The 106,488-nt window shown below is 32.9% G+C and overlaps 5 protein-coding genes, 1 long non-coding RNA gene and 3 pseudogenes across 9 annotated transcripts; 3 read left to right on the top strand and 6 right to left on the bottom strand.

The window, feature by feature from the left end:
- Nucleotides 1-10,063: 10,063 nt before the first annotated feature.
- LOC120279186 lies at nt 10,064-13,063 on the bottom strand (annotated as a pseudogene).
- A 1,658-nt stretch (nt 13,064-14,721) lies between these two features.
- Nucleotides 14,722-21,249, top strand: LOC120278935 (phospholipase D Z-like). The gene is made up of 8 exons (XM_039285680.1): nt 14,722-14,904; nt 14,988-15,192; nt 16,056-16,257; nt 17,953-18,146; nt 18,990-19,143; nt 19,736-19,900; nt 20,458-20,902; nt 21,093-21,249. The coding sequence occupies exons 1-7, from the start codon at nt 14,865-14,867 to the stop codon at nt 20,899-20,901; spliced, it is 1,404 nt and encodes a 467-aa protein (XP_039141614.1). The 5' UTR covers nt 14,722-14,864; the 3' UTR covers nt 20,902; nt 21,093-21,249.
- Nucleotides 21,250-21,452: 203 nt separating this feature from the next.
- Nucleotides 21,453-26,739, top strand: LOC120278936 (annotated as a pseudogene).
- A 455-nt stretch (nt 26,740-27,194) lies between these two features.
- On the bottom strand, nt 27,195-31,322 carry LOC120279185 (probable WRKY transcription factor 32). Its single transcript, XM_039286051.1, is given in 5 exon segments — nt 27,195-27,946; nt 28,949-29,107; nt 29,191-29,642; nt 29,644-29,769; nt 30,996-31,322. Coding segments are annotated over 5 exon segments (1,431 nt in total). The 3' UTR covers nt 27,195-27,579.
- A 4,158-nt stretch (nt 31,323-35,480) lies between these two features.
- Nucleotides 35,481-39,360, top strand: LOC120279238 (probable purine permease 5). Its single transcript, XM_039286111.1, is given in 3 exon segments — nt 35,481-35,527; nt 38,202-38,470; nt 38,472-39,360. Coding segments are annotated over 3 exon segments (1,107 nt in total). The 5' UTR covers nt 35,481-35,487; the 3' UTR covers nt 39,270-39,360.
- On the bottom strand, nt 39,337-42,160 carry LOC120279239 (chorismate mutase 2). The gene is made up of 6 exons (XM_039286112.1): nt 42,021-42,160; nt 41,675-41,909; nt 40,220-40,306; nt 39,985-40,128; nt 39,825-39,917; nt 39,337-39,736 (listed from the first exon to the last, which is right to left on the bottom strand). Exons 1-6 carry the CDS (start codon nt 42,053-42,055, stop codon nt 39,488-39,490), a joined length of 843 nt encoding a protein of 280 aa, XP_039142046.1. The 5' UTR covers nt 42,056-42,160; the 3' UTR covers nt 39,337-39,487.
- Nucleotides 42,161-44,226: 2,066 nt separating this feature from the next.
- On the bottom strand, nt 44,227-57,928 carry LOC120279267. Of its 4 annotated transcripts, none has more exons than XR_005541854.1 (6): nt 57,245-57,928; nt 56,957-57,139; nt 56,728-56,839; nt 55,826-55,896; nt 46,356-46,552; nt 44,227-44,533 (listed from the first exon to the last, which is right to left on the bottom strand). It is a non-coding gene; the product is annotated as an uncharacterized LOC120279267 (long non-coding RNA). The 4 variants fall into 4 exon arrangements; XR_005541856.1 differs by having other exon boundaries at nt 46,356-46,527; XR_005541853.1 differs by lacking the exon at nt 55,826-55,896 and having other exon boundaries at nt 57,245-57,927.
- Nucleotides 57,929-71,448: 13,520 nt separating this feature from the next.
- Nucleotides 71,449-72,384, bottom strand: LOC120279629 (annotated as a pseudogene).
- A 9,498-nt stretch (nt 72,385-81,882) lies between these two features.
- LOC120279197 (CBL-interacting protein kinase 6-like) lies at nt 81,883-83,743 on the bottom strand. Its single transcript, XM_039286061.1, has one exon. It carries the CDS (start codon nt 83,473-83,475, stop codon nt 82,177-82,179), a length of 1,299 nt encoding a protein of 432 aa, XP_039141995.1. The 5' UTR covers nt 83,476-83,743; the 3' UTR covers nt 81,883-82,176.
- Between the last annotated feature and the right edge of the window lie 22,745 nt (nt 83,744-106,488).

The following is a 106,488-nucleotide window of genomic DNA, read 5'->3' as shown; positions in this document are numbered from 1 at the left end:
CAACTGTAGCCAACACATTTTGGGTGGGATATGGTTTTCTCCCACGGAAATGAGCTACAATTTCCTCTCGAACGGATGCATGGATATGTGTACCATCAAGGGCTCCTATACAATCCTATTTATTAATGGACAAAAATATTACGTATTGCATATAAGTCTGTGAGCCATATAATAGAGTAATTCAATATTTTCTTACCTCAAAATATGGCATAAGCCATGGATCATCTGTAATGACTGAACTAGTAGTTGTGCTGGGCGGTTGGATAAATTCACCTCGAAGCTCTCCTATGGCATATAATATATGTTTAAAATAGTGGCTAATAATTTCACTAGAATGTAAAAAACATTACTCCAATCATCCTATTCCTCACATTATGACCATGAATGTGAAGAAACATTGCTACTTGCTTTTCGACGCTTTATATGTAGGGTGTTGCATAACAATCCTTTTGTCTTCAATAAATCACATAATCCAAAAAATACAACCATTTTAATCCTTAGCATTGCTATACTAGCCTCCTCAGATCCATGTATTATTCTTGAAATATAGTTTGTACGTTGTTGATCCCTATTGTAATACGGCTCTTGTGGCAAATTTCATCCTCTTCTCCTGCTGTACCACCTTAACGCTACAATTGCAACAATGGTAGCGGCGGCAAGTACAACGCTTTTGTCACCAAATTGATTGTCCATTAATAACCTGATTTTAGTTAAAAAAATTTTAACTACAAACCAATAACCAATTAACATTGTGTAATATATATATATATATATATATATATATGGGTAAGATGAAAAGGAAAGGGAATGATGAATGTATTCTATTCATACTATATAATTATTTTAACAAAATTATAATTTATTTATTTTTATTAAAAACTTAATTCACAACTAGATATCCATGACACTCAAATGAATCCCTAATGTTTGCATATCCATGACACTCAATTGGCAAGACATACCCAATTATATATCATATATATATATATATGTATATACATATAAAGAGAAACTTTATATGTATGGTGCGCCTGACCAACGTATCTTCTTTCCTTCATTGATCACTGGTCAACTGCCCCATCACTGAAGATGTATATATATATATATATATGTTTTCAATTGGTAAGAACTGCCCAATTATATATTAAATCATATATATATATATATACACACGTATAAAGAGAAGCTTTATATGTTTTCATAATTAGAGCATGATTACCATGTGCCACTTGTTTCTTTTAGTACAGGAATTACTAGTTTATTAATTAACATTAACTTTCTAAATCACAACAAGTTATGTATGTAATTGTTTTTTTACTGAACTAATCAAGGATTTTGAATTATGATCCAATAGAGCTTCTGTAACATTTAATTTTGGATATAACTTGCAAATGTCTTTGAGAAATACCAAAGAGGTTTATTCACTTTATTCCAAAGAAAGAAAAAAAAACCCCAAGAGAACAAGAACAATCTTCTATCCAAAACCAAACAACCATGTTTAGTGCATTTTCCAATTGCAAATGATAATCTATAATCACAAAGAAGACTCAAACAAGTTCGTTGAATCAATCTAACATGAATGTTTGACTAACATGCATGAAAATGTTGGGATGTGATCTTTGCATTCAACCATTAGAGTGCTACTTTAGTGCTTTGTTAGTTGTGTGCTTATTCTATTCTGTGGTTTTGCTTTGCAGGTTTGCTTACACACAAATTCCATGACTGGAAGAAACCTTTTCCCTGCAGCTATTTTAATATGTATATTTCTCTTCACAGGGAGTGCATTTGTTTCTTTGGATTATAAGGAGGTAATGTTGTTTTATGTTCATGTAACCCAAATTATGACTCCATTTTGGTATAAATCCGAATTGCCATTATTAGAAATAGAAGGATAATTCATGGCTTTGACAATGAATCATACTTTTTTATGACATTTTCCCCTTATATATGTTGCTCATTTTTGTTATAAGTAAAAATTGATTTCTAGTATAATTGTTCTGGAATAGTAAACAATGGATGGCAACTCTGATATTTACTGCATATTTAATGATTTTTTGAAAACAAAGTATTTGGTATTACAGTGGTGGATCATGGATCATTCATTAGATACTCTGCTACAATTTGCATAGATAATACTTGAATGTTTCTGCAGAAATTACAAATGGATGGGGCGCTGCCCAGTGATCAATGATAATGAGTGAAAATTAATTGTTCTAATCCTGAACACAACCAAATGAATTAAAAACTCAGAAGGAACACCCTTAAATCCAATGATCACCCAACCCTCATTGGCAATCCATCAACCCAACCTTAAGATGCTAGAAACTAACCAAAAAGAAGCTTTTAATTCCTGATGTGGTAGAAAAAACAATCAGATGAGTATTATCACACCATCAATGTAGCAGAAAACACCAGTTCCTAAAATCATAAATTTTCATGGCAAACAATGAGATATATCATCAAAACACATATTAAAAGCTAGTTCTCTTAACAACCTATCAATCCAAAGGTAAAATCACAAACTTTACACCATAAACCACATTAAATCCATTAGATCATCAATTTTACAAACAAGAACAGACGATAATCTAAGAAAGCAAAGGACCAAAATCAAGGGAAATCAATGACCTGCGACGATTGAAGCCGAAGAGGAGAAGAACGGCGATGGTGTCTCTGTAACGATTGAAGCCGAAGAGGAGAAAATGGCACTAGCGTCTCTTCGGTGATTGAAGCCGAAGAGGAGAAGAATAGTGCTGGCGTCTCTACGACGATTGAAGCCGAAGAGGAGAATGGCAATTGAAGCCGAAGAGTAGAAGAACGGCGTTGGTGTCTCTATGGCGATTGAAGCCGAAGAGGAGAAGAATGGCATTGGCATCTCTGCGGCGATTTCTCAAAAGATGGGAATGGGCGTCCAATTATGAAGGAGAAAGGTAGATTTGGATGCCTAGTTGTGAAGGAGTGGAGAAGCTGTGGATGCCCGATTGTGAAAGATGGGTGACTTTAAGAAAAAAATATTTTAAAACAAATGCTGCATTTGGACTTACGACCAAATTGGCCGTAAGTCCAAATATAGGAAAATAACCCTTTTTATGTAAGTTAAAACACTACATATATGCTTCACAGTAAACCAAACAACCATGTTAGCATTTTACCTATAAATCAAAATTACATCACACCTACTTACTGGTAACCAAACAGCCCCTAAATGAAAATTACCGATCAATACATGAAAATTTACAATTTTCTTAATTAATTCCTTAGACATTTTCTATATTCATCTAGTTTCTTATCACTTTTTTAATCGTTATCATTTTTGTAATTTTTATAATATCTTGCAAGTGGCGCAAGTTCAAATTACGTGTGAGTATGAGGACATATTTCTAGTAGTGTATGTCATGGTTATCTACAGGTGATCCCAGCCCACATGTACACAGGCTCGCTCCAATTTGCTCAGAGGTTTGTGCACACCTCTATTTTTGTTGGCGGCCTAGCCATTAATTTTGACAATATATATATATATATATTTATTTATTTATTTTTTCATTTTCATCTATTGTCCACTTTTAGTGGGCTTGCCTTTGTCCTTTTTCTTGAACTTTTACATTTATTTTAATTTTAATGTATATAGTTTACCTAATTTTATTTTAAATAAATAAATATATATATATATGATGTTGATCCCTATATATATATATAATGGAGTGTGACATTCACAAGTCAAAGTATGGTCCAAGCTAAGGTCAATGATGCATTTAGAACTGTAGACTTATCAGTGTCAAAACATAGTCCAATCTATACATATCCATGGATGCATTCATGCAAAATTAATGATAGAGGCTAATTAATATGGGTTAGGATGGCTTTATTAATATCGATATATTAGAGTTGGAAGCCTAAGTTAGCATTATAACAAGCAAGGAGATGATGTGACATAAGCAATGGTGACATGACAAATGAAGTGGCTTGGCAAACAAGGTGACAAGGATGATGACATGGAAAAGACTCTTGATGATGTGACGAAAAAAGACATGAAGGCTAGAAATTCAATATAGGAGCTTATATTTGGAGGATCTATCAAGAAATCATATGGAGCTACCTATGGTAGGAGCCTATATTTGAAGGATATCTTTCAATGAACCAAATGGAGAATATCTATTGAAGCTATTTTTGGTAAGAGCATCAACCTTGGAAGATCTCTCTTAAAGAGCAAGCAAAAGGCATGTAAAGAATATCTACACAACTATATTTGGAGAGAAAATCTATTTGAAGACACAATGATATCTATGGTCACAATTAATTGATGAGATCAAAGCTATATAAGGCAAGTGGTTTGCAACTTCAAGAGCAATCAAGTAAGATCCTAACCTTATGAAGTCAAAAACTAAATTAAGACACTTGTATATTTGGCAAGTGAATCTATCAAGCAACCACTTGGAGGCATCAACACCATATTTAGATACAACTAAAGATTTGTTCAGATTTGGAGAGAATCTAAATATGGAGGCAAAGCTAAATAGAGTCATATTTATTGTTGGCAAAGAGCATCAAGGTGAAAGAATCTCTCTTAAATAGGTTTAGCTTAGATATGATTTAATCTATCTTTGGTAAGATCCGAGATGATTGAATCTATCTTTGGTTATCCTTTCATGAGAAATTTTTTGAAGACCATGCGAAGGATATTCTAAAGAGAGGAATAATCTATTGTTGGCAAGTATAAAGATTGTCTCCTTGAGACCAAAAATTGCATGGAGCTTAGTTTGGTGTGAAGCTATTTGAAGATACAAACTAAGAAAGGCAAAGGGAAGCCAACATGATTCTCAAGACCATAATTAGCAATGCAATTTGAAGAAAAGATCCAGAGCTAATTATGGGCAGAGCAATTTGAAGATATAATCTATATAAGAATACAAGACATATATGGTGAGATTAGATTGAAGATTGAAAACCTAAGCTTGGATTATTGAAGATCATACTTGGAAGATATTGAAAAGCTAAATTAGGATGAGAGGATATCAAGTTTAGTAACAATATATTGAATACCAAACTTAGATAAATGAAGATCAAGTTTTATGATTTCATGAAAACCAAACTTGGACCAAGTTTTGAAAGAAGGTCAGGAGATCTTTGGAGACCATCTTTTGGTGAGATGGTTTCACGCCTTGGTAGGTGCAACCCTCGGGAGAGGGACTTGCTAAAATGACATGAGGAAGGAAGCAGTTGTAGGCAGAAGAAGCACGTGATGAGTCAACTGCTACGAAGCGAACTGAAGGAACCGGGAAAGTTGAAGATATCACAAGTTCAATTGTAACTTGGCTAGAACTCAGTCAGGTTTAGCAAAGTGGGCCGTGTTACAACTAGAATTGAAACGCTGCTAAGGAACGAACTGAAGGAACCGGAAAAATTGAAGATGTTACAAGTTCAGTTGTAACTTGGCTAGAACTCAGTTAGGTTCAGCAAAGTGGGCCGTGTTACAATTGGAGTTGAAACGTCTAACTTTGGACATCCAAGTTAGGAAGCCGTGGAGAATGTAAAAGAGGAAGTTTTGTTGGGACATAAGGATATCCATATAAGATACCTTACTTGAAGATTTAGGATGAGCCACGAGTGAGAGGCCCTAGTAAGTAGGTTGAGGAGAGTGGACATCAGGCAATCTAAAGAGAGTTATTCTTTGTTGTGTGAGAGAGAGAGAGTGAGTGTTGTAACTCTTTTTTTCTTTTCCTCTTTTAGTGGATTGTTTTCTCTGGGCTCACCCCCCCAAACATAGGTAAGGTTGTGCCAAACTAGGCAACTAATTTGTGTCTCCTTTTTCTTGCATGATTAATTGTGTGTGAGTTCATTACTTGTGAGGTTGAGAGAAAAATTATCACACCACTACCCCTCCGGAACTAATAGGTATATATAATAGAGTGTCACATTCACATGCGAAGCGTGGTCCAAACTATAACCAATGATGCATTTAGAATTGTAAACTTATTATTATATATAATGTATCAGTGTCAAAGCATGGTCCGATCTATAAATGACCAAGGACGCATTCATGGCAAAGTAATAGTAGAGGCTAACTAATATGGGTTAGGGTGGTTTTATTAATATAAGTTACAAAAGTCAACAACTATTTAACACAAAATGACTATTTTTGAATCATTTAGCACAAATGTACACACGTGATTAAATAGTGATGCTATTTTAAAAATTAATAATTAAAAACCTTCCAAATCTTTCAATATATATAATCAAGGAATCTATTCATCACTTTGTAACAAACTAAAAAACAATACTAAGGCAGATATGCATATATTCTTAGTTAATTTAAAATTTTTCATTTATAAAACATGATGTTATATTTGGATACTTTTCTTTCAATATATTTATTGTCTTTTTGTAAACAAAATAGTTTAAACATGGACATGTTTTCATAAGGTTTTTTCACGTTAAAACATAAATAATTTTTTACATTATTATTATTATTATTATTTATAATTGTTATAAAATTGTGATAGTTGGATTTATTTGCAGGTAAAAATTTAAAGAAAATAAAAAATCAAAATCCTGGCATTATTATCGCTCAATTTAAAGTAATGTTGAAAGAAATAAAAATACATGATAATGCAATTAATGCATGAAGTGATGCCGACACTTTTGTTCATAATTTCAAATAAAAATACACCTGGAAAAAAATTAAACATGAGAACAAATGTAAGAAACACCATTGGAACATCATCTCCCCTTGTGAGTCGGCTTCGCCATCAATAGTGGTATCCACACATTCGGTATTAGGTTTTAGAGAAAAATAGTTGAAGAACTGTTTTTCTTTTTTTAAAAAAATACATATATTTGCTTGAATTTTGATCCAAAATTTGAGTTTTTTAGGGTTTTGTTTGTACTATTTAAATAAAGTGAACAAGAATATTAAAAGTTATGTGTGGAGAGGAATTTAATATTTTTTTTTGTTTGATTTACTTCTTGAAAAATGCAAATGTGGTTTTTTATGTAGTAATTTATCAATTATTATAATATTTGAATTTTCTTTTTAAATATTATCGTAGAACTTATTTATGTAAAAATTTTATATATGTATTTATTTTAAAATACAATATATACTAAATTTTATTATTGTTAGACATTATTTATATTTATTGAATTTAATTTATGAAAAAAAAATTTATGTATATATTTAAATATATTCCCAGCATTAGCGCGAGCCACCCTACTAGAATATATATGTTCTTATCATACACATAAGCATGCCAGTGAGCTCCCCGCCTCATATCTTTTTTATAACATTCATTTGACACTATGAATTAATGGTGTATTATTTATTATTTAATTTATTATATATATATATATATATATTAAATTTATTAGATTTTACCAATTATTTTATTGTGAGAGAGAGTTTGTGTAAAAAACATATGGACCTATGACACTTTTAGATAATTGCAGTTAACCATGAACTCTCTAAAGATTAGTTGGTGGCCTTGGATTTTTTTTATTTTTAATGATTTAGAAAAGTATAATTGGTCATTAGTCGTAATTCCTAGATTATCTACTTCCCTTAATAGAGATTCAAACCATGGTTAACTAGCAACATTTTAACAATCAAGATATTTTATATAATTTTATTAAAGTTAATTTTTTTTATATATTTAAACCTACATTTTAACAATTTTAAATCTTATAGTAGATTACTAATCAACTGGTCACCGATTGTATTTTTTTCTTTGCCCATTAGAGTCACTCCTAACATCTTAAACCCACAGTTTTCATAATTTTAAATTTTCTAATAGATTACTAACTACCTAGTCACATGTTATATTATGAGTAATGATAGATGCACCGAATTCATTTCCCGAATTTGGTGCACAAATGACGTGGTTGCCCACGTGGTAACCACTTTATTTTTTTCAAAACAAAATATTTAATAAAGTTTTTTCTTTTCAAAAAGAAAACTTAGGGCATCATCTGACCCTCTTCTTCGCCAATCTTCCTGTTTCCAATGGCAGCGGTTGCTCTCCTCTCACCTCATGCACTCTCTCTGCCCATCTTTTCCCTTCTTCCCCACCACTGCTATCAAGTTAGAGCGTTTTTCCCCCCATTGTGTTCCCTCACGGCCGAAGACATGGTTGGGATACTCGCCTCTTCCCCCGTTGTATTCCCTTGCAGGCGAATGCTACTGTGTATTTTAAAGCCCTTGCCACATTTGTCAGGAGGTAATCCCTAAATTCTCATTCAGAATCGATCCAATTGTATTTGGTTTTGTTCTTGATTTCAATTTCAGTGCGTTTTGGTTTTGGTTTTGGAGTTCAGTGAGGAGGAAGCCAAGAAGAAAATTTACTTTATTTGTACTTTGACTTACATTGGTTTTGGTGCATTGATATAAGAGGAGCTTTCATACAAAGTTAAAGGTATTGGATAATTTGGATTGATGGTGGAAGAGTAGAATTATGAAAAAAGAATTGATCTTTGGTGATGTTTTAATAGACTTCTAGTAATGTTTCCGCTTTGTTTGCAGGATTGCTTGGGGTTCTCTGAGTTTTACCTGATTCTTATCTTTGTGTGTGTGTTTGTGTGTAAATGTGGTAGGGGATTAAATGGAAAGAAACCAATTGTATGAAGAGATGCAAGCTGATTGTTGTGGAATAACATTTGTTATGTGTTAACTCATTTCAGATTTCAGATTTTGTATACCTTCTAATGTTGTACAACCTAATTCATCATGCATTCTAATAATGTATACCTTCAAATTTTGAATTCATCATTTAACATGATTCTCACTTGGAGTTGTACAAGCATTGGCTTGGAAGAGATGTAGTTTCATGATGAATTCAGCTAGACAATTCAGATTTTGTATACATTTCAGATTTCAGTAAATTAAGTTAATGGAATAACATTTATCATGTGTTAACTCATTTCAGATTTCAGATTTTGTAATCTCCAAGTTTTGTAAGTAACGACAATTGTGACCAACAGAAAAACCCTTTCAAATTTTGTATATATTCTCCATGTTTTTTGGGCTTCATGTTTTGAGTAATATAGTATGAAATTTCAGTATGTATCTCTGAAGAATCTTGGGTTTCATATACCATGGAAAATATATTCTTCACACACAAAAAACCTGTAAATATATTACTGATTACAAACTTTAAATGCAAAAAATCTTGATTCGATCTACAGTAAAAATTTTAAATGCAAAAAATCTTGATTCGATCTGCAATATGTATCATTCTTGTATATCAGAAAAACAACACACACAAACACATTGTTCAGACATCATCAAAACCTGGTGAATATATTACTCAAATTTCACAAAAACAATCCAATAAACTACAAAATATATATAACAAAGAACTGCAACAAATTGTAGAAAACTACAACAAACAAAATACAACTAACTGAAACAAAATACAACAAACTATAACAAATTGAGTGATATATATCCAAAACAACTTCAATGCTTCCACTAAACAACAAATTGGAAACGGTGGCTTCCCATTTCAAATTTTAATGAAAATTCTGAAGCACAAATTCAGCAGCATTACAAATGCCTTGTGTCACCACACACTAAAAGAAAAATCATAAAAAAATGGATATACTTATAATCATAACCATTTGTTTTTCAACCATGAAATGTAAATTACCTTGGAAGAAAAATCAATGGCAATAGTTTGCATTGTGGAGCTACCAACATACATATTCAGCATATGAGGGAGAGAATTAAAATTCACCTAAGAAGAAAGAATGTATTTCAATATTTTAGATTAAAATTTTCTGCAATATCATAACAAATATAAATATTAATTGTCATAACATTACCACACTTTCTTGAGTACAAACTTCTATTTGCGTTTCATTATGAGTTTGAATATTCCCCTTCGCTTGAGATTTCTGAAATAATTAACATTATTTAGATAAAAAAATAAAATTGAAAATAAAATGATATAAAAAATGAATATTTTTTTATTTCTAGTAATTATTTCTCCAACTTTTGACTTCTTTCTTTTAGATGGTGGGTTGCCTTTGCTACGCACATTTAAAGGTGTTAGGAACTTTGCGATTAAAGACATCATTTGATGTAGCTCATGATCTTCATCCAAAAGCATTGATGATATAACTTGATTTGATTAGAATTAGTCTCCCAACAATTATCCATGAGCTTCTCCATTGCCTCATCCATGCTTTTCATTAAGAATAAATATTTTTCAGTAGAAGCTACTCCAATTTCAGCAATTTTAGCAAAATGAGAATATAATTTGTTGTAGCGGACACTTTGCTCACTAGTTTGTGTGGCATCATAACAATTTATCACATAAGTATGTCTGCATTTGATATCTTTTCTCCATCGGGGTAAAATATAATGAGATGAAATCTCTTTTACATTCCTCTCAATAAGAAGTTTGCATATATGTCTACAAAAAATTTCTCTGAACTCAAATAAACAACATGAGCATTTGATGTCAAACTCATCCTCATTATGATAAACAATAAACACCACTTGCCTTCTGAATCTGCCTTCTTTTCCTTTGAATATGTCTATCACTTGAAATGTAAGTATTGGCCTATTGGAGTTAATTAGTGCAAGATTGCAAAATCACATTCCACTCAACTCATCTTGAAACAACTTAAAATTTTCATTTGTATAAGATTCATGTAGTTGCTTCTCAAAATAACAATCAATTAGCAATGAGAAGTTTGATCTAAAAGAAACAAAATTAGCCTTGTTCTCCTTCTCAATTTTGCTTTTCAATGCATTATCATATTGCTCCACAAATTGCTTTAGAGATGTCGGTGGACCAACATAGCCATAAAAAAATCATTTATGCTATCACTTCTTTGAGTTGTAAATATTTCTACCCAAAAAACTCCTTTAACATATATAGGTGCCCAATGTTGACGATTTATTTATAAAAAAATTAGCCATTTATTTTTTTTCAATAATATAATCTTTTATCATCATCAACCAAATGTCTTCAAATTCTTGCACATCTATTACCTCATAAACAATGCTCTTCAAAAACTTTTTTTTACCTTGTAGTGAGTTAGTCCTCCAAGCTTCTCAAGAACTTTTTTCCATAATATGCCAAAGACAAAAATGATGATGAGAATTGGGAAAAACCATCCTAACTGCACCTTGAATAGCCATGCATTGATCTATAATTATCACCTTTGGGGCCTTCCCCAACATGCATTCCAACCAAGTTTTGAACAACCAAATATAGGTTTCGGTATCCTCCTTTGACAATAAACCACACCCGAATAATATGGTTTGCCCATGATGGTTTACTCCAACAAAGGAGCAAAGGGCATATCATACTTATTTGTTAAGTATGTCGTGTCAAAGGAGATAACATCACCAAAAGCTTCATGGGCTGCTCTAGACCTTGCATCAGTCCAAAACACATTTCTTAATCGGCCATTGTCATCCATATCAACCAAGTAAAAAAAATTTGAATTTCTCCATTGCATGCGAGAGAAATAAGTCCCAAGCACCTCAGTATCCCCAATAGCAAGCCTGATTTGTCTTGTTTTCGCAATATAGTTCCGACAATCTCTTTCTGAATATGCCAAATTCTCATATCCACCACTTTCAACAGCTAAAGATCGAAAATTTTTACTCAAACTTATACCTGCTTGATCATTTAGTTCAAGTCTTCTCTTGACATACACATCCATTTTTTTTTATTGCATTTTTGAAATCTAGATTTCTATGGACTGAGTACATGATTATGCTCCAAATGAATCTGAGATATAGTATATCTTCCATCATTGCCAACAATAACATTAATTTTTGCTTGACAGTTTGTTTTGGTGGATAGCCTTGGATTAAAGAAATTTTGTGCAGAAGATATCCTTCTTTTTGCCACCCCTTACACATGCAAGTGTGTAATACTTTAACCTTCCGTCCTCTCCGGATTTTGTAGTTCTTTTGGTAAAACAAACCTTTCATGCCAAGCATATTCAACATAAAAATTATAAACTTCTTCTTCTGAGTCAAGCGTCATACCGGCCTTGGGAATAACTATTTCACATATTGAATCTTCAAAGTGTACCATTTTTTCCTTTTCATTATTTAATATTTCAAAGCTAAAAGACCCTTCTATCCCATTCTTGCTTGGTTTAGAAGACCCGAGCTCAAATTCTACCTCTGCCATATTTAACCAAATACCACTTCGGATTACGTGCCTATGCAAACCAAATATTTGATTAGATCCACAAAAGAATAATCATATACATGAATTATTTGTTGATGTTGCTCATGGTGTTTCCTAATATCTAACTTGATTAGATGAATTGCTACTTTACACCAGTGTCAAAAAATCATCTCAAAAATAAGAATTGTAGAATTTGGAAATTGATGTAAAAGAGTTCCATACCTTTGAAACTTGATCAGATTATTGAATAGAGGCATTGATCAGCAATGTTGAACCACAAGAGAGTCCTATAAGCACCAAAAAGTTGTTTTGGTAATGGATGATCTTGCATAATGTAATTTAATATGAAGTTAAAAGAATAAAAATCTCAATTTTAACGAAACAAATACAATGAACAATCCTAGATATTTACATTGCCATAACCATATCTTCATCCGATTTAATCACAAAGAAAAAGAGAAAAAAAAAATTGAGATTCATCCTTAAAGCAGAAATCAAACACAAGAAACACATAGCATCCATTCCATACTCCCCAGAGAAAAGATCTGAAAGGTATCAATAGAAAATAAAATCTAAAACAACAAATAATTATCCCCATCATTCATTAAAATCCCAAAAGTCTCAAAAGTCTCCCCAAAATCACATCTTTTCAAGAGACAGTCAAGACAAATACATCAATCATCCCCAAAAAATACCAACAAAAAAACCATAATAATAGCTAAAATACAAATAAAATCTCATCACAATGGATCAAAAGAAACCAAAAACTACTCACCAGCCAATGATGGAAGTCCTTGTTGATCTCGGGCGACGGCGAAGTTGGCAAAGAAGTAGGAAAATGGGAGATCGGGTATGACCTTGATGATGGCGATGACAGTGGCATTGAAAGAAATGAATTCGGGCGACGGCGGCATTGAAAGACAATTATACTTTTTGAAAAGAAAAAAACTTTATTAAATCAAAATAAAGTGGTTGCCATGTGGGCAACCACGTCGTCATTCATGCACCGAATTCGGGAAATGAATTCGGTGCATCTATCAACAATGTTATATTATTTCCTCATTAGTTTGGTTAACTCATTTATTCCTTATCTGGTATTGTTTTATACATACTAATTTGATTAAGGCCACTATCTTGCCTACTAAGTTATTTCATGTAAACTCCTATTTTTTCTACTTTCATTTTCTTCCGTAATCATTGAGCTATTAAGCAAATATAAAATAAAAAAAATTAAAAAATAGAAAATACTTCAATATAAGCATAAAAAAGAGAAAGAGAAACAAATAACATTAATGGAAAGAAAAAAAAATAAGCTGGAGGATGAGTTAAAAAAAAATAGAAAAATGGAAAGAGGGTATTTTTTAATTATTATAAAAATTTTAAAAATGATTTGATTACATAAGGAGTACATAGGAATTATAGGTAGAAGTAGAAATTTTTGCCCACAAATTAGTCCTTTTGGTCAGTATGGTAATTTCACCAATAAAATATGTGCCATTGACCACCATTACCAAGAATGCATAAATTTTCGAGTTGGTTCAATATTTTCAATATAATAATATGTTATTTTTGTAAGAATGAATATTTTATTGAGACGTAGGAGTATCCATTTGGCAAAATTTAAGACTTTTTATTTTTAAAATTTTAAATTATTAATGCAGCAATCTATGCATATTTTTTTATTTTTTAAAATTAACATAAATAACCACAGATCCAATCCTCCACAAGTAGTTTCATTCTCTTTGCTCCGTCTCATCTCCTCTCCTCTCAAACTTTAACTCAACGCTAGAAGGGCTACAAATGAGCCAAACTGCTTGCAATTTGCTTGAGACTAAAGTAAATGAATCAAATTCAAACTTGACTTTCCAGCTCAAATAAATAATTGAGCTGAGCTTGAACCATGCTAAGCTTGTTAAAATTCACGAAAAATTCAGTACTGTACTATATTATATTATAATAATTTAAATATTTTTTAAATCATTATCATAGCTATATTATAATGATAAAATTACTATAATATATATAGAGAACCCATTATCTAAGGACGTCCCTAGATTTTAAATCTAGGGATGTCCATAATAGCCATCGGATGAAAATCTGACGGCTCTTATCATTATGAACAGTAGAAACCGCGTTCTACAGTGTTGTACAGTGATCATGAACAGTAAAAATGTGTCAGTGTTTATATAATCAATCAACCATCGGATGATGATCCAACGGCTTAGATTTAAAACGTCCTTAGATTTCAAATCTAGGGACTTACTTAGATGATGTTTTTCCATATATATATATTGTAGCTGAATTATTGTAGTTAATTATTGTACATATCTGCACTATAGCAATTTTAATATAGTTACTGAGTCAAACTTGATTCAAATAACGTCGAACCAAGCTTGAACATAACAAATCTCGCTTGGCTCATCTCGGCTCGGCCCGTTTTTGTCTTGTTCGATTGCAGCCCTATCTGTCATTCTTCAATCTGGCGGTAAGAGATATCTTACAATCACCGGCGGTGAGATTTCACTACTATATAAACAATGTTCCCTCGCAAACAAGAGCAGTCGAAAGAGGATGAAATCGAAGTCTCTGGTCCTCGTCTTCGTCTCTTCATTCGTGCTTCTCTTCTTCGATTCATGGCCTCGGATCGAAACCCTAGCTTCCCCAACTTCTCCTTCTTCTTGCAAGGCATGGCTCGTCCAATCCATTCCCACTGACATGCCCCATCTCCGTCTCGTCCCCGGCGTTCTCTCCTCTGGTACCCCCAAACCCTATTTCTCTAGGTTTTTCCTCGAATTAGGGTTTAATTGATTGGTTTTTTTTGGCTTGCATTTGTTTCAGGGGATGTGCTTCGGTGGATGGCAGGGAATGCGAGCCGGAAGCTGGACATTGTGGCGCAGTACTGGGAGTTGCTTGCCCAGCCGGATGATACTAGGTCTGGAGACTTTGGGTACTCGGCGGATGATATTGAGAGGTTTGGAGCTGGCGTTGGTCGGAGTGTCTACCGGGCTTTGGAGGATGCGGCCGACAGGATGGTGGATATCAGGTAATGGAAATTTCCTCCCTTTCTTGGTTTTTACTTCGCTTCTCCATTTCGTGGAATCTAAGGAGAAATATTTTCCACCCTTGTCTTTTGTGATGATTGGTGACAACTATTGCATTGCATTGGAGTTAGGATGGACAGTGGGATTGTTGTATTGTTTTATGTATAGTATTGGATTAATGCTGAATTAACTTTTTTTTAGGGGAAGTTCTGTAGAATGTTGACCTATTAATCAGTATAAATATGACAATAAGCTAATATCATGCACTTCAGGGAATGTAGTTTAAAGTGATAAAATGTGATATGATGTAATTGCTTCACATACTGAGGATCTATTGATTGAGACAGTAAATAAGTTGAATTGAGGAAGCAGGTTTTTGTTGTGGAGTATCTGCCTGATTAACTCATCATTTGGAGCTTCAGGTTACACTGTTTGCTGGTTTTGCTTTAATTTAAACTCAATGCTTTTATGGCGTTGGTGTTTGTCAATTTCAAAGGATTAAAGAAGCATGCTTTCGTTTTACGAAGCTATTTATTGGAAAATGCTAATGTATTGTGGAGTAGGAGAGAGTTTGGATACTGATTTGTATGCAGGAGCTCATGAAGGAGAGGTCAAAATATACTTCTTTATGTTATATTTTCTGGTTAGTTTACTATATAGTTGTTTATGATTTGCTAGTTTATTGGAAAGGACAAATGCTTCTCTCGGTGGACAGCAGCAATCAGGTCACACATCATGATTTTCACCAAGCTTCCTATTCTTTCTAGTCATCAGGCAAAGAATTCGTTGATTTTTAAAAGGTTGTTTGGTATATTTGTTGACTTGAGGAATCTGTTTATTGGTTTAATTATACTCCATATTTTAGGATTTTGCAGCATTCTGGAGTCTATCCTGACTACACAAAAGAGTCATCTGCTCTTGCTTCTGGAAGATCAAATGTGCAGAATGTGACCTTAGAACTTGGTGATTGGTGGGGATCTGGTATTGTCCATGCAAAAGTTTGGATATCTGATGTTAAAGATATTTATATTGGATCTGCAAACAATGATTGGAAATCACTAACCCAGGTATTCCAATACTTCATGCAAATTAATAGTGATATATTCCAATACATCATGCAAATTAATATTGATATGTGTTGGAATGAGAGTTGGTTTTCAGTGAAAGAAGAAGGTAGAAGAAGAGATGTAGCATACTAAAAAAGACGGATTATGCTTATCTATTTTGGACTTGGTACAAATAATTTTACTATACTCTTTTATGTAGGCACCTCAGACACATCTGGATCATATTCTAAGATCTCAATTTAATTCCACCAACCAACTACTCGGAGGTGTTTTACAATATTTTAGACAAAATGTTTCTCTAGAATGTTCTAGAAAGAAACTTCTAAACATAGTCTAGATTTTTTTTTATCTTCTTTTGGTGAGAAGTTTTGGGACCTTAAGTTATTTGGATTTAAGCCACTAACCCAATAACTTGGGCCCAAATCCATTATAAGGCAAATCCAGTTTACTCACAAACACACCCTGTTAAACTTGATTTGGTGACACTGAGTAAATGCCTTAGTTTGTGAAGCAAATTATATTTGAGGAGCTTGGTGAGAATATTTGTGATGTGGTCTTCGAATCTTATAAACTTCAATTCTACCTCACTTCTTGTGATTCATTTGTTTGATGATGCAATACTTAGTGTTAATGTGTTTGATTTTCTCAAGGAAAACCTTTTCCTTTTTTTTTTGGTCTAAATTGCACACGTGTTATCAACATATGTCTTTGTGGTTCCATACCGTGCTTCAGTGATCTAGTTTTACAGCAGAAATCTAGGTTTTTTTTTTGTGATAACCAGAGACTCATTGATCTGTCTAAAAATCAAATGCATCATGACAGGACCAAACACATTGTTGTATGATATTTTTTTTTATTGGAAAGGTTATTGGCCAAATTGTTGTGTCCATCGAGAAGATTGCTACGGCAAGTGCAAGCAAACTATTAGAAATATTGACTTAGCCGCTTGCTATGATTAAGTTCAAGCATTGGTTGGACTTTTTTGGTGTTCATAGTACTTGAGTTGTCTCTTGACAGTTGAGGAGTCAGATGAATGCTTTGCTTGACCTAAGTTAAGCCAGGGTAGAGATTTGTGAAAAACATGTGTTAACAAAGGTTGGCTTTATGGCTTCTTTTGATGACTATAAAAGGAGGCATACCACTTCTGTTGTAGAACACACTAGAGAAGAGAGGAGTGGAATGAAGAGACTAGGCCTCTTTGGGAGTAAGAGAAAAATAACCTTAGGGTGTGTGAGCAAGAGACAGAGTTTCTAAGAGTTAATGAAGCTTTGTTTTTTAGAAGGAAGAGCCCTTTTTGGAAGAAGAGGACAACACACAAATAAGTTATCCATTTTGTTTGTTATAATTTTGGCGTTGTTTATACTTTCTTAATGTCATAGTTATGACAGGATTTGGATATTTTGGTATGCTAGTCTTTGGGTTACCATGTGAGAGTACTACTTTCTTATATTTCTCCTTTTTTTTTTTGGTATTAATGGAATCCCTCCTTTACTGATAATGGAGTTGGCCAGCTCAGGGTTGAACCACTTCAAATCTCTTGTACCATTTCTTCATTCTTATTTTTCATCAGTATTTTGTGGCTAATACAAAGAAATAGAAGCCGGTCACAACAGTGTAATTAACATTTTTTCCTCCTTTTCATCTGTTGAGTAACCAGGTTCAACTAACTTGGTATGGAACTTAAACATCTTTTAGGTAAAAGAAGTTGGGATCTACCTTACTGGTTGTTCTCCGATAGCCAATAAATTGGAGATCTACTTTGACAATTTGTGGAAGCTTGCAACTCTTGATCCAACAGGCTTCACAAGGACAGTCTGGGATGAGCAGTGGCAAGCTAATAGAACTGTCCCTTGCTGGTCTCACTTCATCCATTACAGACAAAGATGCAGGTAAGTGATATGATGGCTTAGCAGATGGTTTAAGCTGTGACTACTTTGGTTACTCAAGTCTTATTTTTAAGAAATTTTGTGTTGTTGTGGTGTATGTTGCACTCTAAGTCCTATTAATCCTTGAAAAATTGATCATTTAGCTTTGCACCTTTTACTGGAATACAAGATTAGGGCGCATAAAAATAGAATTACGAGCATGTTAAATAAGTAGCACTGATGTTCTTAAACGGCAATTTTATGCACATGTTGGTTATGCTTCTACAGATCTCACTCTTTCTTGGAAGAAATTCATTTAGAAGAAGCTAATGTTTACATCAATTCATATAATTATTTTTTTTTCACAATGGAAAGCATGTTTGGTTGGACCATTTCAAATGTAATATGTGATTTTGTTGTCGCATCAATTCACTCAGTTCGACAAACTATGCATGATAACCATGCCCTTCTGGAATTATTAGATGTGAAAATCACCAGCTAATTCTACTGAAAACATGGGATTTAGATTAACGGAATATCTTAACTGATTGGATATAAATTGATGGATCAAGATTGCAGTAATAGTTTTTTGCAAATTTCTTTCTTAAAATTATGGACCTGTATCTGTAATTCTGCTTCCATGAAACTTTAATCAGGTGAATATGCAAGTATATTGCAACATGGTTAAACAGGACCCTTCATGTTTTCTTTTATGTTGTCCTGTTATTTGCACATAGTTGGCCAGGGCACCCTATGAGTACGAAGGTGTGACCTATAAAAAAGCCATAGTTCATCTCAGAGTTAACTGGTGAAATGTAACCTCCCTTCTCTTTTCAATAAATAATGTCAGCTTTGTTCTCTTAACAGGTCACCTCTTCCTCATTATGTTGAGGTCCCACATGTAACTGGATATCCAATACTATCAGATCCTTTCATGTTCCGCATACCACTCGAGACTCCTGGATGCAACTCTTCCACTTTAATTCAATATCCAAGCTATCTCTCATTTGCTCCACCAGAGGTAAATCCAATTATAGTTCCTGCTTGGCTGTATGACACCTCTTGGGTTATGGATATTAAAAACTTTCTGAAAGCAACACCCTTAACTAACAGCTAACAATATTGTATTTGTGTCTTTTGTGCTTCCCTTTTCAACTTCAAATGAAAATACCTCCAGGGTCCTTGATAATTTAATTTTTCCATCTAGACATGTATCTATCATGACGCCCATTTTACCTTCTGGTGAAAGTTTGTATCATGAGGGATGTTGGTCTCAACAATATTGAATTTTCATCATGAAATGACCATTGAACTCTATATCTGGACAATGTTAATCCTTTCCTAAATTTAATGGAACTAAGTTTCTGAAGCTTACCTTTGGCTAAGTAGTTTCGAAATACCTGTGTTATGCTGTTAAGAGCATTGGAGCTCAGTAGCATATTTGCTGAACTTGGGAAGTTACTTTGTAAGCTGTTGCCTGACAGGATGCAACTAAATTCTTCGGAAAGCTCAGATCAATTTATAATGCTATCTTATCTTCTCAACTTAGTTGGATGGTCTTGAAGGGATCTATTCTCTACTCATTTCACTATCTTTTTTTTTTTTTTGGGTAGCTGCTATTTGGGAAGTTCCTGGCTGATGAACAGGCATGGTTGGATACTATAAAATCTGTAAAACTGGGAGGAACTATCAGAATGAGTTCTATGGATTGGCTTGGGCAGTCACAGTATCTAAAACAAACTGTCTTCTGGTCATCCCTCTCATCTGCAATATCAGAGGTATGGTTTTATTTTTTATTTATACCACACCTTTCAACTGGCAATCTATTAGCTTGAGTGGCCTTTATGAATGTGATATATTTCTTAGCTATTTCGACTTAGCAGTTAGTACAAACATTTACAAGGTAGACTGTGTTTACACCTATCAAATGCCACGTGTCCGGTTGTTCGTAAAGCAGACTAGCGAACCTGATTGGGGGAATGAATGAACTGTTTTGTTTTAACTTGTATTGAACTTGATCTTAGTTCCTTGGATTTAAAAAAAAATGATCTAAATTGGAACAAACTGTTTGTTTTGCAATCTGCAAGGTTGAATATGTGTATACATATATACACACACACACTATTTTCCTTTTGGTTCCATGAATGGACTCTAATATTTCTTAGCTTTTAAACAATGTGCACATCAACAGAAATTTATTAATCAGATGTTAACAAGAAGACATTAAACAATTATAGGATCTAACTAGTTCCATTTTTGTTCTCGTCAGTTTTACATTTGTGTCAAATCTCTGATCTAGTTACCTTCCAATTATCATTGAACTCTATGAAAACAGGTCATCTTCTCCAAAAATGCATCAGTGAAGATACTAGTGGCCTATTGGGCGCATAACATTGAGAACACCGATCAGTATCTCAAGTCTCTTCTATACTCCAATGTTCTATGTTCATCTTCCAAGTATAACAATTGTGGCGGCAAAGTCCAAATCAAGTATTACAAGGTCCCAGGGTACAACAAGACCGGCCCTGCTAAAAGCCATGGAAATCTTACCGGAAATGTTTACCCTGGATATACTCGCGTTAACCATGGCAAGTATGCAGTTAGTGATGTACGCGCACATATTGGAACAAGCAATCTTGTATGGGATTATTTCTACACCACAGCAGGTGTAAGTTTCGGGACATACAATCCTGTCATCGTTTCGCAGTTACAAGATATCTTCGAAGCAGATTGGACTTCACCATATGCAGTTCAAGTTGAGCCATTACAAGGATCTTGAGGTAAAATTAACTCCTTCCTTCTCTGAATCTTTTCCCTCTATTTAAATGAATCAAATGAGTTCATAAGCATGTTCAGATTTTAATCTCAGTGCATAACTAATTATGGAGTGCATTCACATATGCTTTAAGTATGCTTAGTATGATCATCTCACTATTCAAACTAATGTGTTGCTAATGCTAATGTTTTCAGATTTCAGACATTTTCTTCTGAGGACATGGAAATTTGCAGCATTGCAGAAGAATTGGATTCATTGACAAAAGAAAATTTTATTAAGTATTTTTAATATTGGTATGGATTTGGAATTATAATATTATCTAAAGAAAACAAAAAATGTTGACCTAAAATCTACATCTAAAGCTAATATTAAGTTCCAAAATCCCTCCAAATAAAAAGACATGTTAAATCAGTCTGATATAAGGCAAACAAACACATCATTTGTCCCTTTGCTCCCTTGCCTGTTCATTTGGTGGGGTTAACAAAACCTACCCCCTTAAACCAATCAATAAATAAATAAAATAAAAATTAATTAAAAATAAAAATAACAGCTGTCATCACTGTCAACCAATCACCATCTGCCAGCTGTCCTCCCTTTGCCACATCCATCAGCTAACCCAGATCCCTTCTCACCTCTTTGAGAAAAAGACCCTTTAGTTCACATCACGAGGCCACACGTGTAGCCATTCAAAGTACGAGATCATTTCCTGGCACGCATCTCAAAGCATGTGTCATCATCCCGTCTTCCGTTCAAATATCCTACACCACCCCCTCCTCCTCCTCCTCCTCGTCGTGCACACTGTGAGAAACCTCGCCACTCGCTTTGTCTTCTTCTCTTCTTCGCGAGCTTCTCTTCGCTCTCTAGTGTTTCTCTCCTCCGATCCGAGCTTCTCCGGTGGGATTCTCCGGTTCTCCCCTTGTCCCCTGCCCGATCGGAACGTTTTGTTGGGTTTTTGAGGCGGAGAGCTCGGAGCTTGCTGCAATGCCGCTCCGGTTCCCCGCCGTTTCTAGGGTTTCTTGTCTTGCTTGTAGTGGGGGATTCGAGACAGTGCCTCTTCTATCACTGGGGCTGATTCTTCCATCGGTTTTGGTTTCTAGGTTTTTCTAGCTTTGATTTTGGAGAATTTAGAAAAGGTTTCTCGGTTTAGAAGCTGAGATCTGGGCGAATTTGAGATGTCGGGGACGCCGAGACTTCGATCGGTGAATGGGGACGATGCTGAGGCGAGGCCTGTGCTTGGGCCGGCGGGGAACAAGGCGAGGGCCCTGCCTTCTGCACGGAAGCCATCTCCTAAGCCTTCGAGGAAGCCAGAGAAAGAATCAGGCTTTAATTCGGAGGAGAAGAAGTCGCGGAGCCCTTCTAGCGAACCACGGCCGCTGGTTTCAGCTTTGAGCGCGCCTTCGGCATTGCGTCGGCATGAGTTGTTGATGCATTCTAATCTTTCTCTTACGGCTTCTTGCTCGTCCGATGCTTCTACAGATTCGTTTTGTAGTAGGGCTTCTACTGGGAGGATTGGGAGGACAGGCCTTATTAGCCGGAGGAAGCAGTGTGTTCCGAGGCCAGAGAAAATCGCTGCGAAGCTGGAGAAGATTGCCTTGGATAGTAGTTTAACGTCTTCGCAGGAAAGCCTGCAACTGCATGGGAAGAGGAGGTGTGCTTGGGTGACACCAAACACAGGTTTGCGCTTTTCTATTGTAGTTTTGATAAAGGAATTACACAAAAATGGAAAATATTTCATACTAGAACTTTTAGATATAAAGCAGGTTAATTCTCTGATGCCAATTATTTTCCAAATTTGCTTATACACCATTGATCTTTCCTAGAGCTCTTTTGGACCGTTCATGAGTTTTAGTTTAGAGGGAATAATTCTCTATAGCATGTTGATTCTTATGATGAGGACTGAAGTCTTGTTTGTTTCTTCACTTACCAGATGGTTTCATGAATCTTATGGTTAAGGAAATTAGTCTGATATTTTTCTACTTCATTCAAATATTTCCCACACCATACCCAATTCTTATTGTAGTGAATTCATTGATATCATTTTATCCATCTTTTCTCTACAATTTTTTGAACAACTGGCTATCAAATTTAAATCATTGTCTATAACAACTGATTTAGAATCTCGCAGTCAATTTGTGCTTCTCATAGTTCTCCTTATCTCAGTATTTATGCAAATTGTTATAACTATCCAATTTTTCCAACCTTTTTGCCTAGTCTTCTTTCTTAGTCCAGGACGTTTTTTAGTTTCTATTCTTGAATTACCTTCTTTAATTAATTTATTGCAAAACATGTTCAGTTTAATTCCACTGTATCATCTTTGTATCTTTCACATTCCTTAGTATGGGCATTTAGTGCTAACTATGTTGGATGGCTTTGATCTTGTACAGCTTCACTAATTTACTTGCAATACCCCTTTTAATTCACTGTTATTCAATCAGTATTTAACATGTCCTCTGCAGTTTCTCAAGTTGCCATCACCAAATGCCTTCTCATGTTGCTAGATGAACTTGTGTTGATAATGTTTTACCTGGAAATAAATTTCTTTATTTTTTATTTTTATTTTTTTGGGAATAACAATTACATCACTAAATTCCCGCCCTTATGAGGGATTTTTTTTTTGTCATGAAACTTTGAGCCATTTTGTAGCAACTGGTCGTCTTTGACAGTACCCTATGATTGTGAACGAAAGCAAGCAGAATCATAGTAGATAAGTTTTCATCATAGCCATTCATGAATCTAGATGATGAATTAAGTGTATGGCAAATGAAAGGTGACGTCAACACATGCACAATGACCACAATTGCCACTAGCGTGACTGTTTATTTTCTGTATGAAAATAACTAAAAAAGATTGTCACAAAGGCAAAAAAATTGAAGCCATGACTATCACAATAACGCCATACGCATAATGATCATAATCACAACTGACTCAATCACGTCTATAAAAAAGCAAGAAAAAAAGGAATGAGAAAAAATTAAGATTGAAAGGAAGAGAGGCCCAATTGGCTTCCCTTACCTATATCCTACCTCACTCTATCTCCCCTTTTACAATAATCCTCCAGTTACCAAATAGCAAAATTTAAGCTTAGATCTGGCTTGAGATGAACTTGTATGGGGCTATTACTTAAGGTTCTGACTATATTTCTCCTAATGATGGAAGACATTCAATCTTTCTTGTAGAAAATGTGGCCTAAAGTGTTTTGCCACCCTTTTATCAGGAGTGACCTTGGAGAGGAAATCAATGGAAGAAAAGATAGTGATGAAGGTCGTTGATAAGAATGAAGGTGAAATAGGTTAAAAATGACCATGTGTTGGGGCCCTTTTGGAGGATATCATGGTGAACCTTGTTTATTATCCACTATTTCTAAGGTCCAAAGAATCCATCCCCAGCAAACAGCAGCCTAGCTTGTTCATTACATGTGAAGTTTTAGGTTTACTATCAGCTTTTCTGCAATCCTTTTCAATTAACAAGTCTTGGGAAATGAGGCCAATATTTGAATCTGGTTGTTTGTGTTGTCTTTTAGTTTATATCTTTGGACCATTTAACATGCTACTTTTCCATTCTCCACTTTCCTAAATTTTCTTCAGATGTCTGCTTGAGCCATTTTAGATTTGGTTAATGTGCTTCTTATATTATTCTGTCTGGATTACATTATTAACCATCTGTAATATGTGCTCTACTGACTGCTTTAAATGATAACAAGAATTTTAGATAGTTTTTTTATTGATGCACTTGGCAAATTGGATTTCTTTTTCATTTAGTAAATACCTTCACTGATGCTCACGTCTGTGTTTTATGAAAACCAAGTATTCTTATGACAAGTCCTGCTTGTTTTTATGACTTTTTCTCTACCATCTTGCTTGGTTGTTGATATATTTTCCTGTGTTTACTACATTCAAAGGTAACCCAAGTTCACAACGTATACTTTTTACCTTTCATCTATCTTGATTTATTCATTCTGGTATCTTCGATAGTTTCTGGTTTTGGTTTCTAGCTCATATTTTGCTTAGCCCTATTCAGAGTTTGCTTTATGAGTATATTAGAGCAGTGTGTACTTGAAATCCATTTTCTTTTTTTTTTATATAAATTTATTAAGGTTCCACTAAAATACGAGTTAGTTATGTATGACTTCATATCATTTGTTCCAACAGATCCACTGTATGCCGTTTTTCATGATGAGGAATGGGGAGTTCCAGTTCATGATGATAAGTATGTAACCTCAACTATTTTCAATTCTTACTGTTAGGAAGTGTTAATGTCTATGTCATTTAAGGGCGCAAACTAACGGGGTTATAGGGTGTCTGATATTCTGAACAATGTTCAGGAAACTGTTTGAGTTACTTGTACTATCAGGTGCATTGGCTGAACTTACATGGCCGGTGATACTAAGCAAGAGGCACATCTTTAGGTATCTTGCTGACTATCAAGATAGCTAAGATAATTTTGATGATTATGATTGTACATACGATCTCTCTGTGCAGGGAAGTTTTCATGGATTTTGACCCAGTGGCGGTCTCTAAGATGAATGAGAAGAAAATTTTAGCGCCAGGAAGTATGGCCAGTTCACTGCTGTCGGAGCCCAAGTTGCGTGCCATTATTGAAAATGCCCGCCAAATACTTAAGGTTAGATCATCAATTTGTCTGTGCACTTCATGTTTTCCGTAGTAGTGAAGACTGTGCTGCATGTTCTCCTCATCAAGAAATGTTTACTGTTAATTTCTTTTAATTTATGAGTTCAATAAGTGGTCAGGCTTTGTTGAATGAGTACACATCATACTGTCACGATGTCCTAGGCTTTTGAAGGTGAGGAATCAAGAAAGCATGCAAAGAGCTGTCCCAAATTTCCCATAATAAGTAGCTTTTCCCAGTGATGTCAAATCAAGCCTAGGAGTATCAGACTTTTTGTTTTTCACTGCTCCCTTGGCATGCCACTAGCACAAACAAGCTATAATCCTTACTCAACTTGGTATCTAGACCTGATTTTTCTAGATGTATTTCTGAGTTCTAATTTTACAGTTGATCTCCTGGTTTGGGTTGGCCTAGGGTGAATTTATCATCAATAAATATATTGCCATCAGTGCAAACAAGCTATAATCACCACTCAACTCTGTATCCGGACCTGATCTTTTTTCGATTTATTTCTGATTTCTATTTCTATAGTTATCTCTAAATATGGGTTGGCCCTCATGAATTTATCCTCAATAAATATTTCAGTTTTTTTACTAACTTATTTTTACTGCTACAGGTCATAGAAGAGTTTGGGTCATTTGACAGCTACTGCTGGAGCTTTGTGAACAACAAACCCATTGTTAGCAGATTCCGCTACTCCCGTCAAGTTCCGGTGAAAACTCCGAAAGCAGACGTGATCAGCAAGGACCTTGTGAGGAGGGGCTTCCGAAGTGTAGGCCCCACAGTCATCTATTCCTTCATGCAAGCTTCAGGTATAACGAAATGACCATCTCATCACCTGCTACCGATTTGAAGAGTGCATTGCCACTCAATCAAGCACAGACACAGGAAAACGATATTAGCGCTAATAATCCGGTCACCGAAAAGAATGAGAAGCAGAAGGAGATGATCGAAGTTGGTTTCGAATTCTCAAGCGATATAGATGAACTGAGTGCCTCGTAGCATTTGCTTTATCTCACTCTCATTGTCTGTGGTTATTTGAAGTGATTGTGCTGTTAGGGTTTAACTCATTGATGGGGAAGCGACACGCCCTTTTTCTGTATAGGAATGTGCAAAACCGATGCGTTCGGATATGTAGATTTCCAAATCAGTAAACCAGGTTGGACATTCCACGGCTCGTCGATTATATGTGAGACACCCATCCACATTGTTTCTTTTTTCGCATTTTTTTTCCTTGCCCGCAGATTTCTTTGATTGATATTGGTTGGGTGTTTCCCATGTATTTTTCTCTGTTTCATTGCTGTCCTGATGAGTAGTTGCTATGTCATACGATTACTGCATTGCTATGGCATTCATCAATCTTTAACTTTCCCTAGTATAACAAGTTTATAAAAGGCGAGAAATAAATCCAAAATGTTTTTAAATATTCTTGTGATTTAAAAGAGTGACATTATCAATTATCAACATTAGTTCTGCAGGTTGATCGTTTAAGATAATTATCAATCTATCCTTATATTATATAACATTATGTTTTGGTTCCGTGATATTTACCACGAACCGCTGGATTATTTTTCTTGAAGATATCAAGATTTTATAAGTAATTGTTTGCAAAATCCAAGATTTCAGGGGCATGAGTGTTAAAAACTTTATTATAAAAATACACAAAGGGGTAAACAAAACATTACATTTCCATTAACCATATGTCAAGAAGTAACAAACACACTGCACTATTTAGTTCCTTTTTAATCCACTTGCCAATAAGAAAGATATACAGGCAGGGCAGGGATCATCTGGTCTGAAGATAATAATGAGGTTCTCTTTTGGAACTTGATGATACTAATGTCAAATTCATCTAATCCTATTTATACTTTCGATGCTACAAATAACTTGGGAGAGCTATACAATAACAAATACAATAAGAGACCATTGTTGGAGCTTTAAATATCAAGGTACACCAAAATTTCATCAGACATGTTAGCTTATGAATTTTGGACAGGAACTGCTGCATGATTGTCGTTAAAAATCGGTGGCCGCTGAATGCTGCTCGAACTAGTCTCATCGACACCCGTCTCCGGGTTTTTTGTTATACCCGATACTTAGAAGAGTTTCAGCCGATTCCAATGCCTTCTCCCCTCCGAGTTCGAGTGCATTTTTGCCTGTGATTGCTCCATCTGTATCTTGTAGAGATTCAGTTGAAGGCTTTTGATCAGATACGGAATCAGATGATTGTAAATGTGCAGTAATCGTAGCAGATCCAGCAATGGTAAGAACGGAAGTTGTCGTATCACTGCTGTTTTTGGGTGTAGGCAGGTCATGGTTGTGCTTGCCCTCGTAAGTTATAACCATTGCTTTTGCATCCTCCGAAGCCCTTTCAACATGCTTCCGAACAGGGCATCCACCATGTGTGCACCTATAGTAGCTTCTGCACATCACCAAATAAATACCAAGAGAACATTATAATGCTTGAAAATTTACATGGAGCTCATGTAATTCATCTCATATCTTAACCCATCTTTTCTTTACAAGGACATTAAGTTAACTTTGTGTCTGAGATGCATGTTCGAAACCATAACCAAACAAATAACAACGACCGCGAATTGCATATTGTTTTTTTGGGTAAATTGTAGAAGCAAATAAAATCTGGAAACCAGATTCATATAAGCCAGGATGAAACAGAGGGGTAAATCATAGACATTTCCTGTGCACCATTAACTACTGTCCAAATGAGAGATCTCTTAAAAGTATTAGACTAAGGTGTCTGGTGGGTGACCTATGGAGATGCACTTGTTGTTACTAAATTAATAAATTCTAGTGGCAATATGATAAATATATTTTCAATTTTGCGCAAAAGCACTGGTAATCAAGGGCATCCCAATTTCTTTGAGGAGATCTTAGCATGGTCCAGATTAAGTAAACTTCTTTACCAAGATATAGAATACTACACAGTGCACAGAACATATTGGTATAAAGAAAATCCGCAAAAAGCTTTGTGGAGATTCAGTTTCACAGTGCGTACACAAATGAAAAACAAACATTGAAAGCAGAGACACAGGGTCATTTATATGGTAAACTGATTGCACAAAATTCTAGAATTTTTTATTTCTGGTCATGAGGAGCCAATGAAAGTTTCCATTTTTTGCTTAATTGCATTTAAGCTGTAAACAAACCAGTTACCTGGGTAGGCACCTAACATGAAACACTATTCCACTTAAATGTGACAGCAAATTAGTTTTTTCTTATTCCCTGAAACATAGGAAGAACCCATTCATTGGGAATATTAATATATCAACAGAATTAGTGGCCAGAGAAGAAATCTGAGTTACACATAGAAACAAAAACAAGTGTGCCCTAACTTAAAATTTCAAAATTAACAGATAGACTATATGGTTGCAGAAGTGATGCATATCTGTAAGAAGGTACATACCTTGGATTAGGATTCCCTTTTACAATTTTCTGTCCATACTTCCGCCACCTGTAACCATCACTGACAAGACCTGCATCAGATGCTGTTTGCACAACAACTTTAGGCTCCTTGACTGTTTTGAGCACTGGAGTTGAATAAGGCACAGCACTTTCAGTAAGCCTGTCCAAAAGAAGAAAATATGTTTTTGATCTTGTACAAAAGGAACAAGCTTCTAAGTAAAACCGTAATTGCTACACATTCACCTCCGCTTTGGATCTGGTTCACTGCCGGTATCTTCCTCGGTCTTAATAGCTATGTCCTCCTCACAGTCACTTGAGCAGTGAAGCTGTTGCTCAGGCGTTTCATTGCCAGAATTTTGTTCCACTTTAGATGCAGTGGGATCTGTTTCATTTAGTTCTCCGCTTGGAGGATCTATGTTTTCATTCTCTCCATAAGCCCCAACAGATTGAGATCCTTTCTCTTTAGAGCACCTATATTTTTGTGGCGGGTCATGGTTGTGCACGTTTCTGTAGGTTATTTCAGTGACACGGCCATCCTGGCAATGCTCAACCTTCTTCTTAGCCAAACAATCAGTATTTGTACATTTGTAATAGCTTCTGGACCTATCACTGCTCTTCACCTGCTTCTGGCCATACTTACGCCAGTTGTACCCATCACTGGAGGCTGCTTTGACAATTACCCGAGCAGACGGAGTCTTTCGGTTCAGATGAGGGTGGCTGATCTGCTTCTGTTGTATTGGCATTGCTCTCAGTTGCTGCTGGTGGCCTTTGTTGCAATGGCACTGGACTAATAGCAGATAGCACAGGTTGAGGAAAAGAGCCCTGTTGTCAATTCCGATGTGGAAGAAGGATATGCCGCCTGTAGCTGCATTTGAGCCTGAGCTGTAACAGTTGCTAACACAGCTTGATGAGTCATGGCAAATTGTCCCTGCAGGAAGAGGAAGAGGAAGAAAAACCAAGATTGCTTTCAGTATACCAAAATCAATTGTATTGGCAACCTTAAACCATAAACATTCTAGTGGCTATTTCTTCCTAGATAACATTATCATTATATTCCTCATTCCAAAACAATCCAGAAAAAGAAATATGTAAAAAAAGGCCTCCAAACAACAGTAAAAGATGGCCACAACAAAAATCACAACAATATGTGGTCCGTCTTTGAATAAATGAAGAATTGTCGATGCAGTTACGAAAAAAACACACACACAGCAAATACTCCTCTCAAAACTTGAAAAACACCAAATAAGTAAAATAAAGGAACACAAACCAGAGGGAACATTCCATTCTCAAGAGCTGGCTATCTATTCTCATGCTTTCCCACTAAATGCATCTTACTATTCTCATCGCAAGCATCATCAACCCTTCTTTCTTCACACACCATTTTAGATCCAAAACTTTCCCATAAAAATAAAAACGACGGTCAATGATCAATCAACAATCCAAATACTTTCTTAGGTCCTAACACATCTTTCCATATGCCGAAAATAATTTCCCATCCATGACAATTAAGTCAGAAGACTCAGAACACAATCACATAAAATTCTATCATTCAAATCATACAACTTCCTTTAAAAAGTAATCCCAAAACCTCACACTAACGCAAGAAAAGCCATTTGCCTAACCATCTTGATTTCAATTACAAGAAACTCACTAGTTATCTGATATTTCCAATCATAATTGATGCAAAAATAAACAAGTTTTATAGTATATTCTTATTGAGAAGAAAAGCCAATTTAATCAAGGTCCTTCCTTTCAGCTGCCAATTCATTGCTTCTTTCTTCACTCAACCGATCAAAAGAAGATCAATTTCCTCTTCGTTTTCTACTCTTCTAATTCTCCTCAATCCGAACACATCCATTGCCCCAAAATCCGATAACTCTAAACCCTATCCAACCAAAACCCCAATTCCACACTGAAACACTTCAAAAAAATCAAACCTCCGCCCAGAAATTCACACCGAAAATGAAAGAAATCCAACACAAACACGAAACCAAATCGAACAAATCCCAAAACCCTAGAATTGAGAATCAGAAACAAAAAACGCAAACCGATGAATCAAAGCAACGAACCGCGAATCCCGGAGACTCAAGCAAGGCAGCGGGAGCGATGAAGCAAGGAACAGCAACAACAGGGACAGCCATCGCGCCGGCGAGAAGCTGCTGGAACGATCGACTGTCACAGCCGGCGGAGACGGCGGGGGCGACAGAGACATCATCAGAAGCAGGAGTAGGGTCACCGGAGGGATTCCGATCGGGCTCCGGCATAGGATCGGATGGCGGTGGTGGTAGTGGAGGATCGGGGGAAGGGGAAGGCGGGTTAACGGGTTCGGGTTGGGGAGGATTCGGAGCTCCGGTGGCGGGTTGAGGATCCGCCATTGGAGCGGGTTGGCGGATTCGGGCGTGGCCCAGAATCGGAGCTCCGATAAGGGGGAGGAGGAGGGGTTTGGAGGGTAGGAGAGAAGGGAGGAAGAAGGGGAGAGAGGTTGGGGAAGAGTGGGTGTGGGAGGGGTAGTCGAGGTCTTTTTTGACTGGTGTTGACCAAAGTGAAATGGGGGTTAAATTGACGGCGTTAAAGAGTTTGCCGTTAGTGGGGGCAGGTGTCTGGCTGTTGGGGAACGGATAGCCGTTTCTTGTCGGCCCCGTAAACAATTTCGGCAATTTCCATATATATATATATATATATGTTATTATTACTAAATGGGCTTTTACTGAAGGCACTAGCCCCATCTATTTAATCCCTCTATTATAACGATGGGATCACTCGATTATTCAATTTGGATCAATGTAATTCCTAACTGTAATGCCATGAGTTATTTTTGTTGGCGAGGTTGATATGGTATTTTTCATGATAAGAAATTATTATAATACCTAGTTTAGTCTTTCTATTATTGTGAAAATGATCGATGTAGTCCCCCTATTATTTTTTACCGTTAAGAAGTCCCTCTGATAAAAGGACTAAAGAGCCATTTAGAAATAATATAGGGAATTAAACTGGGTATTATACTTTCAAAATTAATAAAATAAAGGGATTTTCTAAGGGCAAAAATTATAAAAGGACTAAAAGGTCATTTTGAAATAATAGAGGGACTAAATTGGGTTGTATACTTTTAATTTTTTTAATTGCAAAAATATCACGTCAGCCTCGCAGACGGAAAATCAAACATGCGTCAAAAGGAAGGACTTCTTTTTCCAAACTGAATAATAGAGGGATCTCTCCAAGGGCAAAAAACAATAGAGGACTTAAGAGTTATTTTGATATATTATAGGGACTAAACTAAGTATTATATCTTTGTGGAAATAGTATTTTTTAAATTCAAAACGTATGAGTTTGAGTTTGCAGTTCAATTCTTTTATTGGATGGATGAGAAAGTATGGGTATGTCATCATTGTCTTATGTGCATATGTCCTTAATTGCATACATGTTTGTCAATATATGTAGAATTCATCAATTGTTGATGTTCGTAAGTTAGGAATAGGTAAAAAAAAAAATAGACTAATGAGTATATTAACATTGTTATAAAAATATGCTCAATACCATATCCTTTGGATTGAAAAGGAAAAGATTGTGATTGCCCCTGTTTCAATTATGATTTGAATGGTCTAGATTAAATAACTATGTATCCTTTTAATTTTGTAGTTGAAAATTAATAATAATAATAATAATAATAATAATAATTCAAACGGTAAAAGTTTCGGTGGGGATAATTTTGTGGTTGAAAACTCAATAAAAATATTAATATAATATCAATGGTAAAAGTTTCCGTGAGTCAAGCAATTAATTTTGAGTGGAAATATTTATTCAGCGTAAAATATTAATAAAAAAATATTAATATAAATAAATTACCAAAATTTTATGTGTTACATCATTATACACTAAATTTCATATAGATAGGAGAGTATATATAAAATAATTATAAATAAATATTGAAGAAAATTTTTTATTTGAGTTGCTTAAAATTTGATTTAATTAGTACAAATAAAAATTAAATATTTGAGTGGATTATAATATTAATATTAACAAATTTATTTTAGGAAAAATGTTGTAAATTATATGTCTAAGTGAATAAAAAAAGATATTTCTCCAAGAAATTTACTTTTTTATACATAACACAAATTTTTAGCATAATATAATTTTATTATATATTTTTTTCATAAGGTGTGCATGTATCTTAAGGTCAATGGTTGTGTTAATAATAAGAAAATTTACATTTTTATTATTATATAAAAAAATTGGTGGGAATAAGAGATGTTCGTCAGAATCAGGAATTTGATTCTCAATTTTCTGGTTGATAGTAATCTAATACCTCCCACTGAAAATTAATACTTTTATTTTATTTTATTTTATTTTATTTCTTTATTCATTTATTATTTTTATAATGATTCTTTATCAAAATTGTTTATTTTTATTTTCTTTATAAATAATTTCTCAATTGAACCTCCACCTTTATTAATTTCCATGAATTATTTTATATAAAATATTTTGACAATTTTTCATGTTAGATTCCCCTGTGTCCTTTATAAAATACATTTTCTATACAATTCTCCTCTCAAAAAACAAGAAACGCGTGAAAACATATATATATATATATATGAATAAATTTTCAAAATTTTGATAAATATGGGTATGTGTTTATGAATCTTAGCTTTAACATTAATTGGTGGCCGGTTTTTGATTTAAGTATTAATTGAGGTTTAATTAAAGAGGTGTGATTTGATTAATTAATGCTTATGAAATGGCGATGAGAATCAAAGAAGGAAAGGGTCAAGCAGATGCTTTAAGTTAATGCTTTTTGTTTGGATTATTTTGTCCTATAATTCATTAATTTGGTTCTTTTATTAGTTCAAATAATTCTTTGAATTAAATTTATAATTGTTAATATTTATTTATTTATTATATATTTTTATAAAATTCACCAAATCAATGCATATGTGGATGTTCAAAATTAAAGTGAAAAAAATGCCAAAAAATGTGACATTAAGTTATATTAACACTGAAAGTTATACATTTTAATAAAACTATTTCAGTTCCTTCTAGTTGTATAATATCTTCCTCTTTTTAACTTATATATTTATATTATAGTACTATTTTTTAATTATGTGAAAAATTGACATTGTGCATGCCATTTCAACAAAATTAATCATATTTATAACCAATAATTTTATATTAATATTTTTTTCACATTTACATTGATTTGATTCTTTTTTTTTAATATAAGTGAAAAAATTACAAAAATAATTAGTGAGATCTAAATTGAAAATTTATAAAAAAAAATTGAAAATTTATTCTCCTTAGTTAGAACTTCAACTTTTATGATACTATATATATATATATATGTATTCATAAAATTTGTAAATTACTTATCAACAATAAAAATATAGAAACAAGTATCATTTGTATAGGGGTATGTAAGTAATTTTCCTTCAAGGCATGCATGGACATGAAAGCAAAAAAAATCCCAATAATTAAGAAAACCTTCTATACTAAAAAATAATAATTTTTTTAACTTTTAGAAACCCAATTAAATATCATACATCCTAAAGTTAATTCTCGCTTTGATAATAACAGGACATGCACACTTTCAAAATTTTGTAGCCCTGATACTGTATAGTATTGTTCATTTACTATTTAGTATGATAAAATACTATACACTGGAGTCCCATAACGAGTCTCTTGTAAAAAGTTGTATTCTCCATTACTACAGAATTGCATGGTAAAAAATTTACCATCATAGATCATGATCTTTGATATATTATTTTTAGTATAGATAGCGGACTTTATTTTCTTCACATATTAGTTACTCATATATAGTAAATTTTTAGAAGATTATTAAGTCACTATAACCAGTGTACTTTTATATCTGTTTATTTTTTACACCTTTAACCGTGGAGGTGCTTGCCACCTATTTATTAAAAATAAAAAATATATATATTACACATCATTTTTAAGGCAGGTGCCTGTAAAAAGGAAACAATTAAAAAATAATAAAATCAAGTTGAGAGAGTGATATGGGTAAGTGCTTCTCACATGACCTCCAAAAGTGGTATCATATACAAACTGTGAAGAGTGGTTAAACAATCAAAGCCCAAACATTTCCCATTGGTCAATCATTAATAAAGAATAGTAATAATTATTATTATAATATTCATTTGAATATTTGGGAAATGACTCAATTATTTATGTGCCCAAAAAACATACCTTGCATATCCTAAGTTCTCCTAATCTGAATATTAATAATATATTTGATGAATTAATAAAGATAAATATTTTAATTAAAAAAACTCAAACTAAACTTTGATCACTTGATTGCATTTAATTAAGTTTGACTAATTAATATTTAAAATATCACTAAATTTCACCAACCAAAGTTGACTTAAAAAACCAATCTCAACCGCACATCTCACATCCCATCTAGAAAATCCAACCGTTTACTCGGTACGTGTGACGTGGATGCAATTTTTGTCTGCCACGTGGCACTCCAATCAAGTTGAGCTAAAAACCAAACCCTCAATTGTTAGCAAAAGAGAGAGAGAAAAAAAAGCCATGGATTTGGATGCTTCGCAGCACTCCAACACTCGCTCAGGTTACTAGTGAATCTCTGTTAATTCCTTGAAAAACTTGTTTTTTGATGCATTGATTCTCTGTTTTTTTGAGAAAAATGTTGGTTTGTACTTGAAATAGTTGTGGTTTGATTGCTTTTCATTTTTGATTTTGTGGTAGATTGTTGTGATTCTTGATGTTTAGGGTTTAGTGTTGTGTGTGAAGGATTTAAGGTTTGTGGATTGGGGATAATGGAATGGAAGAGTGAAGTTGTGCTATTTGGTGAGATATAATGGAGATTTGTATGCCATTTGGTGATGGAGAAGTTGTTGACATGGTGTATTCAAGGGAGTGTTTTAGGTGATTGGCAACAAGAAATTTGTGTAAATTTTTTATCGGCATTGATGTCTATGGAGTTCTAGTGTTAAGAAAAATCATAACTTGTATCGATATCCTTTGATAAAGATTTGTAAGTGCTTTTGTTATGTGTATCTTGATTTTAGATTTGATTGATACATGACCCAGTCATATAGTTTGTTGAAATTGCTTTTTTCTAAGGTTGATTTTGAGTGTTTATCATAAGGATGTTTTGGTGTCTTCTCAAATTGTGTGTTGGAGAACTTTTATCTTTACCCATTAGCATATATAGGTCAAATTGGCTGAACCATGTAAATGTAGTGTTTGTCTTTGTGTGTGCTTACTTGATGTGATGATATTGTCTTTACCAACTATAAAATTTGATATCTTTGGATGAAGATTTGCAAGTACTCTTGTTATGTGTATCTTGATGTTAGACCCAAGTGATACATGACTTAGTGATATAGTCAATTGAAATGCTTGTTCTAGGGCTTGAGCTTTTCTCTTTACCCATGGTATAGGTCAAATTGGCATAACCACATATAAGTACAGTATATGTCTTTGCATGTGCTTGCTTGATGTGATGGTATTTTTTTCCTTGAAAAGGTGGATAAACCACTTAGATTAATAAAATAGCGAGGAAAATAGTCCAAGCAAGAGGACAAGATTAGGAACATCAACATTAACACAAATAGGATCCACTATCTGTGCACGTACAACAGAAGGCACCGACACATAGAAACACACATGACGCGAAGAAGCCCTAAGCTCAGATGCGTGAGATCTTTACTCAGGGGGACTGGAAATGTGATTGTGTTTTTCTCTACCAACTTTGAGATTTGGTAGTATCTTGATATTTGACCTGATTAATTAGTGACCTGGCCCTGGGGTTGATTCTAATAAGTGTTCATTATTAAGGTGTTTCGCTGGCTTTGGCTTAAAAAATTCCTTCTACTTTTTCTCAAATTTCTTTTGTTTTTTTTGAACCCATGGATGTTTGGTCAAATTGGCCGAATCACTGTCTTTCTGTGTGAGTGCTTGCTTGATGTGATTGTGTTTTCTCTACCACCTCTGAAATTCAATGGTTGGAATTCTTCTTTAAAGCTTGTCATCTTTTTTTATCAAACAGTGAAATCCATATGAGCCATCATTTTTCTCCACCTAGACTTCAATGAAGTTTGCTTTTAAAAAAAAAAATCCCCTGAAAGTGTGTCAGCTTCTTTATAGAAAATTGGTGACCCTTCGATAATTTCCTCATCTCTTTTGAATTCTGAAATGATGAACCCCTTTTCAAGTAAATTATGAAAGGCTGTAAACCTTTTAGGATTTCTGATCCGAAATAACATAGCACAGTGTTTATTGCTAAATTGCAATGAAAGATTTAAATTTGTTGGATAATAAGGAAACCATATTTATCTGCAACCATGAAGGCAAATTTTTGGTGGCATGTTGCCTTTCTTTCAGGGAGAACTATATATATCATTGTGTTATGTATATTATCTCCTCTATAATTGTTATAATTATTGAATTGGTTGTTTAAATGGAATCAATTTATGATTGTGAAGAAATCCACTTTGGTTTCTCCCTGCAGAACATTTAGTGGAAATTTACTTACATCATGGATAATTTTTAAGATTGATACTTTTAATATATATATTGTCATATATTTAGCTTTATGTATCCATGAACTTGAATATGACTTATGCTTTATTCTTTTCAATGAGCTTACATATATTGCTATAGCACCCTAATCATGCCCTGCGAAAAGATAAGTTCCACTTTTATTGATCTTTCTTCATAGTGATTGTCTGTTATAAATCATGGTAAATGAAAACCTTTCACCGTATTTTATATCCTTGAGCTTCTTCTATCATATTATCTAGCAAAAATTATTCATAATCCCCACCCTATGATTCTGCTAATCCCCTTTTCTTCTTCTCTGAAAATGCAGATATTCTTTGTTGATATATTTACCATTCTTGTAGAAGTAATTCTATCACCTTTATCTGAGCTTCACTTTTTCTTTCTTCAATCTAATCAGCTTCTTGACTTTTTTTATTTTTATTTTTATTTTTATTTTTTAACTTTTCATGACAAGGAATACTCTCCTGTTTCAACTCTTCTTCGACACTTTGATGTCATTTCGATAAGAACAATTAGAAAAAGGATGCCTGTTCTTTTTGACATTCATTAAGAGCTATGTAACTTACAATGAAAAATGGGAAATTAAATTAAATCCAATCAAACTATTCTTGTCTGCTACTCTGTGATCTATACAATAAAATACAATTACCAACATTACTACATTCTATTAAATGTTTATTTTCTCTAATTCTAGTGTTTGTTTTGGTTCAACTCAGGAACAACATTGGAGGAGTCAAGGCCTGCATTGTCATGGCAGGGCCAAATTACTGCATTTGCAAACTTAGTTTGGGAAACATACAAAAAGAAACCGATCTCTTACTGGATTCAACTGTTTCTAAGCAGCAGTGCAATGCTAACCGCTTTTCCGGCTTCCAGCCTCTTGTCCCGCCTCTATTTCGCCGATGGTGGCAAGAGCAAATGGATTATTTCATGGACAGCAGTCGCCGGTTGGCCCCTAACTGCACTGTTCTTGATCCCAGTGTACTTTCTTCGGCAAAGTATCACCAACTCCTCTAACTCTTAAACTCCTACTTTGGTACATTGTATTAGGCTTCCTCAGTGCAGCTGATAACCTTATGTTCGCGTGGGCATACGCCTATCTTCCAGCATCGACAGCTTCACTCTTGGCATCGACTTCACTTGTTTTCTCGGCTTTATTTGGATATTTCATCGTAAAGAATCAACTGAACCTTTCTTCTATAAATGCCATTGTCCTCATCACCATTGGTGCAGTCATCATTGCTTTAGATTCATCGTCAGACAGATTCCCTGGCATCTCAAAGACTCAGTACAATCTAGGCTTCCTCTGGGACATCCTGGGCTCGGCACTGCACGGTCTTATCTTTGCATTGTCCGAGCTTGTCTTCATGAAACTTTTAGGTAGGAGATCATTTCACGTCGTGCTGGAACAGCAAGTCATGGTATCATTTTTTGGGTTTGTATTCACAACCATTGGCCTTGTTATAAACAACGATTTCAACGGGATGAGGTTAGAAGCAAGCAGTTTCAAGCATGGCGGAGGTTCATACTCTATGGTTATCATTTGGGCCACAATCACATTTCAACTCGGGATTCTCGGAAGCGTCGCGATTCTCTTCCTGTCTTCAACTGTATTGGCTGGTGTTCTGAATGCAGTAAGAGTTCCACTTACCAGCATTGCAGCAGTAATTCTTTTTCATGATCCCATGAGTAGTTTCAAGATTATATCACTGATTCTCACTGTCTGGGGCTTTGGATCATATATTGTTGGCCATTCTTCTTCCTCTTCTAGCAAAGCTCCATAGCTCTGTAATTCTCCATGTATTGTAATCATATTCATATATTCAACATAAATGTCAAAGAATTAGCAAATGCAAGAGTATTTTTATTTCATTATCCCAAGAATAAAATTCTACACATTGTCGGCTATGACAACGAACGGGATGAATACATATATATATATATATATATATATACTGATTTGCTGATTCTTGAGAGCCTGTTTTATAAGTAAACATGAGAATCAATCAAGACGGCGGAGAAGGTACTCAACTTCAACAACCTTGGTGAGAGGGATCACCCATTCGGAGTAGAGTCGCCCAACCACTGACGGATCGACCTTACATTTGGGCTCACCGTCAAAATCGGTGCTATTATTTTTGTCATTTAAGGTCACATCCTGCCCGAACACCTTGGCCTTCTTCTCCACCCTTTTCTTGACCATTTCTTCAACACTCTCAAAGGTTAACAACTTCATCAAAAAGTTCCTATCCTGTCGATGATTAAAACGAGAACAATATGATGAGCTTAAGGTTACAATTCGGAACAATGTTATCCAATTGAGTTAACAATATAATGACCTTAGCTCGAATTGCAGGACTATAATCTTGTGGAGCATCACTAAATTTCACTTCAGCCACCTGCCTTCCATAATGGATTCTGCGGGAGAGCACCTGCCCGAACCAAATATTGTTCACAACTAGTACTTGAGAAAAATGAAGCTGTTGGTTATATTCATACCTGCAAACACACGAGATCGGCAGCTGCTGCCGATACATAATCACCATCATCACCCTCTGAAGCAATCAACGGAAGTAGTTTTTTGAAATACATGTCCCAGATGTCCTTGCTCACATTAACTGATGCAGCTGCTGGGTACAAAACCTAAGGTCGATGCAACAGAAATGTTAGAATGGTATAGCTAATACATTGTTGTTTGTCTTGCTAGATGTCAGGTCAAAAAATTAACATGAACCTGAGTGTAGTTAAAAGCTGGCACAAATGGAGATGCCAGGTCATCAGCGAAAAAGGGTATTTCTTCTGGGTTTTGATACCGTCCAAGCTGTAAAACATACAAAGCATTTAGACCTCTACCATGTATATTTAATATAAATATAGAAAAAACAGTCATATAGAATGAATTTATAAACATCAGTTGATCAAAAGGAGTACACATTCACAATTCAACAAACTATAAATCCACATGGGTCCACTGCATTTTGGAAAGGCTAGAATTTATGAAGATATATGTTGATATAATGCAGTCTCTGAGCCACCCATTGAACAAAGAAAAGGAGATAGTTTGGCTCTTAATAATCGGTCCTATGCTGCAGGCCAAAGTATAGCTACGTGGCTCATCAACCACATTAAATTTATAAAGAATTTGAATAAATTAAATATGCTGCCAAGTCAACAAATCATTATAACTCAGTTAGAAAAGGAAAAAAATCAAAATTATATTCTCAGTGCTCTAAATTTATATTGTAGATATGATAAAGGAAACCAGAGCTGCAAGTTCCCTTGTATATATTACGAGCACGATCCAAAATCATGATAACATATAGTTACACGAATATTTATTAGAGAGATTTATGGAATCAATAGAAACATCCACTACTGGCAATCTGTGGGTCACCTATTGCTGAGAAGTCAAAATAATTCACCGGATTGATTCCATAAATTTTCAAAAAACCTCCTATTTATGAGTCTAAAATTATATGCTTTGAACTCTATCAACCGAAAATATCACAAGGCTGCATCTTGATTGAATGACTAGTTTATGAGCCAGCAGCAGAATCTCCACACACCAAAGGATGGTTCATACACAGAAACACACATCTCAATTCACATAAATCATCCAAAAATGAAGTCCAAATATAATTCTTAAAACAAGAAAATTGATTAAAAAAATCAAGCTTGCATACAAACAAGAAAGACAAAAATGCAGGCCAAGCCTGGTTTAATAAAGCATTTCTCAAGCGATCACAAGAAAGTGGGGTAAATGCAAAGCCATTAGTGAACAAGAATCCAAATAGTCACAAAACATTCAAACATTAACCTCTGATCCTAAATTTTCAAGTATCATAATATACACAACTAAAACATAGGAACTTGCTTGCATTTTCCTCATCTTTCACTTGTTTTAGAACCTATAACTTACTAAGTTGTAAATTTTTCCTCCATTTCTTCATATACACTCAGAAAACAATTGAGCATTAACCACTAACCCAAATTTATCAAGTATCATAATATACAGAACTACAAGAATGGAACTTGCTCACATTTTCCTCACCATTCACTAATTTTCAATCCTATACCTGTTCCATCACTAAAATTCATCTAATATTTTCACTTTTTCCCTCTATTTCTTCATACACAAGCAAAGCAAACAAGAAAACGAATTCAAAAGAGAACCAGAAAAAGATCCCACCTTTGCCTCGATAACCTCAGTTTCTCTAACGAAAACCTCAGCAATGGATCTCTCTCCATGCCCTCTATGATTCCCCAAATACGAAGCATCATACGCATGGGAATTCAGAGGAAATCTAGCCCTCTCAATGAGGGCAAAAACAATCGAATCCTCAATCCGAACAAGAGTATCTCTCACTAATTCAAGTGACAGCGTCTTCAATGGATCATCACAGCAAGAGGACTCCGGCAAAGGTCTAGCAAAAGAGGAAGAGATAAAACTCAAATCCGAGAAGAAGAAGAACGAAAACAACAACAACAAGACAAGAGAGGTAGCCATGAAGAGGTGGAGAGATGGAGAGAGAGACCTGGAGGAGTTCTTATGGAGGATTTGGTACGCCATTGAAGACTTTTTCTTCGATGCTTTTTAGGGTTCTTCGGGGTCTGACTTCGATCGAGGGTTTCAGAGAGGAAAGAAAGGCTCTGATTTCGAATTTTTGATTTTTTTTTTTTTGGGTTTTTAGAAAAAAATTGTTTTAAATTTCGCTGTTTGACGATAACGGACATCAACGGTTGTCGTTTTTTTGTCGTGTTATGGCAATAGAACAGCATTGCTGGTTTAAGGACAAATGAAAACATGACACGTGGACAATATAACAAATAAATGAATATTTCAAACACTGTATTATATGAACTATTTCAAATATAAAAATTTTTGGGAAATAATTGAGTTGACTCACCTATCTTATTTTTCACATGCTTATTTCTTAAAATAGTATTTATTTTAGAGGATTTTTTAAATAAAATTTATTTTAATTTATATAAATTAAAATAAAGCTTTTTTTTTATAATTTAATAATATATTTTTTTGAAAAAAAGGATCACCGTCAAAAGGACATGTAAATACTATCGAGGTGTACTGGTGGCTTAATGACCTTTTAAAAATTTATTATATATGGCGCGTTAACACATGAAGTAATGATGATCTACCACATTTGCCCAAAATAACATATTATGCCTCATAACCTCTTAATGATAAATTGTTTTTAGTTGAAGAAATTTATTTTTTTCATAGGAGACTTAGTGAACAGTGAATGAATAAGATTATGGGCTTGTTTGGATTAGTTTTTAGAAAGCTCAAAAGTGTTTTTTTATAAGTTAAGCACTTCTGGGTTTTAAAAAATTGTTTATATTGGATTTTCTGAAAAAGCAGAACTGAAAAAAAAAAGGCTGAAAAACAGTTTTTTTTCAAAAGCTAGTCATGACAAGAATTTGAAAAGCTGTTTTTTAGTTTATTTTTACAGCTTCTGTTTTTACAGAAAAGTTAATCCAAACACAAAATATAAAAAAATTGCTTAACTTATTTTAGAGAAACTTTTTTTTCCAGAAGCACTTCTATTAAAATGAAAAAAAAAAAAAATACTTGGATTGATGCCTAGAGATTTTGATAATATTTTATATAAGTTAGGTTTATAGTTTAGAATTATAGAATGAGCATAATATGAACGTATAACATTGTAGTGCATGTTTTTTTTTAAAGAAATATATTCATATAAATAAAATTAAATATTTGCTATTTAATATTCATGTTTTCGGTTTTCCTTACAATGTTGTGTCAACTCAATATTAAATAAACATTAAGAATAAAAACAAAGTGTTTGAATTTGAGCATGTGAAAATTGAAAGTTAAGCCATTGGGAGTAGACTTTTTTTTAGAGATTTTGTTTGAAAATTGGAGGTTGCAAAAGTCAACTCCTACCCATCACATGAGAAGGTCAACCTAGAGAAATTTCCATGGTGCAATGAATTTTATCCATAATGGAAAGTTGGTATTTTGTCAATAATTTTGTGGCCGGGTTCAACGTGATAATTAAAATAAAATAAAATAAAAAACTAGCAATGTTTGAATTCTTTTCAATTAGTTGCTTATGAAGCACTAATCTTTGAAGCACTAATCAACATTGTTTGTGTTTTCATATATGCATTCCATTAAAAAACAAACTCTTAAAATGAACAAAAGTGATCACTTGTTCAATATAAATAATATAAATTTCAACAATCCTCTATAACTTCTACCCTCCACTTGTGGCTTGTACATATTTATTTAATAAATAAATAAATAAATAAGAATAAGCAAAGAAAGGCATTCCCATTTCTTTCTTTATTTTCTTTATTTTTTTGTCTATCTATCACTATTATTATATAAAATTATTATTTCAAAATATTAACATTTTTTTATAAGATAGACAAACTACTCACCCCATAGAATTTATCCCCGATTTTTTCCTCGGCCGTTGTAATAGAGAGCCAATCCTCGACCTCTCTCACTTGGGAGGAAAAGACGGGAGTTGATCCTCGAGCTCTTATCCAGGAGGGAAAGGACTTAGCATACATCTATTGTAAAGGCGGTCAATCTTTTTTTTATTATACATTTAATTATTTTTTATTTTTTATTTTTGGGTATAAATCCAGTCACAATTTCAGCCAGGGCATAAATGTAAAAATGCAAACAAATGTCCCACTTTTTTTAAAAAAAATAAATAAATAAAGTACTGAGTAGATTGGCATCATAACAAAAGCATTTAAAACCTTCTATGTGGTACATAAAAGGCCCCACTTTGTTCCCAAATGCTATCCTTTTAAAGTACAACACTACATTGCTCAATGTTCACATATTCAAAATCTCCCTCATTTTTATTTCATGTTCATTCTCTTGCAAAAGCATCAACAAGAAAATTTTGCTAGCTTTTTAACTTTCTTCTTCTTTGATTCAACAGAGGAAATCATCATCCATTAGCTTGGGCTTTGAATGTATGAACAATTGGTATGTGTGTTCTCTTCCTCTTACTTTTTCTTTACCTCTGTTTGATTGAATGTGTTCCTGAATCATACATGGTTACAGTTATCAGAAATTTTGTTTTCATGAAATGAAAACCAACAGAAAAACCATTGATATCTCTTAATGTATGGATATTGCACTTGCAGTTGTTATTAGACATTCTGTTTCATGATATGGCAAAGAAAAAACATGTAGAAAATTAGAACTATAACAGAAACATTGATATTTGAATGCATAAATATTGAACATGCAGTTATTGCCTAAATTTTTGTTTCATTTTATGGCAAAAAGATAAACCAGAAGGAAATGAGAAGAAATGGAAAACATTAATATCTGAATATGTGCAGATATTGAAGTTATTATAGATTTTGTTTCATGATACAGCAAAGAGAAAAAAAAAAACATGCAGAACATGAGAATCAACAGAAACATTGATATGAGAATGTATAGATGTTGCATAGAATGTTATTAGAAATATTGTTCCATGATACTGTAAATGAGAACTGACAGAAACATTGATTATCTGAATGTATAGATATTGCAAATACACAGTTGGTTATTAGACACATTTAATTTGTTTCATGATATGGGAACTAAAAAACAGAAGGAACACATACAGTAATTAAACACATTTTGGTTCATGATATTTGTAAAGGAAACAATGAATTAAACACATTTTGGTTCATGATATTTGTAAAGGAAACAATGAAGAAATGCAAACCAACAGAAAATATTGATATATGAATATACAGATGTGTTTCATGATATTATTTCAAAGCAACAGAAAAAATTGAAATCTGAATATACAAATAGTGCACATACAGTTAATAGATACATTTCTTTTCATGCCATTTGTTAAGGAAAACAACAAAGACAATGAGAACCAACAGAACAGACATACAAAGATGGACGTGGAGTTCCTAGCTAGACAAATTTTGTTTCATGATATATGTTAAGGAAAACAATAAAGAAAATGAGAACCAATAGAAAAATAGATATGTGAATGTACAAATAACATTGTTGGATTTCAACCGACAATATCAGGCTAAACAATGGTGGTTAAAGAACCAAAAAATTTTGAAATAATAAATAAACTTCAAAAAAATAAAAAGGGAGCCATCATGCTGTTTTGGTAATTTAATGCAGAAGCATATACAATAACTAAATTATACATAATTATATATGTGATCAAAATTAAACAGCTTATAATTAAAATAAGATGATCAACATTATGGTGTGTTGTTTCATGATATGGCAAATGAGAAAGAACAGAAACATTCACAGTTATTGGAGATTTTATTTCATGATACAGCAAAGAAAAACCATATAAAAATTAGTACTCACTGAAACATTGATATTTGAACATATACCATATTGCACATACAGTTATTATAAGCAAAAACCAGAAGGAAATGAGAACTAATAAAAAACATTGATATCTGAATGTGCAGATATTGTTCATACAGTATTACACATTTTGTTTCATAATACAGCGGAGAAAAAAGCATACAGAAAATGAGAACCAACAGAAACATTGATATAAGAATGTATCAAATATTGCACATTATGTTATTAGAACATTGGTCCATGAAATTGTATATGAAAACTATAGAATATCAGGTCCGACAGAAACATTGATATCATAATGTATAGATATCACACATATACAGTTCTTAGACACATTTTTTTCCATGATATGGCAACAGAAAACTAAATGGAAAATGAGAAGGAACATTAACAATTGAAATCTGACCATACAGATATTAGATACTCTTTTTTATTTTATTTTATTTTGACAAATAAGAGACAAGCGTTACCCATTTAAGTTTGTCAAAAGAACAAATAGCTACGGTGAATTAATTACCTCTTTGGGATTTGTTGTATAGGGCGAGCTGACACAAGGGCAATAGAATCCGGCCACATGCGCTCAAAATAATATTTCAGGGACTATAACACCACGATAAAATCTCTTTGCCATGCAATCTGGAATGGTGAAAAATACAGCTCCTCCCACCACAGGAAATCCACACTAGGACCTAGTTTACACCAAGTGCACAGTACCTGACTCAGTGAACAGTAAATAAACAAAGAATATTGAAGTCAGGGTTTCAAACAGTGCTGCCGCTCATTGTGAATGTGAAAGTGCAAAACTACTGTACCGTGTAGTGGTTCTCATTATTAATTACATGCATGTTGTTTCATGACATTTGTAAAGGAAAATAACAAAGAGAAAATGAGAACTAACAGAAAAAGTATATATGCAAATGTACAAATATCACAAATCCATCAATGTTGGTATTCATTGTAGTAGGCACTAGGCAACGCAACAGATAATGAATACCAACATTGCTGGGTTTCAAGCAACAATTTTATACTAAACAATGTTGATTAAAGCACTAAAAATTTTATAGTATAAATAAAATGATTCCACTTGTTGCAATCAACCATATGGGATAGTGACTCAAAACACATGGTTGTCAGTATTAAATAAGCAAGAATGACTACCAAACATAGCTGAATTTCAAACAAACAACTTTAGTGATAAACAATGGCAATTGAAATCATCAATAGTGTAAAACTAGTAAATAAACTTCCAAAAAAATAGCCATTATGTTGTTCTGTTAATTTAATGCAGAAGCACAGGTACTAAATAATGCATCACTACGTGATTGAAATTAATAAGACAATTCTATAAAATATAATTAGCCAGCATGGTTAATATTATTAGATTGCCAAATATTAATTAATAATTTCTGCAGAAGATATAGGTGATTGAAATTAGCATAACTTTTAAACTAGTAAATAAAAATTAATAATTTCTGCAGAAGATATAGGTGATTGAAATTAGCATAACTTTTAAACTAGTAAATAAACATCCAAAGAAACAAACACCATGTTTTTATTTTAATTTAAGCACAATTACTAAATCACACATTCATTGTGCTACAAATTTAAAATAAGATGATTCATGCATCATTAAGTAATTCAAACTGAACATGGCATAAATGAGATGATTCGATACAATGTAATTAGCCTCTTGAAATATTGCCTAAAGCCCCAATCTTGGTACTATAAGATATGAGAGAATAAATATTGATGTTGTTGGATATTAACCAGCACTTTTAGTACAAAATTAAAATAATTACAATCACCAAAATTTGTAATACTAATTAATAAACATCCAAGAAAACAAACATTGTCTCGTTTGTTCATTTGATATATATTGAAGCAAAATTACTAAATTTTGCGTCCCTATGCAACTCAAACTAAACATAATATAAATAATATGCTTCAACACATTAAAGTTAGCTATTTGAGATAATGCCTCAAGCCACTTAGTTGCCATTATAATTATATGAAAATAAATTCTAAATTATAATCAACTAAATCATAAGAGTATAAAATGGCATGTAAATAATTTTTTTTTATGAAAGCGCTCGTATCAGGGGTGTTGCACATTGGTCAAAAATTGATCATTCAGCCCATGTGCCCTCACCAAGCTAGTGACACAGGGTTTGAACAGCAAACCGACACTTACAACCGAAGACCTGCTACCACCATTGCATCTAGCGAGACTTAAACTCAAGACTTTTTAAATGTCTCGCATTCATTTTTCACAATGGGAGCTAATACTATTGAGATATGGGCCCTTTGATGCATGTATTTTAATGACCTTCTATCATACGAAAAAGTTTCTTTATTACTACAGTGACACAACTAAAGGTCATGGCTTAACATAAACAGCAAAAATTATAATTCTAGTAAATAAAAAAATCCTAAAAAAGAAACATTGTGCTTTTCTGTTCATTTAATGTAGAAGGACAATTACTAAATTGTGCATTGCCTTGAAATTCAAACCAATTAGAGTACAATATAAATAAGACAATTCCATAGAATACAATAATAAGCTACTTGAGAAATTTGAGATCATAATAACTCAAACTGCTTATCATTATTAAATAAGTGAGAACAAGTTCCAAATTATAATCATGGTGGATAAATAATTTTCATCACCTTTCCTAGTCATATTAGAGGGTTTTTTCACTGCTACAATGATACAACTAGAGGTCATGGCTCAACATAAACACCAAAGAATCATAACTGGTTCACATTTTTGAATACTTTGTATAAAAAAGATAATCTTAATCATAACTTCATTCAAGTTGAACAATAACACATAATAAAATTTAAATATGCTGAGATCAATGACATTTGTAAACATTTTAGTTTAAAACAGGACTCTTTAAGCTAGTCTGTGAGGCAAGTTCAACACTTGATCCTGCAAATAACTTAGTCATTTATTTTTCATCCAATTGTTTAAAAGATATGGACTACACATTCTGAAAAGTGAATTGCAAAATCAAATGCTTTCAATAAACATACAAGCTCAAAAGGTCTTTTAGAAAGGATTCTTGATCTCTGGTTATAAAGGAAGATTGAGCATTTTAGTATCCTCGGTTTAGATTTGTGCTTAAAGTTGTAAAACAGCCTTATTTCTTGCAATTTATGCATGAAACATCTTATTATGTATTAAATAATTTATAATAATGGTATAGTTATGCAAAACAAACTCCACTGCAAGAAAGAAATACCATATCATCCATATTACAGCTTAGTTAAAGTAGGCATTAACAGTGGAGTTAAATGCATTAACACACTAAGAAAAACAGGCCATAACTTAGAAAATCCATGAATTATACACAGTCAATTCAATTTTCAAAACCATTTCTTAATCTTTCTTTATTATCACATCTTATCCCCTCCATTTTCCTATGTTTGGCACTGCTTGTATCTTAATGGGTTATTTGGAATGTTAATATGTCCGATGAGTGCAGTGGTTAGTTGCTTGAAAGAAACAAATGAGAACTTGCAGAATCATGACAGCAGTACTCTCTTTTCTTCTTACTCTTTGAAGTTGTTCTTATACAATCATATTTGATATTTTCAACTCATTTTTCTTTGAAGTTGCAAGCTTAGAGGAATACAAACATAAATTCATATATTGTAATATATATATATATATATCTATAAATCTAAATATTTATTTGTAACTGAATTAACATGAAGTATTACTAAAAACCAAAAAGACAAAAAGTATCTATTGTCTAGATATTATAGATTAATAAGTATATGATAATATGGGGACATGTTCCTCAAGGGTGTGCCCAGTATATATATATATATATATATTGGGATAAAGTACATGTTTATGATGAGACTGCTGCTATTATGACACCTTTTGTCATATTGATGGTCTGTTTTTAACCAAGAGGCACATAAGCCGATTATGATCTAACATAAAAAAATTTTCTTTTATAATGACCAAAAATTCTTCCATTAAATTGAACTCTATGATTTTCATTTTTATTTTATTGACGAAGGTGAAGGACATGCAGGTACATGCAAATGCACGAATTACAAATAATTTAATGATCTCTTAGAGATAAATTTTGTGTCATACAACTCTTTAAAAAAATAAATAATAATGTTCCTCCCACATAGGACCCACACCAAAACTAACAAACAGTATTGGGCCCTAATGTACAGTACATGAACAATTTGATAAACAGTACTACAAAGAGCAAGTTTTTGAACCCTCACCATTTTAAGCATTTTGTGGTGAGTTACCACTAGACTACAAGGGATTTTTTTTGTTTTTAATTTTAATTGCGACACATTCTATACAAATTTATTTTTTCACATGTTAACTTTTAATTTTATTCCTAGTATTCAAATCCTCATTGACCTCACTAACCCATTAAAAAATATCAACGTAGTAAAAACCCAATAATAAGGCACAATTAATAAAGCAAAATGAATGAATCTAATATTAACTTAATTGCCTTGACTCCACTGAATAAGAAATGATTTTGATAAATGTAATAAATAATGTAATTTGGGAAACAACATTTCTAAAATAAGTTTCATAAAATCAAGAAGATTGGGAAAAGTACTAAGGAAAAAAAATTCCATTGGCCTCTATGACTTCTTTTAAATTAAGTTGCAACACACTCTATAAAAAATTTAATTTCCCAAATACATAGCATGAGCTTGTTCCTATTTTTCTTTTAATCTTTTTTTTTTAAAATTCATGTCACTATTTATTAGGATACCAATATAAGTGTCAAGCATCCTAGCATTTGAATGCAGCAAATAAGTCGATTTTGTAAAAACCCAATAAGGCAAAATACATGAATATAGTACAAACTTAATTACCCTAACCCCATTGGAGTAGAAAAATACTTTTGACTGAATAAAGGGACTTTCATTTTAGAGAAAGTGGAGGAGAGGGAAGTGGGGGGAAATGGTCTGACTACTCTCTATTTTTGGTGTTCTTTTGTCTTAAAATAGGGGAAATGCGATTTCTCCCACTTTAGACTTAAGTGGATTTTGAACTAATCCCACTTTAATATATTTTTTTTTAACTAAAGTGGGGAACTGAGTCATTTTATAAAAATCAACTCTACCCAAACTTCAATACCATTTTTTGAACCCATAGAAGTTGGCCCAACACCCGAACTCTCTAGTTACATTCTCATTTTCTGCCAAATGAATATCAAAAACACTAGAAGTGATACCACTTCCCCATTTCAAAGAAGTGGCATTGCCTCCCACTTCCCCGCTTCCCTCCATTTCCCCCTAAATGAACCCCCTAAATGTAACATATCATGTTATTTTGGAAACAATAATACTAAAACAAGTTGATAAATATCATGAATCAGGTTATTATAGAAATGACACTACTAAAATTAGTTTCATAACATCAGGTATATTTATAAAAATACTAAGAACTCAAGAATATGTAGAAATACAAGGACAATTAAATTTAAAAAGATAAGGCAAGGACAAAGCAGGTTTATATATGAGTATCTAGAAAGATAGTAAAACAAAAGATAGATTTAAAATATTATGAATATAGATTGAAAAAAATTAACTGAAAACATTGTAAATTACATTTTTAGAACCTCAACTTATATTTTTGGGATTGTATTCATTAAACAGCCGATTGCTAGCTATTAAGCTCTTGTTCAAAGATTGAACATGAATCTTGACTAAATATTTGCTAAAATATAATACCTCTTGGATTGAAAGATAACCTCTATAGAATAGTTGTTGGGCCAATTATAATGTATGTATATACTAGTCAGAATGTTGATTAACTAAAAAACAACTTACTTAGAGGACGGGCTTGATCACTAAGAAAAGAATGTTGAAATGGATGCCATATGTTACTAGGAAGGTCAGATTAAAGAATAAATTCATTCGATATTGATTGGGAGTGGCACCTCACACTTACAATTTAAAAGAGAATCGATTAAGATGGTATGCGCATATTCTTAGATGACCCATATATGCCTCCATATGAAAAATGAAAGCCCTCCCAGTCAAAGGTTGTAGAAAAGAGAAAGATAGACCTAAAATGTATTTAGCGAAAACTTTACGTAACGATATAGCAGAGCTTGATTTATCTCGTCTTTTTCTTAATAGAGTGATGTGAAAGAGAAATTCATGTAACCGACCCCAAATAGTTGGGACTAATGGCTTGTTGTTGTTGTAATTCAAAATCCTATATTGGTATTGTTAATGTTGTTAATGTATTCAGTGATGAAAACACATTAGTGTGTCTCTCTTCTTTACCTATTTGTTGCATAAACTATCCAATGGAAAATTAACCATCCAATTTCCTTTTCTCTTATAATGTTTGTTTGCGCAGGACACAAGAATAAAGGAAGTAATTGTCAAGGGTTTGAGATGGGCAAAATTTTCAAATTGTTATCAAGCTTGAATCAAATAACTTGTAAGCCAAATGGAGTTGAGAATCAGACATCCAAATATTTATAAAAGCTCATGATGTTCTAGCTCTAGGTATATCAGTAGTAAGATTTCTTGTTTAAGTATACTTTTATATGTAATAATTGTTATTATGAAATTGTAAAAAACCCCTATTTCCAAACATTAGTCACTTTTCAACACAAGCATTTGAGTTGGCTTATTTTGATGTTTGGATTAATTACTGCAATCATGATTTACAGCTCTAGGCACACGCACACACAAATATATATATATATATATATATATGTGAACAATTTATTTTATTTAGTTGATATATAATTTTATTTTTGAAATTACACCTAATTTGTTTAATCTTTTATGACCAGGGTTAGAAAAAAAAATTATGCTTATGTCCAGTTTTTAGATCTAGATTAAGCACGAAGATACTTCCATAGTTTTTCTTTAAGAAAAAAAAAGTCATTTTTCTCAAATATCATATCCCATAAACCAAAACAGAATGACATTATTGAACCATAAGCATATATATGAACATTCTTGATACTACTAAAACCCATATGCTTGAAACTTCAATTCCAAAAAATTATTTGATGAGCTTATCAAAATTGTTGTTTTCTTGATTTGATAAAAAATTATACATTTTCTATAAAATGCCATTCCATTGTTTCACTAAACAAAATACAACTTCAATATCTTGCATGCATGGAGCTGTAAACTGTCTTCATTTGTGTCCTAATAATAAAAGGAAATAAGTTCACAACTAATGTGTTCTCGTTCGGCACTCAGAGATTTAAAAAGGCCTTTGATCAATGTTGTGATCCACAATTTAAAAAGAAATCATCTCCCACAATGTTATTTTAATTTGGTGAGAGAGAACTTCCTAATTAGAGCATCGTAATTAAATATCTTTCTCTTCATGAACCTTCATATCATGTTTGTTCAAGTACTTCTCTAATAGTTGTTGTGAACTTGACTTAGTCCATAATAGAAAAATCTCTACTATTTCTCATTTTTCTACACCTTCGATCACTTCACCTATGCATGGTAGCAAAATTTCCTACTGGTCTTCTTATTCTCTTTGACAAGTCATATTACTAATACTTTTTGTGATTATAAAATATATATTGTACATTTAGCTCTAGTAGTTTTGAGATGCAAGCACCACCAAATTAATACTAAACTTATTGGTTGCATTGTGATAAGTAAATCAATAACTTTAGCAATTGTTGTCCAGTAATTACTTGCACAATCTCTTTTATAATTATGTATAATAAACTTCTCAATCATTTTCACACCATGAACTTAGATCATGGTTGAACTCAGAGAAAAGATTATATTAAAAAACTAACTTTTTTGCTAAACCTCAATATATATATATATATATATATGATTAGTTAAAAGAAAACTATGGACACACAAATTGATATGCAGATCTAACTAACATATATAGCTTGTCTCTCTTGGCAGCCATACATGAGTTAATTTAATTCAACAAAGAGAATCATAAATTATTAATAAATACTAATATCATTCCTTCTCAAAGGGATCAAATAGGATATATTCCAGAGTGATGAAGCTAAGAGGTAGAACAATAATATTATGATATATATATAGAAGGTAACCAATTAATTACAGCATAACATTAGGATCTATATATGCTATTTCCATAGCACAAAAACATACCGAATCATAGACCCAATATTCAATTGACCATAATAGTTTCAAGTTTAAGAAAATTATAACTTGCTTGAATTAAGAAAAAATTATATATATATATATATATTATCTTCATAATTAAATTATCAGGTGCTACTTTTAGGCCTGATTAAGGAACATAAAACTCATATTACCTTCCAATAACAACTTGGATTATAATCTTTTGTCCTTTTCTTTCCATCGAAGGCGTAAAATCTTTAAGTTAGTGAACTCATATTGTTAAAAAATGTGAATACAACACCAATAATAATTATTATGCCTCGATAAACCTATTCATCAATGATGCATTGTAAATTGCACATTAGCTAACATTTTGTCTTTAACTAGCGCATCCATAACTTATCCATGTTAATGCTTAAGTGGTATATATTCCATAATAACATTTAGTCGGTCAAAATTTTAATATCGATTGAGCTTATTTAAAAGCACTTTGATTCATAATAAAAATTAAATTTCTTAATTAATTCATAAAAATCCTATTGTGGGGGTTTAAAAGTTCAATTATCTCATGGATACATTGTCTATGGCATTTCAGCAAGGTACTCTACATACATAATTAGTTAATGTCTTTTGGTCATTCAATATTCTAGTAGATTGACTTAAAAAGTCAATGTCAAATCCAATTTAATTGCAATAGGTGACTAGGTGATTTGGACTAATTAATTATAGTAAATTGATTTTTTTTTTTTTTTGGCTGTATCACCTCCAAAATGGTAGCCAATAATATTCTTTATCACACAAATCAAAATCAACTGATTAATTTCATTTTTTTTTAAATTACTTTGGTTTCTTAATCTCAAGTTATAATGGCAGTGAAGAAAGAAATTTAGAATTCCTAAACAATTATCAAAATGTGTATCATTTGCTAGTTTCATATATATATATATATATATATATCTCATATTAATTGACAAGAAAATGACTACAAAAAGGTCAAGTCTTGGAGCAAAAATCTAATGGTCATAGGAAGAACTAATCTAGGGAAAGAAAGAACAAGATGCGCACAAGGCAACCATGGTTTCGTATTTTTTAGATAGTGATCAGAAGGCAAAAATATTCATCTAAAGCCATATTCCTTATTAATGTTTCAATTATACATCAATCCTCAACCCATAATCATTTTTCTCAAATCTTTTTGTTTCTTTACAAGTCCAAATTTTAGTGGTAGTGAAGAAAGAAAATTAGAATAACTAAACAATTATTTGAATGTGCATAACTTGTTAGTTTCTAGTCACTATTGCAAATTAATAAGAAAACGACCAGACGATGACATCAAGACTTGGGGAAAGAATCTACGGGTCAATGGAGGAAATTGTTCATTTGTTAGATAATCAAATAACTTCACTTATAATATTTTTATATTAAGTATAAATACCCAATTTTGCTGATAATCACAAAATATGAATCAAAGGTAATGCTATTTGTAGTTCGTAGGGGCAGCGAAGAAAAACCATGGACAGTAACGAAACCAATTAAGATGATGAATATGTTGATGCTAGTAATTAAAGATGATGACATGTTCTATAAGCATATCATTTAAAAATGTTCTACATGCACAATTCCATGCATGCACCTTATTCTCAAAAATGAAAATTCATGAACTACACCCAAACAACAATTGAATCAATTGGCTGCTAATTAATAAATGACCTAAACAAAGTTTATATATCTTGAAAAACCAAAAAGCCACTTTACTGAAAAATGACCTTGCTTATTTCACAAAGCAATGGAAAGATTGTAACAAATTAAGGAAGATGAATAAGTGGATTAATTTAAAAAATTTCATTTGGTATTTTGATAGATTCAACCATCTCTTTATGAACTCACCTGTTTTAATAATAAATCAAATGCCCCTTCTTTCGTAAGATAAACTTCCCAAGATCACTCAGTATAATTGCCTACAATAAAAAAAAAAATTTGGCTTCTGCTCCATGTATAAACTGAAATACTATAAATACAACTAAGCCAACCTTCATTAAGTGCATAACTTATTAGTGCACAAGATTTCTGAAATCTATGTTCAAATTAAGATGGATATCTATGATTTGATATTTTAAAAGAGTTTAATATAACATTTACTAAGATATTGAGGCTATTCTGAATAGCTCCAGATTAAATCCTCAATGAATTGTTTCTTGAATGATTCCTAAAAGGGCTCCCATAAATTGGTCATAAAATAAAATACTGTGCACTGATCAATCCTCAATATTGGCTTCTAAATTAACAACAACAACAACAACAAAAAGGCAAAAAATAGCCCCATCTTTTAGTTTATGAAACATTTGCATCTCCCCAAACTCTACAATATCACCAAATCCATGAAGGATTAAATAAAAAAATAAAAAGAAGCAATCCCCAAATATAAGAACACAAGAAATGGGAAGAGCTTCTTACTTAAACACCGACTTATAATTGTAGTGTACCAATTGCAAATATTTGGAGTACCAATTTACAACACTCAGATGCTCACTTTCCATTAGAGTGCATCATGTTAGCCATCTCCATGCACAAACAATCCCAACTAAATGTCCATGCACTAACAATTTAATGTGATTGTTGTAAATTAAACAGACAAAAGCAGCAGATGGGAAAACAAATGCAAAATTGGGGAAACTAAGATTGTGAACTCCAAAAAAGAAGATTTGTCCTTGAGTAGCACAACAAAGGCAGCAAAATACATAAAATAAAATAAACCCAAAGTGAGAAACAAGAAAAGCAGGTGGAGCTACCTTGATGGGTGAGAAGATAAGTGTGAAGCTGAGGGATAATTAGAATGCGCATGCCAACTATCAACAGCCTTTTGATGGTCTCCGAGCTCCCCCATATGCTCATCACAGTCACCTATGAACCAAAAGACATGTTAAAGATCAATGAGATGGTGGACCACAACCTTGTGAAGCTAAAAAATAATGAACAACATGCCTAACAAGCAACCTAGTACTACAGTAATAAAATCACCTCAAGAAGAAGAAGAAGAAGGAGATGATGATGATGCTGCTGCTACTGATGATGATGATCAAGGAGGAGGAGGAGGAGATAAACAAATCACCATGAAATAAAAAGGTTGAGGTTGAGGTTGAGGAAAAGAAGTCTGGGATCATGCAAAACAGCGATGAAGTCCTGAAAGAGGAGCTTGAAAACCTACAACAAACTCACAAAAGAGAAAGAAGAAATAAGTGGATGAGAAGGTGAGAAGGAGGGGACCGGTCAAACAGTGATTTCCGTTAATACGGCACAGTTACCAACCGTGCACCATCTCAAAAGCCTGACTTTTTCCTTCCTTTTGCTATAAACTCTCCATCTCTTCAGATCTATATATCTTAACAAAAAACAGCAAGTGTAAGCAAGCAAGCAAAGCAAAGCAAAGAAACACAGAAGATAAAAGAGAGAAAAAAAAGAAAGGATTGGATCAAAGATCCAGACAAAGACTGATGACTGCACGCGTGTTGGTCTCTGGTTCTCCTCAAATGGTTCTACTCCATGACCTTTCCCATCAGTTATTGCTTTATATCTTTCATCCTTGACAACATATATAGATAAAAACATATACACATATATACATACACACAAAAAGAGAATGAAAGAAAGAAAGAAAGAAAGGAGGTGAAGAAAGGAAAGAGTAAGGAAACAAAGCTGACAGCAAGAGAAGTGAGCACGCAACGGGAACGACATACCATCATGTTGTTAACCGGTGTGTGCTCACTCTCTTCTGTCAGCCATCAAAGACCATATCTTTATCAATCCAAAACAAAAAAAAAAGGCAGGATTTTTATTAATGAAAACAGATGAAAGACATCAACTTTGAGCCGCAGATGAGGAGGAGTGGGATCTCCGAATCCAAGCTCTAGGGTTTCAGCTCTGAGAAAAGCCATTGTTGGAGCCTCTGGTTCTCAACGAAAGAGAGAGAGAGAGAGAGAGAGAGAGAGAGAGAATGAGAAGAGCCTATCTTTCCTTTCTGGGGATATAAACATAATTAAGAGCTAATTAGTCTAGAAAACTAACAACTAATTAATGATTTAATGATTTTAAAACTAAGAACTTGACTCCAAAAAGACCCGAGCACGCCACGTCAGATGATATAATGACGTGGAGAAACGTTCACCGTTCATTGTGCTGGGTCAGTTTTAGTAGGTGGGGTTTTGGGTGCGCAGACAATAACTGAGGGTAATAGTTATTGGGTGGGACGAATCCGGACGCTGGCGATCGGCCTGGATGGACGCCTGTGTTTACAGGGAGAATCTGAACCGTTGGATCTGCCAGCGTGGAATGACGTGAACCGTTGATAGATCCACGTCGGATTCCGCGGGTCCTACAATTACTGTCGATGTGGCTGCGGAACACTGTGGCAGTACATGAGCAAATGGAATGGTTTTTTTACTTTTTAGTACTTGAGAGTAAATAATAATAAAATGAGGGGGTTTCAGGGATAAAAACTTGGGAGGTGGTGGGGCCCTGTGTCCGGACCAATCACGTTGAAGTGATTGTGATGGTACACAATGTCCAACTTATCTGGATCCAAAATCACAGGGCCAGAACAGTACTTTTGCCCATCTTTCCATTTATTTCTATAATTTCATATATATATATATTTACATATAATGATATTATTGTTTTTGAGATAATTTTATGTTATTTTTCTTATTGTATAGATATGAGGCATGTATTTGCAATTTACTGAGTAAAATTTTAGGTTAAATTTATATGGCTTATATGAATAATTTGATTTCTGCTATTCAATCTTTAATTATATTATTTATATATATATATATATTGGTTTTAAATCCAGAAGAATTGAGATGTTTGTTTAACTGGTGAATTAAAACAATAATTTATTTGTTTTCTAGATAAAATTTTGCGTTAAAATTTTGTGGTATCAAGCAAGCTACATCCACTTGTATGTCACTTTCCCTTCCTACTCATTGATTTTTTAAAAAAAATTTTTATTTTATTCAAGAAATAGATGATATTGCAAGTATATATATATTCGGTCAAAATGTTAATTACTGATAGATGATTTATGGCTTATTAGGTAAAGTTTTAGATCAGATTTTTGTGGCTTCAAATTAAACCAATCCAGAGGTATCGATTGCTATTTGAAAATAATGTTTGTAATTGATAATAACATCTATATGTCTTATGATTTTTTATTGACTTCAATTTCTTTATTTTATTTCATAAAACAAATTAAGGCTAAATAATTTATTTATAGTTTTCAAAATAATCATATTTGTATTAAATAAATTTATTAAATTAATGAGTGTGAACCATTTAAATAATTTTAATTTTTTTTAGATTGATAAATAAAGATCAATCTTCCTTCCATATGAGGGATGATTAGATAATTTAACTTGTTGATGATTAATAAAAATTATGGAAAATTTATGTTCGATCTAGAAAATGTTTTTAGAAAATTAACTTGTTTTGTTGTTCACAAGTTTAATGTGATAATGGTTTTGTATGGAAAAGAATTGGGATGATGAGATACCCTTTTTTTTTAATGTTTTTTTTTATCAAAAATAAAAAGCTTTTTTTTTAAAAAAAAAATTTGTTCTTATGGACACTATCCGGTATTAATGAGTGGATCATAAGTGGTTGAAAGAGAAGGACAGATCTGAATTGTCCTCTTCGTTCTTTAGTGAAAGTTTAGTTGTCAATGGTTGTTTATATGTCAGCACTCTCTTCATTAAAGAGGTACTTGTATTATATTTCATTTTAAAAAAAAAATTTTTGTCAACATGTTCTTAACCTAATTACATGTTTCTTTATATAAAGCGTTTATTTTGAAAAAATCCGAACTTGAACCCTAAAACTCACGTAAAATGAGAGCAGCATCTATTGAGCTTGTGATTGCACTCTAGGTCTATACACACTTTTTTAAATGAGAAGCGGTTATTGTCTATTTGTCAATATATATATTATACATTAAAAATAAAGAAAATTTTATGTAAATCAAATTAATGATAGTTATCATTAAAATGAGACATAATTATCTACGTTCCTTGCAATCCAAAATAATTCACAACCTATGAGATAAAATATAAATTTGCATTCATTATTGGATGTCACATGTTGTATTATATGTGATAGAGTGGTATGTCTTATCCATTTGAGCCGAGATTCTTATTAACATTGTGAGTATTAATTTATGGTTGACATATATTGAACTTGACCACTAAAAATTTCTTAGACCAAACACGGTCATAGAGAGAAAAAGTTAATATGTAACAGAAAGTCCTTATTACTTGAGTTTATTATTAAATCTTATGTATAAATTATATTACTTTGATAATGTTAACTAGTAATGTCTAATTGGAGGCTATATACAAACACGTTGGGTTATATAATGAATGCATGAAGGTTTGTTGTTATCCAAGATAGAATCTATCACTACTGTTGTAAGAGAGAATATTCCACATTGTGTTTCTTATAAGTTGAATAAAAATCAATTTGGTTAATCTTTTTAAAATAATTTATTATATAAAATATATATTATTATATGTGTTTTTAAGATTGTTTTATGTACAACAGTATAAAAAAATATACATATAAAAGGGGATCGACACTGCAATTGGTGGTCCAATTATATACACTTATATATAATATTTATTGATAGAGGGACTAATATGTAAAATAATATATTGAGGTCTCACATGTGAATATCTCTAATATTTGAATAAAATTAGAATTTGTTGATGGGTATGGTTGTGATTATTGAAATTAGTAAGGACTAATTTATTAAAGATGCAAAGATCTAATCATATCTAATTACTCAGGTTTTGAACTAACAATTATGTCAAAAGATAATACAAGAAAACCCTAATAATCACATTAATTGCTTGAACCAAAAGAAACTATCACTTCTTTTCGAATTAGGGTGAACAGTTCAAAGCATCGCGTGTGTGCGTTGGAGGATTTTACGCTTGTGAAGTCTCTGTAAAGCAACCCTAATCTATCAGATATATTTATGTGTTTATGTGATCGATCCTTATGATTCATCAATTATTGATTAAATATCAATTAATAATAATTGATAGCCCTAATTAGATTAGAACGATTTTTTCTAATAAAATTGATTCTACAAACAGTATTATGTTTTCCAGTTTTAACGAATACAATTCAAAGGGTATGCAGGAGTAAATCTAATAGAGTTATGACATAAGGATACTTATTTTTTCAAAGTCTGAAAAACATGTTAAGCACTTAAACATACTAAATTTTTATAAACTCTCTCGTTACCCTTTCTCCCATATATATCTATATATATATAAAAAATTTAAAATAATAATTTATAATAGATTTACTAAAATTATGAGTAACTCTATCATAGTTGATGTGCAGCACACATTACTTAATTATAGTACCTAAATAAAATGATTGGAAGTGCACAAGAGGCGGGAGAGGGCACAAGCAGAATCCATCTCCAATTTCAAAGACAACATTGGACCACAAGGCATGGAAAAAAAGTACCTATTTGATTATGTATACATGGAATATGTGCTACCATGAAATATTGTACAAAATATTAGTTTATATATAAGCATCATTCATTTTTGGTGGTCCAAATCATACTAGTGGTTCATGGTGAAAGTCATATACAAATACTAGTTAGTTTGAATTAAAGTCTCTGAATTTCATTTATATAATATTTTGCTTTGTAGCTAGGAAGACCATAACTTGTTGAATTAATTAAAACTTTTGAGGTGAGTCAGGACCACTTTGGATGAGTTGTTTTAGTTTCAAAAGGAAAAACATGGTTGATCAAATAAGGCTTCACTTTACATATTATCAAGCTTATAATTAAGTGAATTTTATATAATGGTTGAATCTCAATATTCAGTACTGAGATTATTTTGAAACATGATGAGTTATTTGGTATTAAACTTTTTCCTTAGCATACTAAGTTTTTGATCATGTAAATCGGAAGACTAGCTTATGATCAATTGACTGAGTTTATGGTTTATTATCCTAGAGGAGGTTGGCTTGGAGAAGTATTTTTTTTTTATATATAAATGATGATTAGTGTGACATAAAGGAGCAACTGAAAGTCTGCTGGCCCATTTACATTATGTTCTTAAATCTAATAATAAAACTGTATATATTTTCATGCCCGCCTCTATTATTTGTATATGCATAATATCTTAACATTACTCATCACTTTGTCTCATATATGTTAGAAATATTTGTAGAATTCCTCATTTGACCATGTCTCAGAAGTTGGTAAAGTTTATAACAAACACAAGCTCATGATTAATTATTTAGTCATTTAAAAATTAATTTGTGTTAAAATAAGAATTAATATAGTTTGAGTATAGTAGCTATCTACTCAGAATTTAAGTAGTATTAGTTAATTTGAATTTTAGTAGGATCTGATTCAACTAGTCTATATCTTAAATAGAGTATTATGTACTAGTGTGCTAAAATGTGGTAGACTGGCATGTCTAATATAAGACGGTGATGGTGTATTCACCAACTAAGGATGGCAACGGGTAAGGTATGGGTAGGGTATGCCAAAACCCTTACCCGTACCCCTAACCCTTACTCTATACCCGTACCCTTACCCGTACCCTTCAGGGTAAAAAAAATCATACCCTTACCCTTACCATGAGTGACGGGTATACTTCATGAGTACCACTTACCCGTTATTCAAATTATCGAATTAAATTTAAATAATAATAAAAAAATAAATTAATTATACATTTTTATTACAATCTTTAAACACATGTCCATGAATTCAAAATTCTGAGTTGATATATATTTGTTTATCTTAAATTATATAATCACATAAAAATGAGCGTCTATTTGGGACTCGATAATAACTCTACCTTTTTGTTTTGTTCATGTTTAACCATCTTGGTTTTTTTGTTTAAATTTTTTTCATATATCTATTATTTATATTTTTATATAGACTTCAAATTTTTATAAATATCTAGTAAGATTTTGAATATAAAAAAACATTATAAGTAATTCTATAAGTTATATCCAATTGATTTTTTATTAGTATCTTATTTTTCAGGATGTTCTTATAATTTATAGAATAAATTATTATAACATTATTTTTTATATTTGTTTATTTTTTAATTTAATTATGATTCTTAATATATATCTAAAATTCAATTTTGATAATATATTATCAAATATAAATATAGAAATTAAATAGAATTTAAAATAATATATTAAGAGAAAATTTGAAGTATTATTTTCAAATTAATCACCATGAAAATAGATATTGAGTAAATTGTGAGTAAATGTTTAGTTTAATAAAAAAAATTATATATATATATATATATGAGAGGGTAGAGGGTATGGAGTGCGGGTTTTTACCCGTGCACTCTCAACAGGTAAGGAGTAAGGGTAAGGGTCTTGGTAGGGTAGGGGCATACCCTTCAGGCCCGCATCTCGCATCAAAAACTAACTGAGTACCCTTACCGTGCAGTGCTTCGGTCAAAGAGGGTATTACCTCTTTGACCGGGGATCTAGTCTCGGATATCTCCATCGGGTAGGGTACAAATTTCCATCTATATCACCAACTCATCAAAGTGGGAAGTTATCACATCTCCCCATCTCTTCAAATTTTTTGTCTTCTTCTAATAATAATAATAATAATAATATATACACATAACGTTCACTAGCAAACTTTGCAAAAGTCTTCAATGATTAATTAAATAATTATTATATATATATATATGTTTAATGTAGACTTTTGTGTTTAAAGTTGAATATAGCATTTTCCTTCTGTGTTTGACCTATTGTTGCCAGCATAAACCTCTCCTAATGTATAATTTATTTTAATTCATAAGCATTTCAACTCAAAACCTTTTATTAAACTAGACACAATTTTTTTTAATAATAAGCGACAATCGTTTTTTAATGAATATAAATAATACTGAACAGTACTGAAGCCCAGATATATAATATATATACAGTATAAATATAATATAAGAATCTCAAGTGAATATTGTATGAACAGTATGAAAAATAGTACCGCCGAAGGAAAAATTTGAACCCATGACTCTTTTTTTATATTTTAGTGTCATACTATTGAACTATCCATTGGGTTCACTGACACAAATTTCAATCACTTCCCTCAACCTCCATGAGTAACTATTCAATATTTTTCATGCCTTAAAAAATTAAAAAAAGGTAAATTATTACTCACGGCACTGTTATAACAATTAATATACTATAGCTAGTCCCATCATGCATGAAACACAATCTAGTCACAATCCACTAATTCAATAAGAAAAAACTTAAATGACATATATCTATATTTTTATTTTTTAACTATTCCACTATTTATACTGTGAAAGTAACATGTAAATTTTGTAAAAAGGCCCCACCCCGATTGGCTTGAAATGGATGGACAGGTTGGTGTCAGTATCATGCTCAATAGCACTTGATACCAAGAGTTTTTTCTAAGAGTCTGACTTTAGGAGCATGCTGCATGTTTCTACATTGGTTTGAATCTAATTAACTAAGTTTATGATCATTAACGTTTGATGTGGATCTCTCTCATTCACTTTAGCTTAAGGGCTTTCACATGCTATAAGATTGAGAGAAAAATTATCTCATATATATTTGTTAGTTTTATTACAAGTTATGAGTTAGTAATTTCTCAATAATCAAGTACAACAACCAATAAAAGAGGCACAAATGTTAGGTAACACAGCTCTCCACCACATACCTGTAGGAATCAATGCACTAGAAGAGATAAACAAGAGTATAACAGTCACACAAACACCCTGATCAAGGGGACAACAGTGAAAAACAACCCTATTATCTACGAACCCCTCTCCTATTAGTCTGACTTCTCATTGACATGACACTTGTTCACCAGGATCCTATAGCAAACCCCTCAAATGATTAGCTTTCTCCCACAGAATTGACAAATACTCACACGCTCTTCCTTAGGTATCTATCTTACATCCTAAATCCTTAAGCTTAAACTTATATATTCCTTCATACATATCACTTGTTAAAACCTCCTTTCTCCTGTCTTAATTCTCATCAACATCCAAATTTGGTATTTTTCAAATTTGATCTTGCAACTCTAGTTGCAACCCAAGTTGCAACTTGATTGTCCAACTAACATCAATAGAGTTACAACTCCAGGTTGCAACATGACTTTTGGATATCTCCAATCCTCTTGGTTGACTGGTTGAGTCCAAGTAGAATACTATTGAATTTTCCCAATCTTAGCTGGATCAACTTCCAATTGAACTCCTGTACCCTATTAGCATTGGATATTTCCTACACCAATTGAATTTGCCTAATCTCAGGTGGTTACAACATGACTTTTGGATATCTCCTAAACTATTGTCATTCTGCAGGTGAGGAGGAAATCCTAGTGGGGGCTTCTGCTGTTGCTTTTGATTTCCCCTAGAGAAATTGGGGTGATACCGCTGTCCTATGTTATAAGTACCACTATAGGGGTTTCTTTGTTGTCAGAGGGCACTACCAACAAAATCTGGCTGTTTGATTGGTCCGTGCGCTGCTCCTACAATGGAACAATTTTTCGAGGCATGTCCTCCTTCACATGTGTCACACGCCTGTAGTTAACTTATGAGTAGACAAGTTATCGATTTTTCTGCTCAAAACTTCTACTTGAGCTTCTAGTGATGTAACTTCACTAACTTCGATCATCCCAACTGGCTTAACATTTGGCTTGCCTCTCTAATTCCATTGGTAATTATTCATGGCTATCTCTTCTATCAACTGCTTGCCTGCCTCTAGGGTCTTACTGCCAATTGATCCTCTAGCTGCTGAGTCTATAAGTTGTATGGTACTCTGATTTAGGCCCTGATGGAAAATTTGAATTTCCATCCATTCGGAGAGGTTGTGATGCAAACACTTCTTTAGCAAGTCTTTGAATCTCTCCCACGCATCAAACAATGATTCAGATGTCCAACTGTGCATAAGCTGTAATCTCTTGATGTAACTTGGTCGTTTTTCCTAGTGGAAAATAACATGCCAAGAACAACTCTACAAGTTGATCCCAAGTCGTGATAGATGCTCGGGAAAAGAGCATGAAGTCATTGCTTAGGTCTTCCTTACAATGAAATTGGGAACATGTGGATTCTGATGGCGTCATAAAAAATGTTATTGAACTTCAGCATATCACATACCTTGAGGAATCCTCTTATGTGACCATTAGGATCCTCGACTAGTAGCCCATAGAACTATACTGAATTATGAATCATCTGTATAAATTCAGGCTTAAGCTCGAAGTTATTAGCTGCAACTGGTGGACGCACTATGCTTGATTGAGAACCATCAGGAGTAGGACGAGCATAATCTGAAAGGGTCCTATGCCAGTTCCCTTGATCTGTCATGATGGTTAACTGCTCTTCCTTAATACTCACTGTCAAAGATCTTGTCTCGTTCAGTAAAGTTGTTCTCAATCGGGTTCTAATCATTCTTTCTATACTCTTGCCTTCTTAGTCAGTTTTTTTGGCTTGCCCTTTGGTGGCATACACTGAAATCAAACAAATAAAATCATAAAACAATAAAGAATAACAAAATAGAAAAACAAAGAATAAAGAAAATAAATAGCTAAAGTGATGGATATTCAAGTGTTCTTAACATCACTATTCTTTCATGAAACAACGCCAAAAACTTGATAGGGACGTAAGTGTACGTGTTGATCGCATAATGAAGTGTGCGTAAAAGTAGAGTGTTGGTCCATAGGGAGTTTGGCCCCGAACCCCCAGATCCTAAATCTATTCGAATACAATTTACAAGATTATTAAATCATAATCCTAACTAGATACAAATTACCCTTGCATCCTACTATGGGTCATTGCCCCCCACACCCCCAACCTATCAAACTGAAGCTCTCCCAATAGTGACAGATGTTGTCGCTCCATTCCACTCCGTTCCCGCATCTCCTTATTTACTTGTGTATATTAGCCATACACAATAAAGCATAATATACACTCATCTTTAATTATAGTACTTTCCAATAATAGCTCCACAAGCAATTGTCTTCATCTCCAATTTAAGCTTTTGCTAAAAATAACTTCAATCAAATCTCAAATACTCCAACCAAGAGCATCACTTCAAATAGCTTCCTAAATTGATTTTGGCACACTCCTTTAATTTCCTCTTGCATCAAATAGCTTTTCCAAGGAATCGCCTTAAAATAAACCATAGGTAGATCCAGGCTTGATGCAACTCTTTAGTAGATCCAATCAAGTTTCTGATTTAGGCTTAATCAACTAATTAAGTGAGCTTTAGTTACTAAAATAAGAGTTTAGCCAAGTACTACTATTTAAATTTGCTTAATTAATCATTTGACAATAATGCCAACTCAACATAATTAAAATAATGGCATTATTGTAATTTTGTACGAACAAAATATCTGTATGTATGTGCTGGTTTTGACCCTTTGGTATTCCAAGAGCTACGGCTCTAAGTCTCGTCTTACATGTGGAACTACAGAACCCTTGAAAAGGAGGCGGCCTTTTCCGTCAGGTATTTGTTACATTCGTAAGAATTCAAACCAAAAATCTTACTTAAGTGACCCAAAACCCCTTACAATTTGGACCAACACGAATTAGTTCTATATATTCTTCTAGTATGACATGAGTACATTATAATTATAGAGTCACCATTATAGTTATATGATTTAAAGATTAATAAGAATATAATTTGATATAGTCCTTTAATTTAGTAATGACATGAGGCAAGGTGTTCGAAGAGAGGAATAAGGGATGGATTAAGCCCTATTCCTTCTGAATTCTCAAAATTTTGCCAAACTCCTTGTGGAAGGCTTAATCCTACTTATTCCTTTATAGGAATAAGAAAGACTTAATTCAAATAAACTACTCCAACCCCCTTTCCCTTGTGAAGGATAGTTTATTTGGATTAAGGGATAAAATTTTTTTTAAAATAAATTCTTTATGCTATTCTCGCATCACATTGTTTTTTACGTATTAATTTAAGTTTTTTTAAAATAATAAAAATCATTTATAATAATTAAAATAGTAATACTATTTAATTATACTATTGATATTAAAGATAATATATTAATTACACTAATGTTAATATAATGATAATCACAATCACAAGTATAATTATTATTTTATTTCATGTATATTGTTAATGTGGAATGAAGGTAAAAATATCAAATTTGGAGAGAAAACTCTTTACCATAAATTCCACCCCCACTATACACTTCCAATTTTTTATTCTTTCATATTTATTCTTTCAATCTAAGATACCAAATAAAGAAGGGCGATTAAAGTAGCTTTATATTGTGTTAATTCAATCCACTCTTGTTACTTAGCCAAATACCTTGAGATGTGATAAAGGATCAATTTTGCAATTAATTATAATGAAATTTGATTCTAATCCAACTGCTTACAATAAATTAATAATCATAATAGTGATATTATTTCTTAGGTGTAATCAGCATATAGGTGAGTTAGGACACGTTTATCTATTTAAATATGATATAGTCATAATTGGATGATAATTATATAAGGAATAAAGGATTATTCAAGATCCTTATTATATATTTATATATATATATATATATATATAATTATACAAACCATGATTGCATTAAAGATAAAGAAAGGATACAAAGGTAAAGGTAGTACGAGAAGGTGACTAAAATAACAACATAACAAAATGAGATACCCCAAACTATAATTAGGATCCTTGAGACAAAAAGAAGTTAGCAATTGTTGTTGTAGATCAAAATTTTAGTAATGACATCCGCGTGGGTTAATCAGGCATGGATTTGTGAGGAAACAATACAAAATTGTTCAAAACAATTAAAAGCATGGGGAAGTGAAAACAAAATTGTGATATCAACTAGTTGATTTGATGAACACTCTAATTAATTAATTAATTCTAATTAAACAAAGATATGAAAAAATACCTTTAGATGTTGCAAATCTATTCGTTTGATGTGCTTTTATTCATTGGATCGTTCTAGATCTCCTAATGTCGAACAACAGTTCTAGGCCTCTAGATCACATGTCACAATTTAGAAATAGTCTTATCTTGCTCTCCAAAGTAGCCACTAGAGTTAGAAAGAGAGAGATTAGGAAGTTTTCTCACCACAAAATAGAACTGATCTATCCAAGGTTGTAGAGGAGTCATATTTATAGAAACTTCATAAAAGATATCAACATTATTGTATTATGAAGTTTTAATTGAATTGAGTATTAAAGTAATCAAAATAACTTTTGTCTTCAAGCTCTCATAATTTTGATTAATTATTCAACCCCATTAAACTTTAATCAAAATTTTAACTTAAGACAAAAACCTTAAACTAATTTACAATTTCACTTGGCCTCATGAAGTAAAATTATAAATTAACAATTTACCGCTATAATCTGAATAAGACTGATTCTTAATTCCTTTAAGTATAACTCTCTAAACTCGTTTCAATTGGTAATGGGAGAATACCAAAGGGTGTGAGTAACACCTAGCCAACCTCATGGCCCCACGTCAAAGCCCAATTAAACACAAATGAGTAGATTATTACAAACTTTTACGATTATGATTTTCATATATGTATAAGCCATTTATTCTTGTATCCCAACTGAGTAAGAGCTATGGTAATCGTCAAACTCACTAAACTCGATCATATGCAAATAATCATAGTAGAGCAACATTACCAAACTACCCTTTGTGACCCCCACATGATTAGTTTGATTGTGTTAACTAAGGTCTTCTAATCTCACCTACCCATGATTACATATGATAAAAACTCATTCACTTTTGAGAGAACAAATTTCTTCTTGGTGATCACTCATAATTGCTTCTTACCCGATATAGCTGCACTTTGAGATTTGCCTTATGAAAGGCTAATTATAGAGCCTAACTACTCTAGTAATATATAGATTAGACGCCACAAGTACATCGTGATCATGATATCTCAAGTCTAAGGTCCACTCATATGATCATAATGAGCAATCCCAATCATTGATGGTCAACGAGTAAAACTGATGTGATTAGGTTATTACGAATCATATTCGAATACACCAATCCCATCAATGTATCCATGCCATATACTCTCACTACCCCATAGTGTTCAACTAGTACTTTTCCTTAAAGTATATATCATACAAATCCTTACAAATTTTTATCGCCCAATTAAAGATTCTCTTATTTGCAAACTATTTAAGCATTTAAGTACTTCTAAACATTTCTAATGCCCTCCTTTTTATCCCATAAAGAATAAAAGATTTAATTTAATCCATAAGGACTATAATGTTTAAAGCTAATTAAAATGCCATCACCAGATTTATATAAGCATTAAAATAAATATCTATTAATAATAAAAAGAAATGTATAATGCAAATGAAATGCACTAATACAAATATCATCGTTAGCATTGAGGGCATACTCCTAACAGGATTAATTGAGTGAGACGGGGTACAACACAAGGTCGCTAGGGGTTCTTAGAGGATCAGCCGTAGCACGAGGATGATCTTCTACGCCACTATTTGAATAAAGAAAATCCAAGGTACCCTTGATAGTGGAAATTACATCTTCGAACTTGTGCCTCTATAATTCCTAGTCTACAAATAACCAAAAACAAAACTTATGGTTGATTACCATGGAAAAGGGACGGGGTAATGCATCAACCTAAAAATCAGGCTAAAATGATTCTAAATGCTTTCGTAAAATCGGACTATAGAAACAAGTCATCATTTGTTTATGACTAGTTAGATAGTTGTATTTTTCCTATTCGACCCAAAAAGATGAAAATCAAAGGATATTTTAAATTTAAGATTTCAAAATCACCTCTCTCACACACACAAGTGGACTTTTCCTTTTTGAAATTAGTCTATATACAAGTTTTTAGATGTATCTTAAGAGTTTTTCAAGTTAAAAACTACATAGTTAATTATAGGTTGCTAATTGAATTTCTAATGTGACAAGTAAAAAGGAACAAAAAAGTGCTTCAAAACGTGATAACTAAAAAGAAATAGAGGGAGTATTAATTTATTGTAAATATTTATATTGATCTAACATTAATTTAATTGACTTGGTAGTTGAACTAGTGATCATCACCAAGATATTAAATGGTTCAATGTCTAATCCAGTTCCGATAACTTTGTTTTTAATAGAAGAATACATCCATGCATTAAATCCAACTTTATTGAAATAACTCATACGTATTTTTCTTCAAGACAGAAAATTCATAAAAATAATTAAGTCCAACTTTATTAATATTACAAATAACTATTTTTCTTCAAGAAAGAAAAGTAATAGGAATAATCAAGTCCAACTAAAATACTTTATATTTGATTTATGTTTTTTTTTTGTGATTTAATCACTAAAACCACAATTTTACTTTTCTCTCTCTTTTTTTTAATCCCTGGACGCTAGATTCAACACATTAGGCCCCTATACTGTTAAAACTGGGTAAATAAAGTCCAAATCATTACCATTGTTACATCTGTCATCCAATTTAGCTAATGTGGCTTTTTTATGGAATAAAATATTGTTAAAAAATTGAAGAAAAATAATAAAAAAAATTAAATTTCAGATCCAGATCCCAATGGAACCCCATGAGCCCTCTATTCTTCTTTTCCTTCTCTATCTCATCAGAGAACCTTTGTTAGAGTGATGTCCTCCTCCTTTGCTGTGACCACTGCCATTCTCCAATTATAAACCACCACTTCCTCTTTCTTGGCTACCCCTTCTTTCTTCACCATCGCCCTTCTTAACTACCACAACTAGCTCCTCCTCCTTCTCCACATCAAGGGTAACTAATCAGATCCATATGATAGATGCTAGTTAGAGTAGAAGCCCCTTCTATCAATCTTGACAATTTCCATAGTAGTGATAATCATGCCCGGATATGACCTCTTGAGTGAACTTAACAATGGCATCATTAGCAATGTCCATGTCCAAGGCCTTCATTTTAGGCACATACTCAATCATTCCGAGATATACTTTTGAGTTTCTTAACTCTAGTGGCACCAAATTGTCCATGGCGTTTGCATTAGCTCACTACCACTTTAGCTTCCACGGCGTTGGGATCCATGCATGATTTTATATATCATGATTTTTTGACACTAAAGCACAATTAGTCACTACGCCGATGACTCTACCTTCTTTGACGATGAGGTCCTCTACGACGATGGTGTTGAAGAGCTTGATGTTGGCGAGAAAGAAAGCGAATGAGGATGGTGGAGATGAAGAGAGTTACATGGTTGATGACGGCTTAGGAGTCTTGGTTGTTGTAGGGGATTTGGAGAGGTTATCAACGAAGAGGTGGGCGGGTTTTGCAGATGAGCATGGCAGAGAAGAGTTGGCCGTGGGGGAGCATGGGCGGCTTAAGAGTAAAGCAAGTGAAACAACGGCTTTAGGCTACCCAATTTTGAGGCTCGCATACTAATTTTTATCTTTAAAATTTTTAAAGCCTTGCCAATGTAATTATAATAATTATTTGTCATAATAAATTGATATTTAAAATTTTTAATTTAATACTTATAACCGTCGACAATGATGATAATGTTTTTCTTCGGCGTAGGTTATTTTGCCATTCATGTCGCTCTGAGTTATCACTACGATATGGACTCTTTGAAGAGATAAAACCAAGTTTTCCATTTTATTATTATTAATTTTTTATTGTTTTATAATCATTTATTATTATTATTTTAAAAGCCTTTTTTTTAGGGAAAATTATTTATAAATCCTTACAAAGTTTCATTTTCATTTACAGTTTCTCTAACTTTTGCACTTCCCATATAGTCCCTCCTTTTTACACAGCTTCCTTTTGAATCCCTGCCGTGACATCCATTACTCATTTTTCTCTGTAATGGCAAAAATGCCCCTCTTTCCTCTCTCCTCATTCTTCTTCTCCTCCTTCTCGTTCTTCTTCTTCTTTTGCCTCCTTCTTCTGTCATTCTGGAAGTTGTTCGAGAAGAAGATGTTCGGGGAGAAAATGATGGTCATGAAGAACGGAGGGGACGCCCATAACGACCGCGACGTCCTCAGGTCTGAACGGCAGCATGCTATTTCCAATCTTGAACTGTTGCAGAAAGAAGAAAGCCTAAAACTTATTATCGTTCTAAACACCGCCGAAAGTCGGATTATACACAAAAAGAGGATATTTTACACATTAATAAACCTATATTACATAGAAAAAGCCCAAAAACCCCAAATAATACATAGGAAAGCCTGAAACCCATTATTGTTCTAAACACCACCAAAAGTCAGATTCTACACAGGAAACCCAAAAAAATATACACGAAAAGCACACAATAACAATCTATAGAAACCTTGGGCAACTTCTCCTTACCCTTTCGCTTGGTTTTTGGCTTGTAAAAAGGCTCACGAGTTTGTGGGAATTTCGGTCAAAAGCCGAAAGTGCGAAGAGAACTCCGTTTGGCAACGTCTCTCTAAAAAGCCATCGGCAAAAGAAAAAGGTGAAGAAGAATGGAAATTGAATAGGGGCTTTTTGGCTTGTAGGAAGGCTTACGAGTTTGTGGGAACTTCAGTCAAAAGCCGAGAGTGTGAAAGAGAACTCCGGTTGGCAACATTTTTCGAAAAAGTCGCCGGCGAAAGAAGAAGGAGAAGAAGAATGAAAGTTGAACAAGGGGCAAAGATGTCATTTCCACTGCAACTCAACTGCACAATCACCTCCGTTACTGGCATCTAGACTTGATAGGGATTTTATTGAAATTGAGGGATCTCTGAGAGATAAGCAAACTTCAAGAGTTTTTAGGACATGTGCAAACTATGGAGGGACTTATAGATAATTATCTATTTTTTTATTGTTTTGTAATTGCTTATTAATATTTTATTTTGAACAAAAGCTGCATCAGCTAAAATAGATGGACAGTAATGCTTGGATTTGATTTACTCAGTTTTAAAAATATAAGGATCTAATATTTGGAGTTCAGGGCTTCAAAAGAGGAGATGGTTAAGTGATTAAACTTTTTCTTGTTGATTTGTTTTTTGTTCGTTTATCAACAACATATGAAATAATCATTAAAAAAAAAAAATAGGGGAGACATACTTATGAAGAGGTCTCATCCATCAGTGACTACATAGATCCAATTTCCCACAAATATATTGAGTACAAAACAATCCATCCATCAATCAATTACTTTTTCTGTTTCCCTTGTCTTTTTCAAGAACCAATCAAGTTAAACAATGCACATATATATATATATATATATATATGGTACTTAGCTCTTGGCATATGATGTGAGTCAATTTCACACTTGCAATGATTATGAGTCTGATTTGGAGTACAAATCACTGCACTTTGATATGGAGTGCATTTTTTTAATTTGAAATTTATCAAAAGCTGGCCTTTTTTAATAATAAAGATTTAAAACTAACTTATAACCCAAATAAAAATAAATAAATAGATTATTACATACATATAGATTTTAAATACTCAATGAATTTTTTTTTCTCTCTTTCTAAATCATAGATGGAGAGTTCAAATCCGTGAGTTGTCCGCTTCTAATTTTTTTTTTTAGAAAAACAGTTGCGAATATTTAGTGTTAAGTTAGAGTTAAGGTTATCTCTTGGCTTAAGCTTAGTAACCCTTTAAATTACTTATTATTCATTTACCAAATACTTAGTATCACCATTGGAATAATATAATAAATAGTTTAAATAATTATTTAAACGATGAAAAGAAAACCATAGCTTCGGCAATGCTCCATGTCAAAAACTCAAATTTTGCATCAACAAACATGATTAAAAGTGAGTTCATATAACAAAAAAATTATTTATTTATTTTGATAACTTAGTTAGATTTTTTTTTCCTTTATATATTACTCATTACTCCAATTATATGTTAATTACATTTATAATTTTTTTGATAAATGCGATTAAATTAATCAGGGGCCTACACACAGGCTGAGAATTGATCGTCCGGCTCTTGCATCTTCATCCGTTGATATGGAGTTTGAAATGTAAACCCACACCCATAATCATGAATGCGTTGTTACTATTGTATCTAGCAAAATTTTAACTTCTCACATTAATATGTTTCATATTGAAGTCATAAGTGCTACTAAACTTTGAACCTTTTGACGCATTTATAAGATTTAATAGATGGTAGCATTGTACAACTTAAAAAAGATGGCTAATCTTAATCAATAAACCAACATTGTAAAGTTCAAAACCACAAACTATTAGTGGAAGGCTGATTTCATCCACATGGACCCAAATTTATGGCCATCTTTGGGTTTATTATTTTTGGGCTTAGGATTGGGCTCACTTTTTTGTTTGTGAAATGTCCTTCTTTATCTTTGGGTTCATTGTTTTAGGGCTTAGGATTGGGCTCACTCTTTTGTTTGTAAAATGACCTTTATCTTTTCTTTGCTTATTTATTTATTTTTACCAAACCTAGGTCATGGTTCCCATATTTTAAACTTTATTTATTTCTTTTCTTTTTTAATGATAATATGATTTATCTACTTTCATTATACACGCAGCATATATTCCATTATAATTTAGATTAGATTTTGTAGTTGGGGCTATTTTATATAATTCATCTTATATGCAATATGTGTGGATACTTAACAAATAAATTAAACTAATTTCTAAAGGAGTTAAAAAAAATAACACATGAAATAAATTAGTTTATAGCCTTTTTTTCTATGAACAAATAGGCAATAAACATCCCATTTAAGAGAAAATCCTCTCCGAAATAAACAATTTATACAAGAAACCTGACGACAATAGGCCAATAGGTCTCTGGCCACAAAAGCTTATTTCACACTTAAAAAAATAAATATAAATCATATTTATTACCTAAAATAAGTGTTTAGTAATATTTTAAAAGAAAATACATCTAAAAATTCTAAAAGAAAAAATAAATTTAACTAACATGTAATATTTAGATAAGAAAGGCTTTTCAAAAATTAATATATACACAACCTATTTTATATTTTTTTAAAAATCATGATTTATAAACTTAATTAAAGAGAAAAACAACCTTTTCAAACATAATTAATGACATTTTTCATTAATGCTTGATGCTTAGGAATTAAATGCCCATTATATTTATTGGTTGTTTTTAATGCTAGAATTGACTAGAAGTCTTTTTATTTTAACTTTTTTTTTCCTTAATGAAATTGTTTCTTTTTGTTCTCCAAATATGTTGTATTGTATCCATGCACCATAAATCTTTATAGTGTCAAATTGACAATGCCTGATATTTGCCATTAGAATGAAAGTATTATGTTTGTTAAAACAATAAAACATGGGCCACAAAATGTTGATTTTATTCATGTATGAACACTTTTTCATCACAAAAGCTTTCAATTTTTTGGTACAATATTATTCTGCATTCACATGCAACATAGCACAACTACAAGACATCAACACACCAAACCTTATCAATAATGCATGCAACTAATTATTCCTTTTTTTTCTCAAATAAATCCCGCAAATGAAATAAAATTTTAACAAGTCTCATTTAGGGGTGGCAATATTTTGTCCGGGTCCGCCGGCCCGGTTTTGTCCGGTCCGGAATAAAAAGGATTTGGACAAAAGTTATATTAATCTGGGCCGGAGTTTGGGCAATGCTTAATTGTCCCTAATTTAAATCCGGGGAGGTCCGGACAAAGAAATTCGGACAATCGAGCTTTTGTACCTCTAAAATTTTAAAAGCCCAAATCACAAGCCCAATGGTTTTTAAGCCCAATTTTCTAAAACCTTCAAACTTATATGGTTTTTTAAGACTTGGAATTTTGTATGATTTGATTTGAGTTTTGGATTGTTAGATTTTTTTTTTTTTTTTTACATTTAATGTGAATTAAATTATTTTTTATAATTTAATATTTGAGTGAAGTTAAATGTAATTTATAAGATTCGGACAAAATTCGGACATCCGGACAAACCGATTTTAAAAAAAACCGGGTCCGGATAAGTTAGGTTTGTCCGAATTTAAAACCGGGCCGGTTCCGGACAACAAGTTCATTTATTTATAGTAGTAGTTGCCCGGACCCGGTTTTGTCCAGATCCGGATTTTTGCCACCCCTAGTCTCATTCAATATATGGTCCATATATATGTATCTTAGTTTGGTGAATCATTTGATTTAGGTAGAAGAGATGTGGAATTAAGTAGTTTCCATATTTATTAGAACATATTTTTGTGTTTAGTTGAGATTTTGTTTTATATTAATTTCATTTCATATTAAATTGATTATTATTTAGATCTTCATTATTTAGCATGCGACTCGTAAGTCACGCCTACCTATTCTATTATTTACATTGTTATTTTATTTAGTTTTTATGTATGTGAATTTATTATATATCATCTAAATATCAAAGATTGTGGAATAACGGAATTAATAATATTAAATTTACTAAACTTTGACTATTTTATCATTGTTAATCCAATGTACTAATTGGTTTCAAGCCTTCACTTATGCTATTCAAAGTTTTTTTGTTTTTTTGTTTTTTTCCTTTATTGTTTCGTTTTGTTTTTGTTATTTTTATTTATTTATTTATCTATCTATTCGAGGATATGTGTTTTCTCCCTGTAACTAAAAAAACGTTAACAATATATATATATATTTTTTTATTTGGCAGAATTAAAATCATCAATTCATCTAAAAATCCATCCACACAACATGAAAAATATTATTTCATTTGGTTTTTAAGATTTAGTTTTTTTTGTCTTTCCAGTAGAATTTTGAAAAGAATTAATAGACAAAAAAAAATGTCTTTTATGACATATGGGCCAGTTTTGAGTAATGATTTTGCTCCTATCAAATGAGGATGAATTAACACAATTAACTATTTTTTCCCTTTTTTAATTAAAGAAACCATATATCCTCAAAATGAAAAAAAAAAAAAATCCTTTATCTTTGTTTCGAAAATCTATAAAATCATAAGTTTATTTTTTAAAATTTTCTTATTATCTAAATAATGACTCAGTTACATTATATATATATATATATATAAATTAAGTTAATAATACCTATAACACAACGATCAATTCTCAGTATCTCGAGATTAAACTACTTACTTTGGAGTGAGAGAAACTTTTAAGGGCCGTGGGGTTTATGGAATATAATATTATCATCGTAAATAAGATTACTAGGAATATAATTCCCAAGTCATGTTAATTACAGGGAATATATATAATTTTTTGTTTGGTTGACAAAGCAGTAATGTGGTTGTTATATTATATTGCCGTGTTTTGGTTGGTTGGGAATCTTTTATTACCAATTATCTTTTTAATAAAATACTATTAACAAATATATCAAAATTTATAATATTTTGAAATAAATATTTAAAGTGTTTAATAATAATATTTGTTATTATTAAAAAATTGGTTTTAATATAGTTAATTTTTAATAATATTAATTATCTCAATTTTACTTATTTAAAATAAATATAAATTTTTACTCTAGCTTTTACATTTGAAAAAAAAATTTTAATCTTAAAAATCAATATACAAACATACATTTGATGCGTATAATTTTCATATAAAAGATATGTCTAGTTTCAAAACAAGTTGCTACAAACAATACAATAGTTTTAAAGATATTATATTATCATCTTTAAAAAAACAATTAGTTTTTTTAAGTTAATACTTTTAAATTTTTGTTGAATTTAAAGGGTTTAACGGGAAAAAAAAATTTGATATTCCGCCGGGAATGTGAGATTACCACCATTGAGTTAACTAGTAATCACATTCCCAACAATATTAGCCAAGTTATCACATTTTTAGAAAATATAATATTTCATATTTTATATAATTAAACGAGATAATATAAGATTACCTAGTTTACATCCCTGGGGTAATCTGATATTACCCCCACCAAATGACCACTTAAGGTTATATATATATATATATATATATTTGTTGCTTTAATGATGGCAATGTCTCACAGAAAGAGAGACCACTATAAGAAATATTTCTTGTTATTAGCCTACAGACTTAAATTTACACCTAACTTTGTATTTGATATCTCTGTTGATTTATGAATCTTAATGAGAAATCTAGTGAGTTGAGTTTCCCACCAAACTTGGCATTTGGTTTTGCTATTACTTAGAAATTCTTATGGAAAACATGATGAGTTGAATTTCCACCCAACATCTATTTGACCTCTCATTATTGGCAAAATAATGAGATAAAGCACATATCCAACAACTTAGATAGATGATGTTGTGAAACGTAATGAATTTTTAATAAAATTATTTAATATATATACATATATATCTATGGAGAGAGAAGGAGGGAGAGATTTGCCAACCCTTATCACCCCAATAGAACAATTGTTTGAAGTTTTAATTTAGAATAAATATTAAATATATAATTAATTTGAACAAACAAATCATGATTTTTGAAAAAGTATAGAAAATGTACAAATTCGTTTTAATTAATGAAATAATCACAAAGATTTTTATCCGAAATAAAAGTACTCTTATTTTTTGAATAATATCCAATGATACAACAAGTAAAAAATTACAAGTATAAAACATCCTTATATATATATATATATATATATTTAAAACAACACTATCGATCAAAAACATCAACATAAATACAACATACGATTCTCTCTACTTGAGAGTCAAAATAGGATGTGAAAATGATCAATAACTTAAAGTTAATGAAATATACCTATTACATAAACCCTTAAAAAAATATGCACATGCAACCATGCACAACCAACAAAGCCTCATATTTTGGAATCATATATGTATACCTTCATTGATAAATCATTAATTGCACCTTTCAATCTTCTTCGGAGAAGCCATGTGTTGGTGCTTCAACTCTTCAGTTCACCTGTTCTTTTCATTCATCAATCCTAACCTTGTTTCTTTCAACAAATCTCCTTAATATCTTTTTAATTATTGTTTTAAAAGAATGTATACCAATCACTTGTGAAAGACATGCATAAACATAAAATTAATATTTTATTAATGTTTTCATACTTTTATTCTATATGTGATGAGGTTCAAATCCATCTCCTCAGGAAAAATATAAACACTTTAATTACATAATTAAATACGTCGTGGCTTTTTATTCCATATGTTTTAGTAAATCATATTATTAATTGTTGTTTCCAATATTCTTACAAACTAAGCAAAATGAATTTGCTATATATATATAGCAACCCATTTTGCAAACTAAATGTTGATTCCAAGACAGAAGAGACATATCAACACACTTTAATTAATTGCACCAAAGAAGTTGATGTAAACCTTACAAAACCAAAATGTTGAGATAAAGATTTGTCTTTTATTCCATGTCATGCCTGTATGTTTCATATCAAGTAAATCTGAACCTATTGGTACAATGAAACCTAACCTTCATTTGTGATAGATGAGACTTCTCATATGTTTTAAGGTGTGTGATTTTTCGGATCAATTATTGCTATACATGTATCTCTTGTATAGTCTTTTCTTTATCATCCTTTTCTTTCTTAATGAAATGTAGACTTTTAATTATTTTAGTGGATATGGTTTATTTATTTTTAAATAAAAAATAATCAAAGTCATTCATCTTAAATTGAGATTCTTTATTATTAATTTTTTTGCCTATATAAATTTGTCCTTTTTAATCTCTTTCATTTAACACAATAGTTAATATGATTAGATATTTTTAATCTCCTTTGTTTAACACAACAATTAATATGATTAGATATGACCATTTTATAACAAGTGGTGGTGCCGTTTAATCCCAATTACTTCCAAAGCATAATTGAAAATTTTGTACATTAAATATAGCTAAAATGAATATATATATATATATATATATATAAGGAACCAAAAAGATATTTCCAGTGAGATCAAAATAATAAAATTTTTTTATTATAACTAAAAGAAAAGGTATAATATCAAAATTATTATTTGTGTTAAACCTAACAGGTGTTAGTTACATTACATTAGATGGTAGAAAAATTAAAAATATAAATGAAAACACTTTCATGCATGCACATAAAAACTATAAGCACACAATATATATACAAAAGAGTGAGAAAAAACCATAAATAAATTAAAAATTGGACAATCTCAAATTCAAAAAACAGACAGTAAAATTTTTTTTACTTTACAATACACATAAACCATCCTTTACATATTTTATTTACACTTTTAACCACATATTGAGAGGAGTAAAACTCTCAACTTTCAGTAAAAAAATCAAATATCTTATCACACTGCAATTGCAACCCTAGTAACCAAAGTTTCTTAAAAAACATGTTAAAATGAGATTGAAAAGTGTATTTTATATATTACTTGAAAATTCACTGCAGTAAATTAATCAGTTGAGTGAAAACAGACCACTGAATGAAGACTGAATTTAACCCAAAAAAAATCAATGCCACATGAATTTTCATCCTTAGCTTACTAGCCACAAGAGATTGCTCATTTCCACCTCCTCCACATGCTCATCATCATTTCTTCATCAGCCTTCTGCATCCTCAAATAATAGACATCACATTTACTGCACTCAGTACCCTGCACTCTGTAGAGCAGTGAAAAAACAAAAGGAAAAAAAAAAGTTATGACAAAATCCCATTGATCTGCCTCCCCACAAATAATTGAACACTTTGTACAAACATAGAAAGTGAAAGCAAGTTGCAGAATCACAAGCTTTCAAGCTTGCAACTTTAGCAACAGATAAGCCAAGTGAACAGTAATCACCTCCAAATCATACAACAAACTCTACAGAACAACAGCACAAAATACAATAAAATACAGAAGAAAAAAGCTTGCAACTTTAGCAGAGAAAAACCAACTGAACAACAATCTCTTCCCAAATCACGCAACCAATTCCACAGAACAACAACAACACACAATACAACAAAATACAAAAGAAAAATAATTGCAACTTTCAGCAGCAGAAAAACCAATTGAACAACATTCACTTCCCAAATCTCGCAGCAAATTCCACCGAACAACACATAATACAATAAAATTCAAAAGAAAAAAGCTTGCAACTTTGGCAGCAGAAAACCTAATTCAACAACAATCACTTACCAAATCACACAACAAAGTCCTCAGAACAACAACACACAATATAACAAAATACATAAGAAAAAAGCAGAGGAAAAACCAGAGAACAACAATGACAAGCCAAATCACAGACAACAATACAACAATAACAATAAAAGAGATGGTCTTTGCCAATATTAAAAAAAAAACATTAATTTTCCACTGAAATTAACAATCAAATAAGTGAGCAGCACTATGAAGACCATGAAAAGGTGGTAGCTTTTTCAGGCGGCGGTCGGCTGAGCGTCGCCGCCGGCGGCCCAGACAATGTCTTGCAGAGCAGGCCGGAGCTCGTCGCTGCAAAACCGGTGGTACTCAAGCGTATCGCCGCCATCTTTTCTCACTTCAACGACAAGCACCGATGGCGCCACCGCGAAGATATCAGCTGCCACGGTGAGCTTCCCTTTCCGGCCACGCTCTTCTCCTTCAAGCCTCACTCCTCTAGCTCCACTCTTCACCACCTTGTACTTCCCCGCTGCGCGCTCCGCCACACCCTCCAGCCGCGCCACCACTCCACTAGCCGGCTCTCTCGTCGCGAACCTCATCCCTTCCTCTCTTTTCCTCACACCATCTTCAAACAATGGCGAGAGATCGAACCCTTCTGAGAGTGAGATCAAATGGAAGGCATTCATGCTCTCCGGCTCCTCCCCTTCCTTTTTGGCCGGAGGTGCTAAAGGTGGCGGCTTTGGGAGGGATGACTTCTTGAACCATGGAGTTTCAACGAGTTTAGAGACAGTCATGCGAGTACTGGGATTGGGATCGAGGAGTTTGGTGATCAGCCGGCGAGCGTCGGAGGAGAACCACGGTGGGCACTTGAAGTCACCGCGGTGGATCTTTTTGTACATGGCCACAAGATTATCATCCTGAAACGGGAGGAATCCAGCGAGGAGAACGTAGAGGATGACACCGCAGGACCAAAGATCAGCTTTTGCGCCGTCGTAGCCCTTCTTTCCGATGACCTCCGGCGCAACATAGGCCGGCGTGCCGCAGGTGGTATGGAGAAGGCCGTCCGGGCGGACATGCTCAGCGAAAGCAGAGAGGCCAAAGTCGGCGACTTTGAGATTGCCATCGTCGTCAAGGAGGAGGTTCTCCGGTTTGAGATCACGGTGATAGACACCGCGGCCGTGGCAGAAGTCGATGGCGGAGACGAGCTGACGAAAGTAGTGGCGAGCGGTGGATTCCGGCAACCGGCCACGACGAGCGACCAAAGAGAAGAGCTCGCCGCCGCGGACGAGCTCCATAGCGAAAAAGATCTTGGATCGCGTAGCCATGACTTCGTGCAGCTCGACGATGTTTGGATGGGTCACCATTTTCATGACGGAGATCTCGCGCTTCACTTGCTCAATCATACCGGCGCGGAGGACTTTCTCTTTGCCAACGACTTTCATGGCGACGTGACGGTTGGTGCGGAGGTTGCGTGCGAGGTAGACCTTGGCGAAGGTGCCGTGGCCGAGGACACGGCCGAGCTCGTAGCGGCCGTGAAGCACGTTACGGCCTTCGGTGGGCGAAGGGATGTCCTCCATGGATGAAGATCAAGTGCTCGATGATATGCCGCAATGAAAAGGTGAACAGAGAAAGAGAGACAGACAGACAGACAGATATGGCGGAGGTGAAAAGGACTACCCGTCTTCGACGTGCTTACGATGGCAGGAACGGCCGGAGTGGCGTCGGCGTTTGCCGGCGAGGTCAGGGTTGGATCTTCGCATCTTGATGCATTCCCGGAGGCGGCGGCGGCGACGGTGGCGGCGGCGAAGATGAAAGAGAGAATGTTTGTCAAGAACTCTGGGGATTGTTTGTCCCTGGAGTTTATTATATAGAGCCTTAGGGTTGAATTTACCTTTTTGCCCTTGAGGTCTTTTCTTTACCGACTTAGAAGAAGGTCGTTTCCCATCATCGGTTGGAAACGTTTTTTTGGGTTGTGTTGTAAGTTTAAAATTAATTGTTAGGATTTTTTTAAATAGATATAATTTATTTTTTTTATTTTTATTTATTTACTAAAAAATCTTGGCCAAGTGGTTTGGTCCGGTTATCATTAAGATGAAATACAAGTCCGACTCTTTAATCTCGTGAAAGATGAGAAGCACATGATAGTTGAGTACACTGAGAGAGAGCATTTTCCTATATATATATTTTTAATAGGTCTAATTAAATTAGTGTTTTTTTAAAAAAAAATAGAGAGTGATCCAAAATAAGAGCGGAATGATGATGCCATAAATTATTGAAAATTTATAGATTGTTTTATAAATATATACCACTTAGTCACGGCTTTTTTGAGTGGAAAATGAAAATATACCTTTTATTTTAATAATTTTAAATTAAAAATATTTTATTTTTAAAAATGCGTAGAAATCTTTTATATATACATATAAAAATATTAATTCTAGCAAATAAAATTCCATTTAAACTCATTAATAAAATTTTTTTATTATTTTATTCTTATTATTATTTTTTTCATCGTTAATAAACATAAAGATGTGTATAGAACATGAAGTAAGTTCCATAAACACCCGTGTTTCACTTTGCTTAATTTTAAACACTCGTCTCACTCTGCCTGATTTTAGAATTTAATTTTGGAAACTATAAAATAAATACTTTACCGGAGAAATCTGATAAAAGGGACAAAAAGATAATGGTATTAAATAAAATTCAAATTTAGAAGGACAGCAAATGGAAAACGGAAAGAACAAGACACGTTCTCTTTGAGAAAACAATGGGCGAGGAACACAGACCACTGGATTGAGATCGGACGGTGCATAACGGCCACAAAGGCGGTCAATCATTTGCGGCTGAGGAGGGTACTCAATGGGTTCCGTTTTCTTGTCGTTTTATGAGCTCGAACTCGTGGTTTCGTTTTGATCTTGGCAAATCAACGGCTGGGATTCGTTTATCAAATGATAATAACACAGCTGGCAATATCTGGCTCCTTGATTTATTGACCCTCAGGCGGCGTGAAGTAAACGCTTCTACAAGTAGAGATAACCGCACACTTCCCTCTAGATCCTAAACGTATCGGATCTCGAGGTAAATGCGTGGATCATGTGTGCTGGAGTAGGATAGAATAAGTGAAGATGCGAGGATTGTATAGTGGGGGGCCTTTGGGCTGATATTTGCTTGATTGAAGTTGGTTTAATGAGAAATAACTGAATCTTTAATTTAATTATTTTATCTTTTAATTTGATTATTTTTAAAATTTCTAATATGCTACTTTCTTGGTTTCCATCAGTCACAGATCCACACCAGCACTTGACAGTTGTCAACTGAAGCTTCTCAGAAGGTTAAGCGCTCCCTGAATTTCATGAGCGCTAAAGTTTCATCTAACACCTGCAATATGATTCACGAGCCAAATAGGGATTAGTTGACTACTTCAGATAGTTTGGTCAGGCATGAGACACCAGATAGTGAACTTCACTAGCTTAACTGTTTTTCTTTCCTTTGCTCTGTATTTCCATTTGTTTTTACTTTTCCTCTAAGTGTGCTTCACCCCTAATGAGAGCCACTAGCTTCTGTAGTTTCTTTTGGTCTTTTGTTTGTTTGTTTGTTTGCGTGTTTGTCTGTTACTTTTTTAATAAATTTATGATTTATCCATTTTTTTAAAAAAATGTTAAATAATAATAATAATAATAATAATAATAATAGTTATTATTTTTATTATTATCTTTGGATTGTACAAGGTGTATTAATATTAATATAATTACGCCAATATTTTGTTTATGGAAAATTTTGTATTTATTTTTTTAATTAATTAATAAAAAGTTTTTTAAAAAAATTCTGTCTTATCTATTTTAATTTTTTAAGCGAGTAATGTGTTTATATTTTGTTTGAATGGTCAATAGTGTCACACGGAAATTAAATTGATTAAAATAAAAAGAACATGTTATAAATGAAATTAAATATAGACCGTTCATTATTTTAAATGAAATTTTTATACATAAACTTCATTGAATTTTTTTTATAAAAAATTTGAGAGAATTAAAAAAAGAATTGATTAATAGTTAGATTCACTGTATTGTTGGGAGATTGTTGGTTGAAAGTTGTTAACTCTTGTTTAATTGAATTCTTTAAATTTTCTTCGAGAAACAACCACTTAAAAATTATTCAATTATTATTGATTCTTTGAAAGTTGCTTAGAATGTTTTGTCAAATTCAAAAAAATATATATATAATTTTTATATGATAAAAAAAAATTACAATATTTAAATTAAAAGAAAGTTATGAAAAAGAATAATTCACACCAGAAAATAATTGAAACTATATATATATATATATATATATCAATTTGTTTTTTCTTTCATTGCACAAAAACATTTATTTAAGACTAAATTATTTTTTATTTGTTTGATGTATAAAAATGCTTCTATTATAAATCATCAAAACTGAAAATTTACTTAACTTAAAAAGGTGTTAATCACACCTATATATGTTATAAAAAATAATAGCATATTCTAATAAAATTATTGTTTTAGAAATTAATACAAGCTAATCTATAAATTATTATTGAACCAACAAAATTGATTTGAGTTATAGATCATTCTGTCACTTAAATGATATTGTATTTAAATCTTTATGTATGTAAATAAGTACTAAGTAAAAGAAATCTATATTTTTTTTAATGAGATTCCAAGTATATTGTCAATTAAACGACCAAAAATAAACAAATTAATTAATTAAATAAATTTTTAATTTATTAATTAAAATTTGTCAGCTAAATTGGCTCCATTTGAAAGGATAAAAAAGTTGATGATGAGGTGGAGGAAAAAAGAGGTTGAGTCAAGTGGCAAAGCGACTTCACTTTGGTTGGTTTTGGGTCCCACCTTATTTTATGGTTTTTCTAACACCTTTTTTTTCGGTGCAATTATGATTATTATTATTATTATTATTTAAATTCTTGTTGGAATATCATATGTTGCAAATTCCTACATTATTTTAAATAAATTGTAATTATGAAAAGATAAAATTATACCATCAGCCTCTTGGTCTATTGGTACCTAGTTTTTTGTATAAGATTATCATTTTAAGAAGATTCGGGCTCAAAACCTACGCAAGGTTAGGGGCAAGATGTTGCTCACATTAGTGCAAGTCTTTGACTATTAACCTCGAATGGGGGTATTTGTCACATAGTATCAAAAATAATAATAATAATAAAATTATGAATTAGATGGCAAACACCGCATGCTTTATTATTTAAGCTAAATAGATTTTTGATAAAACATTGGAAATTATGAAATTTTTGTAAGTAATAGTCAATGACAATATTGTGCACATTTCTATTTATTTATTTATTTATTTTTAAAATTTGTGAATGGTATAGAATTCCTCACAACTCAACATACCAATATTTTAAGACATGAAAACTATGTGTATTTAATAGAGGAAAAAAAGTTGTTATCAAGCATAAATTGTATTCATGCACTTGATTAATTAATTTTAATATTAATTCTCTTGAAAAATTTTAAATCTTAAAACCCTCATTGAAACCAAAATATCAGTGTCCGATCAAATTAAGTCAATTATAATTTTAGAACTACAAAGTTCATAATTTAGTCAAACTAGTTTTGTTCCTTTTGGAAAAAAAAAGGCTTAACCATAAGCTCGTGTAAAGCAATTGGAAAGAGACATCATGGTAAGGTTATGAAAAACATTGGCAAGATATCAAACATTGGATTATATCATGTTCATCTTTTAGAAGAGGACCAATTCCAACCATTGATAATCATGTGGCTAAAAGCATTAGAAAATTCAAGGTAGATGGCCGGAGAAAAATTGTTAGTGATCAAGTGGTTAAACAAACCCAATTAGTTTTTATCCATCTATTCTTATATCAATTTCACACAACCTATTTTTTTCAAATAGTATTTTTTTTTTTATTTATATCGAGTTTTTTGGCCCTCGTGCTGTGAAGTGCTGTAGAATCTAGTGAGGCCCTGGCAGTGCAGAGTCAAAGCACGGGCTAAGGCGCTTTCTACTAGAGCGTTGAGGATATCCTTTATTCCTTTCATTATCGTTATTGTTTTGTTTTTGTTGTTGGCTCGAGTTATATTACCACATTTAGTGGTTTAATATTTAGATCTTTTATCCCTTCCGCACCGATTATGTGGAGGATTGTAGTATAATAGAAGTGGTGTTAGTTCTGCCGGTGTGGTTTGTGGGTTTTAGGGAACACTAAAGCACTCATAGAAATTTCACACAAACCAACAAACAAATAGAAACACGACGTTGGTAACCCAGTTCGGCGTCCACTCGCCCACGTCTGGGGGGCCAAGGCTGGAAATAAACAATCCACTAGAAGAGGTAAAAATAGATGAGTACAAACACTTGCCACTCACTCACTCAACAATAAAAAACGCTACCCTCTCTAGATTGTCTAGTGCTCACCCACTCTCCTCCAAGAGTCACACCTACAATCTACGAGCAAGGTGGCTTATATAGATGCCTCAACGTCCCAAATATAGCACATACCTCTTTTGGAATCTCTGCGGCTATTAATTTAAAACCTTCCGAAATTAGCTGTTACAACTCCTGTTGTAACATAAGTTGCAACATGGCTCTGACTACTGACTTGATTGAGTTCTGGTTACGTTGCGGACGACCTCAAGACCCATCAACCTCCCGGTTATGCTTAGTCCTAGTCGATGCAGTCAAATCTCCCGATCCTGATTGCCGGCAACTAACCTACCTCCGCAGTTCACGCAGTCCCCTCGCAAGGGGTGCACATCCTTGTGCTTCTTCATGAGACTTGCCAAACTTAGACTTCAACCTTCCAAGTTTGGTCTTCAAAGATTCTCCAAACTTGATCTTCAATTCACCCAACTTTGGTCCTCAAATCTTCACAAGAATAGATCTTCAATTAATCAACTTAATCATGCCAACAATAGGCATGTCTTCAAATCTTCAAACATATCTTCAATTAGCCTTCATTCATACCATGAATAGATATTTCTTCAATTAAGCTCCACCATATTTAGTCTTCAATCAAATCACCTAAATATGGTTTTGATATGATCTTGTCTTCATGTTTCGAAGAATAATTCCACCAAGATCTTCAAGATAATATCCTCCATGTTATAGACTTACTAAAAATAATTCCACCAAGATCTCCAAGATGTTTTGCCTTCCAAGATAAGTCTCCATGTCATGTCACCATGCTTTCCATGTCATCAATTATGCCTTGTCACCATGGTTGCCACGTCATCTTGCTTTGGTGTCAAATCATGCCAATTTAAATAGTGCGGTTACACTAACAATCTCCCCATTTGGCATAATTTGACACAACTGCTTCTGCACCCAGACTAACTCATGTTACAACACTGACTAGAACACAGACTAGACTGACACTGTTACAACTTACAATTACAACATCAACTAGAGAACAGAAACCAGGAGTGCCACAAGATTTCATCTAGTTGCCTACACAGTACTGAGAAAATATTACAAACTGCAACTAGTGAGACACAATATGATTAACAACCATTAAAATGTTCATAACCAACAAAGAGACTAAATGTCCAAATGTCCAAGAAATGAAAAAAAAAAACAAGTCAGTCTGGTGCTAGCACACTTCTCCCCCTTTGTGACATAATTGATGCCGAAGTTTTCATGAATTGTTGTAAGCTTTGTTATACCATCTTCAGCAACTTCCCTTTTTGGCAGGTTTCCTAGTCTTCATCTCCCCCTGAGTTGTTGGCATCAGCTTCTCTTCTCTTCTTCTCAAGGATTTCAAGGTGAGATAGAATTTTCTGCTTCTATTGGGCAATGATGAATAACTCTGCAGACAATGACCTTTGCCTTCTCTCCACGTCTTCTAGCTGTTCCTTCAACATCTTCTCATATTCTTTTTCAACCAACATGTTCGCCTCTTCTGCATTTTCTGGCATTGGTGGTGGAGACACCCGTCCTACAGGTAAATCAATTTTCTTACTTGGGCTGAACAGCTTTTGCGAAATCTTCAGCTTCTTCACTGCTGTGACTGCTTCTCCCTTCCTGAGTTGTACTTCATGTTGTAACAAATACTGCGACAGCAGTGCAGGATACCCAAGTGATGTTGTGGAGCTTGTACAGTCAGCTTCTTTCACAATATTTTGGAAGATCAGCTTATCCAGATTGAATTTCTTGCCAGTTCCAATAGCAAACAATAACAGTGCGAGTTCCTTTACTATACTGGAGTTGTGTGGGACTGGTAACCAATTATGAATGCCAAGTTTAAACAAAATATTATACTTGGCTGTGAGGGTGCAGGCTGGAATTCTTGACTCTACTCCCCATGACTCCGTTCTTCCTCCAGTAATCTCTTTTAGCACTTCCTCATTCAGCTCCAGCCCTTCTTCATAGTTGTCCTTCACCTCTGGTTTAAACTCTAGGAATCTATTCATGCGGGCTGGACTAAAAGGTCCACTTACCTCGAACATAAACTCTAGTGATGCCTTTGTCAGATGGCAGCAGATTATTGTAAAATTCCTAAACTAGAGACAAAGCTGTAACTTTCTGGAAATATTGCAGACTTGTACAGACTCCTTTCTTGTAATAACTTGGTCAGCCCAAACTTCTCAAATGGCACCTCATCAATAATTCTTTCAACCACAATACCTCTCTCTTCAACAGACTCAAACTTCTTCTTGGATGCTTTATCAAGGAATCTGTCTTCATCACTATCTTTTGCCTATTGGGTTGTCTTCTTCTTCTTTTCTTTCTTAGAACTTACTGATGGTTTCTCCCCCTGTTTTGCTGCTTCAGTACAACTCCTTTTGGGCCTTGGAGAGGCTTCTACTTCGGGATCTGCGAAAGACTTCCTCTTGGACTTGCTAACCTTCTCTTTCTTCTTCTGGGATTTTTTCTTTGACAGGGCCTTCTTCTCAAACACTGCTTTCTTTCCATTTTAGCAATCTGGGCAACACGATCTTTTAGTGGAATCTCATCAGAACTATGTGAACTGTCAGATGTTGCAGAATATGTTATAACTGGTGCTGCGACATGTTCTATTTCTATAGGTACTTCAGCATGTCGGTGTAGATCACCTAGAACTTCACTTAGAATAGTAGCAGCCTCTTCTTCAGCACTAGTGGGAGTATCTATACTTTTTCTTCCGCTAGCCTCTCCTGCTCTTGTTGGGGTCACTTCTTCTCCCCCAACCATATATTCAAATCTTCAAACATATCTTCAATTAGCCTTCATTCATACCATGAATAGATATTTCTTCAATTAAGCTCCACCATATTTAGTCTTCAATCAAATCACCTAAATATGGTCTTAATATGATCTTGTCTTTATGTTTTCAAGAATAATTCCACCAAGATCTTCAAGATAATATCCTCCATGTTATAGACTTACTAAAAATAATTCCACCAAGATCTCCAAGATGTTTTGCCTTGCAAGCAAAGTCTCCATGCCATGTCACCATGCTTTCCATGTCATCAATTATGCCTTGTCACCATGGTTACCACATCATCTTGTTTTGGTGTCAAATCATGCCAATTTAAATAGTGCGATTGCATTAACAAGTGGTTTATCCACATTTAAACAAATATATATTATTAACTTTATTATTATTATTATTATTATTATTATTTCATTTTAAAGAATCTAAGTCAACAAAGGAAAAAGGAAATTAATTAAATTGTAAAAAGTTTTAAGGGCATGCAGGAATACACACTTCCAAGATTCATTGCAAGATTCAATGTTCGGAGGAAGACGGACACAAATATAAACAACCATAAGCAATTATCATTTCGATCATTTAAACTAGAATTTTTCTTTTTTCTTTTTTTTTATTTCATTTTAAGGTGTAAAATAACAGGAATATATTTTTGATTGTCCTATAGTATAATTCCAACACAAAAACTAGTGGGGATGTTTCCATGGGCCCTTAATGATAAATTAGAATAATAATAATGTCATTGTTTACTTATTTAGCAATATTATTTTTGTGGGGTAACCCTAATGTTGCTTTATTAGTGTAATTTGTTAAGAACTTAAGAGTCAAAAGTTTCTAGTTTTAATCTTGTCTTTTTGTGGGCACAGAAGAGAATAATACATTAATTTAATGAAGAGAAAAAGTCCAATGTGATTACCATGCTCCACCATCAAATCATATGTTTTTTCTTAATTTTTAAATATTGCTCATGTTTATTCCACAACACTTGTAAAACAAAAATTTAAAAATGGTCATTTTCAATTTTTGTCCACATGTGGTGATTTATATAATTAAATAAAAAGTAACAAAAGCTGAAAAGAAGGATGAAAGGTGAAAGCAATTAAACATTTGTAACATGTGTAAAAAAAAAATAACATTGAATGTTAATATTGTGGCAATATGTAAAGATATTCAAACTATGAAAAACCACATATCAGAATGTTCAAGATATATAGTTCAATTAAAGCAAAGGAGTTTCATACGTAAAGCCAAGAGTTTAAATTTTTTTTATGGTTAATGAATAGTATAAACAATGATTTGTTTATTTTATAAAAAAATTAGAATACATTAAAAATTATATATATATATATATGGAAAAACATCATCTAGGGACGTCCCTAGATTTCAAATCTAGGGATGTTTTTAAATCTAGGGACGTCCCTATATGTATATATATATATATATATAATGAAAAAATAATAAAAGTTGAAAAAAAGTGTGAAAGGTAAAAGTTAAACATTTACAACAAGTGTAAAAACTAAAGAAACAATAGTGAGTGGTTAATACTCTTATTAGAGTGTAAGAAAAATATTTAAATAATTTAATCTTTTATATTAAATATAATATTAAATGTTTATGTGATTTTTCAAAACTAAAGTAAACCACCAGTTTGTAGTGTAAAGAGTTATTTAATTATGGCATTAAAGTTTTCATTATATGTTTGCATATAATATTGTTTTAAAATCTCAACAATGGTAAAAACCTCCGTAAAAATGAGAGAATTTATCCAATGTAAATAATTATCAATGTGTAAAATGTTACATAACTCAGTTATTGAGACACATTCTAAATATTAAAAAATTGAAAAGGGAAAATATCATATTGCTTTATTTTTATTTTATTAAAAAACATGATAAAGTATTTTTCCAACTTGCTTTTTTCAGATTTCATTATAAACATTTGTGTTGATTTTGACTTGGAATAAATAAACAATGAAAATATTAAACCATGGCCGCAAATTTACATATTTAATCTACACATGCAGCATGTAACTTATGATCACCATTACAATAAGTTATTTTCAAAGAATAAGTATTGATAGAAGAAAATATTACAAATAAAAGAATATGATAAAAAAAAATGAATAACAAAATTTATTTTTCCATATATTACAACATATATATATACAATAATCTTGTTTTAACAAAGGTATAACCAAATTTCAAATTCGGCAATGATATATATATATATATATATATATACCCAAATAAAAATGAAGATGTGTATTAAATCTTGGATAATTTGTGAATTAACATCAATCAATTATTTAGAATTATTTATATAATTATTAATAATATTAATTATAGATATTATTTTAAAATATAATACATATCCTGCTATTGAATATATATTGGCCTTAACATAAATACTAAATAGTATACTATCATGCTATCTATATAATATGATTGGGAGGTTTCTACTCTACTTTATTGATTCATACATCTCTTCTCTTTCCCATATAAATCATTTATCAATTTCCTCCATTTAAAAAAAATATGGGGTTAGTGAATATATTAATGCACATAAAATGGAATTTATATAGAACAAAACCAAGCCATCATGTTAGTGATGGATTCCTTCAATAAATACAACTTAACCATAATATATATATATATATATATATAATTGTTAGGACCAAGAAAGGAATATATGATCCAAATAGTACAATAATTTGAAGGATTTTGGGGAAGGCTTCATTTTGGGAGGATCATTTGATTATAAAAAGATATATGAATGAACATGCCATGTTTCATATGAGCAAAATGAGTACGGACAAGTTATTTTATAAATATTCTAGATATATATTAAATGATATTCAATGATTTTTCATATTCTAAATTCTAACTAAATTATATAGCATAAGCGGTCTATTAGATCTAGAATTTAGACTCCAAAATTTCGTTGAAAAACTTGAAGACTTTCTTATAAGAGTATGTAGTTATCCATTATCCAAACAAGACTACTGATAAAACAACAGTATGAATGAAAAAAAGTGAAAGTGGCAAAGCTATCATGAAACATACTTAAGATAACGACAAATTTGACTTATGAGAACTTTGAGGTATTGAAGTTTTTAGATGTAGGATTTGAATCTAACATTTAAAAAAAAAAACCAATAAAGGAGAGCATTTTCCCATCCAATACAACTTCTTAGAAATGAAATTTCTAAGGAATAAATTTTATAGTATATATATAATATTAATTTTTTTAAAATAAATATATTTTTATTACTTTTGAATCAAAAGAACAAATTATGTTTAACATCAGGACTTATTACTATTATTATATATCCATATTTTTTCAAAAATGGAATAGAATAAAATAAAAGGTATAGAGTGTAGGATGAAGGAAATGGTGATCCCTTGAACCAAATTAGGTGTAGTGACAATTTATTAGGATGAGCTAACAACAGACAAAGCGTGTGATTGATTGAAGGGAACTAGAAGATAGAGACGCTAGTGAGCTATATATTTCTCATATCAAATCATTGAACATGATTCCTCATTAATTACTTCATTTAGCATTATATCAGTCAATCAAAATTACACATCATAATATTATCGATATTATATATATATATATATATATATATATATATATATAATATTATGATATAACTTTGATTAATAGCTTTGAGACACTAGCAACTAGTATACATGTCCTACATTTCAGTATTTGCAGTTTTTTCGTTCATATCACAATTTAATGATTTCCTTGTATATATATATATATATATGTATATATTTACAAATTAAAAGGATGAGTAGAGGGTAGAATAGATAGAAAATTGTATTTGTTGATGTATATATAATACTATTAATAATTTCTAACTGTAAAATAATAATAATAATAATAATAATAATAATAATAATAATAACAATAATAATAATAATAAATAAGATTTACATCAGTGAATAAAAAATACCAGTGGATACAAAACAAATCCAATTAGCCATCAGGATAATAACCGAGAACTTAAGGCACTTAACTTCCATATGAGAGATCAAGGGTTCGACTCCCTCATAATAGATGGTTGAGTTATAATTACAAAACATCTGAGTGTTTGGGGTTAATTGTCCACATCATAAAAAAAAAAATCGAGTAAAAACACTGTATTATACAAAAATAAAAATAAAAGTGATGAAGCTATATATTATCATACAAATAGGTCTCAAATGATTAAAATCTTATCTTGAAAAATTAATTAAACACTGAATTATAATTCTTTACCCTTGACTTTAAATAATAATAATAGTAATAAATTATAAAAAACAAAGAATTATAAAAATAATCATACCATCAAATAAATAGATTAACACAAATGCACTATAAATCTTCAAGTAAAAAGACATTTTAGTTTACTAAAAACTATATATATATATATATATATATATATATATAAGATAAACCTCTATACATTCATTAATTAACATATGAATTTCAAAAGTAGTATTTTTTTTTAGTGGAAATTGCCAAAAAAACCCTACAACTTTGCCAAATGTGCCAAACAAAACCCCATAGTTTGAATACTCAAAAACCCTTCACTTTTCAACTCCATGATTTTGAAACCCCCAAAGTACGTAGCGGCATTAAAGCGGGTGTATTTAAAAATTTTATGAATCGAAAATGCTCCTGCGGAAAGTCGTGGGCTGCACCCATTTCAGTGATGTGAGGAGGAAGTGGGTGGAGTTTTTCTTAGGCATTACAATTTGCTTGTCTTCTCTCGACTCATGACTCAGCTCAACTTGCGTCTCAGCTCTTCTCTTCCACGGCACTCTTCCCTTTTCCACCGTCTCGAAGAAGAAGTCCCGTGCAAGTATTCGGCATTCGTCACTGCGGTCTAAAGGTATTCATTATGGTTTTTGTTAACTATTACATTACGAAGAGACATTTTTCGGTTTTTGGTTTGTGATTTTGTTTTTTTGTTGGAAGACATTGAAGCTTTTCGAGGATTAATCGGTGAGGGGTTTTTGTTAGTGCGAGGAGATGTCTCGGCTAGGGTTTTTGTTTTTTGTTTTACATTTTCGTCTATGATCTGATCGAAAATGGTTTTCGATTGTTGTGCTTTGTGTAATGTTTATAATCTACGTTTACCACTTTCGAGTTGATATGGTTGCGGTTGTAAAAATAGAGGTCTCCGTTTAAACAATGAGACTTTTCTTGTTTAAGTTAGTTTGTCTCCGTTTAATTATTTGTATCTCTGTTTAATAGTATACGTCATCTGCTTAAAAATGATATCGAGTGTTTAAGAGCGAGTGTTTACTCGTTTAACAAATTACATTTCCGCTTAACAATGTCTTTGTTATTATCGCGAGCTTTGTGATTATGGCGGTCAATCTAGTTAATGGGCGATGCTACTTGGCACGCCCAGTAGTGGAGACCCAGTAGGGTCGAATTGAAAGTTCACATGATCCCTCGACACGGGAGATCATCCAAGAACACCGTTCACTGACATTTCGAGTTGGAAGTCGATACCAAGGCGGGCCCTTCTTGACTCTACGTTGCGGAGATACGATAACCCGCACTGATAAATTCGGGATCGGGAAAGCATCTCGACTTTCGGGCTGAAGATGTGGCAATCGTTCTTGCACTGCGTTGCGATGGGGAGGCGATCGTGTTTGAAGAAGAAAACACGGTCGACTTTCAAGAGAGGTATTTATCGAAGGCGTCACGAGAGCAGCAGAGACTCCATCGAGGCAGCTCTTGACAACTCGTTGGGACGGAGGGAGAAGAGGAGAATTTTGCCAAACCTGCGATGGTGTATCCTCACGAGTACAATCCTCTTCCCAAATACCTCCTGCTCGGTTCTTAACTAGATCGTTGATTATGTCGATGATCTACCTGGAATGGGGCGCTACGCATGGGCGCAAGCGACGCACAAGTGGCTTATGGAGGACATACCACAGCCGCTACCCGAGTCGCAATCTAGATCGCGGGAAGGAAGACCAACACGGGTATGTTAAGGGTTGCACGGTGGCGCTTAACATCCCGGTTTCTGAGTGACCGGAACCGGAAAGAAAGTCCGTTCTGCAGAGATCCCAAGGATCTTTGTCTACGGTGAAAATACTTACTGGGAAGCAAGCTGACGATAGAGACGCAGTTGTCATCTCTCGAAGGAAAAGAGGTAATAATTCAAAAATATTTTTGTTTAACTGTAGACGTTAACGTTTAACCATATCATTTACCGTTTAACTTTATTCATCTATCGTTTAACATTATAACTTATCGTTTAACTTTGTTCAACTACCGTTTAAACTTTTAGTTTAATGTTTAATTTGTTTGTTCTATGTTTAACACAATAGGTTATAACTTTAAATATCACGAGTTACATGTGTAAATATAGTTTTAATTGTTTGAACTAAATAATTTCGCTAAGATTGTTTTGCTTTTACACATGCTAGTTTCTGAAATGTGGTTCCCGTGAATCTCGATGAAGAAGTATTTGTTCGGGACGAAACCGTCGGTCGGATGCTATTGCTCCGGAACCGCTTGCTCAAAGGCGAGATGAGAGGCGACCCTCTTCCTCGCTGCCGGGACGCTCGTTCTCCCCTTCCGGGGCCAAAAAGCGCATTCGTCGAGGCCGAGAGCCCTCCCCCACCCCGCTCGGCCGTGGCTTCCCCGACCGTGTCACCCCCGAGCGTGGCGGCTCCCTGCCCGGCACTAAAGGCGAGGATGTCAGCTGCAACTCTCATGCAAGCTTGCCAAATTTTGATGATCGAGTTCCCTCGGCTTGTCGCTCGGGTGAGGCATTGGAAGGCCCGGTCACGATCACATCGATCGCACCTTCCCTTGAACAAATGAAGCACCGGGAGCGTCGCCGTCGGAGTTCGGCGAGCGAGGACATCATCGGGTGGCCCTTCAAAGACGGCCTCGTTCGAAGAAGCTTGCAAAAAGAGGAAAACAATAATGCCTCCGTCTCCACCTGCGTCTTGGCTAACGATGAAATAATAAGCGGACCATCGCAGCGGCAGCACCATCGGTCGATGTTGTTAACGTTGATGACATGCCCATCACGGTGGAGGAGATTGAAGATGGCGTTGAGTTTGCCGCGGTGGAAAAAGATCGTCGACTCTGTTGTTGGCGACATCATGCATACTGGTGGAGCCGGTGCTACGAGCATGCGCATCAAAGATGGACACAATCCATGAAGAAGAACAACCAGACAACGTTGTGTCTCCCATTGATCTGCTGCAGTGGAACTCACGGTTGAGAAGGTCGTTGAGTCTATCCTCAGCGAAGTGGAATTCAGCGGTGGAACCAGCGGTGACCGTGCCTCGTCGAGCGCGATACGATCCCACAAGAACAAGAAGCATGTAAGGAAGTGTCTCCCGGTTGATGCTTGCCGTCGTGCCCCCATTAAAGGAAGCCCGATAAAAAGTAGAAGAACTTGGAAAGTCTTCATTCAGAAGAAAAAAATACGTTGACGATCGGCCTCAATAAGTACTGACGGAGGTTGATAAGGATCTTCCTCAACCGCCCTATGGACAAGTAAGTTTGAAGTTTTTATGATATTGTTTAAAAACTGCTTTTTAGTTACCATTTAAGTAGGAGCGTTAACGTTTAAAAATTCTGAGATAACATTTAACTTATAAGTGATACCCTTTAAATATTACTGCTACTCGTTTAAACATTCGATATAGAATTTAAAGTTTATACTTTAACGTTTAATTTTATACTTACAACATTGTTTACATGTCTTTGTTCCGTTCAAACCCACGACAGCTATCGTGTGGAAGAATGACTCTGTCGGCACCACCGGGCCAATCTATTCGACACGCTCGAGGGAAGGAGATGGTCGCGAGCGATGTGATGGACGCATTCAGTATGTATCTTGCGAAAAGGCGATGAGCGTAGTGCCATATCGTTATAAGAGGCGCGCCTCCATCACACGCGCTAGCGCCTTGTTCATGTCAAAGCGAGGCGACGGCGCATGAATCCCGATGGCTATGATTGGAGATGCTGCGCAGACTTGCATGAAGTGGACATCGTCATCCTCCCGATAATTATGAGTGGCCACTTCCGATGCCGTCGTCCTCGACGATGAAAAACAAGAATACATGCATTATTCTTCATGCCAAAGCGAAGAATACGATAAAAAGCACGCTAGAAATGGTAGAGTGATTTAATTAAATTTGTGTTTTGTGTAATAGTATTCGGTGAAATAATCGGCATTCTAATATGAACTTGTATATCCTCGACAGTGAACCTATTCGACATCTCAGTATCGACATGGAGTTGGGCGAGTCGGCGACGCATAAAGTGCACGCTTGTTCACGACACTGAAGCCCCAGCGACGAGAAAAAGGAAGTGTCGATTGCGGACGTCCATGTCATGCGGTTTATCGGCGATTATCACGCGGTGAAGCTACGGTACTGCATGATCGACGTCCCTTATCTGCGATTAAGGTATGTTTCCCGCATACTTAGGGAGGGAGGCGTAGCATCATAGCCGGAGGAGTCTTAGCAGCGGGTTCTTAGTCATTCTTTCTATATTTTGTATACACGATTCTTTCTTTAATAATCCAGTTCATTTGTTTTAACATACACTTCGGTGTTTAAGTATATAGTTCATTGTGTAAATATCAATGTAATTGTTTAAACTCCGTTTCTTGTGTAAAAGCGAACCCGAGGAGAGGGTATGCATAGCGGGGTCGTGAGTCGTTGTATAGGTGTAATAGTTTTCGAAATGTAAACCCGGTTTAAATTGATTCATTTTTTCCGAAGAACATGACAAATTTTTCTCGATGTAAATGTACATGTATCTAAATTCAATTAAATTCATTCTGTTTTCGTTTTGAGGTTACGTTTCTTGTTGGATGATATTGTAGTCCGTGAGTACATTATCGGGTAGGGTTATGTTTCATTTTCATTTTTCATTATATCGGCTAATATCAACATTCATTTTTAAGCTGTATAATGATAACTTTTTGCCCTTTAACTTCGCTTTTCTCTGTTTAAGTTTAGGTTTCTCTGTTTAAATTTAATATTTTTCATTTAAAATATCCTTATTATTTAATAATTTCAATGTAATTACAACAAAAATATACTTAATATTTTTCGTTTTAAAATATCCTTATTACTTAATAATCTCTTATAGAGTGTAATGTAATGTTCCGATTTTTATGTGGTGACGGGAGTGGAAACGCTTGGGGAACCGAGCGTGACTAGTGCAGCAGGAACCGCTAGCACCATCCCGTTGTACATTTTAAGCGGATACAAATTTATTTTTAAAGCGATAAAAATAACGATTAAGCAGAGAATAAAATATTTAAAAGCGTAAGAGATATATTTAAATATAAAGTTCGATATTTAAACAATAATAAGAAGTATATACACAATGCCTAGTCAGTGACAGATTCATTCCACGATCTCGCGATTGTGACTCAAAACGCGTAGCGATGGCTACAACGCAACCTGCGGACCTCGGGACGCTCACGACTCGATCCTCTTTCGTCTAGGACACCCAGTTGCCTTCTCGTCAGCGGTGGTCATAAGCGCGATTCACGATTTTTCATCCATCGGCTCGTCAGTTTGTATCGGTATGGGAATATAGCTTCCTTATACGCCATTTTTGAAGTCGAAGCTTCCTTCATAGATCACTCCGGTGTTTCTCGTTCTTCGATGAATTTGAAGTCGAAAATTCCTTTTGATTGCAAAATTCCTAAGATCGTCTCCGAAATGTTCAGCGCCTTCAAAACATCTGTCAATATCCAGCGACAACACTTCGACTGATCGGATGAGGAAGGAAGGCGTCCACAGCCCTCGTGCTCGCCGTGATGTGGAGCAAGCTGTTGCCGGATTCCCAATTCCACCCTGACACTTTAGTTTAAACGAACACGCATCGATATTTAAAGCGAGACACAAAATATTTAAACGATAAACATAAATCTTAAAGCGTTAAAAACAAAAAGTTAAATAATAAGTTAATAAGTTAATCGGAGACAATAGTGTTTTAAATGGAAACTTGATAAATGTAAACATGTGATGAGGGATAATAAACAATAATTAACTTCTACAACTATATAAACATAAAGCGAGAAGAAACTTACAACGAGAAGAACTCATTTTCGGTAGGGATACGATGCCACATCATCTGTCTCGACAACAAGATCAACAACGGAACATTTGAAGATGGAGTGCACGTGACACATGCTGTTTGGAAGTCAACCTCGTTTTATATGAGACATACTGGTTTTATGTCCATCGGGTGTGATAAACTTCACTTTCGACACTGGAAATATCGAGACCCCATCGCTCGCATATTTCAATTACTACTTTGATTCCCCAAAGTCAGTGTCAGTGAACATTAGCACTCGTCCCTCCCCGTTGTATCTAGCGATAGCACAAAAACTCTCCATAATTTAATCGGAAGAGCTAAAATTGAATACACCAAATGAGAAGAAGAAAAAGAAGAAGAAGAAGAAGAAGAAGAACAAGAAGAACAAGAACAAGAACAAGAACAAGAAGAACAAGATATGAGATTTCTAAACTTTGTTTGAGAAAAAGCAGCGGGAGGCATTGAAAAACTATGCATAAAGAAAGTTATGATTGGGCGTCATTTTTTCCCACACTTTTCGAGGGCGAAAAAGGAATTTCATATCGTGAACCCACTTAACTTACCGTGGGGGGTTAAAAGGAATGTAAAATATAACTGAGTATGTCGGGGTGTGCAAAAAGTTGGAGGGTTTTGGGAAGTTTGAAAATTACGAGGGGTGAACAGTAATTTTCCCTTTTTTTTAATAAATATGAGCCAGCCATAAGATTGAATCCTCAATTTTTGAGTCAGGCAAAAAAAAATTGACATATCAACTCTCATGTTACAAAGGTGGTTCATCGACCAAAACTTTACCATAAAAAAACACATAATTAATTAATTAATTAATTAATTAAATAATAATAATAATAATAATAATAATAATAATATTATTATTATTATTATTATTGGCAATATGGACAAGCCATTATACACATTCACATTTATTTTAAACTTCAACCATATATTAAGAGAAAGTTTGAACTTTTAATTTTTTATGTGAAGTCAAATGTCATGACCGCTTGACTATTGTGATGGTAGCTAAACACTGAATTATGATTCTTTATTTTTAAATTTAAAAATATAAAAATAAAACAAAATTACGAAACAAAGAATTATTTGATCCAAATGAAATACCTATCCATCCAGGAATCTTGGGCTACAAAATTAGCTAGTAGCATGTGAGATCTTAATCTAAAAGATGACCCACAATGAATCCAAATGTCATTAGATCAGAGGCCTTTGAATGGTTTTGTTCACCAATGTAGGGTCACCGTGTGAGCCACCTCCAAGTAACACCAAACCCAAAAACAAACATGGTCCCACCCAACCTCAATTATTCTCTAAACTTAAAATCTTCTGTCAGCTTGATTGTGCCAAGTGGGTCTTTTCCTCACCATTGGAGCCCAATGTGGGGACCTTTATAAGTTTGTATAGAAGACAACTAGTCATCTCACTTTCTTTGTATTTTCCCACTTATTTTAATGATGGGCATGAGATTTGGTATCTTTTCATGTGTTTTTGACATCACTGTTTAATTTGTTTTTTAATGGTATATATAAGGTCTCTTGTATGTATGATGTATCCATTTGATTCAATTGCCATTGAGACTAATAAATCATAAAACTATATCAATGTTTAAAATTTAATCACTGCTAGAAATATTTGCAGAATTCTCTAGTTCATCATGTTAATAGAAAATCAAACATTATTACTGTTTATGATAAATATAAACTCATAATTATAATTAAAATATGATTATAATTTGAATATAATATACTCTAAGTTTGAGTAGAATTATTCAATATGAATTATAGGATATGTCTTAATTCATAGAGTTTATAACTCTATATAACTACCAAGTTATGGTAAGTGTGAAGCTGTACTGGTGTGTTCATTAATCCATGGATATGTGAGAAGTTTGTCCTACTAAATATTTATATTTTTAATAGATTAGTATATAACTAACAAAATTATCACAAAAGTATATATTTTTTTTCATATATAAAACATATGTCATTTGATCATCCTTTTTATAGCAATATTTCTTTTTTTTATAGTAGATTGAATCAATCAAATATGTGTGTGTGCGTGTATATAAATAATTATCTATGCTTATTTGGCTAGATTATTTTGAGATAAAAAATTGTGAACTTGGAATCCTAATCTATTTACTAGCCTTTGGATATTTCTGAAAGTCAAAGCTACCATGTTTTAAATTACACATGTTTGTTGCTAGTGTATGCATTTATTTGCCAAGTTCGATGAATAAAATGAGATGGATAAAACAACTAAAATAAAATATAAAAAATAATTTGTTTTTACTCATTTTTATCACTATCTTTTCCTTCACTTTCTTGGGATTTATCTTTATGATCAAGGTCTCCAATGTTTTAAAAATTAATAAACTTAACTAAAGGACATATAATGACCTATGTTACAGTTAATGCGACCCTATTTATATATCAACTCTTCTCAAGTTGTTCAAATTAAACTTCAAGAAAATGAAATGCCATCATTTTGAAGGTATTCTTCATGACTATAAAAACAATTAAACACTAAAAACACAAGGGTTCCAATTGAAAATAACAATTATGAGGTCAACTTAAAATTTTCCTTATAAGAAGAAAAAAAAATTCATGTGATGAAGCATAGATTAACTAAAACCTAAAGATTGTAGTGTTCAATTTGTATTTTGCATTCTTTATATCTTGGTGCCATAAAAGTACATAAAATTTATCTCAAGTCTAAATCAAGATCGCTTCCACAATTAAAAACACAAACATAAGATATTAAAAATTATTTTTGGACAGGGTCCTCCAAGCATGTCAATTTAAGGCCATTTACATCACGACCCATGACCAATGGACTTGTGGAACATCTCTATTATATTAGTTTCCATACACTCAAATACTTATCTATATCTCTTGATTTGCTTTTTCTTTATCTTTATATGTAGACTTTTAGTTATTAATTTTCATATCCTAATCTCTGGTCTTCCACCCATTAATTTCTCGGAGGGAGTATAAAAGATTCTACAAAACGATAAATCTCTCTCAATATAAGTTTTCCCATATAAAATTATTCAAGCTCAAAATCACTTACTTAACTCACTCCAATTCTACCATTTGATCTCACTCATTGTTATTTATGTTTTCACTCTAGTGTATATATATATATATATATATATATATTTGGTAATGTGAATTAAATTTTTAAAAGATATAAAATGATTTTCTGGTAATAGTTTAATTTAATAGAGATAACATTATACCAATAATAATAATAAAAATATTACTAGTGAAATATTAGATTTAAAGTCTTTTTCATGATAACTTATTAGAATTGATCGAAAAGGACCCCAACATGATTATAGCAAAATAAAGAGTGTCATAAGCAATAATGCATATGACTATCATCATCAAAAAATTAATTTAAATGGCTTAGGATCTTTCATAGAAAGAGACTCCATTGCCAAGTGTAATCTACACTATACTAAATGAAGAATTACAGATATATAAAAAGGAATGAATAAATAAATAATTAGTGTATGAAACTAATATAATAGAGATGTTCCACAAGTCCATTGGTCATGGGTCGTGATGTAAAGTGGCCTGCAAATTGGCTTGTACTTGGAGGACCCTGTCCAAAATAATTTTTAATATCTTATGTTTGTGTGTGTACAATTGTGGAAAGCGATCTTGAAGTTTAGACTTGAGATAAATTTTATGTACTAAATATGGCACCAAGATATAAAGAATGCAAAATACAAATTGAGCACTCACAATCTTTAGGTTTTACAGTTAATCTATGCTTCATCACATGAATCTTCTTATAAGGAAAATAGAAGTTGACCTCATAATTGTTATTTTCAATTGGAACCCTTGCGTTTTGAGTGTTTGATTGTATAGTCATGAAGAATACAGCATCAAAGAATGATGGCAGGAGCTTTCATTTTCTTGAAGTTTAATTTGAACAACTTGAGAAGAGTTGATATATAAATAGGGTCGCATTAACTGTAACATGGGTCGTGCTACTTGTCCTTTAGTTAAGTTTATTATTTTTAAAACATTGGAGACCTTGATCATAAGATAAATCGAGAAGTGAAGGAAAGATAGTGATAAAAATGAGTAAAAACAAATTATTTTACATGTTTTATTTTGAGTTTGTTTTATCCATCTCATTTTATTCATCGAACTTGGCAAATAAATGCATACACTAGCAACAAACATGTGTAATTTTAAAACATGGTAGCTTGACTTTGCGAAATATCAAGGCTAGTAAATAGATTAGGATTCAAGTTCACAATTTTTATCTCAAACATAATCTAGCCAAAATAAGCATAGATGAATTATTTATATACAGCGCACACACATATTTGATTGATTCAATCTACTATAGACATATTGCTATAAAAAGGATGATCAAATGACACTATCTTTATATATGATACTATACTGCATGATAATTTTGTTAGTTGCTATACTAATCTATTATATGAAATATTTGAGTGGGACCGACTTCTCACATATCCACTGGGTTAATGAACACGCAGTACGAAACAGCTTCACACTTACCTAACTTGGTAAGTTATATGGAGTTATAAACTCTGTGAGTTAAGACATATCCTATCTAATTCATGTTGAATAATTCTACTCAAACTTAGAGTATATTATATTCAAATTATATTCATATTTTAAATTATAATTATGAGTTTATATTTATCATAAACAGTGGTAATGGCTGATTTTCTATTAACATGATGAACTAGAGAATTCTGCAAATATTTCTATGATGATTAAATTTTAAACATTGATATAGTTTTATGATTTATTAGTCTCAATGGCAATTGAATCAAATGGATACATCATACAAGACCTTATATATACCATTAAAAAACAAATTAAACAGTGATGTCAACACATGAAAATGCAAATCTCATGCCCATCATTAAAATAAGTGGGAAAATACAAAGAAAGTGAGATGACTAGTTGTCTTCTATACAAACTTATAGAGGTCCCACATTTGGGCTCCAATGTTGACGGAAAGGAACCCACTTGGCACAAATGAAGCTGACAGAGATTTTTAAGTTTAGAGACTCATTGAGGTTAGCAGGACCATGTTTGTTTTGTTTGGTGTTACTTGGAGGTGGCTCACGGTGACCCTACATTGAGTGAAGACGAAACCATTCAAAGGCCTCCTGATCTAATGACATGGATTCATTGGCGGGTCATCTTTTAGATTAAGATCTCACATGCTACTAGCTAATTTTGTAGCCCAAGAGATTCCTGGATGGATGGAACCATTGTTTCATTTTGGA

Source organism: Dioscorea cayenensis, chromosome 16, assembly GCF_009730915.1.
Source record: "Dioscorea cayenensis subsp. rotundata cultivar TDr96_F1 chromosome 16, TDr96_F1_v2_PseudoChromosome.rev07_lg8_w22 25.fasta, whole genome shotgun sequence".
NCBI classification, from domain to species: Eukaryota; Viridiplantae; Streptophyta; class Magnoliopsida; order Dioscoreales; family Dioscoreaceae; genus Dioscorea; species Dioscorea cayenensis.
Note: the sequence above shows the minus strand (reverse complement) of the source record. Positions and strands in the feature narration are given on the sequence as shown.

Bases quoted from the DNA above. Each gene is read 5' to 3' on its own strand.
- LOC120279239 (XM_039286112.1), bottom strand. From the start codon at position 42,055: ATGGCGTACCAAATCCTCCATAAGAACTCCTCCAG. The intron at 41,910-42,020 runs GTCTCTCTCTCC...CTCTTTTGCTAG, and splicing joins CTCCATAAGAACTCCTCCAG to ACCTTTGCCGGAGTCCTCTT. The intron at 39,737-39,824 runs GTCATTATATTG...AATCATCGACAG, and splicing joins GTCCTGCAATTCGAGCTAAG to GATAGGAACTTTTTGATGAA.
- LOC120279197 (XM_039286061.1), bottom strand. From the start codon at position 83,475: ATGGAGGACATCCCTTCGCCCACCGAAGGCCGTAACGTGCTTCACGGC.
- LOC120278935 (XM_039285680.1), top strand. From the start codon at position 14,865: ATGCCCCATCTCCGTCTCGTCCCCGGCGTTCTCTCCTCTG. The intron at 16,258-17,952 runs GTATTCCAATAC...AACATCTTTTAG, and splicing joins ATTGGAAATCACTAACCCAG to GTAAAAGAAGTTGGGATCTA. The intron at 19,901-20,457 runs GTATGGTTTTAT...CTATGAAAACAG, and splicing joins TCTCATCTGCAATATCAGAG to GTCATCTTCTCCAAAAATGC.